The sequence below is a fragment of the Colossoma macropomum genome, unplaced genomic scaffold (genome assembly GCF_904425465.1).
Source record: "Colossoma macropomum unplaced genomic scaffold, Colossoma_macropomum, whole genome shotgun sequence".
In the NCBI taxonomy this organism is placed as follows: Eukaryota; Metazoa; Chordata; class Actinopteri; order Characiformes; family Serrasalmidae; genus Colossoma; species Colossoma macropomum.
Window position 1 is genome coordinate 18,474,398 of NW_023494801.1, and position 144,179 is coordinate 18,618,576.

General features: G+C 38.3%; 3 protein-coding genes across 7 annotated transcripts; 2 read left to right on the forward strand and 1 right to left on the reverse strand.

The window, feature by feature from the left end:
- Positions 1-3,522: 3,522 nt before the first annotated feature.
- Positions 3,523-5,338, reverse strand: LOC118821291 (NACHT, LRR and PYD domains-containing protein 1b allele 3-like). 2 transcript variants are annotated; one of them, XM_036589840.1, is made up of 4 exons: positions 5,212-5,338; positions 4,311-4,339; positions 3,879-4,145; positions 3,523-3,653 (listed from the first exon to the last, which is right to left on the reverse strand). In XM_036589840.1, exons 2-4 carry the CDS (start codon positions 4,330-4,332, stop codon positions 3,640-3,642), a joined length of 303 nt encoding a protein of 100 aa, XP_036445733.1. In that variant the 5' UTR covers positions 4,333-4,339; positions 5,212-5,338; the 3' UTR covers positions 3,523-3,639. The 2 variants fall into 2 exon arrangements, with proteins under 2 accessions (XP_036445733.1, XP_036445732.1); XM_036589839.1 differs by having other exon boundaries at positions 3,879-4,160; positions 5,212-5,334.
- A 9,625-nt stretch (positions 5,339-14,963) lies between these two features.
- Positions 14,964-65,906, forward strand: LOC118821670 (choline transporter-like protein 2). Of its 3 annotated transcripts, none has more exons than XM_036590391.1 (22): positions 14,964-15,129; positions 35,289-35,337; positions 35,451-35,524; positions 38,784-38,868; positions 41,384-41,468; positions 42,718-42,831; positions 42,969-43,029; positions 47,048-47,171; positions 47,828-47,911; positions 48,064-48,176; positions 48,946-49,077; positions 49,406-49,505; positions 50,657-50,749; positions 52,919-53,009; positions 54,050-54,312; positions 54,489-54,583; positions 55,680-55,783; positions 57,208-57,281; positions 57,394-57,464; positions 59,328-59,413; positions 59,851-59,935; positions 62,031-64,184. In XM_036590391.1, the coding sequence occupies exons 1-22, from the start codon at positions 15,099-15,101 to the stop codon at positions 62,195-62,197; spliced, it is 2,181 nt and encodes a 726-aa protein (XP_036446284.1). In that variant the 5' UTR covers positions 14,964-15,098; the 3' UTR covers positions 62,198-64,184. The 3 variants fall into 3 exon arrangements, with proteins under 3 accessions (XP_036446284.1, XP_036446283.1, XP_036446285.1); XM_036590390.1 differs by lacking the exon at positions 14,964-15,129 and adding an exon at positions 30,737-31,057; XM_036590392.1 differs by lacking the exons at positions 14,964-15,129; positions 62,031-64,184 and adding exons at positions 30,740-31,057; positions 64,845-65,906.
- A 4,470-nt stretch (positions 65,907-70,376) lies between these two features.
- On the forward strand, positions 70,377-97,818 carry LOC118821063 (ral guanine nucleotide dissociation stimulator-like 1). 2 transcript variants are annotated; one of them, XM_036589472.1, is made up of 17 exons: positions 70,377-70,693; positions 78,058-78,347; positions 80,706-80,750; positions 81,545-81,714; positions 82,068-82,219; positions 82,341-82,571; positions 83,489-83,592; positions 83,791-83,875; positions 86,332-86,403; positions 86,921-87,007; positions 88,144-88,176; positions 88,572-88,693; positions 89,664-89,762; positions 90,585-90,708; positions 93,087-93,347; positions 94,107-94,221; positions 94,820-97,818. In XM_036589472.1, exons 1-17 carry the CDS (start codon positions 70,670-70,672, stop codon positions 94,963-94,965), a joined length of 2,160 nt encoding a protein of 719 aa, XP_036445365.1. In that variant the 5' UTR covers positions 70,377-70,669; the 3' UTR covers positions 94,966-97,818. The 2 variants fall into 2 exon arrangements, with proteins under 2 accessions (XP_036445365.1, XP_036445366.1); XM_036589473.1 differs by lacking the exons at positions 70,377-70,693; positions 78,058-78,347 and adding an exon at positions 80,238-80,440.
- The last annotated feature ends 46,361 nt before the right edge of the window (positions 97,819-144,179 follow it).

Below are 144,179 nucleotides of genomic sequence, written 5' to 3' on the forward strand. Positions count from 1 at the left end.
CATTCATTCTGTGAAGAAACAGGTATCAATCAGGGCCCATATTTAAAGAAGGAGGGCAGCAAATGTTGTACCTGCTGGTTTTAGCCCTTGCTCAGTGGGTAAAATGGGTCGTTCCAGACATTGTACTGAAGGAGAAAGAACTTTGATCAAGAAGTTGATTGGAGAGGGGAAAACATAAAAAGAAGTGCAGAAAATAATTGGCTGCTCAGCTAAAATGATCTCAAATGCTTTAAAATGGCAAACAAAACCCGAAACGTGGTAGGAAAAGAAATACTACCATCAGCGTAGATCATAGATTAACAAGAATGGCAAAGAAGCATCCAATGATCAGCTCCAGGGAAATCAAAGAAGATCTTCAGTTACCTGTGAGTACTGCAACAATCAGAAGACGTGAAGCCGAACTATTTGCAAGAAACCCTCGTAAAGTACCATTGCTAAAAAAAAAGACGTGTTGAAAAGGTTACAGTTTGCCAAAGAACACATTGACTGGCCTAAAGAGAAGTGGCGCAACATTCTATGGACAGATGAGAGCAAGATTGTTCTTATTGGCTCTAAAGGCCACAGACAGTTTGTGAGACGACCCACAAACACTAAATTCAAGCCACAGTTCACTGTGAAGACTGTAAAACATGGAGGTGCAAGCATAATGGTTTGGGGATGTTTCTCATACTTTGGAGTCGGGCCCATTTATCGCATACCAGGCACCATGGACCAGTTTGAATATATCAAAATACTGGAAGAGGCCATGTTGCCTTATGCTGAAGAAGAAATGGGTGTTTCAGCAGGACAGCGACCCCAAACACACCAGCAAGCGGGCAACATCCTGGTTCCAGACCAACAAGATTCATGTTGTGAAGTGGCCAGCCCAACCCCCAGACCTCAATCCGATTGAGGATTTGTGGAGTGACATAAACTGTTTTTGCAAAACCCAAGAATGCAGAAGAACTGTGGAATGTAGTCCAGTCAACTTGGGCTGGAATATCTGTTCGCAGGTGTCATGTTAGTTGACTCCATGCCACACAGATGTAAAGCATTTATCAGAAATAAAGGTTATACAACTAAATATTAATTCAGTGATTAACAGAAAAGCTAAATCTGTAAACAGATTTCAGTTTATACTGTAAATATTCAAGTTTGTAAATGAAAATGCAGACTGCTATTTTTTTGAACAGCCTATTATTCTTTTTTCTTCATTTTCAGTTTAAAAATTGATATTTTGTTCATGTTTTCATTTGGAATTGAATGTGCAGTGCTCCCACTGCCTTTGTGTATGTGGAAATAAATGCTATTATGAGGATTGAGCTTTTTCTCAGTTGTTTTAAACACACTGCTGTTATTTTGCACATAACTGTATATAGTAAATGGAGCTGATAAAATGGACAATGAGTGTAGAAACAAGGAGGTCATAATGTTATACCTGATCAGCGTATATAGAATACAGTAAAGGAAAACTCATTCGTGAACCTGTGTAATCTGCGGTTGGTCAGGGCAAAATGTGATTGAGGGCCAAGAGTAGTTATTTAATTGGTTGATGCAAAACCCGCCCCCAGTCCCCTCCCCTTTAGGTCTCCGGGCTGCAGCATTCCCCTTCTCGCTAAAACAGGGTGTTCCTGAGGAAATGGATGTAAGTATTGCCAAAGATTATATAAAGCAAGACAGTACATGTCTGTTCAAGTCAGAGGAGCGGAAAAGGATTCAGTTCCTGTCTCTATAAATTGGGGAATGAGTCCTCCCTCCCCCTCACCAAAACTATGTTCCCAGAAATGTTTTGTCATGGCTCTCTGCTTCATGCACTCTCAGAAATAAAGCTACTAAACTGTCACTGGGGTATTTCCTCTCTTGTTGCCCCTCAAGGGTACATCTTAGTACCTTTAGTCATAATTGTACCATAATCCACTGAAATTGTATTTTCTAAGTTGTATGGACTCCACACACCCCGTCCCGTCTCCAGGCTTTTTACTGTATTGTTGTTTTAAAACATTAGGTTATGAAAAGGTACAAATATGTACTTTTCACCTGGAGAGACTTATTTAAGGTTCACAACTGAACCTTAAAACCACTGCTGTACCTTTGAGGCTACATGTTACTTTGATGAATGAAAAATTTACCAGCACAGAACATTTACTTCTAACAGTATGTGAGGGAGGATGGGATGCCTATGCTTCCGTGCCACTGTGTTGCTGCACCTCCACGAGCTGAACTTCCGGATGTCTTTTTTTGGAAATTTAAGGTCAACAGTAGCATCACTGACAATTCAAAGAATTATTAAGAACTGTCTACATCATTCTTAAACCAGATTAATCCCGTAAGGCAATGGTAGATGGCTTAATAAAGCTAATTTGTGAGACTGCTGCAGTTGCAGACTGACATTAAGTAGGACTTTAACATTATACATTATTAGTAGTGTATAATAAAGTATTCTGTATGGTGGTTTGGAATTTCTGACATCGCCAGCAGCAGAAAATGCAGACAACATGTAAGAGTGAACTTTGAAGGTGTGGAAAGTTTCCCCGCAGATTTCAGAGAAACTGAAAATAATAGAAGCTGTAATGAAGGTAAAGGATGGAGACACTAAACACTAAAAACTGATATTATGTTTAATTGTACTTTATGACCTTTTTGCTTGGAAATGAAATATAAGGGTGGTCGTACTTTCACACATTACTGTACTCCAAATTTTATGTGTTAACAGAAAATGGGCCTGCAAGCCTTTAGTAAATGTCTTTGCTAATGCGTTATTGTAAACATATACATTTTTTGTTCATGAAAACATGCACTTTACATGTTAACACAATAAATCCTGATCTTAGAATTACAAAATTCTGTGTTCAGTTTTAAGATCTGAGCATCAAAGACCTCTGAACATTTAAATCCTAGAATATCTTTAAATAGCCTTTTCCATGATGCGCCAAACATCATAATATAGCTAACAAACAGCCAATTTGGATTAATATAGTTAACACAGATGCAGCCTTTTAATTCTGAGAACTGCATGAAGATGAGGTACTATAGGGAAAGTGTAACCATGTACACTACATGAAGTAGTATGAAGACAGGATTAATCTGTTATGCTGCACTCTCAGATGTTTTTTCATGGGTTCTTTAGTAAAGAAAATGGTTCTACATAGAACCATGAACACATAAAGAGCCCTTTGCACGATTAAAGTGTTCTTTGCATTGGGAAAGTGTTCTTCATCTTGATGGAGAATGTGCTGTAGAACTTTGAAAAGGGTTCTATATAGTACCAAAAAGGGTTCGTCTATTGTTACAAGCTTGACATTATGACTATAGCAAAACCCGTTTTGGTTCTATTTAGAACCCTTTACATATGGTGCCATATAGAACCATGTACAGCACATTCTCCATCAGTCTGAAGAACCTTTCATAATGCAAAGTACACTTTCATCATGCAAAGAGTTCTTGAAGTGTTCATAGTTATAAATAGAACCATTTACTATACTAAAGAACCCCGGAGGAAGCATCAATTATGGCAAAAGCACAAAAGAAAGAATCTCAAAGATGTTGATTTCTCGACGTGTATTTATTTGATTACAAAAATATTAGAAATATTGCTTCTCTGCAGCTGTTTGTGTGTCTCATTGCTGGTTTTCATCTTCACACTCTGCAGTCTCACTGCAGTTACCTCAGCATTCCTGAAATCGAACAATTAAGAAGTTAAACAGCAGCATCACTGACACTTCAAAGAATGATTAAGAACTACGTACATCATTCTTTAACCAGACATTCCATGACGTAATGTTAGATGGCTTTGCTACACAGTAACTGTGAGATTATTACAGTTGCAGACTAGCATTATTATAAGTACATTTGTTTTTTGTAGCAGGCTGAATCCCAACCCAAATTCCTCATAATCTGACCTGCAGGACTTAATGTTTTCTCCAGTTCTTGAACGAGATGTGGATTCTGCCTCATCAGCGCTTGATAAAAAGCAGTTTTTGCTGCACTTCCTTCGGTGTCCAAGGCCTCATACAGCGCTCGCATTTTGTCCTGGGGGGTCTTTTCCGCTTTAATGTTTGCGTATGCCTCTTTACTTAACATCCTCTTTGACAGCAGCTCATCAGCCAATGGCATTACTAAAGAAACACGCTGGATAAGCTCCGTTCTTGTACGGTCCACAAAAACATCTGAGGGGGTGATTCCTTAAATGAGTTTGATATACAGGTTCAGGCATGAAATATTGACATTATTAATAATTTATTATTGGCTCTTTGTTAATTGCATTCAGAAACATTGCTGTTTGCAGTTAGTCTCGGTGTGTAGATAGCATACTTATTACATAGCTTACTTACCATCAACGTCCATGTTCTCCATTCAGTTTCTGTGAAAAAAGATAAACAGACTCAGAGAGCATGCAATTTAATATATTTTGAAGGCAGTAAGCAAAAAGCTGCTTCTGTTTATGGCTCACACAGAGAGAGAGAGAGGAACGAGGTTCTCATAGAAGACTGAACCCAGCAGAATCTGTTTTAGCTCTCACTTTCATTTGGGGGGTGAATGTACCGTCGCCTAATGGGTGTGTCTGATCCTGGTTTGAATATTGAGAATATTTGAATATTGTAGCATCTGCACTCTCTCTCTCGCTCTCTTTCTCTCAGCTGTACTGAGCTGTGTCAGCCTGTTGACCTTAGGTTTCCCAATATTCAAACCAGGATCAGACACATCCATTAGGCGACACTAAATTCACAACCTCCCCCCGCGACTTTACAAACCCAGTTTAGCTGGAGAACCGCGAACATGTCAGCTCTGTGGAAGAGAACAGCCGAACAAAGAAATGAAAGTGAGAGCTAAAACAGATTCCGCGCGGTTCAGTCTTCTGTGAGAACCTCGTGCCCTTCGCTCTGTCCACCACAAACATGCTGTCCTAAACTTAAATCACCTCAACTCTCAGTTTACTCCTTAATCACGGTTTAAAACAATGGAGCAATAAGGTCGATGTTTGTCTTTGGCCTTAGTGAATTGTGACTGATGTTTAAATTAAACTATGGTTAGACCTAAATCTAGGTTTAGGGTTTAGTGCCACCGGTTAAAAACTTTGATTTGATCCATTTTAACGTTAATCCGTCGTTGGGTCGTGTTAGCTACATAATCAACATAACTATGGCTGATAGTGTAAGTGAGATTCATCTACTCACATCTCAAAGCAACAGCACAGCACATTAGAAATACTCTTAAAAAAAGAGAAAAGTTTACCTTATGTGGCTCTGAGGAGTTCAGCAGAACAGTATCCTGACACGGACAGAAACTCGAGTGGAGCTGTTGAACCAGAAAATGTTGAAGACAGATTCTGAGGAATGCAAGGAAGTACAAAGGGGACGGGCAAAGACCTTTGTAGTCCCATTCTGTAGTGGGTTATGCCCATATTAGGAGACTGTGGTTGTGCTCATTCTGTAGTGTATGTTGTGCTCACATTAGGAACTATAGACCACTGTGGTCAGGTCCTCCTTTTGTAGTCGGCAACTCTGGGTCTAAAAGGAATTTCTCTTTGAGAAAAATGAATGGAGTTTTTGAAACTTGCCTCTTTCGCATCCTGTGATAATTAAAATCTTCCAAAGCTGATACGGTTTTTCTTTTCTCGAAGATCACTGGATCCTCTGAATTACGAGGTCGTTAAAGAGTTGAAACACTCGTTACATGTAAACTAAAGCTACTGCACACTGGATTGACATCATTAGACTGGCAGCCTCCTTAATAACTGTGCAAAACAGCACACTTTCTTTACATGGAAATACACTGAGGGCAAAAGAAGCAGGTTTCCCTGTTAAGCTGACGAGTTGCGGTAAGTTACCCTACCGTAGCACATGTTTATATGTATGTTCGTAAAGAAAACATCTATATATAAGTAGGATATTAAGATAATCTAAAACTCTTTATCAAAAAATACTACCAGTGCTAAAACTGAGGCTGAATTTGGCTTCTTGTTCGCGTTTTTACGTTCCACCTTAAATGGTGCAGTTTGGTAATGCCGAAAGGTTGACTTGGACCCCTCAGGCTGAGTAGGTTTTTGAAGCCCTCAAAGTAGCTTTCACTACTGCACCCATATCAAGTATCCATATCAAGGCGTTCTGCAGTACCTCGTGAATTGGGAGGTCTATGGTCCTGAGGAATGCTGTGGGGTTCCGCATGTCCAGGATCTGAGGTTGGTGGAGGCCTTCCATCACCATCATATGGGAAAGCCCACTCCTAGGCCACCCCACATGTTGTTCGTTCAGCCTTCCCACTGGTCAGCGCAGTGGTCATCAGTTTTGACCTGTCCCAGCTTTTGTATATTGCCTGAAGGTTAAATGAGCTCTGATCAGAGATTTTTTCTGATTCTCTGGGTTTCGAGTAATGGAATAGAGGAGAACCAAACGGTCAGAATTATAAGAGGCCTGTGCCGAGATTTTAGGTTTACCAGATTAGAAGAGCTGGAATAAAATGCCATGCACTAAAAAGAATGCTGGTTCTGTGAGAAGCTTTATAGTGGTAGCCTAAACTGATACTGACTAATAATGTTAAAATTCACATCAGTGGTCACCAACCCAGGTCCTGAAGATCTACCTTACTGTGGACTGTAGTTTAAAGCACAACCTGCAACACCTGCTCCCGCTGATACATTTCTTCAGAAGTCCTTGATTGGCTGGATAAGATGCATAAGTGTTGGGTCATGGGCCTTTACATTTACTGCATGTAGCAGATACAGAATGATTTACAGAATGCTTTACTGTCCATTTACATATGTCCATAGCTTATATAAACATGTAAGAATGTATGTCTAAATATACATTCACTGTTTCTTAGTTTCTATAATTCTTAGCATGAACTCAATCAATAGTCACTGGCCCAAGTGTCCTTCGTGCACTCGCGTCCAGACATTTCTGTGCTAAAGAGAAGGGTCACATGACTAGGCCTAAGATTTCCTCAGGGCACAGTAGGTGAATTATGATCATGTGATCCTCTATTGCAGTTGAAGCTATTGAATGTAAAATCCAGTATTTCATCATTGTCACACAAAAAAACTTGTATCTACATGTTTTTTTTTTTTTTACTTTTTTACATAATTTGAAACCACTACTGAACTTTTGCATTGTGTTGACATTTCATGATGAATAGACCAATAAAAATGGTCCAAATTACTTTTTTATTAGGAAAAAGAATCTAGCTACATTAATGTCCATTACAAGTTAATAGGGTTTTTTTCTTTTTCTGTAAAGTTACTATTCTGGATAGATGTGTGGTTTTGTTCCAACAACGGTGACTTTCTCTTACCCATTTTTACTGCATAGATTTCTAAGAATATTGTTCAGTTTAGTGTTTTTGGTTAAGCACTGTGACCTCGTAAATATGTTTAGGCTATTATTACAGAAATTATTACAGAAAACCATGGGGCAGACTAATCTTTGCAGTACTTTTCTGTGATCAAAAGTTCATAGTGTCACTATTCAACTTTTTTTTATCGATCATACAAAGACAAGATCTGTGACAAATTGAAAATTTACTAGTAAAATGATCCACAAATGCTGAGATACTGTCTGTGTTACCACATTAACTTTTGGGAACAGAAAGTGAATTAGGGTCATGTTACCCTCTACTACATTTAAAACTTTTTCATGAAATTCTGTGGGTCTTATCATATAAAATCATTGTTGTAGTGTTCAGTTCAGAAGTGTAAGGTATTCATGTGTCTGATGCATAAAATAAGTACAGAGAGACTCCAGCCCTCTAAAATGTTGATGGCTGATGGTGGCAGAGACTAGCTTTTACAACTTTATAGTGTTTTGTGTTAATATCTTTGAGGTATTTTTTACAGAGATTAACATTTTTATTTCAAGTTGCTGGAATGTGAATATGTTTCGTGTAATTTTTGCTTCATTGCAGATGATTTGCCCTGTTATTTTTCCTTTTCAGTATTGGTGTTAGATTTTTCTTCCTCAAATAGGATGATATTGTCTAATTTTCACAGATAAGCGTTATAGCTCAGGTAAAGCTGTTGTACCTCTTAAAAAACAAAATTCATTGGTGACGGTAATACACTTGCAGAAGAATGAGATGTGATCAGGGAGCCTCACAAGAAGCTTGTCTGCCCTCTTGTGGTGGGATAAAAACTTTGCAGTACTTTTCTATAATCTGAAGTTCACAGAGTCAGTATTGCACCTTTTCTTACATAATATTTACATTAATATAATCTCTTTGCCAGCATCTTTCTGAAAAATCAGATACATTTTTAATTTAATTTAAAATGTTGCTTCTTGATTTTTGCACAATGAAAGTTTATTCCTGTCATGTTTTATAGTTTTTTTCTGTGCTGATGACGATTCATTTTATTCACACAGTCATTTAAGACAGACACTGTTAGCTCTGTGTATGTAAAATGTTATGACTCTGTGTTGAGCTGCTAGTGAGCATTGAGGGGTGAAAGCGGAGGGGTGAGACGACCCCAAAATAGACAGAAATTGCATTTTATAGGTACTGTGAAAAAGGGTTAACCAGTTCCAGGTTTCGAGGTTCTACATGGACATTACAAAGTATATGAGTATAACCATCAACATATAATTGTGCAATATCTCATAATCTTCTAAGACAGGGGTGATAATCATTTCTCCTGGTGAGCCACAGCTCTGAAGATATCTTCCTCTTCTAATGCTAAAGTCAGCCCCCAAAGGTCCTGCTAATTCAGTGATGAGCTGAATAAGGTTTTTATTTGAGGCAGAATGTTCAGAGCCAGTCCTGACCTCCCTGGGGCCCAAAATTATACAAAGGAGCCCTCCTACCTGACCCATGAGACATCTAAACCATCTGCAACTGCCACACAGTCATACCTGACACAGCAGTGCTCCCACGACAATCCTCCCTCCTTTAAAACAGTTTGTTTCATCTGTCAGTCTAAGAATAAGCAGACCTATGCAGAACAGAATGAGGTATGAAACAATATTTATCAATCAATCAATATTTAGTCCTCTACTGACAAACTTAAGCATAGTCCCTGAGCATAGCATGCTCTGGATAAGAGTGTCTGCCAAATGTAAACTTGAAAAAAAAATAAATAAAAAAAATAAATAAAAATAATAATAATAATAATAATAACAATAATAATATTATGAATTTTATCAGCTGCATCAGGCCTATTCAAACTGGCTCCCCCAGATTTCCTTTTATTTTCAAATATAAACTTCTATTTATACTATGGTTATACTATATCATGGCTCAATGTCACTTCATTGCTTTCCATTTTGCATTAGTCCAGAGTTGTAACTAAACCATGACTGAGACACTAGCTAGTTGTCGTCTTGTTGTAAAATATTATGCCCCTGTGAGGAGTGTGTCATCACGCCCATATTTTGTCTGGACTTGGCTGTCTCCACAGAGGTTGCTACTGCAAAATGAGTTTCATTTTGTGCACACGCATAGGAACATGTTTAAACATGAAGCAGTTATCTTTTCTGAACTGCAGTCTGTAAACATCGTTAGCATTCATCAAACATTCATCAAACATAATAAATAGTTGTATTTCACTTTCACAGACTAGAGAGAGATGCACTGCCCAGCTAGGTTAGAGAGACAGACTAGAGAGAGACACATTGCCCAGCTAGGTTAGAGAGACAGACTAGAGAGAGACACATTGCCCGGCTAGGTTAGAGAGACAGACTAGAGAGAGACACACTGCCCAGCTAGGTTAGAGGGACAGACAGACTAGAGAGAGACGCACTGCCCAGCTAGGTTAGAGAGACAGACTAGAGAGAGACGCACTGTCCAGCTAGGTTAAAGAGACAAACAGACTAGAGAGAGACGCACTGTCCAGCTAGGTTAAAGAGACAAACAGACTAGAGAGAGATGCACTGTCCAGCTAGGTTAGAGAGACAAACAGACTAGAGAGAGACACACTGCTCAGATAGGTTAGAGAGACAAACAGACTAGAGAGAGACACACTGCCCAGCTAGGTTAGAGAGACAGACAGTATCAAGAGAGATGCACTGCCCAGTTAGGTTAGTGAGACAGACTGGAGAGAGATGCACTGCCCAGCTAGGTTAGAGAGACAGACAGACTAGAGAGAGACACACTGCCCTGCTAGGTTAGAGAGACAGACGGTATCAAGAGAGATGCACTGCCCAGTTAGGTTAGAGAGACAGGCTAGAGAGAGACACACTGCCCAGCTAGGTTAGAGAGACAGACCGACTAGAGAGAGATCCACTGCCCAGTTAGGTTAGAGGGACAAACAGACAGACAGACTGGAGAGAGATGCACTGTTAGAGAGACAGACTGGAGACAGATGCACCGCCCAGCTAGGTTAGAGAGACAGACAGACTAGAGAGAGATACATTGCCCAGTTAGGTTAGTGAGACAGACAGACTAGAGAGAGACGCACTGCCCAGTTAGGTTAGAAAGACAGATAGGCTAGAGAGAGATGTACTGCCCAGTTAGGTGAGAGAGACAGACTAGAGAGAGACAGTTAAGGTTGATAAACTATTTTCTATGACAGCTAAGAACTGAAACACCACAGTGACTTTAACCTGTGTCACTTTTAGAGTAATCATAGTTATTAAAGTTGACATCTATCAGAGCAGAATGGACATGATGGAGAATATATATGAAAATCAAGGAATTATGGCAGACAACATATCAGATTCAGATAACAGCGAGCACTTATATCAAGACATTTATGCGCATGGAGACAATATAGAATCGTATAAGACGAGCAACAAAAGGAACTCTTGCACAGCAAAAGCAGAGGCTACAGGCTAAAAATACTGAGAAAGTGGACAAAACCTCTCACTCACGTACAGCAGATTATCACTACAGCGGTAAGTTTAAGTCTTTATTGGGGTTTTTCACTAACCCATGTATTTCTATGCTAAATAGCACTAGACCGCAGCGGTGGAGAGAGAACTGAAAATCCAGAGTTAAGTAGAAGTACTGTGACTGTAGTGATAATTTACAAGTAACAGTATTGATAGGTAGGAAATTACTCAGGTAAGAGTAAATAAGCGTGAAAATTATTTGAGTTACTTTTTTGTAGATCTGCAATCACAGTCTGAAAATGTTTAGTTTAGTTGACTTGAGTACATCACTGGAAATAATCTGTACAAACAGAACTAAGACAAAGTATGTTATCACATTAAGAAAAAAACTGACTTGAGACTGATCACAGTACGCTAGTGCACATTTACACATCTTTCTGTGTGCTGTGTAAGGCGACACTTGTATAGAATATCTCTACCATTTAAACAACAACAGCAATTTATTCTGTTTTGATTTTCTTTACAATGATATACAGTGACATACAACCACAAAGGCAGTCAGAAAGAGAGTGAGAGAGAGAGACAGACAGAGAGAGAGAGAGAGAGAGAGAGAGAGAGAGAGAGAGATAGGCTGCATTTTGTGATGAAGCGATGTTGTAGAAACAAAAGTAATTTACAGAGAAAGAGCACACTTTGGTTGTTTGCTGGCTTGGCCACCTACTTTGTCCTGTTCAGTGCATTTCTCTGAGAGAACACACTGGAATTGCTCTCAGTAAAGCGGATTTAGCATGAATGAGCCCACTTTGGCTATCTAGCTAAATTAACTCCTGGAGATTCATGAGTTTAGATTGTCACTGGAGTATTTATAGTGGGCTAATGTCTGACATTAACAACACAGGATATACCATTCTCAGTTATTTTACTTTGTAAAAGAAGGATGAAAAGGCATGTACCGTTCGATTATCATATACTCTCCCACAGTATTTTATCTTTTGTTGGTCAGACTGTCTCTGTTTGGTGATGTTAGAAAACAAGCTTATGTCCAGACCTACAAGTGAACCTAGATGTGTCCTCTGAGTTTCATATCTTTGGTAATGGTAAAATTGTGAAAAATCTGACTTTTTTGCCTTACATCATGTACCCCTCCACCGAGGATTTAAAATGACACTTTTGAGGCCAAAATGTCATAAAACGTGACAGATATTTCTGACTTTCAAAAATTCTTGAACGTGCAGTCTATAATCAACTGTCTCTCTTTCTCACGCAGAACGAGCTCCAGGACCCCAACCAGTCTGGCTTCAAACCAGCGCACTCAACAGAAACTCTTATAGCAGTGACAGAGAAGCTCCAGTCAGCAAGATCAGCCAGTATGTCATCTGTCCTGATTCTTCTTGACCTCTCAGCAGCTTTTGACACGGTCAACCACACAATCCTTCTGGACGTCCTCACCAAACTTGGAATCACTGGCTCTGCGTGGAAGTGGTTCAAGTCCTATCTGGAGGATCGCTTTTATCAGGTAACATGGAGAGGGTCCACATCCTCTCCATGCAGGCTCTCCACTCGTGTCCCACAAGGCTTGGTGCTAGGTTCTCTTCTCTTTTCTCTGTACACTAGCTCTCTTGGCAATGTAATATCATCTCATGGCTTCTCTTATCACTGTTATGCTGATGACACTCAACTAATGCTTTCTTTCTCACCCTCTGACACACAGGTTTCCAGTCGGATCTCGGCATGTCTGTCTGACATCTCTTCATGGATGGCAGCTCACCACCTGAAGCTCAATCCTAGCAAGACTGAGCTACTATTCATCCCTGCAACTACAGGTCCTCATCATGATCTTGCCATCTCATTCGAGAACTCTCTGATTGTCCCGTCAGCAGAGGCAATTAGTCTTGGTGTGGTTCTGGATGGCCAGTTATCGTTCTCGACTCACATTGCGAACCTAACTCGGTCATGCAGATTTTTGCTGTTCAGCATCCGGAGGATCCGACCCTTTCTCTCTCGAGAGGCCACCCAGGTGCTAGGGCAGTCTCTTGTCATCTCAAGGCTTGACTACTGCAACTCGCTCTTGGCTGGTCTTCCGATGCAGGCCATCAGGCCTCTGCAACTCATCCAGAATGCAGCAGCAAGACTCATCTTCAATCTCCCTAAGTTCAGCCACGTCACCCCACTGCTGCGCTCCCTTCACTGGCTTCCTGTAGCTGCACGCATCAGATTTAAAACCCTTATGCTTGCCTACAAAGCCAAAAATGGACCAGCCCCTCCCTACTTGATGGCAATGGTCAAATCTCGAACTGTACCACGAGCCCTTCGAGCTTCGAGCACAGCTCGGCTTGACCCGCCATCCTTCAAGGCGCGTGGAAGGCAAGCATCTAGACTGTTCTCTGTGTTGGCACCCAGGTGGTGGAACGAACTCCCACTGGCTGTCCGTACAGCAGAGTCTCTCGCTGTCTTCAAACGCAGACTGAAGACACACCTGTTTATTCAGCACTTAAATGAGCACTAAATTTAGTATTGATTGTGATGTATTGTACAGCACTTATGTATTGTATTGCACTGTTCTGTGTTTAACTCTGTCCCTTTTTCACTAGGTGTCAATGACCTTCTGATTCTAGCAGTATCTGAGCTTAGGACTGGCTTTCTCTCTAACCTATTGGTAGCTAGTGAAGATTCTTTCTCTGGATAGACAAAGCACTTTTTGTAAGTCGCTCTGGATAAGAGCGCCTGCTAAATGATGTAAATGTAAATGTAAATGTAGATATCAGGCACTATAACCATTTCATGTAATAACTTTGTGTGAGGGACTTTTAGAGGCATTAAACTTGTCAGATGTTCGTATCAAAACCAATGTGAAAAGTTCTTGGCAATTTCTCCAGGAAAAAAAAAAAAGAAAATATTAAAAATTGGTGAAATTCCCCTTTAATTGATCCTTACTGAGAAGTTTGAGAAGTCAAGTGGCTGTTCTGTGATGCTGGGTTCTCTCTTCCTGCAGCCTGACTGTATTATCCTGGTTATAAAATTAAAAATTGTGTTTAATTTTGATCTTGTTTGCATCCAACACATGGACAGATTGTGATGTCCATTTGAGATTTTTTAAATAATCTAAAATAAAGATTAGTTAAAAAGACTAGATCCAGGTTCCATCTTAGTCAATTCTTTCCTCTTAAAGGGCAACTCCACAATTTTTTTCAAAATTTCTACATAATTAAATGGTTTAGATGTAAAGAAGAAGTCATTCAGAGCATTATTGTGTAAAATGTTTTGTTTTAGAAAAACATACAGAGTCACAATTATTCACGGTGGTGGTGATAGGAACCCGACGTCCACCTTTAAAAACTCCTTCACAGAAAGTCATTACATAAAATGGTTATGAATATGTTGCCTGATGTCTGAGACATTGGTTTATGATAGTTTTGCGGTAAAGTTTCAGCCGAAATGTCTTGTTAATCGATTTTTTTGTAATCCATTTATTGTGGAGGGATACGTGCAGGGCATTGTAAGGTGAAATAGTCCTCCAAAAAACGTATTTTTATAGATTTTCTGTTACTGTAACATCAAAATTAAACATAAAAACTCAAAATACATGTGTAGGTTCACTGGTGGTTTTGGAGGGTAAATAAAATGGCTCTCTTTGTGTTATACACATGGCAACCCCTGGTTCCCATTACCACCACTGTAAAGAAATCAGAGTCTGTAACTTTCTCTGCAGTAAAGCATTTCAAACCACTCTGAATGACGTTGTCAGAATTATGGAAAATTAAAAATAAAAAATCGTTGGATTTGCCCTTTAAGATTTCATGTGAACTAAAAGTTGCCTGGGTGAATGAATACTAAAATGAACTCTTAGCCGTTTTTGCTTTAAGGACTTTAAGAAATGCATTGTTAGAGAAACATCTCTGGGTTTGACCATCTTTATAGTCAGCTTTCGTTTCAGATCTTGTGATGACGTGGTAAGACTTCCGAGGCATCCGCACGGAGTCATTTTAAAGAAGAGAAACGTTTGTGCTGGCCTGAAGATGGCCTCGACTTTCTGGACTCTAAGTCTATATAGCCAAGAGCTAAAACGGCGTTGAACAGCTGACTAGCTGCTCGGCTCAGCTCACATTCCGCTCATCAGTGTTTTCCAGCGGTGCTGGAGGGCGGAGTGGGCGGGGCTAAGTGGGCGCTCAGCGATTGGCTGTCAGTAGAGGATCGTCGCTCTGCTATTGGACGGACACGCTGTCTTAGAGAAGTGCAGGATTTGCCAACAGGACTGAAGTTCATATCAGGTTGGCGCTGTGCTGCTGCTGTATTCCTCGAAACTAGCCTTCGGGTCTCGGAGACCTCTGACAGTTGCTGTATCTGTTTTTTAGCACGTGATTCCCAATGAATATCGAGGACGAGAAGCCGAAATATGGTGAGTTAGCCTGTTTACCAGAACAATTGGCATGTAAGGTTACTTGTGTACTGGCCGTAAACGAGCCTTCAGATCCACCGTTTCTTTAAGTTTACAGTTAGCCAGCCTCACTGCTGAGCAAGAAGTGGGCGGACCGCCGTTAGTTGTTGTTTTCTCCTGCCCGATTTGCTGTTTTGGTTTGCTTGTAAGGTCAGCCTCAGTCGTTGGAGATTTCTTCTACGTCTCTAAACAAATATATATTAATGGTTCACCGACTCGAGACAGAGTCCAGCACCGTTAGTTTCGGTTGAGTTAGTCAGATAACGTTACGCCTGTTTTGCACCAACGCCCAAGCTGGAACAGGCCGAGACCGTTAAAATGGGGAGTCGGCATATATTTCAAAACGTCTGCATAATTAAATCTTTGAGATGTAAACCAAGTTATTCAGAGTGGTTTGAGGTAAAATCTTTCATTTGTAGAGAAATATAGTTACCCACTCAGATTGGAACCAGGGGCCGCTATGGCTACAACGCGAATACAGCCACTTTATTTACCATCCAAAACCACCAGTGAACCTCCACCTGTCCTCTGAGTTTAATATGTAATGTTGTTGATGGAAAAATAATTATAAATCTGAAAAGTTATCTTTGCGGACTGATTTGCTTTATAACATCTGTCATGTATCCCTCCACTATGAATAGGTTAAAATAAATTGAATAAAATACGTTTTAGGTCGGAATTGTATCCCAAACTACTGTAAAACAAGGTAATGTGTCGGACACCAGGCTGAGCCTTCATAACCCTTTCATGTAATAACTGTGTGAATGAGCTTTTAGAGGCATGGACACTTCAGACGCCTAGTTCCCATCACCACCACTATGAACAAGTCTGACTTGGTAAGCTCCTCTAGAACGGAGCATTTCAGACCAAACCACTCTGAAAGACTTTGTTTGCATCTTAACCCTTTAATTTTGCAGAAAATTTGGAAAGCGGGTGGAGCCCCCCTTTAAATCTGTGACCTATGTAAGTCCTTGTCTTGTCGTAACGAAGATTTAGGTTCCAGTGTTAATTAAAAACCACGTTAACGTTGGTTTGTTATGATGTATTTGGGGCGTCTGATAGGATCATCACAAAATACAGTAACTACTGGCTGACAGTGCTTCAGCCAAAGTGAGTGACTGTTAGAACAATTAATCATTTTTAAATCCTAGACTATTCTTTTATTTCCCTGCAGGCTATTGTTTGCCCTTTGTCATAAAAGACAGCTGGTAGAAATAAGTAAAGATGTGCAATGATATGGGAGTCATATCTGTATTGAAAGATGTTTTATTTAAAATAAAATGGCATCGGACTGATATTTAGACTAATTCATATTGACACATATTTCAAACAGATTTTTCAGGTTTTTTGTATGTTTTGGTGATACTTGGCTGATACTAGTAAATCTATTTTTTGTTTACTGTATTTTTAACCATACAGAAAAATGTTTATGCTAATTCAGGTGAATATAGTCCTCATTTCTACATTTTAAACATGTTTATGTATTGGCACTGACAGATACGTAAATAAAAAAAACAAACAAAAAAAAAAACAGCATCGGCCTACAAATCCCATATCGGTGCATCCTTTGAGATAAGACATAACTTGATGATACAGTAAACAGTGCCATCTCTGGAATGCATTTAGGTTTAGCTAACTAAAGTGAGTGTAGTGAGTGCATGAATGTTGCTCGTATTTGCCACAGTGAACGTCCTTGGCTTCATAGTGGTATCATGGCTTAAACATCTAGGGCTCTTTCTCTGCTATGCTGCTGACTCCCCTGAGAATCATCGTTCAAAAAGAGGAATGCTTTCTGGTGAGACACAGAGCTGAAAGAGATGGATTAAACCTAGTAATTGCAGTACCCATGATGCCAGTTTCCCTGACATGGATTAAGCCTAATCTTGGACTAATGTTCAGTGTCAACAGAGAATTACCATTGAAAATTCTTTTTGGTTTAGGTTTAGTGTTTAATCTATGTCTGGGAAACTGGTCTCATTGACCAGTTACCCTTTATAATCCATTTTAGTTTAGGTTTAGGCCTCAGCTGTGTCTAGGAAACTGCCTTTGCAAGCACATTTTTTTAATCTTTCCTGTGAATCTGCTTCCTTGCGACTTTTCCAGGAAAACAATGCTACCACATTTGGAGCATGTTGTTCACTGTAACCCAGTTTAGTCAATTTATCCATCATCCAGATTAAACCAGACTAGTAGTATCCATGGTTCAGTTTATTTGTTAGTTGGTACGGCAAAATTTGGACAACCATAGTTATTTCCTTAGTTGATATTGGTGCCTTGGATTTCTCAGGTATGTGCTTTCCAAGCTGAGCACTGTTTTCCACCGCTTGTTCTCAGATGTCCCCCCAATCCCAGCTCTTCTGTGATGTGTTGTGAGTAGTAAAGCTGGGTGATGTACTGTTTGTACTGTGATATTGATGTACTTGATCTTGCATTTCAGTGATATTTTAGCTATATTTTTGGCAGTATATGTGATAGATAATGAACTTTATGCCCATAAAATATTTAATATAAATGTTTGTTGTGAGTGAAACAGAGACTGCATTTTTGAGAGTACAACATTTTACGGCATCCACTCTGCTCACTTTTGCATATTGTCCGTTCTGGAGAAACAGCATGGATCTAATTCATTAGATTAGTGTAAATGAGTGTCATAAGGTGTGTATGATCCTTGTTGGTTGTGTGTTCGAGTTAGTTTTGTTTTTCCAGACAGTTTTTCCAACAGTTCTTAAGTTTACTGTTTTAGCTAGTTATTATATACCTTGTAGCTCCTGTGATTAATGCTTAGCTTTAGCATTTTGTACACCACACCTAAAATACAGGTCTTCCTATTAGTCATGTATTCATCCTTCTTACATTTTCAAAAGACTTTGCTGATTGGGTGGGCATTAATGCATTGTATTATATCGTGAAGCGGCAAACTATCACAGCTAGGGCTGAGTATTGAATTCTGTACTACACATTATGCTTTGTTTCATCCCAACAAGTGTATTAGAACCTTGGAGCTTATAAACGTGTAAGTCTCTGTTTCCTTGAGTCCATAAGGTTTTATAAACTTTAGCAATATCAATATGGTGTCCTTAAAAACGAACATGAACTTGGAGTTCTTTTTTTGATACAGTATAGTAAAAATATGTAAACAAAGGATTTCCAACTCTGCGTTCAAACCTTTTGTGTTCAGTTTTCTTTTTGTGTATATCTGTTTCAGAAGAACTCCACCCTAGCCATTCCCACAGTGTGCATACTCTGACTAACGTGGTACTAGCTAGAATACACCATAGAGTCTATGAAATTAGATCTGGGCTCTTTTTCATTCAGGCTGCTAGGACTGTGCTTTGGTTCCGTTTTGTGCCACCAAGCGCATGTGCAGCTGTTTCACATTAGGGGTGGTGGCCTTTTTCCGGATTTCTTCTCGATAAGTACAGCAAACATGCTTTCAACTGTAAACCTTCTTCTGCATAGTGAGAACAATCGTGGAGTAAACACTGAACACAGTTGGCTATTCCCATTTTTATGCGGTTTGCATGTTTTTGGTATGAAATGTAAGTGAAACTCCTAAGGTGCATTCCAATCGTAGCTCTCTGCAAACCTGCACAGGGTATTCAGACATTATAAGGGTGATTACAAACCACAGGGAGTGAAAGTTTCGTTGGAAGGGAAATTCAAACTGCACAGGGAGTAGTGAACAATGGTTTATCACTTTACAGGAAGCTGCAGGAACGTTTACCCATCAGTCATTGCTGGTCTTTGGAGGGTCTGTGTTTTATTATGACGCTGCAGGACGAATGAAGGTATTTATTAGCTGAGGTTCCCTTAACTGACATTCAGTGCTCAAGTGTGTAGGGAACATAACAGTACTTCTTAGGGACCCTGCAGAATGGAATGCAGCTTTAGGCCCAATCCCATTTCTTCTTTTTACCCCTACCCCTTGTTTTCGAATGTCACCCTAACCCCTTTGAACTGAGTTACAAGGGGTAGTGGTTGAAATCTTACCCTACAAAATGGGACCTTCAAATAAAATTAAAAAAAAAAAAAAAACGCTTTATTAACAGCTACTAGCGGTGCTCTGTATGCGACCCGGCCCGACTTCAGTGATGGCAGAGAAGGGAAAAGTTCAGCGACCTCGCTACATTTAGGGCATCATATCCTTTCAAAGAGGGGTATAAGACAATTATTTATTATCACCCACTGCTAATTCGTTGGTGATACGAAGCTGAAGTCAGCTATTCACCAGCTTCTTGTCCGAATTTTCCCGTTCCATCTTAAATGGTGCAGCAGTTACATTCTGGCGCTTCAGGCGTCAGCACTGCTGGACTATTTAGGTGGAACGGGAAAGTTAGCTGGCTAGCTACTGAGACATTAGCATGCTATTAGCGATTGTTTTGTGCTTGTAATGAAGAAAATGACCATAATATATTGAAACGACACTAAACTAAGATAAAACAATGGTTATCGGAATTTTTTTAATGGAGAAAATACTTATATTTGTGGGTTTCTTTGGTTGCTTGCGCAGCCATCTTGCCAGTTTTTATTTTTTTCTCATAACGCTCCGTTTGGAGTGTGTCTCTGAAAAACCTCCGTTTGGAAGGTCATATAGCCCTAACACTTCACGCTACCCCTCCATCTCAACAAAAATCGGGACACCCTACCCCTAGACGTGAACGCGCAAAACAGAGGGCTAAGGGCGAGGTGTGAAATGGGATTGGGCCTTAGTCTGACCTAAATTCTGGCACAGATGGTCTTTATGCTCTGTGTTGGAGATATACGTCTGTGATTGGTTTAGCTTAAAGGGAACTTTCAGGAAATTCTCAATGAATTTATTCTGTTGAATCACAGTGAACAGGAAAAGTGCTAACAAAACAAACTGTGAACTAAAGTTACTTCCCAAGTGATAGGCCATTGGAAAAAGTTCTCCTATTATGACCTCTCGGTTTCTACAGTGTCTCGCACTGTACAACAAATTGTTGAAGAAACAGTCTAGTTGAGGTACCATTTTGCACACATTTACAGTGTAGTAGTAAGCATATTTCTTCCTGAGGTACTCTCCAGTGGCCGTATTACAGAAACTTCAGTCTGAAATCTTATCTGTTTAGTCACCACGACAACTTCAGTTAAGACTTAAGCTGCTATTACAGAACAACAGTTCCTAAATTCATAATCTGATCCGAACTCCAGATAAGAAAAGTGTTGCACAAACATCCTTTATCTACATCGAAAACTGTGCTTTGACTTGTGAGGGTTTGTTTTCTAACAGTGTTTAAAAATCCCAGAAACTGCAGACATGATCTCCACCACGCCCTCTTAAAAGACCTTTTAGATTTTTCCACTAAATCTTATTAGGAGGCAGTACACATGTGCAATAGTAACAGGAAATGCATCATCAACCAGGAAATTGCTTCAGCTGGCATGGTGGACATGAAATGGCTCTTTATTTTCACAATCTCCTGCCATTCTTTGTTATACAGTGCAACTGCAATGAAATAGTGATGTGCATTAACTTCATTTGTGCTTTTAATGTTTTTGACCATATATTAATGTTTCATTTTGCTTATTTTGAGAGCTACTCTGAGAATGGTCTGGCTGCAGACATGCACTCTCAGCCTGACATGCGCCGCCAGCCTTTTAATGACGTCAGTGCACGCTCTACCACGACAGTGTTTTTGTTGGTTTTATGAGGAAAAACAGCGAAACACGAACTGCTGGGCAACAAGAGTTACACTAAATGTATATTACCGTTGCCATACTGGTAATAAGGTAATTAAATATGGAAACTTTTTCAAAATAAAACGTACCACGACTAAAGACATGAATGTTGGGTTTATTCGCAGAAAAACTACTGAAACGGAAATGAAAGTCAAGCTGAAGACGATGAGAACCGGTTGTCAAAAACCGTAATATTGATTAAATTAGAACTCATTAAGGATTCTTGGAGGTTGTGACAATGTACAGTCAACGTAGTAGTTTACTTTTGCTGTCTCGTCAACGTCGTCACAACCTCCTAGAAAATTGTCAGACAACGTTCACAACTTTCAGAGGAATTACATTTCAGCGTTGTGCCAATGTAGAGAGCATCAAGCAGACAACGCTGTGGGCACTAAAACACTACGTTGTCACAATGTAACGGTGTTTGCAGCGCCGTTAGGAATAAAACCTGATGGTTTTGCTTCCTAACGGGAATTGATGGTTACTGTTAGAGGCCATTAGGAAACGATCAAATGTATCTGGAATCAGTCCAAAAAACACCTGATTAAACGATCAGAATCCTTTACACTGTGATATCAACCCATCAGGAAAACACAGAATACCATTAGCGACTACTGAAAACCACCAGGAACCAGCAGACACTTTTAATGGGTTCGATGATGTTTTTCAGCAGGGAGGTACATTAAATGTAACTCTCTAGCCGTGTTATGGCCGAAAAATGGATTAAGTGATGATATCGCTAAGCAGCAGCAGCAAAAGTTAATGTGCCATTGAGCCGCTTCTGCCATTGTGGCAGAGAGTGCATGTGCACGTGACGTCGCTGGGGCTGAGAGTGCGTGTCTGCAGCCAGACTCTATTGGGCTACTCTAGACAACACCAGCGAACCAGCTAGCTAGCATCCTTGCTGGGTCTGCTGTCATGTTAACGGGTACAAAAGGTAGATTAAATAAACAATCGGAGTGATTTATTGTGAAGCAGAGTATATAAAGATGTATTCCATTAATATTCAAATCAGCAGTTCATGGTTTTTGTAACTGTAGGTGACCTCAACATGTTAGCATGGCATGAAGTTGCACAGGAATGTTGTGCACATAAACATTTGCTTTAATTAGTAGTTCAGTTGCGAGTGAATAGAAATTGTAAACCAGGGAACTTGATCACAGCTGAAATATATAGTTATGTTTATTTCTTTCACATTAGACATTAAAGTTTACATGTCTTGTGATGAACCTCAGCAAATACTGTTTAATACAGTTTGTGAATTTAACATGTATTGTCATGTAAAACCTTTACACAGTGTAAGTAATTGTGCTGTGAATACAGAAGGTACTATTAACTCCTAACATCCTAGCTCTTATCTGTTTTGTCACCATAACAGCTTCAGATAGGACTGAATTTAGAACTTTTTTTCTCGACATTCATTTGACTTTCATTTCTCTGTTAGTGAGATTTTGGAAATGTCATTGAACGAATAAAATGTAGACACTCTAATAAACACTATGGGTCATTGTCACAATATTTATAACCTCCAGTTTGTTGCACTTTAGTTTTTTTTAGCTTTTTTTTTACATCGGTAACGGCAGCTGTTTAACTAACTAACATTTTCACATTATTTTGATTACGTGTTTGTTTCAGTTATGTGTGTTGGTTCATCGTTGGTTGCTTGGTACAAGGCATATCAGTTGATTATCGACCTTGATCGAGTTTAAGATTTCTTTAATTGAGATAAGAGGCTATAAGATACAGTTCTTAATGGACTGGATGGAGCTGCATCACTCCGTAGCCAAGTAGTGGGGGGCTTCATATCCCTAGCTAATGCTTAGCACTGGACATGGTGACCTTTGTCTTGTGTGTGGCTGCTCCAGAGCATCCCCTGTAAACAGGTCCTGTAACAGACAGGTCCTGTGTTATCACAGTAATGCAGCCTTGAAGTGTCCTTCAGTATCCCCTCTTCCAAGTGTGGTCAGCCAGGGGCCAGGCAGCTCCCTGTGCAAAGCAGGGGTGTTAGCTGGGCCTGTAAGGATCTGGGGCTCAGCCCAGTTCATTGTAGAATTGTTTTGGAATGTCCTGCCCAGAATTGTTTTTATTAACCAGTAAAATGTGCAGTTGCTACTTTTATGTAATATCAAACTAACATGCAGTGAATAGTAACGTTGACTGGCATGTCTTATGAACAGAATTGTTTTCCCAACAATGCCGTTCTTAAAGTTGTCTGAAAAAAAAAATGCTTTAACCTGCCTTTTATTTTACTTAAAAAAAGAGTTAACAGAATGTGACACAATGACGTTCAACAATTAAAGCAGAAGTTTACTTACTATTCTAAGTCAAAATGGTTGTTTTACAGTGTGGTACATTTGCCTTTTTTTACAGAAATTTCATTCATTTTTACACAAATTTCAAAACGGACAATGTTACTTTTTTGCTTGTTGCTTTCAGAGTAAAAAGGCTAAAAGAATCAGAATTCGCATAAAAACTCGTTTTCTCTCTCTCTCTCTCTCTCTCTCTCTCTCTCTCTCTCTCTCTCTCTCTCTCCTTTCTTTCTTTCTTTCTTTCTTTCTTTCAGATGATGGGTAATCGTTTTAGTGTGAAATGTTAGTGTTAAAACATTCTTGGCTGGTTAAAAATATTCAGGATTATAGAAGTCCTTGGAGAAGCCCAGACCAGGCGACGCCCCTGGTGAAGAATGCTTCTTTCCTATACAAAGTACTCCTAGCCAAGAAAGAAACTGCCTCCCCTGCCTGACACACACACACACACACACACACATCTGCACTGCTCAGACTATGTCACAAACTTCCTTACACATTCTGTTGGTATTGCTTTTCCGGGGAGATTATACAAGCTGTGTATGCACAACTGGATGCCTGTGTCATCAGTGGGTGCACCTTAAAGTAGCTGAATAACTTTAGGGGTTTGACACGCCTTTTGTGTAGCCACTCACTTAAAGAAGTATCCATGATATTTTTTTAACTACAACCCCAATTCCAAAAAAGTTGAGACGCTGTGTAAAATGTAAATAAATGTAAATAAAAACAGAATGCAATGATTTGCAAATCCCATAGACCCATATTTTATTCACAATAGAACATAGAACAGACCAATTGAGGAGACCAATTGCTGTAGTTTTGAAAGTGAAATGTGTTCTCGTTCTTGTTTGACATAGGATTTCAGCTGCTCCACAGTTGGGGTCTCCTTTGTCGTATTTTTCTTTTTATAATGCGCCAAATGTTTTCAGTGGGTGGCAGGTCTGGACTGCAGGCAGGTCAGTTTAGCACCCTAAGTTTTTTACTATACAGCCATGCTGTTGTAGTAGGTGCAGAATGTGGTTTTACACTGTTGCTGAAATAAGCAGGGCCTTTCCTGAAAAAGACATTGTCTGAATGTCTGAACGTATGTTGTCAAAACCTGTATATTTCGTTTAGCATTAAAGGTGCCTTCACAGATGTGCAAGACACCCATGTCATGTGCACTAATGCCCCCCCATACCATCATGGATGCTGGCTTTTGAACTGTATGCTAATAACAAGCTGAATGGTCTTTAGCCCAGAGGACACAGTGTCCATTATTTCCAATTCCAAAAAGAGTTTCAAATTTTGATTAATTGGACCACAGGACACTTTTCCACTTCGCCTCAGTCCATCTTAAATGAGCTTGGGCCCAGAGAAGTTGGTGGTGTTTCTGGATCCTGTTTATATATGGTTTCTTCTTTGCATGATACAGCTTTAACTAGCATTTATGGATTGCAGGGCGAACTGTGTTCAAGGACAATGATTTCTGGAAGTGTTTCTGAGCCCATGCAGTGATTTCCAGTAGAAAATCATGCCTGTTTTCAATGCAGTGATGGCCTTGTCCCTTGCGTATAAGGATTTCTCCAGATTCTCTGAATCTTTTGATTATATAATGTACGGTAGATGGTGGGATATCCAAAGTATTCACAATTTTATGTTGAACATTTTTCTGAATTTTTTTTTCACAGTTTTTAGACGCAGTTTTTCACAGATTGGTGAACCTCTGCCCAACTTTGCTTCTGAGAGATTCTGCCTCTCTAAAATGCTCTTTTTATACCCAGTCATGTGAGTTAGTTGCAAATTGCTCCTCCAGCTTACTTTTCCAGCCTTTGTCGCCCGTCCCAACTTTTTTGAGATGCGTAGCTGCCATCAAGTTCTAAATGAGTTAATGTTTTCCATGAAATGGTAAAATGTCTCACTTTCAACATCTGATATGTGTTCTATGTTCTATTGTGAATAAAATATGGGTCTATGGGATTGGCAGATCATTGCATTCTGTTTTTATTTACATTTATTTAAATTTTACACAGCGTCCCAACTTTTTTGGAATTGGGGTTGTAGTTGCTGACATGAAACTGAACAACACTGAGTGAATGGAATAAGTCCGCAAAACATTGTCAGAAGGTATATGAGCGTGAGTATGGAATATTAAAATATCTGAGCTGAGAATGCACTTTAATTACAGTAGTCTTGCCTTAAATCTCAGTAAAGAAACCATGTGACTTGTGACAGTGCAATGACAGTGCAATTAAACCAATGGGTTATAACTTAGCTTAGCGTTAGCTTAGCGTTAGGATAGCTGCGGTTTAGAATTTAATCCTGAATGGGTCACATGGGTTCTTAAACCCTTTAGCTGTGTCCCTGAAAGCTGCCATTTAAAGCACACCTGTGGTTTAAACTAAACCCAATTGCTGTGTAATTTAAAATTACAGATCTGTCACTAGATGTCACTGTAACCAAGGTTTATTTTAAACCTACTGAAGGCGTTTTTGTCATTTGTCAAGATTTTTGTCATCAATACCCATTTTCAGCTCAGATACTCCAAGTCTAGGTCTATATACCTTCCATTACAGTGTTTTTTTTTTCTTCTACATTTCATGTTTTAATTAGATGCTTTATTGCTCAATTAAACACACATTTGAGGTGCATCTTAGCGAACACTCATTATTAATGTCCCCACCCCCACATAATAAAGAAAGGGGTCCGTGTGCAGTATTGAAATGGTCCAGCTGTGCAGCTTATTCTGAGCGTGAGACACAGGGCTGGTCCCAGTCAGTTGCGAAATTATGGATCACTACATGAGTAACAGTGATGTTATTTGCCATCTGTGTGCTGGTTTGCAGTCCAATGGTGAGGCAATCAGAGTAGCTCGCTGAGACGCAGAAAGCCTGTTCAGTACAGCAGCACGCTTTTAGTTTCTGTTGAATCGTAGCTCCACGGGTAAAGTGGGCCTTTTGGAAAGAGACAACAGGTACCAGGAGTAGCCTCGCTCTTTGTGCAGTACTCCACTGTTGGCCCCTTCTTTGAGTCGAGTCATTCTGTTCACTCGTTGTTCATTTTCATGTTAGCTTATCATTTAAAAGTACCACGAAAACTTCTTTGAGTGAGTGGCCACCGGGCTTTAGTTGATGCGTTTTATATTATGTGTAGCTTAGAAATAAAACGCAGTAATGTCCAGTGACCTGCACAGACTTTGTGTAATGTACATTGCTTTGTTAACTTAGGCCTGAAACAGTAAAAGGCTGTTGTGTGCTGTAAGTGTAAATGAACTGAAGGAAAACGGTTTGAAGTTTTTGATCATTGAATTAAAATTTAAAATTTAAAAAATTTAAAATGGTTCTATATAGAACCAAAAAGGGTTCTCTGTTGTTACAAGCTTGACATCATAACAGAACCCTTTTCGGTGATGTATAGAACCATTTTTAAAAAGGTTCTGTGTAGAACCATATACAGCATCCATCCATTTGAAGAACCATTTCACCATGCAAAGAACAATTTAAGCATGCACATGGTTTTTGAGTCATAGTTCTATATTGACAAACCACCTTTTTTTAAGAATTATATGGGGTGAAAATTCATGATGATATATTTATACTGATACATTTGAAAGTTTTCATACAGCACGACAGAGTATGTCCTGCAGTGTTTTATGTTGTTTTGTGGCTGATGATTACTCACCACTGCCCTCTGGTGTTAACAAATATCAAATAAACAAACATCACCGTCCAGATAAGTTAGAACTTTTATTTATAGTTTTTGGTAGAGCCATAACATGTCTCCAGCTTTTGTTTACCTGACGAATAAACACCATGTAAGCATATTGCCGCTGTCGGAAGAAAACCTTGTATCGTTTTTCAGTTGTTGACATTATTTGAAAATGCCTGTTGCCCTTTTGTGTGTAAATTTCATGAAGAATGGACCTGAAGAAATGGCCCAAAATTTATTTTATTTTAAATTACTTTTAAAAGAAAGTCTGTTTCCATTGACTTACATTAAAAGTAAAGTATGTTTTTTCCTTCTCCTGTAAAGTTATCATTTTGGAGATACGAGGTTTTCAACAACAGCGATATGATTTTCAAAACTACCAGTTGTGGAAAACATGGGCAGTAGTGTGACAGTATTTTACCGACTGGTTGGTATGTTCTGTTTTTCATCACAGTGGCCCAGTCTCGTACTGGACCCCTGCCCTGCTAAGTACCCCTGCTGCGTTTTGACGACCGTGTTCATCTACAACCCAGCTGATCCGGTTAATGTTTCCAATACCGTAACCATAACTGTTCCCATAAAAATTGTTTATGCTTTCAGTGATGCACACAAAACATCCTTGGGTACTGATAGCTCCCCAATATAGAGTACCTTAAGGGGTACTTAAGGGGACATGTGGTTGTTGAGATATAAACAAACTCATTTCGAGTAGTTTGCTGTGAAGTAGTGCATTGTTTAGAAACATCACCAGCACTATAAAGAAAGTCCAAGTGGATAAGAACTCATGTCAACTCATGTTCTGAGGTGACGATCCACTTTTCAACTTGCCACAGTCAACTGTAAGTGGCTTTACTATGCATCCACAATGCAGTTGACCATGCAATCTCACTGAGCACTGGGGTGCGTAGTTTTAGGAACTGTAGTGCATACGCCGCCAGTATAGCAGTGTCATTGTGTTCCAAGCATATATATTTTCTGCAAATAATCGGATTTGTGTGTCAACATAGCCCTGAAAACATCAGATCTGGGCCAGATTAAGGCACAAAAAGCAGATGTATGCCACTTCAGACTTTTAATGTGAACTTAGCCTAAAACATACACACTTTAATATTACTTTAAATGTTTAAGGATGCTACCTTTTGCTGAGATCAGTTTGTGAAATGTTTGCCCTGCTAGGTCTGCCACAGTCAACTGTAAGTGGCATTACTGTAAAATAAGTCTCACTGAAGTGCATAGTGCAAAATATATTGCTTATTCTCTGTTGAATTATCATGACAGAGTTCCAAACTGCCTCTGAAAGCAACATCAGCACCAGAAACTGGTGTGAACTGTGTTTCAGGAGCTTTGTGAAATGACTTTCTGTGGCCGAGAATTTGCTCACACTATGTGCAAAGCCACCGCTGTTGGACTCACGCTTCACTACCTGCCAATCTGGTAGACAAATCTGGATTTGTCGGATGCCAGGAGAACGCTACCCACCGGAATGCATAGTACCAACGATAAAGTTAGGTGGAGGAAGAATAATGGTCTAGGGCTGTTTTTCAGTGTTTCTGCCCTTTAGTTTTAGTGAATGGTAATGTTCATGCTACGAAATACAAAGGCTACGTTCACATTACCAGGTTGAAGCGGCACAAATCCGTTTTTTTTTTGCCCTAATGCGACTCAGATCTGATGCTTTCAGGGCTGTGTCGACACGCAAATCTGATCTTTTCAAATCCGACCTGATGTCATCACCAGGGCTCCGTAGCTGAGAGCTGTTCAGAGTTAATTATCTTCGCAGTGAAGGCTCGTTCTGACCGTTAGTCTGTTTGCTAATGATGCATGTGACGCACGCAATTCATTCACGTGACATTACTGAGTAGGATGTGCACATGCGGGTCATTTCAGGACGCCGGTTCGTTCACATTAATGACAGATTTGAATCGCTTACCTAAACGAGTGTGAACCATTGTGTTGGAGAGATCGGATTTGAGCAAAAAATCAGATTTGAGAAATGAGGCTTGTAATGTGAACGTAGCTAAAAACATGTTAGACAGTCATGCTTCTAACTTTGTGGCAACAGTTTGAAAAAGGCCCTTTATTGTTCTAGCATGACTGTGCCCCTGTTCACAGCACGAGGTCCATACTGACATGGCTTGGTGTGGAGGGAATCCACATACTTTTAGCCATAAAATGCACCTTTAGCAGTCAATGGGAGTATACCAGAGATTTGATAGAATAAAAAAAGGCTTTAAGCCTAGTTCTTTCACATAATTTGCTCGGTTCTTTCATACTGCTAGGCCAGCAGTCTTACCCACTTGCACACATTGTGCAAGAGTTTACTGTAAAAGGCAGGGTTTACTCAGATTAGCATTTAGAGCTCTTTATATAAATAGGTTTGACCAGTCAACTGGATGATTATAGCAGAAGACCCAGCTGCTAGAAGACAGGAAACACAATTTATAAATACATTCTAACTCTTTAACGCTAAAACCACATCAAAGTGTGTCCTAATTGGTGAAGATAAAAAATAGAAAAGTACATCCTTCAAGTACTCACAAGATATGTGTTGCCTCATCACCACCTGCTTTATTTTTTGTCAATCTCAGTTATGTTGCTAATATATCCATCAAGAACATTGTTATCCTCAGGGTCTACCAGGCAAAATGGTACTATTTGTGCAAAACAAACTGACATTACTGACAGAAAAAGGCTTGTTTTTCGTGACTGGCACTTTGTTCAGTAACAGTGAGGCTGAAACAGTAGTGAACGATCCTCTTAGTTGTTGTTTGTAAATGAGTGACTTACTCTGCATTATACTGTTTTCTGACCTGCTGTCATATCTTTGCTCTGAAACTCAGGCTTAAATAGATGTATATCTTTTTATGGAGAATTCAGGTTTTTATTGCCTTCCCTCTGTTTTCTCTTGGGGTCAGACTCCCGTTGTGAATGTTTACCTTCCGCTGTCACAGCCTTCGTTGCAGTAGAACTTACAGGAAGCTAAACAAGTAGCAAATATTTGATAAACAGGGGAAACTGTGCTCTCAGTTTCACAGTGAGTACAGTAGATGGCAGTCTGTTTAACTCAATCGAGTAAGGGCTGTTAGGCAAGACGCTGCCAGAAAACAATGTCACTTAAGAGCTAAAGGCTTTTAGTTTGACCATTTACTGTCATTAACTTGCTTATTCTTATCGCCAGATGCTTCATACATAAAGATATCAAAACTACTTTTAATGGAATATTTTCCTGGCAGAAATGAATTTTACACACATTAATTACACAAAAAATAACATTGTTTAATTAATATCAAAGTGTGAATTTCTTAGCACATCAATAATTTTCCTTTATACACACACACACACACACACATTATTTATATATTTTTTTATATATATATATATATATATATATATATATATATATATATATATATATATATATATATATATATATATATATTATTTATATGTGTATGTGTGTGTGTGTGTGTGTGTGTGTGTGTATGATTTCCCTTCACTGGAACTAAGGGGTTTAGGCCAACTCCTGAAAAACAACCCCATAGCATCATCCCTCCTCCACCAACCTTCACAGCTGGCACAGTGCAGTCAGGCAGGTAATGTTCTCCTGGTATTTGCCAAACCCAGACAATTTGGAACCCATTAGTAAGTGATTCAACAGAAGATCAGCACTGTGCACTTCAGCACTTGGTGGCCCAGCTCTGTGAGTTTGCATGGTCTACCAGTTTGTGGCTAAGCTGTATCAGAAAAGTGAAAACAGAGATGCCCCCCACCCCTTTGTCTGAGTTTGGTGGGTGGGTGACCGTGACCGTGCCCCTGTGTAACTGTGTAAGGTGCGAGCCTTCAGCTCCGGAAGTTGAGAGCCGGCGCCGCCCTGCTGTGTCTGTTTTGGGTTTAAACAGTGTTTAGTGCTGAGTTCTCGTTGTTGTCTATAGTGATGTTGGGGTGAAGACTCAAAGGTAGCTTTTGAGCCGGTGGGGTCGAAGCAGAAGAAAAAGGGGGTAAAGTGTGAGGGGAGAGGAGTCTGTAGTGGGCGGAGAGGTTTAAGGTTGGTGCTGAAGTTTGGCCGCAGGCGAAAACGAAACTGCCTGACGGAGATAGAGAAAGCGGGGCTGAACGGCTGAAGCGCGGAGATCCCACTGTGGGGAAATAAGTAAAAGACAGGATGGTAGAAGAGGAGAACCATTACGGAAAGCATGGTAACGTTTTTTTTTTAATCGCCATATCGTGCTGAGAGTCGTTTGAACGATGTTTTAACCGCTCAGACGGAGTTTGGCTAAGAAACGAAACTGAATCCAAGCTGAATGTCAGGATGGATTTGTTTGTCGCATATAGTCTCTGTTTACTATCCAGACTGAGTCTAAATGTCGGGTTTTGATGACGGTTCGCGTTAAAGTGTGTTGTGGATCCTCCATCGAGCGCAGCACTTGGACAAACTTTCTGAAAAGCTTTGTGAAAAACCTGTTGGTCACCTCTGTCGGTGAGCAAGTGACCGTGTAGTGGTTTACGTGCAAACCTGTTTTCCCCCTGTCGGTAGTACAGAGAATGACCTGACTGAAGAAGCTGTGTTAGATTATGACCAAGTGTTTTGAATCCAGATTTGCTCTTAATTTCGATATTACCGTAGACGCTGGACTACTGGGTAGTGGAGTTTACATTAGAGTTTTATTTCACTAACGTTACATGCTTGCTTGCTTGCTTGCTTGCTTGCTTGCTTGTAACACCAGACTACCTTTTTGCTGCAACTGTCCGTACTGTGCTGTAAAAAGGCTGTGGAGAGCACACACAGGCCTGCAGCACTGTCAGCCAGATGCCATGTGCTATTAATAATGCATGCAAGTCTGTTTAGGATAGAAGTACAATTAGCCTGTCCTCCAGAATCCATACCACTCTTGTTAAAGCTGAACCAAAATGCAGCAACAAAAATGGCTGCTTGAGGTTTATCTTACTTTTAAAACGCAGAGAAATGATTGATAGTTCTAATTTATTCAAAAGAAGAACAGTACAAATGCATCTAAGTACACTTTCACTTTTTTTTTTGTTTTTTTTTTTGTTAACTTCACTCTTCAAGGGTTCTTTAGAGTCTTGATTTTCTATATCAAACCTTTTTGGAAAAGTGTTTTTGCAGTATTAATAGCATGTGGCATCATACTGAGAGTACTGCAGGCTTCTGTGTGCTCTTAAACTTAAACAGCCTTACATGTAGTGTTCTACATAGATTGCAAAAGCCATTAGCTTATAAGGCACTGTTCCAAGAGTAGATAAACATTTCAGTTTCTTTCTAGCACATTGGCTCAGGGTTTACAGTAAAACAGGAAAAGCTACTGAATAATACCTGCAATTTTTCTACCATTTTTTCTAATGGCAGGCTTGTTATGTCTGATGGCGCTGCATTGTAATTGTATTCTGGACTAAAATCCTGAATTTTTGGTATGTATTGTGTTTTCTGTTGCTCTCAGGGCCTATAAATACTTACTACCCTCTCTTATTTTTGTAATGTCTGTAATCATCAGCTCCTATTGGTCTTACCAAGCTGTATCTATGTTTGTTGCTGTAAATAAATAAAGTATTTTAGTACCTAAGTACTGATAAGTGGATCTATGGAATGCTGGCAGAAAGAAGGCAATACTCACAGAGCAAAAATTTTGAATGTTATTTGCTTATTTTCCATGTATTTATCGAGACGTGTGCTTTATCTGATCTTTTCTGTGCTGTTGAGTGCAATGATCTGCATCCTCTTTTTATTATTGTTAGGAGCTTTTCAGCAGTCACGTGCTGTTTGTGGACTCTGTGGGCTCTGAGCTAAGCTGTTAGTCAATGTGGTGCATGAATTTTGGTCTTTGTTTTGGCAGAATATACTATACATATATACTCTACAGCAGGGGTGCCCAGTCATAGTTTTGGCAACCTACCACCCTTAAAAGTTCAGACCATCAGATTATCTAGATTATCTGGATCATCTGGACCAGAACTGAGCACCCATTCTTTACAGACAATGTGCACAGTACTATGAACATCCTCAGCGTTTTTTATAGTGTTCAGGAAGTATAGAGCTTGTAGCAAACGTGTGCCATTCAAGCAGCAGGTTTTTTGGGAGATTAAAGAGAGCTGGGAGGGTTTAATGGACCGGGAGACGGCTTGAAGTAACATAAAGGGTGACTTCATAACGGCATTATGTAGTGTGTCTTTAGTAGCCATGTTTCCATAAACTTCCTGTGTAGATGGCTGCTGTAACTAGTTATGGTTAGTGAGTTAGCTGGCTTGCTCACTGCACCAACATGGGATTTTTTATTTTTTTTTCTTCTTCTCCAGTTTTCTGGTCCAGTCTCTGAATGTATCCGTCAATGTATGTTGTATCGTGGAGGGGTTGGTTTCCGTTATAGGTTTTGCAACATTTCAAGTATTGTCAAACAACAAGGCTTGAGTTGAAGAAAAAGGGATGCTCCAGGCTAAGGCACACTCCAGATCCAGTCCACTCTTAAAGCAGCGTTCACCCTTTTCTGCTCGTTGTAGAGAATCATAAAACTGCCATAATTTGCAAATAAAGTTCTGCAAGCTGGTTGTGTTTTGATCGTGTACTAAATTGGTGTGGAGCGAAATATTTAGGTTTGATGGGAGCTGCAAATATACGTTTATTTTTAGAATCTCCTCTTTAGGGAATATTACAGACAGTTTTCGTTTCAGCATACATCGAGCTTTCTGATGTGGTAAAACACTTTTTTGTAAAAACTAAAAAAAATCCTTTGGATGGAAATGCAGCTACTGTTGTAATAAGACATTGTCTTCAAAATATGAACTTTGTACAGAAAAAAAAAAATGTTTTTAGCCTTTTATGTAAGTTATTGTGAAGAGATTTTATTCTGAATGATGGTTGTATTGGTTATTTTCTGGTCATGTTCTGGTCATAGTGTAGAGGTTCAGTACCATTTTCAAATGGTTTAAAAACAAACAAATAAATAAATTTTCAAAAAAGGAGATGAAAGAAATTGAGTTATAAGATTTTATGATGTTGACAATTTACTGCTTGTGAAATTGAAAAGAACACCTGCTGATCTCAGTTCAGGCCTCATCAGGTCATGTACTTCTATTCAGTGTTATGTGAAAGGCATGGACTGTTCCCAGATCAGCCTTCATATTCTGAGAATATTCCAAACGCTTATAACAAAAAACATTTTTGTACCTCCTATGCAAATTAGCGTCCCAGCTCTGTGCCTCAGACAGATAAGCATGCTGGGCCTTTGGTTTAGAAGTGTTATTCATGTTTGTGTGGGAGACGACTTTGTGGTTGTAGTTGGAACCTGATCTCGTTGCGGAGGCGTGACTTTTCACTTGGCTGCAAATTCAGTTGCTAGGCGTGTCTGTGCAGCTCAGACTGTGAAAGCTGACTCTGAACGCCCTCATTGTAATCTCCCCTTAAGGTGCGCTCCAGATCCATTCCACTCCACCTTTTAAAGCAGCATTCACCCTTTTCTGCTCGGTGTAGAGAATCACCAAACTGCCATAATTTGCAAATAAAATACTGTGAGCGGGTTGTGTTTGATCGTATACTAAATCAGTGTGGAGCGAAATATTTCGATTTGACGGGAGCTGCAAATGTGAGTTTATTTTTAAAAATTAGAATAGCTGCCACTTCACAAACTCTGTGCTGTCAGGTGAAATTTCCCCACTTAAAATGTTGAACGAAGTAAGATGATATTAAAATTGATGGTCTTGCGATTAGAAAATTGCATGGTTTCAATATAAAAACGATTCATTGTACAGCTCCAGGAGGGAGGGAGTTGTTGGGCTTCTAACACTGTGTGGCAGTCTGATTAAATCACTTTGGCACTGCATGTGTGAGGTAATTTGATCGGTTGTCATCGCAGCCTTAAATGACAAGTTTATCACAATGATATAAATATGATTTATTGAATGGTCATAATACACATATGTAAGATCTAGGAATAGGGATTAAATACAGCTGTATTAACATTACAGAGCTATGACATTTATTTGTACAGTGTTCCAATTACAATAAAATGTATAAAATGCAGGTATTTTAGCGTAGTAGCACAGCATCATTTATGTGTACTAGAGTACAATAAAATTATCATCACCTATCAGTTAGAATTAATGCAGGAAATGTCATTTTTCTACAAATGCTGATGAACTGTTACTTTATATTTGATGAATAAAAAATACATAAACATGTTGATTTATTAATAATTGTTAATAAAATGCTAGTATAAATACTTTGGTGTGTAAAGGTGTCCTGGTTTATCCTTTTTGTTGTTCAACCTTTTTAAAAACAGATTATTAGATTAATCAATATGTAAAATAATCAGTGGATTACCTCATTACTCTTACTATCTAATGACAGCCCTACCCTTTTTAAATAGTGCCTCCTGTGCAGTGTCTTTCCCTCACTGTCTTTCTCTTTTGCTTGCACAGGTGAGCCCAGAAAATATGACCCCGACTTCAAAGGACCCATTCAAAACAGGTAAACAAAGGTTGTTTGGTCAGACTGCAAGTAATGCTGGTTAGGCATGTGTTGTGTTTTGCTCCTTCTGTGTCTTGCAGTTGATTTCAGTACTGTGTCCTTCTCTCTTGCAGAGGCTGCACAGACATTATTTGCTGTATCCTTTTCATCATAGCCATAGTTGGCTATGTTGCTGTGGGAATACTTGGTGAGTTGACTCAAACCCTTCATATCTTATCACATCATAGGCAATGGAATGTTGCTTGCTTTTTTTTTTGAGAGGTTTTTTGAGAGGATGTGTGGTCTTCAGTTGTATGCATATCTTTTCTATATCTTTTTTAAGTCAAAATAAGTTAACACATCCTACAGACAACACACTTCTGTTCAGTTCATTCACAGTTACTGTTTATTTGACTCAATTTGACGTATTGAGAAATAGAAAATGTGTGCAAAGGTTATGCCACATCTAAATGTTCCAATATGTTAATGTCAGCACATAAATAGAAAGAAAAAGTAGTTCCCTGTAGAGGATGTTTTAACTTACTTTGTATCAGCAAATCAACAAAGCATGTAATATGACTGAGGGTGTCTAAATGTGTATGCGTGTGTGTGTGTGTGTGTGTGTGTGTGTGTGTGTGTGTGTGTGTATATATATATATATATATATATATATATATATATATATATATATATATATATATATATATATATATATATATATATATATATATGAGTTTCGACCTGTGTCACATGCCCTCAAACACAAGCCACAATCACAGTGACCACTGACTGTGGTCTGAGCAGTTTCAGAATCGAGATTGCAGAAATGGTTCTCATGATCTGCTCTCTGTGGAGGCAAACATGTTTAGCTTTTGATGGTAGGAGGATAACTGGGCTTAGTACAGACAGCAGTAGAAGTCAGTGTGTGGTGTAGGCCCTCAGCATCCATTTCCTACATTCCTCCCATATCAATGTCTTCAGACTGTGTGCAGAATGCATTTACACCCAGTGGTCTAATTTGTGATGTGCATTACTGACACATACAGTGAATTTATATTGTGCTTCATCAGAACACCAGTTTAATAACAGAAGCAGCTGGGCTTCCTTTTCTAAATATAGGCAACTGCTTAGACAAAGCAGTGCCCTACTATACAAAATGAACCTTTCTTGATTAACCTAAATGCTAGCTAGTCACCCACACCAAGCAATTTTTAATTTTTAAGAAGTTTGCAAAGTTCACAACACTTTACTCTTTGGTCTCAAGCTATGCAAAAGTGATTTGTGTAAATTACGTTTAGTATTTTATGCTTGTTTTCCCAGTCAGTCAGTGCGTTTACATGCACTCGATAATCTGATCATAATCAGATTTCTGCAGTTATCTGATTATTCAAATGGTCATGTAAACACCCTACTACGATCTAGAAATCCGATCAAGAAATGTGATAGAGAGCTGGATTTTAGCTCAGTAATCAGATGTTCTTGCACATGCACTAAGAAATGTGCACTCTTACTCTGATTTCTTCCGGATTTCTCAGCATGTGCAAGAAAACAGACGACGGTATCAGAAATAAGTGAGCAGTGTTGCCGTGAGATGGTAGCAAAACACTTTTGGAGCGATCCTAAATCCGAACACGAAATAAAGGATTAAAATATTCTTCCTCTTCTAGATGATGTATGTTAATATTCAAGTTTGAGTTTTGCATTACGTTTTTGTCATGTCATCTTCTATGGGTTTATTGGCTGGTTGCAAAGCAGAAATCTGATTATTGTCAGAACTGGAGTTTAATGTTATCTGATTACTCAAGTGCATGTAAACGTGTTGATCAGTTTACTGACAAAATCTGATTTTCTGCAGTTACCGGATTATTAAGTGCAGATAAACGCACTCAGTGATGTATCAAGGGCGTCTAGAAAGTCCAGAGTGAAGGGGGGTGTGTGTGTGTGTGTGTGTGTGTGTGGTTGTGTTTTCCCCCCCACAAAATTGGCCCCACCCATTGTTAATTTAAAACATGATTGGTTGAATCCTGTCACTTTCTTATTATGCCTTGTAGTAATCTAATGTGGAAGGCCTTCAGTCCAAAGAATGAGGTTCCTTGGCTGTATTCTTCCAGATAACGGGATGGGGGTGTGTGTGATTGTGAAAGACTGTAGTGCTAGTATGAGATTTGCGTTTGTGATTTGTGATTTTGAGACCGCATGGTTTAGTCGCTGCTAGGGCTGGGGTATCGTTTGAAAATGTTCGATACCGATACAATACTTTTAATTCAATATTGATACCATAACGATACTTTATTCAATACCTTTTTTCTAATTGTGATAAAAATACAAAAAATAAATAAGTAATAAATATTATGATTTTCTTTTTCTACTGCATACCAGGCAGATATTAGTGTGTTTGATGGCATATCTCTGGATGGGGGCTGATATTTAATGCTTTTGTCATCTCTCTGAGTAAATAAAAACACAGAAAAACGTATTCACAAAGCACAAACACATTATTCTAACCGCTGTTATAGGTCTGCCATAGGGGAATAAAATAAATGATCTATCCTGCGTATCCCACCTAAACCAGGGACATTCAACAGTCGGAAAGGGCTGCAATCCTTCAACAATTAAACTTGTTATTGCTGTGTGGCATTCTTCCCTCCTCTCAACTGAAATCCTTAGCTTTTCTGCTACAGTGAAAGGGTTTGTTTCTCCTTGGGGAACCGCATTAGCGCGAGTAGAACTGACCCTTGCACTGTCAAAGCCCTCACGTCCAACATGAAAACACCATGCAAGTTAATAGGGCTCATTTATGAAACCTATGAAACATGAATTATATCAGTGTTACAGTTAAGTTCATAAGGCGGGTGAATTGTAGCCAGCTAGCTAGCTAATATGTGTTAGTTTTATGCTAATATTAGCTGAATCCTAACTGGCTTTTAACGCTGAGAAACAGAGTAACGAGCGTTAGTTTTCACTGGCAAAACGAGAAAGGTGCACAGTGAACTGTTAACTTGCTTGATATTTTATCACTGGAACACCGGTGTCTGCGTGTGGTTGTAAAATAACCTATTTAGCCCAGACGCAGTGCTGTTCTTCATGCAGTCTAAAATTCTGCAGTTTTCTTGATGGAGATTAATTCCAAGCGTAATCAAACGTTTCGTCAGATTTGATTACCCGTTTTGGAAGCCGCTATCTTAAGGCACTTGTTGCACCTGGAACTGTTCTTGGTAACCTTTTCAAAGTAGAGCCTGTTTCTGTGTGTCAGGGAGCCAGATGCCTTTTTTTGCATTTAGTCGTAAGGTTACTCCCCTAATCCCTCGTGATTTGCGTTTTATGCAAAGTACCGAAAATAGGCAACAACGTTTTTGAGGCTTTTCTATACTCCGTAGTGCTGAGAAGTTCCGGTTGGTGCCTTTTTGGTATCGAATTTCGATACCCAGCCCTAATCACTGCTCATGTTTCTCTTTGCTCTTCTCCAGCATGGTCTCAGGGTGACCCCAGGAAGGTGATCTATCCCACAAACAGCAGAGGGGAGTTCTGTGGGCAAGTTGGAACTTCTCTGGAGTAAGTGAATACACCAGATTATCTAAACATTTAATCCTGACCTCAATAACAGTGTGCTTACAACCTGGGCATCAAATGGAAAGCATAGATTAGTACATGCGAGTAGAGGTGGTGGAGGCCAGGGAGAGTTGTGACACTACTTGTTTCAACCTGTATAATTCTGTGGTTGATTTTTGCTATAACTTTCAAACCTGTATGTAAAATAATCCCTTTTACAAGTAATCATGGTCAGTTGAAGGAAAAAAGGTCAACAAGATTTGTACATATGTAGGCATATTTATTTAGCTTCATTTGTTGGAGAGCTACATTTGCTGCCTGCAGTCCAGACCTGTCACCTGTTGAAAACATTTGGTGCATTATGAAACAAAAAATCTGACAAAGGAAATCCTGAACTGATGGGTAGCTGAAACCCTATATCAAGCAAAAATAGGAAAACCTTTCACTTTCAAAACAACAGAAATTAGCGAAATGCTTACTGTTGTTAAAAGAAGAGGTGATGTGACACAGTGGTAAACAGGCCCCTGTCCCAACTTTTTTGAAACACGTTGGTGGCATCAAATTCAAAATGGGCGTATATTTAAAAATATGAATAAAAAAAAATTACATTCTGTTTTTATTTACATTTTGCACAGCGTTCCAACTTTTTGGAAACAGGGCTGTAGATGACAGGCCCGTGTCAGCTCAGGAAGGCGGTGGGCATTTACAATAGTGATGTAATGCCTGTAGTTTATATCTCATTGATAAAACTGGGGTACACTGTTCCCCATTTTCCTTGGTCGTCCCTCTTACAATACATTATGACACAGTGTGTTATGATGCAGAAATGTGATCCACGTTGTGGATCTGCATTCCATTAATTATGCCAGCTAATGCACCAAAGGTCAACTTAACCCAAACCAAAAATCTGATAATATAAAATCAGCAATTTTTTTGGTTTCGATTTATAGTTTTACATTTCACCAGTATTTTTTCATTCACTGATACGATTTATTTGCTTTCAGTTGTTACACTTCTACAACTGAAATAAACGATACATGTAGAATTGTGCATATTTATTCTATTTTTTTGTCACTTCTCTACATAGAGATTCAAGTAATAACTTGAGTATAACACATTAAGTTGTAAGATTAAGTGTGAATGCATTTTACATTTTGTTATGCATGATTGTGTGTTTTGTATTCAGATTTACCAGTTCATTCTTGTTGTACTATAAGTAAACTGGTGGGGGTTCTGGAGAGGCATGTCTGTCTAAGCTTGTGTTCTGTTAATGAACGAGTGAGTTGTGAGTTTGAATTCTGGCAATGCCATTTAAAAAAAAAAATCAACAATTCTATTCTAGTCTATTCCAGACGAGACAAATAAATCCACAGATTGTCAATATTGGCCAATATTATCGTCCGGCCAATATTATCGTCCAGCCAATATGTGCTGTGTCATACTAACCCTCACCTGCATGATCAGTATTATTTTTCTTCATTTCAATTATGAATCATGATCCTAGTATCATAAAGAAAATTTAAATTGTCTGCCCGACTCACGACATTCATTTATCCATCTGTACATCCATGTGGCTGTAATGGTGTAACAATCTGACCAAACTCAGTAGTTACTAATAAAATTCGAACACTAATTTGGTGAGAAAAAAACCATGTGAGCACCAGAATACCACAGAGCTTGCACAGGTTAGATTTCACTTAATATTCCCCAGAACAGACAACACACTAACAGCATCAGCAACAAAGCTAAAAAAAAAAAACAAAGCAGAAAAGCAGTAGAATATAAGATCTGCTGCAGAAGTCCATTAGGTGGGATAAAGTTATTAAAGTCCAGAGATTGTCTTTATTGAATCCAAAAAGTCCAAAAAATGTCAAACCGCCACCATAATCCAAGCAAACAATGTCCCAGAATACTCAAAAATCAAAATGGGGCCCAGCAATGCAAAAAAAAAAAAACAGGAATGAGCCCAGTTCCTTGAGGTATCTCCATGGTTAGAGGGGATCCAATCTTCAAGGACAAAGATGAGTAGAAAAAAGGAGTAAAAGTTTGTTAGGGCTTGAACAGCAATGATCCACCAGGCCTGTCTTCCCCAAACTTGATCCTCCATGAAAATGGCTGCCACACTTTCCTTTCCTGTTCCCAAACCAGGGTTTATAGTCAAAATAAAGAGTCCCCCGTTGGAATGCACAGGAAACATTTTCAAAACAAAAAATATGGAAAACAGAACATAATAAAAATACCAGAAATAGGATCAGGCCACAACTCCTATCAGAACATCCCAGTGAGAAGTCATAAAGGAAATTAAGGACTTTATTTTCTGTGGGGTAACATAAATAACACTACCTGAAATCTATGTTGGTGTTAATCATTAAAAATAGGTATTCCACAGGTCCCCTTATGTGGTGGTGTCACAGTGGGTCTCTCTGCTCTTGGTTTTTACTTATAACCCTGTGGACATATACTTGTGTCTGTCTATGGGAATGACATCTGTTTTTTATTTATTTATTTATTCAATTAGAAAGAAACCCTTCCTGTTCTACTTCAACATCCTGAAATGTGCCAATCCGATAGTCCTCGTGCAGTTTCAGTGTCCTACCACACAGGTATGTGCCCATTCAGTCCTCTTTCTGTCTTTCTGTCTGTCTTTTTCATTGTTCACCTTCCTCAGCCCAGGGTGGCAGGTAGCTGACTGACAGGTCAGATTGTTGGATCAATAAAGTACATAACCTATTATCCTTCATTTGTTAATAGGGATGCACAGTTAGAATCAGCTTCTACATACAATCAGCAAATGGACAATTTACCTTTGTTTTGGCATATTTATGTTGAGTTTTTTTTTTTAAGTAAATAATGTAAGCTCATTTAAAACAATATAAAAAATATACAATACTAACCATTACCTTTTATCACAGTTTACAGTGTTATGGTATTAAATGTACACAATAATACAGATATGCTAATGTAATAGCAATATTGTGTTGATGGTTGTACATTCTGAGGTTTTCTGTCTTTTGAAAAAAAAGTCCCTAACTTTGTTACTTTCCTATAAATCTTTTTGTATAATAGCACAACAGTATTTATTAATTTCTAGGATCCCTTTTTTTGACAGACATCATGTCTTTTGGTTTCCCTTCTGATTCTTTCAGGCCAGGTGGTAGAGGCTGGTTGCTCTAGATCATCAAGTATAAAAGTATAGCACTGCAGTCTTAAAAAATAAAAGATAAAAGATAAATAATAAAAGATAAAAAATACAAATGCTGCATTTGAATGCTCATGCAATTGGAGGTCTGCATAGACTGTTTCGACCATATATATGTGTGTAAAATTTGTTGCACACCCGTCCGCTTCCACAACCAGCCAGTAATTGTCTAAGCTTGCATCCCAACCCCCATCAACAAGCCATAATACCAAGCGACAACCTGTTGGCTGTTTCCCTAGTATGGCCACTGCCTTTGAAAATGTATTCGTCCTGTCCACAAAGAATTTTGCAGACCTGTGGGTGAACCCACCTTGTGCAGACCTCTATTTGGGATATCTTGCCAAAAGTGTGTGGAGAGCCTGTGTGTTTTGAAAATTGTGTTTACTTAGGCCACAAAGTGTTCAGGTTTTCAGAAAACGGACAATGTTACTTTTTTGCTTGTTGCTTTCAGAGTAAAAAGGCTAAAAGAATCAGAATTCGCATAAAAACTCGTTCTCTCTCTCTCTCTCTCTCTCTCTCTCTCTCTCGTTCTCTTTCTCTCTCTCTCTCTCTCTCGTTCTCTTTCTCTCTCTCTCGTTCTCTCTCTCTCGTTCTCTCTCTCTCTCTCTCTCTCTCTCTCTCTCTCTCTCTCTCTCTCTCTCTCTCTCGGTTAGCTATGTGTGGAGCAGTGCCCTGATCGCTCCATGAGTCTATTAAATGCCGTAATGAAATCTGAGGACTTCAGTTACTACAAGACGTTCTGTAAAGAGGGTGTGACCCACGACATGGTAAGTGGAAGATGGAATGTTAAAAGTTTATCTATGTGCATTATAGTTTGTGTTTTTTTTTTTTTGTTGTTTTTTTTTATTTATTCCAAGTTTTGCCATTTTGTCTTGTACTGCATGTTTTTCATGTTACTTCATAGACGGCCCAGGTAATCCTGAAAAACCAACTTTGTCCTGCAGTGCTCATCGCTAGCAAACCATGTAAGCTGCCTTTTTCTTTAATGGATTTATATACTTCCTTTTCATTATTACACTACTGTTCATAAGTTTGGAATCACTTGTCGTATAGTAATTAAAAAATAACTTGTACCACAATGTTAAGTATTTTGTGAGCAATGGAAAGCTATGACATGGATAAAAAAAGAAAACATGATTTAAATAATAAACATTAAGTATCTGCTTCTAGTAGTAATAATAATAATAATAATAATAATAATAATAATTTTTATTTATATAGCACTTTTCATGCCGGTGGCAGCTCAAAGTGCTTTGCAGACAGGTGATAAAACGTAGTTATACAAGAAAGTATAATTATAATATATAAATTTAGAATCAGAAGAAAATGACACGGATTAAATTAAAAGACAAATACCACAAGATGTAGAGTTTTAATTAATTGCCAAGTTAAGGAGAGACGTTTTAGATGCTTCTTAAAAGTGAGCTCTGAGCTTGACTGTCTAATAAAAGGTGGAATTTGAGTTCCACAGTTTAGAAGCATAATAACAAATAGTCTCCCCACGTTTTCTGTATTTTACTGAAGGTATTTATAGAAGGTCACTGTCTGCAGATCTTGGGTTACGTGCTGGAACATAAACACAGACACTCTGTGATGTAAGCAGGTGCTTTATGGTCATTTAGAGCTTTAAAAACTAGTAGCAGAACCTTAAAATCTATCCTGAATGTTACAGACAGCTAATGCAGCTCTTTTAAAACAGGAGTGATGTGATCTCTCTGTGTTGTTTTTTTGTTAGGATTCTGCTGCATTTTGTACGAGTTGTAAGGGATGTGTAGTTTTCTTGAGAAGTCCAGTAAGAAGAGCATTAATCAACTCTGCTTGTAACAAATGCATGAACAAGTTTCTGTGCACCGCTTTGAGATAGAAAAGGCTGAACTTTAGTGATATTTCTCAAATGATAAAAAGCTACTTTAGTGCCCGCGTTTACATGCGGGGTAAAACAGAGCTCAGAGTCTAAGATCCCAAGTTTTGTACATTAGGTTTTGTATTTGAAGCTAAAGAACGAAGTTTCTCATAAAGCAGCTTTCTTTGAGTTTCTGTACCAATGATGAGTATTTCTGTTTTTTCGTGATTTAATTGAAGAAAATTGTGCAACATCCACTGAGAAATATCTGACACACAGCTGGTTAGTCTGTCTACAGAGTCTTAATCATCAGAAGGAATGTTAATGTGTAATTGTGTGTCATCAGCATAGCTATGAAAATTTCTATTATGCTTCCTAATGACATCACCTAGAGGTAGCATGTACAAAGAGAAAAGCAAAGACTGAACCTTGAGGGACTCCACAAGAAATGTCAAATCTTTGTGATGAATAATTTCCAAGTGAAACCCTGAACTGCCTATTACTTAAATATGATTTAAACCATTTTAAAACTGTGCCCTGAGTGGCCGACCCAGCATTCAAGACACTGGATTATAATCTTGTGGTCAGCGGTGTCAAAAGCTGCACTAAGATCTAATAAAACCAGAATAGGATTTTGTGCATCAGCGCTGAGCCTGAGGTCATTCATAATGTGAATCATTGCTGTCTCTGTACTATGGTTAGAATGAAAACCTGACTGAAACTTCTCACATAAATTGTTTAATATTAAATATGCATTTAGTTGTTTGCAAACTTTTTTTTTTTTTCTACAACTGTACTTAGAAAAGGTAGGTTCGAAATTGGTCTGAAATTATTTAATACAGAAAGATTCGTGCTACTTTTTAAAAAGTTTTCTTTTTTCTTAAGCAGAGGAAAAGCACCTGTTGACAGAGAACAAATTTACAGTAGTTAAAACATCATTGTGAACACAATCAAAAACCATCTTAAGGAATGAAGTAGGAACAGGGTCAAGATCACATGTGGACAAACTTAGTTTGTTTACAACAGTTGTAAGCTCCTAATAATTGATAAGAGAAAAATCACTGATGTTGGTGGCTTATTAGGAACATTATAGGAGCTTGTTTCAGTCTGCTGAGCTACACCCTGTCCTAGCAGGTCTGTTTTATTTTGAAAATGAATTGCGAACTCTTCGCAGATTTTAGAAGATAAATTGCCATAAGATGCACTATCAGAAAAGCTGGGGTTAATTAGTTGGTCTGTGGTGGAAAAAAGGATTTGTGTATTATCTTTTATCTATTAATTACACTGGAGAGGTATGACTGTCTGGATATCTTCATAGCCTTATTATAGACTGAGATCTGATCTTTGAGAATGTCATAATGTACCTGCAGTTTAGTTTTCCTCCATAAGTGTTCTGACTTACAACAATTTCTCTTAAGCTGGCGTATTTCTGCATTCATCCGTGGATTTTTGAGTATGCGAGTTTTTCGTCCATTTTAGTGGAGCGAGAATGTCAAGGGTTTCCCGTAATCTGGCGCTTAGATCAGAGACCAGATCATTACAGGATGGAGTCAGATCTGTATTCCCTGAACTATTATAAATGCTTTTAAACTTCTAAACTGTTTCTGAGTCAGTGTAAAGTTTTTTTAAAGTAAGTTTCAGGTACTTTCTTCTCCTAAATTGATTTGAAAGAAAATACAGAAATGATTTGATATGAAAATATCAGAGATTTGGGACACATTTGTGGTTAAACCCCACAATGACCGGATCCAGGATGTGACCTAGATTGTGTGTAGCGCTGCCCATGTGCTGCTTCAAATCAAATATCTCTAGAAGTCTAATGAATTCTATAGCATTACTATCTGATGGATTATCAGTGTGTAAATTTAAGTCCCCAAAGAGAATAATCTTATCATAGTTTGTGGACTCAACTGATAATAATTCCGCAATTTCTGACAACAAGTTACTATTTTGCTTTGAAGGTCTTTATATTACAATTATTAACACAGATTTATCACTTAAATTTTATTGCAACACTCAAAAGACACATTCACTGATAGTAGTAGTTTTGCAGTTAAAGTCACTATTGTAAATGCAGGCCACTCCTCCTCCCCGTCTGCTCTGTCTTACTGTATGCATAAATCTGTAGTTTTCAGGAGCAGCTTCAAGTAGAGTTGCTGTGCCATTATCACTAAGCCACGTTTCTGACAAACATAAAATCTAGCTTATGCTCTTTAATAAGATCTCAAATCAGCAGTGTTTGTTATTTAGTGACCATACATTGAGTAGTGCGAGGTTTAATTTCCTGCTTACTACACTACATATTTTTGGGGGCTGGTCTTTTTAAGGTCTCTGCAAATAAAATTATTTGGATTTTGACCGTGCACGTTTGTCTTAGATTTTAATTACACAGGGTTTGATGACTCTAATTTATGTTATTGGAGCAAATTCTTCCTACACAGCTAGCAGAAGCTTTAGTATTAAGACAGCAGAGACGGAGGGGAGTGGTAGAAATTAAGGAGGCATTGTCTATCATAAACACCTGTCTGCTGTTTATACTACTTACCCGTCCGTTGTCGTTAAGTCCAGTCAGGCCTGGTGCAGTACCTTCTCAGTGTTCTCGGACAGGATAACAGACCCGCGGCGGCCCGGGTGTAGTAATTTCTTGACATAAAATTACTGTAAATAGCAGTTTGATCTGTGAGATTTGGTCACTGCTTTATGAATCTGAGGCATTTTGGATGTTCATTTTTATTTAACTTCATTCTTGATGCTACACAGCTTTCGTAATTAGATGAAGTCCTTTACTGAGCTGGTCGCTCTTGAAATGTTCCTTTTTTTCAATCTTAAGTTATCTGAAACCTATTAAATAATAGCATCATAAGACACAATTTATACATGTATCTGCAATACATTGTTTTATAGTATTGAAAATAGTAGTTCCAAACTTTTGAATAGTAATTCTGACATTTGAACACTAGTGTGTATTACATATAGTGAAAGAATGGAAGTCTTCAGACATTTGTTTTTGTTATTTAAAATACTTCCAGTGCAAAATATCTACTTTATATCCACCATTTACACACACAATGTATTTTGACTTTGTACATATAACAGTCCATAGGCATAAACTTCATTCTTATTCTGTCTGTCTCTCACAGTCACACGTAGGTGTTTCCCAGCTCTGGGCCTGAAGGGGGGTGAGATCACTGTAGGAAATCAGACCACGTTTGATGATGGAGTAAGCAACAACAGAAAGGCCAGTGATCTCTTGCCTGCAGTAAGGTGAGCGCGCACACACACACACACACACACACACACACACACACACACACACACACACACACAGTGAAGGATAACTACAGGCCTTACATGTTGAGTGCATATATGTGCAGTTTATTCAGACTAAGGTTGTCAGGATCATTAGAAATGAGTCCAGGGCAAGGTCAAGACCGAGACCAGGTTTAGATTTTTTTTCAGTATATAAAAATAAAAAGCAGAAGGGAAAGAAAAACATTCTTTTTCTGTAGTTCATTATATGTATGTATCATTCATTATACATGATAAAATATGTTATTTGAAAGTATATGTAATATATCTTGTAAAATATAACATTAAGCAATATACAGCCTGAACATATTTTATTATATTGCTGTAGATATCCACTTGTATCATTAAACTTAAACATAGTAATAATAGCATTGCGATCTGGCCTCATAAGGGGTTGGAATAATAGAAAAAAGTTTAGTTTCCAGTTAATTCAGATTTTGCATATTTTTCATTTTTGTGCCTTTAATCACAATCACAATTACAACACGTGTGAATATAATTACAGTATGCAGTATCCATATTGTGCAGCCCTGGAAGGTAGTGTGTTGTGTCTGGTTGTCGCTCCTTGAACAGTTCTAAACACACTTTTTGGGTGTTTTTAATGTTCGCAGGAATGCCACAATAGTAATTGAGACTCGTCTGGTGGTCATGAAGATCTTTGAGGATTACACACAGTCATGGTATTGGATTGTCATGTAAGTAAAGCCTGCGGTGTTCTGTTATCAGGTTATGTCCATCTTTGGTAATGTTTAATATGTAATTATTCTACGTTGATCTTTGGTATTATGTGTGTTGCTTGTGTGTTTGTCGAGCTGTGACAGATTTAGTCTTGGTTGTGTTTTTTCAGCGGTCTGGTAATAGCAACTGTCCTGAGTCTGATCTTCATCGTGCTGCTGAGGTTCCTGGCTGGTATTATGGTCTGGGTCATGATTATCATGGTTGTCCTCGTCATCGGATACGGTACAGCCCTCCTCAGGATTACAAGAATACATTTTACAGGACCTCTGCATACATTTTGCTCTATATTACATATAAAGAGCAACAAGAACCCTTTGTGTCAGAGGCAAATTGAAAGCACAGTACATTCTGATGAGTTTTGCAAATTCAGCAGTGCCAAAATAGCACAGCAGTGTGGTTTGTTCAGAGACGTTGTGAACTTTACTCAAAGCCACTTCTAGCACAAAAAGCTGGTGATGCTTGTGAGTTCAATGGTGCGCATGTTCAAACTGCTCCAATCTTACAGCATGTGGCAGCAGCTTCTACCCTTCTAAAAAATAAAAGAAGAATAAGAATTTGACCAATCATATCCCTAAGTTAATTTCCCCGCATATCAAGTGAGGATGACAAATGCGCAGTGTCAGTCATTTCAAGAGACTGCAAATCGACAGCAACACAAAATGGTTTTTATTCCTCTCGTTCCCCCTCCTCACTCTGTCTGGCTGGTTCCACAAGGGAGGATGGTGCTTTTAACTACTTTGCAAAGGTGAACAGGCTGGGGTGGATATGGGAAGTTGAAATTGTGAATCGAGTTGACTTTAAACCACACCTGCCAAACTTGGGAAAAATATTAAACGTTAAAAACGTTAGTCTAACAGTGTTATTTGTAAACTAATTTAAGTGTTAATGATAGTAACCCTGGTGTCCTTTTTATCTTGTACATGTAGTACTTTGTGTACACTGCTGCACAGTTAATTTAATTTCAGTCTCTCTTATGGCACGTTGTGTGCAGGTATCATCCACTGCAGTGTGGAGTATGTTCATCTGAAGAACTCACCTGGTGCAAACATCACCCTCAGGGAACTGGGCTTCCAGATGGACTTGAACGTGTACCTTCACATCAGACAGACCTGGCTGGCCTTCAGTGAGTATCTCAGAGCAGAAACTTCAGTCCACTCCTGAGGAACTCATAGCCAGCCAGTACTTTTTGCTAGCTCATGTCCAAACACACCTACTCAAAGCTATCGCAGGCTGTAGATTGCCGATCTCTGGGCTCAGATGTGACAGAATCAAGAACAGATAAAATTGTTGACTTTCCTGAGGTGCCCAAGGACTGAACCTTAGACTGAACCTCCCCTTGTAGCTGTTTGTAAGACTGCAGTCAGTATGCACATGGTGTGGGCACTGTGGTATGAATGCACCACAGCATTTGCATTTCAAATGTAAGAGCACTTCTCTGTTTTTCTGTACAGTAATCATTCTGGCCATAGTGGAGTTGGTGATCATCCTGCTGCTCATCTTCCTCAGAAACAGGATCAGAATCGCCATTGCTCTCATCAAAGAGGCAAGCAGGTACGTAGATTCACAGTTTATGTTGTGGCATTCTGTCTTAGTCATGCATATCATAAAGTTGTCATTATAAAGTTGTTTCTGCTTCTAAGCAGTGACTACGTAAAAACAATATAAAAAACATGTTATGAATAATTTATTTTACATACAATTATAACTTACACAGATTGTATCAAGATTGACATTTGGAGGTGATTTTAAATGCAATTCCCATCAGATTTTTACATGTGAATTTTAGTCTGGATTCTCTGGTTGCTCAGATTGGATTTCAAGGTGTCTCTTACGTCACTCAACATGACAAACAATGACAAATGTCAAATCCAGAGCAATGGAAGAGCTCTAAAGATTCGTACTTATACAAGAATTTTGAAGCATTTTTTTTAGGGTTACAAATGCAGTAAAATAATAAAATGCAGTTATTGCAGCACTGTAGCGCAGTGTCACCTAAACATTCTGCTCTTCTGGAGTACAATAAATACATCGCAAATATCTGTTGACTACATCAGTCAAGTAAGCTGTCGATACCCATATGATTCTGGTTTCATGGTGTAGGGCTGGATGGCTTGGGGAAAATGTCTAATTGCAATTTTTCTGACTAATATTGTGACTATGATATAAATTGTGATTTAAAAACAAAAAACAAAAAAAGGTCCAGCCCTGTTATTTTGGCCGAGATGACTACAATATCCTCCTTTTCTGGCTCGAGGTTTGAATGCTGGACGTAGTGTGCCTGACTGCCAGTTAACTATTGATGTCAAAAGCGCACAAGGGTTTAGGTTGCTTCCAAAAACTTAATCCAAATTTGATGATAATGTAGACACAATCAAATATAAGTATAATATTAAAAATAGCAGATTTTGTGTTCTGAAATTTGCTATTTGAATATAAAACCAATTCATTTTTTCAACCCTGTCCATGTGCATCTATACTAATTACAATATTTTTTTGTCAAGTTACAACCCAAAACCTCAAGTAACCCTCATCCTACTGGTAAAAAGTTTGTTTTGTATGAACCTAATTTGGTAATAAGTCTGTAGACTGATAGACCATCAAAACAATTTAGACTTGTAGAGCTAAAACCACCAGTTTAATGTAAAGTAAATAACCCAAGTATATAAGAAAGCCAACTGTTGCTGTGTTCCTCTCTCTTACAGGGCCATCGGTCATGTGATGTCATCCCTGTTTTATCCCCTGTTTACCTTCGCTCTCCTGGCTGTTGTCATTGCATACTGGGCCATCACAGCTGTGTATCCTTGCATGTAGTCATTCTGGCCTTTCTGTCCCTTGTTATTCCAGTCTTCTTTTCTGATCTCAAGCTATGTGAAATATTGGTGCGTGACTTCAGATGTAAGATGTATTGGCGCTTTAACATGTCTCAGTTCAATCTGTAAATCTGTGATTACAGTTTTGGATTCATAAGACATGACTTTATCTAATTTAATCAAAGTTGTTACAAGGGACTTGCGCTAGTCCTACCTAGCATTTTAAGACCATTTTTAATGTGCTCTTCCTTAAATGCATGGCAACATTGACACACATGGCCCACTTGTGAGGACCAGGGGAGGAGCAAAATACAAATTTTTTAGTTAGGAACTTACTAACTTTTAGCTAGGCTAGCCTTATAATCTAATTAGCTAGCTATGCAAATGTTGCAGTGCAGTTGCAAAATCCATGCATAACATATATTAACTTTGTAAATAATTGCTTTCTATTTTATACCTGAAGTGTAAACTTTGGTTTTTGGAATGCCAAATACGGTTCTTGTTTTTTGTTTTTGTTGTTACTAGCTTGTGTTACCATTAGATGCTCACTAGCAAGCTAGCAGGGAAAAGTACTAACGTCATGTATGATAGATGAAGTACTTGGCTACATACAGACCTGTTTGAATGTAAATTTTGAAAGTTTCTTTAGGTTTTTAGGCTATGTCCAGCATTGCTTTCAGTTTTAAAAAAAAGATATCACATCAGATCGCAGTCAGTTTTGGGCAAGTTTGGTTGCTGAAGTGTACACTGACTGGCCACTTCATTAAGCACACTTCCGTGTATCTACACTTTTTGTTAATTATATCAGCTCCACTTACCATATAGGTGCTCTTTGTAGTCTCTGCATACTTGGGCCCACTCCCATTTCTTCTTTTTACCCTTACCCCTTGTTTTCAAGTGTCACCCTAACCCCTTGGAACTGAGTTACAAGGGGTAGTGATTGAAATCTTGCCCTACAAAATGGGACAACCCTCAAATTAAAAAAAACAAAAAAAACACTGCTTTATTAACAGCTACTAGCGGTGCTCTGTAGGCAACCCGGCCCGTCTTCAGTGATGGCAGAGAAAGGAAAAGTTCAGCTGCCTCACTGCTGGGCTTTAGTTACATTTAGGGCTTTCAAAGAGAAAGACACTTATTTATTATCACCCACCGCTAATTCTTTGGTGATACGAAGCTGAAGTCAGCTATTCGCCAGCTTCTTGCTTGAATTTTCCCGTTCCACCTTAAATGGTGCGGCAGTCACATTCTCGCACTTCAGGCGTCAGAACTTCTGGACTGTTTAAGGTGGAACAGGAGCGTTAGCTAGCTAGCTACTGAGACATTAGCATGCTATTAGCGATTGTTTTTGTTTTTCTTTTGTGATTGTTATGAAGAAAACGACCATAATACACTGAAACGGCATTAAACTAAAACAATGGTTATCGTAATTTTTTAATGGAGAAAATACTCACATTTGTGGGTTTCTTTGGTCGCTCACGTGGCCATCTTGCCTTTCTTTTTTTCTCATAACCCTCAGTTTAGAGTGTGCCTCTGAAAAACCTCCGTTTGGATGGCTAGTAGCCCTAACACTTCGCCCTATCCCTCTATCTCAACAAAAATTGGGACACCCTAACCCTAGACATGAATGTGCAAAACGGAGGGCTAAGGGCTAAGTGGTAGGGGCAAGGGGTGAAATGGGATTGGGCCTTAGTTAGCCCCCCTTTAGCCTGTTCTTCAATATTCAGAACCCTCACAGCACCACCACAGAGCACGTACTGTTTGGGTGATGGATTATTCTCAGCACTGCAGTGACACTGTCAGTGTGTGTTGTGCTGTATGAGTGGATCAGTTTTTAAACATCTCAGTGTCACTGCTGAATATAGAAACAAGCAGACGTACTTAATGAAGTGGCCGGTCAGTGTATATTTAGAGTGATTTGATCCCTCGCCCCTCCAAAATGGCATCTAACAAACTTCCTTTGAACAATACAGTAACAGTATGGCAGGCTGAAAACAGTATTGAGCTTTTCTTTTAGCATTTATGCTATAAAGAAAATCGGGGACATAGTAACTCTCCAAATGCTGGGCTGGGATTAGTGCATGGCAGGAATTGGTATCAGTGATTGTTAGACTTTGGTCAGAAATTGTGGTGTTGGCCCTTGACAGCCTTCCTCAGCTTCCTCTCCACTTCTAATGAACCTGTGTACAAAGTGTTCAATGAAGGCAACATGGAGTGCTATCATTCAAACAAAACCTGCTACCCTGAGGTGAGTGTTCAGTTACACAGACACACACAATTGAAAGGTTCTGTTGGGAAAAGATTTTTATTTTAATAGCAGTCATTCATAATCAGTTCTAGTAATTTGTAATGAATACCGTTACAAGACTCATAGACCAACATAAGTTATGATAGCTGCTACTAATTTTCCCTTATTTCATACAAAATTTCATTTAAAGATTCTTGTCATATTGTAAATGTGCAAAGTAAGTAAGTAGTGGTGCTTTTTTGTTTTTTGTTGTGCGCATTAAATATGAATGGCTTAATCAGCTGTTGGATCTGAAGAGTTAGTGTAAGAAATCTGCAGCTGAGCATGCTGCCTAAAGTTGTGGAATTGGGAACTGTAATAGCACCTACTAGTACTGGATGAAAGATGAAGTGCCGGCTCATCTGGTGCACTGGTAGAAGTGCTTCCTCAGACTTTTGTCATAACTGTTATACTGGTATGCCACAAATAAGCGCAGATAACGTGACTGTCATATTTTCCAAATTCCAAATTCAGTGTCTGAGCATCAGAGGCATGAGTTTATGGGATGCATATATGAGACAAATAATTTGAGAAAATCAATGAAGCTGAAGTTGACTTTTTATCGGAATTTCCCGTTCCCCCCTAAATGATGCCGCAGATGCACTCAGGTACCTGGATGTAATTGTTACTTCATCTCAATTGTTACACTTAGTTAATGTGGAATTGAATTTGAACAAAAAGCCTTGTAGAAATTAAGACATGAAGCAACATTTTTAGCACAGTCTTTGCCGGCCCCCTGGGCCATTGTTAGAAAGCAATATTGACGTAAGATTATCTGTATATACTCTTACTATTTTGCACAGTAAATCTGTTGGATGAAAATGGCTCTTATTAAAAGTGAAGGAACATCCGTTAGTAAGCCTCCATTACTGTGACAAACCAAAACCATCAGAAATTTCAATTATAACATGATACTGTCCACTACTAGCACCTACATGCCATTGAGGGCTTGTAGAAAAATATCAGTGTCTTTAACTTTTCTTGTTCTTTGATGGTTTCAGAACTATACGGATTCTAACATGAAAAAAGACTGCCCAGAGTCCCAGTGCCTTTTTGCTTTCTATGGTGGAGAATCGCACTACCACAAGTACCTAATCTTCCTTCAGTTCTACAATGTCTTCCTCTTCTTCTGGTGTGCCAACTTCGTGACTGCCTTGGGCCAAATGACCCTTGCGGGAGCCTTTGCCTCGTACTACTGGGCTTTCGAGAAGCCTCGTGATATGCCAGCCTTCCCTGTCTTTGCTTCTTTTGGCAGAGCTCTCAGGTATGCAGCTAAGTCGATTTTTCATGTGTGTTGATTGACAGACTTGTTTTGTGTCCTGTACATAATCCAGTTATACATGTCTTTTCATGCCTTCATGTATGTGTTATATGTGTATTTGTGCACATGGTGTGTGTGTGTGTGTGTGTGTGTGTGTGTGTGTGTGTGTGTGTGTGTAGGTTTCACACAGGTACTCTTGCATTCGGCTCTCTCATCTTGTCAATCATCCAAGTGATCAGGGTTTTGCTGGAGTATCTGGACCACAAACTCAAAGGTAAATTTAGTGTACCTGCAGAAACGGTGATTTTTAGTTTGCTTCTTTAGTTTTGCACTGTAATGAAGAGACAAAGCAGCACTGAAGGTTTTTACCCACCTGTTTAGCAAATTTAGCAAAAAAATGCAAATTGCAGGTCTAAATAATCACACTTTTGCCTTAGACTGTGATCTGGTGTTATATAGCATGGATCCAGGCCCATAGGTGCACTGGCCCTAGTAAAAAAAAATAAAAAACTGATTGGCTAATTGCCCTCTGCTGTCTTTCATCACATACATGCACATTATTGATTGATAAACAGACTTCTCACCTTTCGGCAAAATACGCCATTTTAAATGATAAACATGCTACTTGTGAATCATGCAGATCGGAAGAGTTTTTCATTTTTAACTCTGCTGTCAACAACAAGAATTTTGAAGAATATTCCCCTCCCCAGCAGCCGATCATGGTCATTTATATACACATGGTATAGTACATGATGTGAAAAAGTTTTGAGACCGGTATTTTAGTTTTCACATCTATGATTTCTTTCTTGAGTGGCTTTCAAATGGTAGTGGAAAAATGTTAATATGTGTAAATTATCGTTGTTTGCAACCAAAAGAAGCAGCTAACACTTTGGTTTTGTCTAAAATTGATGTAAAACATGTTGATTTTTGTGGCCTGTCTGCTGAGAGATAAACAACTATTTAAAAATTACACCTCAAGTGGTAATCATCAGGGTCCATACATGACATGCATTATGCAGTCAGTACAGGCCTGTTAGCAGGTAATGTTCATAATATAAAGTTTTTCGAATAATTGTTGAGGCGAAGGCAAAATCAGGTGTCTGCGAAATTTTGTACACAATGACCTTTTGACTTTGATAAGCAGTAGGTCTAAAGCCTGGAAAGCAGTACAGTTTTTGACATGATGTTTGTTGTTGTCGTCGTCGTCGTCGTCGTCGTCGTCCTATATTTCATTCTCAGAGTGCACCAGAATGTTTCTTTATGTTAAATCACTAAGAATCAGGCTGAAGAAAAGAAAACAAAAACATGTCTTGGCTGAGTGACTAAATTTAGGGTAACCCACAGTCTTTGGTTATGTGTTGTTTACACAGGAGCAGAGAACAAATTTGCCAAGTTTCTGCTCTGCTGCCTCAAGTGCTGCTTCTGGTGCCTGGAGAAGTTCATCAAGTTCCTCAACAGGAATGCTTACATCATGGTATGTGTCACAGCGCATTAAACAAGTTTCAGAACACTATATGGAACTCTCACATAGCAGTCTGGGCTATTAGCATGCGGGCTGCACAAGTCGCTTTAGTGTTATAGGTGTAGTGTTAGCTATATCTTTAGAGCAGTGTTCTGCCCACAGATGCACTCCAAAGTGATATCCCCATTACATAATAAAACACATTACTTTTTTTTTGTTGTTATAGTGGAGGCGCTCTGGAATTTAGCTTTAGATGCTTTTGGGAAACCATGAAGAGTTATATTCCACCTGGTTATTATTACCTTTGAAACATTGTTAACATTATTTCGTTAATTCAAAACATTTGAAAATTATCACAAATTGTACACTGACGGGTCACAAGGCATTGGATTGCAATATGTAAATTGATTTTAAGGTGCTGTTACTTCAGGGAGCAGCTTGGGAACGCCCACACCTGTATACATTGTGAGGTGTTACCTTGTGAGTGAGGTTGAACACTGGTCAGCGAGCTCATGGCAAAGCGACGTGAATTATCGGAGTTTGAACAAGGCATAATAGTGCATGCCGGATGGATGAGACATCTAATTTCCAATGTTGTGCGAGTATTTAACGTTCCTCGATCCACAGTGTTACGTGTGTACCGGGAATAAGTCATAGAAGGCATTATCCACAGTGGACTGCGCGGCGGCTGCCCACAGGTGCCTAATGATTGTGAATGGGGCATCAGTGGGTAAACAGACAAGCAACTCTGGCAGAAATCGCATCCATATTCAATGCAAGAGGCCCCACATGCATATGCAGGTCGGTGCAGCGTTCTGTAGCTTCCATGGAATATGGGAGCAGAAGACCCACCAGTGTGCCGTATGTTAACGTGACGACACTGGACACAGCACCTCACCTGGGCTCCTGAGGTTGCTAACTGGACCCTAGAAGACTGGCAACATGTGTCATGGTCCAATGAGTCACCAGTTGTTTCGGGCTGATGGTAGTGTTCATGTGACGCACAGACTCCACTTGTCAACAAGGCACTGTGCAGGCTGGTGGTGGTTCCATACTGGTGTGGGGTGTGTTCTTATGACATGGGTTGGATCCACTGGTCCGCCTCAGAACATCATTGACTGGTGACCACTACAAATACCATAGAGCTGTGGGTGGCTGTCCAAATGGCATGGCTCAACATCCCTCCAGACGTCTTCCGTTCACTTGTGGAATTGATGCCATGTCGAGTTGTGGCACTTCACCAGCCTAGAGAGGGTCCTATACCTATACTAGTTCCTGTCCCATGACTTTTGGCACATCAGTTTATATAAAACACTCTTTCTTTTGGTTTTCCATTTCGTTTTTCAGCTGATTATGTACTGAATTTGGGTTTGATCAAGAATTTTCATTGTAGTTCTTTAAGACACATGCATACTAAGCTCTCCGTGCTCCCCCAGTGTGCCATTTATGGTAAAAACTTCTGCACTTCTGCCCGAGATGCCTTCTTCCTGTTGATGAGAAATGTGATCAGGTGGGTGGAGCCAGTCACACCTAAACAAACTGCATGGCTAGCTATAATCTTATTTGGCAGCGCGATGTTTTCTTTGTTTTAATGAGTGTCTTCATTGCTTGACTCTTTCTAGGGTGGCCGTCCTGGATAAAGTCACAGACTTCTTGTTGTTCTTAGGAAAACTCCTTGTTGTGGGGGTTGTGGGTAAGTGAAAGGATGTTGCTGTGTTAGTAATAATTACCACACAAGACACCAGGGAAGATTTACTAAAAGAGACAGTGGGCGAGGGAGCAGGTTACCAGCTATGAATGTTTATGCAAATGTCCATAGATGCATCTTCATAATGTTACCAGCTTAATAAATGCCCAATGTAATCCTCTTTTTTTTATTATTATTATTATTATTATTATTATTATTATTAATATCGAAGTCGGTTCTTTAGAAGAGCGATGTTAGAGCAATGTTTTTTTTTTTTGTTTTCTTCCCCCCCCCCTTTGGTTCTGGCAGCAGTATGTCCAAACTGACTTTCGTATCAAAAGCTTGACTTTATCACAAATAAATGATACTCCACTTTGTTTGGTTGTGTGTCTCTGAGCAATATCAGTGCCGCACCGTCATGTTAGTGTTAAATATTAAGACTTTTCATAGCGGTTAAATAGTACATATAATCAAGTCTGTATTTACTCTTAGCCTTGATAAGTCAAAGTAGATGGTTCATTATAAAGATCTTGTCATGTATTTTGCACTTTGAGAGGGTATAAGTGTGAATGTAAGTGTAGATGCAAAGGCACTCAACACCCCACTGCCTTAGATGACACTGCTCTGTTGGGGATGCTGTGCTGCTCTCTAACTAAATGTAGTTAGATAGCAAAATGACAAGTTTATCTTGATGGATCATTGAAGTTTATAACATAACAAAATAGCAATGACCACTCTGTTGAACTTTTTATGGGCGCTAAATGGCCATTGCTCCTCTTTAGTAAATCGCAACACTTTTTAACACAGATAGGGTTTGTGCTAAAATGTTGGTTGATCTGCTCCTAGCACTGAAAGATGTGGAGAGAATAAACACTGATAAACTTGGAATTTCTGCCGTTAATGCAAACCTTGCTCATAAATATTAGGCCAATAACTGTTCATATTATTTAAAAAGGATGACTGAAAACCATGACTGAATAATGAAAGAGATGTATGAACTATTTATTATAAACTGTTTGTCACATTCACCAATAGTATGTTTACACATAAGTTTAGTGTAATGAGTTGACATCACCTACCATGTGGTCGCTTCTTCTTTATGGTGTGCTTAATGGTGAAATTCTTGCCACAGTGATCATTTTCACACTGATTAGGATTATTTTTTGTGTTGATTTTTTTTAATGCAGTTTTTTTAATCAGAGTTCTGCTCTTTGCTTTGAAATGGTATTCCACCAATGTTGTTGGGTTCATAATTTCTTAATTTTTAGATCATTAAGATGTAAACAAAGTCATTCAGAATGGCTTGATGTGAAATGGCAGTGTTAGAATGGTTCACTACATTGATGATAGGCATAAATTTTTCTTTTCTAAATTCCTTCACAGGTACGTGTCGTAGTACTCAGATAAAACTTTTTCACCACTAGCATTACATATAAAAACAAGTAGCCACATGAAGGTTTACTAGTGGTCTTGGTAATTAATGGTAATGAATGACAAAAAACTGTGTTTGCGTGGTCATCGTCACCCTGGGTCCTATCATCACCCCTGTAAAGAAATCAGAGTTTCTGAGTTTCTCTACAATTAACCATTTCACATCAAACCATTTTGAATGAGAGTGTTCAAATTTGCACAAGTGAGTTATGCATACAAAATGCTGTTTTCTTTTAAGGAGAGATTAGTTGCTCTTTTTCACTTATCAAAAGTAGCATATTAAAGTGATTTACATTCTTGAGTAAGCTTCTAAAGTAGGTCTTATGACCATTTAGAATAGACTTTCTGGCCCATGAGAAAGTTTAGTCTGGCAAAATCTAGTTAATTTATTAATGTGTTCTGCTTTTGTGTACTATTTCTCTCCCTGTTTCCATTCAGGAATCATTTCCTTCTTCTTCTTCTCTGGGAGAGCAAAAGGGGTGGATATTGTGCCCAATCTGCACTACTACTGGGTGCCCATTCTGGTGAGAGAATAAACCGGACTTCTGCAATGCAGAATAGCAATCATAGTCTTTGTCGAGTACATACAGTAAATAAGAATTTGTTTTCTATAGAAATGCCTAAATATGCAATATACAACATCACTGTAAAAGCAAATTGACAAGATCTAGAATGTACAGTTGCGTTGTAGCCAAGATGTGGATGGTTTGTACAGTTACATTCTAAATATCTGTGAAGATTAGATTTAATGCCAGTTCACATTATCCGTGTACTGATCAAGTATTGTAAACAACCCGCAAGAAGTAGAGGAATGTGTGTGTGAATCAGCATGTTGGGAAGTCCCATTAAGGATGGGCGACTAGCAAGCACAGGCAAAATAAACTCTAGGTTGTGTATAGTTGTGAGATCCACGAACAAGTATGTAAATACTCTCATAATTCTGTGTGCATTCTTTCCACAGACTATTGTCGTGGGCTCTTACCTTATAGCACACGGCTTCTTCAGTGTGTATGCCATGTGTGTGGACACACTCTTCCTCTGCTTCTGTGAGTACTTAAGGAAAGTTTATACCATGTTTAGAATCATGCTGTGTGTTCCTTTTTAAATTAAAACACATTACATTTGGAAAGTTAATGATAACTGCTAACTGATGAATGCATAAAAGTGGAATCATTGCTTTTGGTTATAAAGTTAATTTCTGACAAATAATTGATATTTGAACAGGCAGGTTTTTTATTGAACGTGAGGACTGCTTTTATATTGTACAAAAGTGCAACTTGTTCTGATAGCCCTGCGTAGTGAGGCACAACTATGTGCTTTCTGACTTTCAACTCCTCAGGCTGCAGTCGGTGGAGTTGACTCCTCAGCTCCACTTAATTTTTACTGAGAGCTGCTGTTGAAGGGTTGTAGCAGAGATTAATCCATTCTAAATGTAGTTTACAGCACTATTACAACTAGAATATTTAGCCACATGACAGAGTGCTACGTTAGGCTACTATTGTCCTCTATGTTGGTTGTTGTTTAAACTGTGCGTATGATCAAGCTAGTCCCAGTAAGGCCACTTGTTCAAGTTAGGCTAATATGTGGTAAATGTAAGTAGACCACATTAAATTACTCTCATATCTGTTACGTTAGGCTGCATTTTTTCGTTGAATGTTAGTTATCGGTCAAAAGAATTTGCCACAATTATGTTCCTACTTTACACGAAAGTGCATTGAATGAGCTATTCCATTTTCAGCGCTGCAACTATCGATTTTATTAGTAGTCAAGTAGTGTAGTGATTATTAATATTAAGAGCGAAAGTGTGTTGTTTTTAATTGATTGAACAAAAATAAACCATGCGTAGGCTTAAAAAGATTTCAACATACTTGAAATGATGAATATAAAATACAAGAAATGAATGTAGAATATAGGTCTTTCAAAAAATTCATCAAGCAAATTGCTGATTTATTAAGGTAAATTTTAATTAAATATTTTTATAATCAAGTTCAATCAATGAATTGTAAAAGCCTTACATTTTTAAAAACTACTACAGTAGATGCAGTACAGCATGTGCAGTAGCTGTTGGTTTCTACATTGTGCTCTGCTACTTGGTGCTCCTGTGTGTTCCTATGTCATGCATGCCACTATATGCATGCATGTTGGTGTTAACAGACTGATGGCACTTAAAGGGGAATTTCACAGATCTTCAAAACTTCAACATAATTCAGTCAGCAACGAAGTCATTGAAAGTGACTTGATGTGAAGTGTTTCACTGTAGAGAAACTTAGCACTTAGAAACTTAGGTTTCTTTTTCAGTTGTGGTAATAGGAACCAGAAGTCATGATTGGCTCAACACAAATGTACTCATTTTATTTACTATCCAAAATGAGCAGTGAACCTACACATGTCTGAGTTTTTTATGTGTTATGTTTATAATGGTAAAATTGTGGTAGTTTTCTATGGGCACTATTTTCCCTTACAGTGCCCTGCATGTACCTCAGCGCAATGAATGAATTTGAAAAATACATTTTTGGCCCGAATCTCAAAACTCTCAATCTTAATTCATAGGTATCAGGCAGTGTATTCATAGCTTTTTCATGTAATAGTTTTCTTTAAGGGAGCTTTCAGAGGCATTATGTTTCAGACGTCTGGTTCCCATTACCACCGCTGTGAACAACGCTGCCTTCTGTAGAACAGAGAATTTTACATCAAACCACTCTGAATTACTTCATTTATTATTTTTCCTTTGTCCTGATTCTTTAATTGAGAGAAAGAGTCTGTGTAATTCCCCTTTAATACAGAATTTACCAAAGGTGTTTGCAAGGTGGTTTCTTAACTCTCTTCACTTTGTCTGTGTCTACTGCACTGTGCCATCTTCATGAGACTAAAATGCTGTTCTGCTGGCTTTTGGCCTGGTTTAACTTTATCCTGTAACTCACAGTTTTTCTCCCTTCCTCTTCCTTGTTTTTCCCTCTCTCTTCTCTTCACCCTCCTTCCTTTCCTGTTTTCCATGCCCACTCTCCATCTGTGTCACATCCATTCTCAAACAAAACAACACTCCTCACTTCAACCTTTTCACTCCCATATACATGCATGAACACACCAATTCGGCCGCCTACACACATCATGTACAAACTTGTTCCTGCTCAAACATAAAAGGCGAGGACTTGGAGCGCAACGATGGCTCAGCGGCCCGGCCGTTTTACATGTCCACCACGCTGTGCGAAATTCTTTCCAAGAGCACGGAGGAGCCCATGGCCCATTCTCCATCTTCACCTCAGGACGAGGAGGTCCCACTGAAAATGCGAAAGGACTCCAAGGAATGAGGCTGGAACACATTAGTGTTAAGCAGACAAAGATTAATCACTTTGAATACTTTGATTCTTGTACAAAGGCAGTAGCTGATAAAGGAGGTATATTGTAATGATAAATTGTTTGTAAAAAAAAAAAAGCACCGTAATGATATACAATGTCAGTAATAGTCAATACATCATGCCTACCCTTATTGTTTAAACATTTCTTAATGAAGTAATTGTCCACTGCGTTTAAAGAATGAGATTGGTGTTAGTCCATCACAGTGGCATCCAGTCAGTGGCAAGCATTTATATTATGACTATGGCAAAATCAGGTATTGGATACAATTCCATACTGTGGTATGTGCTATTCCCAGTAAGTTGCTCAGTATATTGGTGTCTACAACATAGAGACCTATAAGCTAAAAAAAATTGAGGGTGCTTGGTTTAAATGCATCCATTTGGGACAGGCTCTGCATGCATGGCACCTGGCATATTGGTCGATCGTGGTGGTGTGTGTGGTTTTTTAAATTTATTTATTTATTTATTTATTTTTAAATGAGCTAATTTGCTTAGCTATAATATCTGAATTCGGATTGCAAGGTGAATTAATAAATTCAGATTACAAGCTACATTAATAAGCTAATGCATTTTACTTGCATTTAAATACCACTTTTTTCGCCGTCTTTGTTAGACAGCTATAAACAAACCACTTCAATATGTTTGGTCCTCATCTGTATCTCAAAGAAATGTGGGTATTAGGTCACTTATGAGTCTACATCGCTGCGGTTCTTGCGGGAACCTGTGGCAAGCAAAATCAGAAATGCTGAGTGTACCATTTGGAGCTGGGCTTGAAAGTTTAGGTCAGGGGTGTCAGAATAGGTTCCTTCTGGGTCACACTTGTGGGCACTTTCTTGTCGTTTCCTTTATGGAAATGAAGAGGGACAAGAGCAGTAACCATATTGAACATACCTGAGACAGTAAGGAATCTCATGCTGTTTCTTGTTTCATCTTGCACCAGGGCCCTAGCTAGCTATCTTAGCAGGTTACCTTTAAGGCTCTGTATGGTTTAAAAATGTTTTTAAAAAATTGCCTTCTTCCACAGATGATGTAAACCTGTTTCAGTCGAAAGCCTTTCCTCCAAATCCACAGTCCTCCAAGTCAACAGTTGTATATAAAACCAAATATTTTCATGATTATGTACAAACTTATGTACTGTTGCTATTTGCACATTTTAAAATTGACCAAATCAGTGGGATACAGTGCTTTAGGCAAAAGATGTTGTGCCACCAGTGCGATGCCAATGTGAAACACCTAACTTGTCCTTTAAATGGCAGGAAATGCTCATAAAAGCATTGCTTGGAAGTGTGAATGCAAGTTCTACAGCTAGAATTCAGGTTTAAATCTCAGCTGTACCATATGGTGTTTGCAGGTGTATCTGTATGCCACTAGTTAGTAGTTTGAAATGTTTGTTACTGTTGTCTGTTGAAGAAAAAAATTTACAGGTTACTTTGCTAACACATATACATTACAAGGGATTTTACTAGCGTAAGTATCTCTCTAATGTTCATAGCAATATGCCGGTAAGCTGATACTCAGGCTAGTTTTTGCTGAATCTGTAAGCCATTTTCTAGACAGTAGCACTACAGCCAAAGTTTTTGTTTAGGTTTTTTAATTCTGAATGTCATAGGCTGAAAGGTTCCACTAACAGAGTAATTCATGCCTCATTAATTCATATGCTGTTTAATTACACATAATTTGATGCTATTTTGTGTTGTTTTTGGACAAATCAAACAAAGCTCACTTTTACTTTTGAAGCGTACTGCTGCACTTTTTCCAAACAACAAGCCTTATTACTGTGCCTGAGCCCAGTAAAAAACCTCTTTGCCTTGAAATGCATGGACTATTTGTGTCCTACTTTACCATCGATACGTCCTTTTGAGACTTTTCTTCCTTCCTCTTTTCTCTCTCTGTGTTTGGAGTGGTGCTTTTAAACGTATATTAAAAACTCTTCCTGTTACTTATTCTGTTGTCTCTGATTTGGGGAAAGTCTATTTGCTGAAATGTAATGAATTAGGCTGTAGTTCTTAGATTTAACTGGAGTTTGGAGGGCAACTATGTTAATTTGAATGTCAGTGTTTTAAGTACATTCTTAAAAAAGAAGGTTCTTTCGGAAAGAAAATGGTTCTATATAGAACCATAAACATGATTTGCAGGATTAAAGGGTTCTTTGCATCATGGAAGAGTTCCTCAGATTGATGGAAAATGTGCATGAATGGTGCTATATAGAACCTTTTTGAAAATAGTTCTGTATAGCGCCCAAAAGGGTTTCATTTCTGTAACAATAGAAGAACCCTTTTGGGTGCTATATAGGACCATTTCCACAAAGGTTCTACATACAACCATCTACACCACATTTATCATCAGTCTGATGAACCTTTCATTATTTAAAGAGCCCTTTAATCATGCGGAGGGTTCTTTCAGTGTTCATGGTTCTATATAGAACTATTTTCTTTACTAAAGAACCCTTGAAGAACCACCTTTTTAAAGAGTGTACCTTATCATGTCTGCTTTTTCTAATACACATCAATAAAAGGGTGGCTAATAAACAATGCCGGTGGTGTTTGTTCCTCATCTTCCCATGTTCTCCTGACCCCCCGATGTTCTGTATCTCTACCAGGTGAAGACCTGGAGCGGAATGATGGCAGCCCAGAGAGGCCTTACCTGATGCCAGATTCTCTGCTCAAAATCCTGAACAAGAACAATCAGTCCAAAAAGTAGCAGAGAGAGAATGAGAGAGCCCCCATGTGGTCAGAAGATGTGCACCATGAAGCTCAGTCACTCCAAAGCCAAAGTAAAGGGGCGCAGTTAAGGCCTTAAACTTAAAAAATGAGTGGGAATGTGCCTATAGGAGATGTGACCAATGAAGAAAAATCTTCTGGTCCATAATTAAAAGTCATGCAAAAACAAGTCTGAGTAGAAGTTTCTGCTGACATAATAACCTAAATAGGTCAAAAAGAACCAAAAAAGAAGTTGCACTATTCATGCTTCACCCACAAAAGGGCTCTTTTGTTTAAACTGCCTGACAAAACATTGGCAAAAATCTAATTCAGCCTTATGAAAGATAGCAAAACAGGTTTTTTAAAGATGGGTTAGAAGGGTTTTAGATCGGATGGGGTGGATGTAATTGATTTAGATGTGGGTTTATTTTGGCATGTAATCAAGCTAACATTAACATGTTAGCATTTCCAATCTGCCTAGTTTCGATTAGCTACAGCAACATAGTTCATCTCAGTAGGTTAGCATTTTAAACTGGAAACTTCACAACCTCACAACAGTTGCCAGGAAAAACACATTTGTGGGAGGAGCATCCTGGTCTGTTGGACTTGTTGAAAGTATTACTGTCTGTCACTATAGTGGAGACTTGTTATATTGAGCTCAACATTTGTTACTGATGTTCTTCTGATGAGAAATTCTCAACAGGCTGATTTTGCACCCCTGCTTGAGGCACGTTCCTCCACATTCTTCCACAAAGCCTGACATTAGCGCAGCACGTTCTATGCAAACGAAGTTATAAACAGTTAAACGTTTAAAGAGCTCAGTGGTCTCTGTGAGTGTACCCAAAAGGACACAGCTTGTCCTGAAAGACTCGTTCAACTGTGTTTAATCTTATTTGTTTTTTTGGTGTTTTTAATGAGTGCCTTATTAAATAGGGTTATGTGTAATAAAGCTCTAGACTATGTATCGTTTGTATTGCAAGTTTTCCAAGTATATTGTGTTTAATATATTAAGATATTGAGGCTTTTGACTTATCAAGCTTGCTTAACATACTGCATGGGGAACTGCTGGGGAATATTTCTGTATCTTTACATATTCAGCCAAAAGAATTATACTTACAAATTTATAGTTTTTCTTCTGCCAATTGACATTTGACTTTTGCCAACTTTTGCGTTTCATATGTATAATAAAGATGACATTTGATGGTCACCTTGTCTCACTAAATTCATTTTATCTCACAAGGAAAGCAAAATTGAAAGTATTCAGAATACAGACACGTCCAGTTTAATGTCTGCAGTTATTTCTAATCTACATGAAAAAATAAAATGGGACATTTTGTTTTTACATTCATAAATATTGTGCTTCAAGGGTTCTTTTAGTAAAGACAAGTGTTCCTATATAAAACCATGAACACTCAATGAATCGTTTGCGTGCTTAAGGGGTTCTTTGCATGGTGAAATGGTTATTCAGATTGAAGGACAATGTGTTGTAAAAGGGCTCTTCCATTGTTATGATGTGTAACATGTAAAAATAGAAGAATTTTTTGGTGCTATATAAAACCTGTTTCGGAAAGGTTCTATATAGAACAATATACAACTCATTCTCCATGCATTCTCTATACTTTACTAAAGAACCCTTGAAGAACCTTTCTTCTTGTTGAAGAGTGTAGTTTTTAGTTTTAGAAGTTTATTGTAACTTATTCTAACTTTGTTTCGTTTGAATAAATGACATTTAAGAAAAGCCATATGCTTAATTTAAGAATTTTACAAAGTTAGACATCATAGTCTTAACCATTATGAACCACTCTAAATAAACTTTGTTAATTTCATTTTTCATATACTACTACAAATATTATAAATGTACAGATACTGTTATATGCAAAATTTTGCACCTCAGGTGAAATGACTTTTGGTTATGGCACATTTATATTTTCTGTCTTTTTCCAGTATGTTTAACTCAGCAAATACAGAGATATTGGACTAAAATTTAAAGAATAAATGACATTTTGAAAATTGCTGAGATGTTTTATCTTATTTTACTATCATCACAATTACATCTAAGAACCCAGAAGACATGTTTAGATTCACTGATAGTTTTGGATAGTAAATAAAATTTTGTATGTGTATATTTGTATTGGATATTTACTGACATTGCTGTCACCACCACTGTAGAGAAAACTTACTTTGTTTGCTTCTCAAATATGGAATTTTGCAGAAATTTGGAAAAAAATCTGTGGAATCCAAGTTAATGCCACTTTTTCCAAAGTGAAAAAGTGGCATCAGTTGTTGTGTGTTCATGTGCAAATAGTTTTGGATCTGTGTGACACACTTACAGTCATGCAAAAGTTTAAGTACACATCCTCTACAGAGAACAGAGATCTGCACATTTTATTATTCAGGTTTTCCACACAACTGTAGATAGATTTATTTCACAGTTATTTGATTGTTTATCGGTGCGATAAATGTGTTATGTGTCACATGAGATACCTTTAAATTTATTATGTTCTGACCTGCCATTTATCCCAGTATCTTTTTGATGACTGTTCCCTGTTTTTAGTTTTTCATCAGTTCTAATCTAATATTACTCTCCTAATCATGAAGTAATGCAGTTTCTCTTGGTAGAGACTCATGATGTAGATGGACTCACTCTTTCCAGGGAGCTTGATGCTGGACTAGAGTTATAATACTAAAAAATACTATAAATATCCAGAAGTATCCAGACAGTCCTTCTAATATGTGAATTCAGTTGCTTTAAGGTGCAACCATTGCTGACACAGGCATTCAATTGCACACATACAGCTTGTATAATCTCCATAGAAAAGCACTGCTAATAGAATTGGATGCTCTGGAGCAGCCGTGCTAGGAAGGTATAGGGTTTCCCCCACATTGGGCTGTGGAGCAGTGGAACTATATTCTCTGGAGTGATGGAGCTTCATCCAATATCTTTGGGATGAGTTGGAGTGATGTTTGCGATCCAGATCATCCATCAGTAGCTGACTGCACTATTGCTACTTATAACTCAATACAATCAGATCCTCACAGCAGTGTTCCAACACACATCTAGTGTAAAGCCTACCCAAAAGAGTAGAGGCTGTTACAACAGTAAAGAGGGGAAAAACTCCCAATTAATAGCCCTAATTTCAGAAGGAACATTGAATAAGAAGGTATCTACACACATTTGGACATATTGTGTGTTTGACCCTAATTGAGACTTAAGTATCTGGATGAGACCTCTTAAAATTATGATCCTTGACTTTTCTTTGGCAGACATTAATCAGCTAAGAAGTGTGCCTGACAGTTTTATTTAAATATATGAAAAAAAAAAACATTTGAAATAATATACATTGGCTGGCTCATTGGCACCATACCACCAACACTTCTGCATCTACGCCTTTACAATGACCCCCTACCCCCAGCATTTCCCACATATTCACTCATTTAAAATAACAGAACACAGGCTAATGAAGATCAGATCTGACTGACCAGCTCACTTTGTGTTCATTTACTGGTTTGATGTATGTAATCTAGCCATAGGAGGCACATTCACTGATGCAGCAGAAGGGGAAATGGAAATTAGGCATATAAATAATAAAATATCACACAAATAAAAACTTGTTTTAAATAAATAACTTTAATTCCAAAAATCCAAGACATTAATGGCCATAACAGAGGAATTGAGGTGCTTATATATCTGATAAAATTCCTGTTCTGTGTTCTGTAAAAATGTGTCCACTTCTTATTAATGTGATACTATGTTCCTGAGAATGTATTTGCATTCACTTCTTTAGATGTGACCTGGTTTCTTTGTAAGTGGGCAGAAAGTGCCACGTTTCAAGTTACAAATGCAGGCAAATATCATTTAAACAAATGTGAATGGATAATGATATGGATAATGAGTCCCCAATGAGATGGGTTTAAAACTAGGACATCTCAACTGAAATGGGTGGCGAAATGGGACTCCTGTAGGTCGCTAAAGAGACCTGTGGGTGACATGCATGTGCTTTCTCTAATGCATGCTTGATTTGAAGCCTTCTATCACATGGCCCGACAAATGAGGTTTTGTGTACTGTATCACCTGAATAGACTGAAAAGCAAAATAGTGGCCTATGAGTTTATTCCAGTGATACAGCACACAAAACCTGATTCATTTCATAAAACAATAAAACAGTGGCAAAAATGTACCTCCACCAGCTTGTGTTAAAGGTACAGTGTTTTACTGTCCAAAGTGACAATGTAAAAAAGACAATAGTTAAAAAATAACACCCCCCCAGAAGAGATATTATTAGCCCCAGTGAAAAAAATGACCCACAAATGAAAATGTCTTTCAATGAATAGCAAAAAGACAATGTAATTTGCATTACTCGCTACTGTCATATCAAAAATAAACTGATGCTCTCAAGGCATGTCACTCCACCCACTCACATCTAACATAACCTAAATGTTATGTTACACTACCTTTTTGGAGCACAATAATCACACACCATATTTGGCGGCCTTATACACAACTGGCCAAATAAGGAGCACTAGATTTATGAGAATCCTCGCTATGTGACATTTATATTTTGATCAAATGCAATTTTTTATGTATTATTTGAATAGAATCATTTTGATCTTTTACAGTTTTATAATTATACATAATGAATATGATGTTGCAGGTTGTGAGGGCATGGTTTGAAAATAACAAATACATAAATTTCTAGTGAAGTTTTCATCTTAGCTATTTTCATTTTAAAGGACTATTACAGAGTAAAAAGTGTTTATATTTAAGCTAAACAGCTATTGCATTCTTTTAGTATTTTCTTTTATTTTTGTTCTTTCGGAAAAAGAAGCACAGCAGGTCTTTCTGATACATTTCATGTTCTGTGTCAAGAGTCTGTTTGCTAATTTTGCTAATGTAAGCTAATAGCTAACCACATGCTTAGGTAGCCTAGCCAACAAACCCAGTGAAACATCTGTGCTTTTTGAACATCAGAGCTTCTTTCTGTGAGGCGAATGTTTAATTTATGTAAAACACCACATTTGGTCATAAAATATGCAGTATCCTTGTCCTCTTAAAATATTTTTGGGGGGAAATAAAAATACTAACACCTAGCAGTGGGCTGTCAGTAGTTTGGCTATGTTGTGGCAGGGACTGCTGTGTTCGTCTCAAACGCGATTTGGTTGCAGGCCCCTTTTCACAAAGCTGCTGTCCAGGTAGTGACTTATGAGGCAGCACAGACAGTAAAGGGAGCTTCTCGGTTCCGGACACAACCTAGAATCGAGTTATTTCGCTAATGGGCGGGAATCTTATAAACGCGTTACTGTGGAGACAGGAACGCCCCTTACTCGAACAACCACCAATCAGAAGCCGACTTTCGCTTTTGGCTCCTCCCACTCGACGCAGGACGCTCGGGATGAGGGAGGCGGGAGATCTCGGTGGAAACGGGAGCGCGCGCGGCGAGAGGGGACCGTGTCTGCGTTTCCATTAAACAGAAGGAGACGCTGCTCACTGTCGCTGTGACGACAGGCTCTCTCCAGCGGCTCGAGACCGAACTGTAACCGAGCGGTCTGTTTAAAGAGAACGGAGCCGTGTTACCGTCTTCACCCAGGCTCTGGTTTTGAGTAACAGACCCCTCACAGCCCACCGATTCAGTGTCGGAACCGTTTAGTGTTCATTTTAACGACCAGAGATCAACATGGAGGGAATTAACGTTACACCGTAGGACTCTCACCGGACGCTGCCTGAGACATGGGAAAATGGGAGTTAACCATGGTAACGCTGTTTAGTGTCTTAAATCTGGATAGTGCTGTGTGTCTTCTCTCGTTTTAAAGGTGCTTTATTTACAGTTCGTTCAGAAACACCGCTGTAGTTCTGTACTTGCTGTGAATGTAACTGTTACAGTGAACTGAAGGCTCTCGCTCTCTCTCTCTCTCTCTCTCTCTCTCTCCCTCTCTCCCTCCACCTGCTGTTCATATATCACCGCTCACTGTGCGGGCTGACTGTCAGACTCGGTCACTGAGTGCTAGTCGAAGGGCGAGGGGCGTTTTGAGTTTTTGTGTCAAGGCCAAGTTTCTCTCTAACTGTCTGGCGCTGTGTGGCTGCAGCTTAGCTGGCTGTGCATTTAGTCGTTTCGGTTCAAGCTAAGTTTATTTATTCACACGTTGCCACTTTCTCTTTCCAGTCTGTGTTCTCTCAGTTCCTTAATCACTAATCACTATTTACTTCACATGCAGTGCATGGAAACTGTCTCTTGTACTAATTTACCATGTTCTGTGAATTTCCACAGTATGAAGACTTTAATTCTGAAATGCTATATATGGATATGTTACAATTTAGTGATATGACAAGTTTTTTAAAAGGACAACAGCGGACTTTAGAGGGAAACACATTTTTATTTCTCTAATTAAGGTGTTATAAATCATAAAATAGCACGGATATTACTTGTATGTGTAAAGCCACTGTTAACAACGTATACCGTTAAAAAAGAAAGAAAATTCTTGAAAGAGGTTTACAGTGTGTTTTGGAATGAAACCTTTCATATATAAATGATACAGGCTTTTTATGAGTATATAGAGACTATGAGTATATAGAGATGTAGATAAGGATTTACACCCATTAGAACAAACCACTGTATTATGGATAACAAGGTTATAACAATTTCAACAAACAACTATTTCAATATAGTATAAACTATGTGAAAAATGAGCATTTCAAACCTTTATCAGTGAGGGGAAAATGAGAGAGAGCTGTGAGGGACCTTTAAGAAAGTTAAGCAGTAACTTATAAATAGTGTTATATGATGTTGACATTTCGGTTTTGTGGGGTTGAAAATGGAGACATACTACTTTAAGGTTAATATGAGGCAATATGTTTTATAATATCACTGTTCTGCACAATGACATACTAGTTTAAAGACTTTTGTTTTGAAAAAGAAAATGTGTATTTTTCTGAGATGAGATGAATCTGTCTGGCATATAGTTTGAGAATTTTAGAATAGAGACATTTTAACACATAAAATATCAAAAATTAAATCAAATATCGACCTCAGAATCGTTAATCGTATGAAACCTAAACATATGTATGCTTACACCCCTAATGAATAGCGTTAAAAAATAGATAACATGCTGATTTAACACAAATGTCTCTATAGTTCAGAGCCTCTTTCTCTCACTGTGTCTCATTGTCAGGCGTTATATAAGTGTGACGCACCAGGCAATGCAAAACTCACCCACAGCTGATTTGGCTGTGGGTATGTGCCTCGTATACCTCTGGTTGACTGCTGTGTGCTTTTTGGCTCTCTGACATGGACACTGGGATGGACAAAAGCAGTTTGTTCTGCAGCTTGCATGGCTGTCTTTGTATCTGTGCAGCTTGGCTTAAGGACAGAATTATCTCACTTGATTTGAACAGGAACACCCATGACGATCTCTGGGTGTCTTTTGGATAATTGAAAAAGTGTTATACAACTAGTTAGATCATGCTCATCACATAACTCTTTGAAACTTGGATCTGCGTTGTTTATGGCTGTAATCAACAGGACATTCGTTTGCATATATATCAGTAAACCACTTCATTGCAGGGCACCTGTGCTTCAGCCTAGAGCAAAAGTCATGGCACTGCCTAGCATATGATCTTTACGTCATGTGAAAGAATGGAGATTTGTAAAATGATAGAAGAGCTGAACTAGTGAGCTGGTGAGCTGAGCTGGTGGCCATTCTTCTCGTGCCTGCGCACTACTGACGCGAAACATGACACTTATGACCTGATTGTATCAGGCTGCAGTGCTGGTAGTGTAACAGAGAGAAACTCTGACTCAGAGCAGTATGTAGGAAAGTTGTGAGTGAAGGGTATATTTTGGCCAAGAGAGATGAAAATATCGTTCTTGTGGGTTTGCAGGTTTTCGGAGGTTGGGAATAGAGCAGGGACACCAGCCCTGCTCTGGGAGGGCCTGCTCTCCAGCTACATGCAGTTTCAGTCCATATCTGATCAAAGCTTATAAAGGTTTTTATATTTTATATGTGGCAGCATACACTAACTAGACTTACGTCACATGATATAAGCTGGTATTAGATGTTAGTACCGAAGCATTTTTTATTAGGTTGAGTATGACCTAAAGGACTGATACATGATACCAGTATTGGTATCGATGCATCCCTACTTTTCATATCGTTTTACATGGAATATCAATATCAGATACATATATCAGACACGACAGTTATTGTAAACCTTTACATTATTCTGTATTAATATTTGACATTATTTAGCAAATTGTCTCTGTCAGAACAAAAAATTGTATCTCCAAAATGGTAGCTTTACAGGAAAAGGAAAAAAAAAGTTATTTATTTATGATGAAAGTTAATGGAACAGGTTTTATTTCCAAGTAATTTTGGATCATTTCTGTTGGTGCAGTCATCACGAAATTTAACACAAAATAAAAGGTGTCAAGTACACAAAAAAGCGAACAGTTAAAATGGAGATACAAGGTTTTGTTGCAATAGTGACAAAACGCTCTTATCCACAGCCCCTTATTTGTATAGCAGTGGTGTTTATTTCTGAACAGAACATTAAACCTTCAATTGTATGTGTGTAAAGAGGTGGTATTATCCACTATCCATTTGCAGTAGTTGAAAAGAATGTAAATGCTCAGCACTAGTAACTACACATGCATCAGTGTGTGCACACACTTTGAAATGTGGTGCTAAATTATTGGATGTAATTATCTGGGTAATTCCATTATCTACCAAATAATAATAAAATGTGCTGTTTATCGTGCACCTCAAGTTAGAAAATTATTGACACTGAAGTGTATCTGTAAGTGTTAGTGTGAGTGTAAACTAAGTGTAGATACAGGTGCAAGGCTGTGTCCACCTGAAGTAGAGCAACAGTGACCATTAAAGAAAACTTAAACAAAGAATTGGATGGAAAGTTACATGTACAATGGAGTTGTGACAAAAAAGTGACGGGTATGTATAAAAGATTCATCATTGCAGACGGCGGGATAGCTGGTAATCGATATGTAATATTAATGCAGACTATTATTGCTGTGTTTCTGATTGTTCCCTCTTTGTCCTTGTTGTGTAACGATGTTCCAGGTGTTCTTCCTTTGAACTGTTTCTCCAGTGATGGTTCTTTTTATTCACCAGGTTCATGCATTTACATTAAACAAAGGACACCTCTAATGATTATTCAGCAGAAACAATAATGAACTCATACTCCATTTAGAGTTGGAGATCAAGGGTTGCACCTGAGGCAGCTAATAACCGTGAACACAGGAAAGTTCAGACAGTGTGTTCTTATTAGTTCAGCACTGCTCATACATTATTGATGGAAGCTTATTGATCGATTGACAGAAAATGGACGCTCACATTCATGAACAGAGACATGGTTAAACATCCTTTCTTTTGTAGAAATTCCAGTTAAAATATGTCATAGCCCTGCGGTTAGGCCTGTTACAATTATTACATAATCACCTGATCGCAGTTATTGGAGTTGATTGCAATTATTTAAGCTCACCACAGTTGATAGATTTCTTATATGTTTACGTTGCAACAAACAGAATGTACTATCAGTTGGGTTGAACCAAATACATGTAATTAAAATGACTGTGTCCAGTCTAAGACTGGAAATTACTAGTTACCGGTTTTGAATCTTATTAATACTTACTGTAAATTCTCACACTAATCTTACATTAGCAAACAGAGCCTGATAGAAATCATTTGCAATGTTCAAAAGCAATATTGGGCACTCTCTGAACGCAGTTTATGTCTTGTTTATTATCTTTATTAGTTATCTTTTCCTCATTCACATCAGAAACTAATAACCAGCAACAACCAGGTTTACTAAATGTAGTAATGTTAAAACTGAAGTTTAGGGGATGAACATGCCTGCAACCCCTCCTTCTAACACCCTATAAATTCACATCCTCACCTTCCGTTCCTGTGACGAACGGTTCGTAATCCCCACCGCCACCCCATCTCCTCCCTGTTCCTCAGTCCTACATCAGTCCTACTACAGCTATGGGGGGGGGTTAGTGTTTTGTTGCAGATCCATTTTTTTGGCTGACAACTTAAAGTATTGAAAAGATGGAGTGCATGGGTTTGAACAATTGAAGCTCAACCAGCCTTGTTGGATGTTCTCTTTCAGTTGGCCAGAACATTTTGAACACCTTTTCTCTTTTCATGATTCAAGTAATTCAGGAATTCTCAGTGTATCTGTACTCCTTCTCACAGACATTTTATAACCAAGAGACTTTATTTCTTGACAGATGAATTCAACTCCATGTTTAAGTTTTCTAATGCAATAACTTTCAGAATGTTATTGAAATTTTGAGGTAGATGTGTTAGATTGTGATTCTCTGGAATGGCTTTTAGATCTCTGGTGTGAACATGATGTGTGTGCTTCTAGATTAGTGTTCCATTTTTTAAACTAAAATGGAGGGTTAAGTGCAGGTTTTGTAGTTTACTATTGTTTTAAAGGCTTCCAAGTTTCTCTACTTTCCAATAAAGTGTTCTGAAATCTTTGAAAGGCTGGACATGGTGTGTTGTTAAGAGCATTTTTATTGTTTGTTTTTTTTTAAAAACTCGATTAATCATTAAAGTAACCGTTAGATCACTTGATGACTAACAGCGACAGCCCAATAAAATGTGATCAGTGATACACGTTGAACCTTTGGAATGGAGCTGTAATCAGCCTTCATGGGTGGCTCACCTGTGGAATCGCGTGTTTGGCTTGCTGTTGTTGCACTAATGGACCATAAATAGTAGTCTAAATACCACACAGCTGCTCATTATAAGCTTTTGCAGTGGTCTGTAGTTAGGTTACTCAGCGAGACATTAGCCAGTGAGAAGCTCACCTGTGTTTCCAATCACACATTATTCCTGTGTTGACTTGTACTGTACTGTCTCTTTTACTGACATCAACTGTTGGCCCATTTTCTGCAGGAGTTAGCGTGTGTTGACTGTTTCTGTGAGTGTTTGCTGTGGGTTACACTCCTCTGCTTTTAGCTGACTGCTCAGGCTTCGATGTTGTTTCCCAAAACACAAGCGACTAAGGGCTGCTGGTAGCTGTAGGTTGGACTAAACAAAAGAGTTAGAAACGGAACAGTGAGACTATGAGAAAATGTGTCTCCCTTCAAAGTCATTCATGTGGGAAATATGGCCAGAACTTCATATTTATTCATTCGTTTCTGATTGTTTCAGTATATCACTGTGGTTTATGTATATATACGTATTAGCCTTTTTGGATGCTTCGGTACATCTATTTTTAAAGGATTTTGTAGAATAATAATGACATATATTATTCTAGGATGGCCCTAAAATGCTAGAAGTGGAACTGAACAACATTAGATAGCCAGCCATTCAGCTAAATGGTAAAAAATGTATTTTCTAAATTTGAGCACATGCTTATTTGTAGCATATCAGTATAAAGGTTATGACAAAACTCATACCTTAAGAAGAGTTTCAAGTATAGTGTATGAACCAGTGTATTGCTGACTACTGTGCAGGGTTGCCAACTTTGGTAACTGGGGTGAGATTTTCAGGTGGCTGGAGTGAGGCTGGAGTGAGATTTTCAATTTTGCATGCAGAAATGCGTATCCACTGTTATACTGCTTAAACAATAATTGAACCACAATTAATACTCATTAGCACATTGTTGCTCTCATTCAGCTTCAGGCACCTAAACAAAGCCATTAAACACACTAAATACGTGGTACAGGTGTGTTTCAAGCAGGGTTAGAGCAAAGTGTATTTTGAGGCAGCAGTTTTTGAACTGCTTCTACTGGCTAATTTTTAGGTTTAAAAAAAAAACATACGCCATTAATGATTTTAATCAAGTATAAGTGGCTGTGTTGTTTAAAGGCTGGTAGAGTTACATTGTTTTTACTGTGATTGTTTTTATTTCTAATAAAGCACTGAAATAAATTTTCTCTCACACTTTCTAGCTGGTACAGATTTGTGTGGGTTTTAGAGAATAATTTAGAAAAAAAGTAATAGTGAGATTACTTTTTTCCAGGAAGTATTAAGTAAAGTAATTCCATTATATTTTAAAAGATGTAAATAGTAATTTGTAATGGATTACCTTTTTGAGTAACTACTCTAACAATCTTGGAGGTAGATAATTAGTATATGAAATGATAGCAAACCATAGTTTACATTTGGAACAAATTAGTAGCCAAAACCGTGAAAGTTGACAACCTTCTGTGTTACTGTATATACATCTTACAGATCCCAACTGTACTGTAGACTGCAGGCTGTGCTGGGGTTGTGCATTAAACCAGTGGTACTGGACAGTCCCTATGCGTTGGCAGTTGGAATCGAAATAAGGAAATATGGAAAAATATGGAATATCTGAGGGGTACCTGAGGACTGGTTTGAGACCCACAAAATTAAAGGAATACTCCACTGTTTGTCAACCTAATTTGTATTTGCCACATATGCAGAATACAGTTAGCTACCATGGACAAAAATTCTGTTGTGCTTCTCTGCAACTGTAAACAGTAAACAGTAGACTAAAAAGCAGGATTCTTTTAATGTGAAGCGCAGTTTATGCCAGTTTGAGCTAAATTTAAGTTTTCTCGTGCTGTGATGTACAGGCCACATTTTGCTGTCTACTATAATCATGACCTAGTTCAGAATTAGCTGCAAGCCTGTTAAATAATGGATAGCCAAGGTTACAGTACACACTAAGGGTGTAAATATGCATCACTGCATAGTAAAGCACTGATCTGCAGGTTGTGATTTACCTGCATTGATTTTGGATTTTTGGATTGCTATATTCAGTCACAACCAACGTTAATAATATTAAAGAAAATAGGTGTTTTTTTTGGCGTTTTCAAACAAAGAACAAGCAAATAACAAAAAACTTGTCGTATTGTTTTGATTATTTGTATTCTACTACTGTGTAAATTGTTATTTCAGTCACATTCGATATATTTTAAAATACAAATCGTACAAAAGGAATCATACAAAACTAATCAAATGAATTTGTGGTGATATTTAACGTTTCATTATGCCTTGAATGGTTTCTATAAGGCTCTACGATTCTGTAATCATAATCAAATGCAAAATCAGAGATTTACATCCCTAATACATTCATTATTCAGCTCTAAAAGGTTTGTGTTTTATGTTTTATTCCAGAATCCAGTTCAGGAGTGGGGTGAGGAGATTGAAGATGGTGCAGTGTTTGGGATCACCCTGCGCAGAGAGCCCGTCCAGCAGTCCAGCGAGGCCACAGAGTCATGTCCTTGTTCTGCATTCGTGCAGTACCGCACGTGTAAGGTACGGAGGCTGAAAGCGGCCACTCTGGAGCGGCTTGTAGCTCACCTGCTCGATCCCTGCTGTCAGGAACAGGACTATGGGAGGATACTTCTGTCCACATACTGCACCTTCACCAGCTCCAATGAACTTATCGAGATGCTTTTCCAGAGGTATGTGTGTGTTGGTAATAGGGGTGTAGCAATAAAAAATAAAAGTCTTCATTTTGCTTTTTGTTTTTTGTTTTTTGTTTTTCATCTTTCATCATTGTTTTTAATACATTTGCAAATAATAACTGTTATTACTAAAATGTTGAAGCACAGCACACCTGATGAAAAAAAAAAAAATTTCACTTATATAAAATTACTTCATCACACAGTGCTACCATCGCTAGGAGGGTGAAGGATAGCACGTTTCCTCTGAGTCATGTGAAGTGCCCCCACATCTTGTTGAACTGCCATTAACACATCATTGGATAACAAGCTTGGAGGAAAGCGCTAACTGCCTATTCTGTTGCATCAGCTTACAGACTCCCACACTGGCTAACATCGTGCTGAGGGATGGGAGAGATAGAGAGAGGGCCATCCTGCCCACCCAGAGAAAGCAAGGCCAATTGTGCTCTCTTGGGCTTCCCGGCCACAGGAGATCTCTGGGTTTTAGGATCAACACTTAGCCAGTTGCACTCAGGGGCCCTGCATATTTTACACGAAAATAATGCATAGAAACCAAAACATTAAATTTGCCATAAGAACATAACTGTCTCTTTAAGTGCCATATCCTTGAGACCCTCAAGGCTAACACCTTAGCATTAACTAGAACAGGCTAGCTAACGTTTAAGCTGTGCTTGTTGTAAAAATACTGTGTGGACCACTGGTCTTTAAGATCACAATAATGTGCAGCTGTGTTTGCATTGCAGACAACAATTCATTATAAATGAATTGCCAGTTGTTTTGAATCGAAACTGCTATTTGTTTGCTTTTGTTTTTTTCTGACATTGATACTATGAGTAGGCAATATGATGATATTTTATTGTTATTGTGATAAATTACATTATGTTTACGTTTACGTTTTTCTGAGCATATTGTGAATATCGTCAGTACTTTAAGAACACTGCAGGTTTTATTAAAACACAATTAGTCCTATTTAATACGATTTAGTAAAATGTTAGGTAAAAATTGTTGTCATAGACTATGGTGGTGTTTTTTAATGTGGCACTGTCAGTGCATTTTATTTCAGTTTATCAAACTTCAGGTAAACAATATTTTGTGATATGTATTGTGTATCCTAAAAATATTATGATATTACGTTTTGCCATATTACTCTGTAAAAAGTGTTTATCCGTTTAACCTAAAAAAAATTACTTTATGTGGTGACAAGCTATTGAATTAGTTTATTTTTTTAGGTTGAACTGACAAACCATTTTTACAGTGTACCGATCCATAAGTAGAATTACATTATTTTGTTTGATGGAGGAAAGAAAGCATAGAAGTCAAAATCATAGTCCTGTCAATGCTGTGACCATTTTTTAATTTTGATCCAAACCTTTTACACCCTTAGTATGTAGGTTACTACTTGATCCCTGTGTGCATCAGTGATTTGCAGATCAGTGTTGGTGCTTGACTGCATGCTTGTGTATATGAGTGTGATTATGTGCATATGTGGCTGGAAACAGTTGTATGTGCGTGTATGTGTGTCTGGCTTTGTTTTGTATCATTCTGTCCCACCTGGAGTTTCCTGCTTTCATCACAATAATTAATTGCCATGTTCTTTTCACCATCAGCCTGTTGCCTTGAACTCACATCCCATGACTGGTCTCCATGGGTCGCTGGAAATGACTTCATTTCTGTTATGAAAGAGATGTTTCCTGGAGGAGTTATAAGCCTAGAGTGATTTCTCTTGAAATGTTGACACCATGGAGCATAGCCAGTACTAGTTTTCAAAGAGTCTGCCGTCATTCACTGAATTAATTTTCTCAGATGCCACAAGCCTTTTTTTATCTGTTCTTTACCCAAAGCAGACACATTCCAGAGAATCGGTGCATCGCACCAGTGAAGTTAGTCTACAAAGCCTGCTCAAGGTTGTCTTGGGCGATGGTGGAATGCCTCGTGTAAAGGACATGTTCTTTAAAATATACCACTTGGAAAGACAATAAACAAAGACAGGGTCATTTTAGTCATATTATGTCATTCTTCCCAGACGGCATGGCTGTGTCTCAGCATGTTTGGAGTGCAGACAATTGGTGCTTTTGGCCAAATGCTCATTACAGGTGTGGAGGACTCCTGTTGTATTGCTGCCATCAGAAATAGAAGTGACTGTGTTTTTTGCTGCGTAGTCTAATTTAACATATGAATGTCTTGGTGCTTTTGCAAATACTTTAATAATAAGTCTTAACATAACTTTATATTCAGCCCTCTTCTTAGACACACGTTAAGCCTGTTTCTGGACTAAAAATAACTAACTGGTGAATTGTAAACAGTTTTCGTTCTGCTACCATTTTAAATGTGATATTTTTTGTCTGTTGTCATAAACAGGGACATTCTTGCCTCTGAACTGGACAACAACAAATGTCATAAGAGGTAAGATGCATAGTATATCATGGATAAAAAATTTCTTCCTGCTTTGGCTTTGTTTTATTATAGATTTACCTTCTTTAGCTGATGATTAATTGCCATAAAATTTGTCATTTTTGTTCAGTGTTTACAACTATTAAAATCTTCAAGCCTAAAGTATTTGCTTCCTAGCTGTTGATCCTTAATAGCTCCCAACTGACAACAGAAACAGCTAAAGCTCAAATAAACAAACATTACTCACCACTGCCCTCTCAAGGTGTTACAGCACCTTTTCGTAGATGTATTTGCCTCAACCCAGTGGCTTTAAACACACCAAGTTCACATTATATTCACTGCACTAGTAAACATATTATTGTGAAGGCTAACAACTGTGGAACATAATTGTGGTCAGCTTAAATAATTTCAACAGGTTAAAAAATTGCAATCAGGTGACTACATAATAACTGTGACGGGCATAGTAGATCTAAAAGGAATTTAAATATATTGATAGAAATAGTATTGGGGCTTCTAAAGAATGAATGCCCCATTGCTAATACTTGCTGGTGCTTGTTTCAGAACATCAAAGATTTGTATTCCGGGCACAGATTAAACCTGGAATGTGTGAATCACTCTGTATATGAGTCTCCATGGAAAGCCCTTGTGTTAAGGTTAGGGATAATCAGTGACAAAACTGCCTTCAGAAGTGGTTTAAAAATCTCGAAACAGGCCAGATTATCAGAACAGCCCTGTTAAGAATAGTCTGTTATTTTATTATGATGTTTTTTGATAAGAAAACGCTCAGTATGTTGTTTTTGTTTCAGCCCTTTGTGGACTTTGCTCCAGATTTGGTTGGAAGAGTTTGCTGAGGATTTCAGAGACTCTCCAATGCACTCTTCTTTGCGCTTGATGTGCCTTCAGCTGAGACGGCACCCCTCCCTCTCTCCTCTGGCCAAGCGCTATGAGGCTCTCCTTAAGAGATTTCAAGCAGAAGGTCAGACATTTGCTGTTGCATTGCATGTTGTTATACTTTTTATGCACTTTTTTACAGTTTATTACTATTTGTTGTCATTGTCATATTTTTTGCTTTTTAGTTTTTATTTTATTTTGTTCCTGTTGAACCCTTACCCTGTATAAACATTTCAAGATAAAGGGACCAAAAGCAATGGTCCAAAGCTATTTGCAAAAATCTTGGTATGTCAGCATACATTAAAGTTAAGAACTTTTTCCTCCTGTAAAGTTACTGTTGCAGCAGCGACAGCAGCGTTATAAGGTACACTTAAATCATGATGGCAGAATCTTGCCTGTAAGGTGGCCATGCTCACCATGTTTCCTTTCTCCATTCAGATCTTGTGAATAATGAGCAGGCTGGTCTGGATGATGAGCCAGAAGTGGATCAGGAAGAGAAGGACTTAGAGACAGATGATCTAACTAATCAAGCAGAGTTCATGGACTTCACCATCACAGGACTCGCAGAACAGCTCACCAGGCTGGATGCTGTGAGTCTTGATACGATGTTTCCTCCTCTTGTCTGGTTCTTCATCGCTTCTTCATACAAACTCATGTCCAATAATCCTTCAGTGTCCCTTTAATGTTAATCACCACTGTATGTTCTTGTAGGAGTTGTTTGTGAAGGTGGTGCCCTTTCAGTGTTTGGGCTGTGTGTGGTCTCAGAGAGATAAGAAGGAGAATCTCTCCCCCACCATCCGCGCCACCATTGCACAGTTCAACGCCATCACTAACCGAGTCATCACCTCACTGCTTTGCCCCTCCATCTGTCCTTCTTCCACTCCGTTGTCCAGTACCACACAGAGAGCCAGAATCATCGAGAAGTGGATACGAGTTGCACAGGTTAGAACCTTTGCCAAGGATTTGCATGCCAAGAAAATTATATTAAAGTCTGTCACTATTAATTATATTAGTAATCTATGGCAAGATTGCTTTGCCAATCAAATATTCCTAAATGTGTAAGCAACACATTATTGCTATTAAGAAATGACATTTAGAACACTACAGGTATGAACATGTATAATATTTTTTTTCTTCATGCAAAATTGTGATAATACTGAAATAAATGTTATTCTCATGATGTTCAGTTTTTTGATCAGCACATGCCTAGTTTCACATGAGTAATTTACAGGAAAGACAGAACCGTAAAAACATAAAAACAAACATATATAGCCTTTCAAAGATGAAAAGTACTTTATTGGAATAAAATAAACAAGGAAGCCTCATAAAGACTGCATTAAAAGTATATAAAACACTTTGTGGACACTAATACTTTATTGGAATAAGATAAACAAGTAAGCCTTATAAAGGCTCCATTAAAATACATAAAAACACTTTGTGGACATTATGTGTATAAATGAATGTGTCTATCAGGGTCTGTTTCTTACTGTAAGAGAGATCTGTAGAAGAATTTAAAATATACTTTGCCAGGCACATTACTAACTAATCATTGTTGATTCACTGAACAGGTCATTTTTGTATCAATGATATTTTTAAATTGAGTTTAATCATGTTTAATCAAGTTTAATTGAGTAATCATGACAGTCGGTATTCACCTAAAGGATATTGTCAAGGTGTTCTTCCACTCATATGAAGAGCTTGTAAACTAAATTTACTCTTTTTTATGATAATTTTGCCACTGTTTTGGGACCTGTGATGGTTCTTCATTTTCATTGGAACACCAGGGACCATTAAGACCTTATTTCTAATAATATATATTGTTAGGTGGTGTAATGGGCTGCTTTTAATTGTTCCCACAGGAGTGCAGACAGCTAAAGAACTTCTCCTCCCTGAGGGCCATCCTGTCTGCCCTGCAGTCCAACCCTATCTACAGGCTGAGGAAGACCTGGGCCTCAGTGAGCAGGTAGACATTAAACCAGCACACTTTCAGACGGTTTATCTAGCTGAGAGGTAAAATAAGGAAATGCTCACTAATTTCTCAAAGATGTGGTGTTGATACTGTACGGTTTTGTGGAAAATGACTTGGAGCCATTCTGACAGAGTTACAGTGTGTTCCGGTTTGTTTATGTTTGTAGCTGAGTTGTGCTCTGTACTTTTCCAGGGAGAGCTTGAGTATCTTTGAGAACCTGTGTGAAACTTTCCCTGATGAAAACTGTGTACTGACTAGCAGAGAAATCCTTGTGGAGGTAAGATAACATTTCATGGTGTATTTCCATCTTAACTTTAGCTAGATTTGTTTTGGCTAAAACCATGTGTTAACAGTAGTACTGTGCAAAAGTCAAAGACCACCCTTTCATTTTTTTACTCTCTAGTAAAAGCAGCTATTAAGTACAAGTTATGCATTTTTCAGCTTCAGGAAAAAAGTTAAAAACATACATTTAACAAAAGACTGCATAGAACAACTTACATAATATCATATTTTTCAGTATGTAGTTTGTCCACCTTTTGTTTTTATATCAGCTTTCATTCTTTTTAGGGCACCTGCTTTCAGTTTTTTAAAGAAATCTGCAAGGATGTTTTTCCACACCTCCAAAGTTCAGTCTTAGAGTTTGGTTGCATTTTCTATTTCTCGCAATCCAAGTAATCCCAAACACACTCAGTGATGTTGAGGTCTGGACTCTGGGGTGGTCAGTCTGTTGTTCTGAGAACACCTGCAGCTTCTTTGTTTGATTAGCAAATTTCCTTCTTTTTGTCTATTTTTTTGTCAGTAACAGCTTCTTGACAGCTACACATTCTTTCAGACCCATAGTGTTGAATTGTCTTCTCACAGTTGATGGGTGGACAGAAACACCTATGGATTTTTTTTCAGATTTGAAGAAAAAATTGGAGCTTTTTTTTTTCCAGTTTCTCAAAGATGAAAGCTTTAAGTAGCTTTAATAACTGTTTATCTGATGGTAACAGTTTTCTATATATCTTTTTTTCTGTTAAAATTATAGCTTTAGGTTTGGAAACTCCTGTTTTTTTTCACTTATTTTCTTTTGACTTTACCCTTCCTTGTGCAACTGGATTATCTTGTATCTAATCTTCTCAGAAATATCTTCTGAAAAATTAATAACTTGCTTTGAATGGCCATTTTGACTGGACATTAAATAAATTGAAAGTGATCTTAGAGTTTTCACAGTACTGCAAAATATGCTGACATTCACCCAACCCTTAAAAAACACCTCACACCATTTGTTAATGCGTTAAAAGATTGTTAATTGTTAATGTTGACTATGTCTGATGAACTTTGCAAAGTAAGGAATGTCATTATGAAGCAATTGTCCAGTTTATAGCAGCAGGGTGTGTTAACCACTGGAGATTATGATCAATTGTTGGTTGTTTTTTTTTGTTGCTCTGGAGATTTACAAGTTAAATTTAATATGTATTAGCTGCTGATGCAATGCTGTCCATGCTCTTTTCATTTTGCTTTAGTCTAGAATTAGTTTCAGGTGTTCTTCGTCTAAAATGATTTTCCAAGAAAACAGCAAAACACAATTCAGAAAATGTTCTCCTCTCAATGTTCACAACAAAGGCATGCTTGTTTTCACTTTTTAAGAAAGCCATGAAGTTTAATCAGGTTTCTTAGCTAATTACAGTGACCTTTTCCATTTCCTTGCCTTATTTAACCTCCAGAATTCACTCAGTGTTATTCAGAAGTAGTAACACATACACATAGCACTCTGTGGTAGCCATTGTGTACCATTGAATAAGTAACCAAGGAATAAATAACTATCGAATAAGTTAATTTGTGCTTAGGCTGTAAGATCAACCTTTTCTAGTCTGTTGATTAACTGATTTTAAAATAAACAACATTACTAGTGCATTGCAGGACTGGAAACCTCTACAGTAACACTTGCTGGTCTTAGTAGTCAACCAACACCGAAGTGCATAGCACATAAAAAAGGTCCGTCCTTCTTGCATCACTCACTACAGAATTCTAGACTGCCTCTGGAAGAAACATCAATACAAGAACTGTGTGTCACAAGCTTTATGAAATGGGTTTGCATGGCTGAGCAGCTGTACACAAGCCTAAAATCACAATGCACAGTGTTAAGTGTTGGCTGGGGACTCTGGAGCAGGAGAAACATGTTCTTTGGAGTGATGAATGAAGCTTCGCTGTCTGGCACTGAAGAAAGAATCTGAGTTTGGTGGATGCCAGGAGAACATGCTATAGCATACAAAGACATTTTATACGATTATATACTTCAGAATTTTGTGGAAGGCCCTTTCCTGTTCCAGCATGATTGTGACCCTGTTCACAGTGCGAGATCCATAAAGACAGGGTTTGATTAGTTTGGTGTGGATTAACTCCAGTAACCTGTACAGAGCCCTGACCTTAACCCTACTGAACATCTTTGGGATGATTTGGAACGCTGATTTCGAGCCAGGCCTTCTCGACCAACATCAATGCTCTTTTGACTGAATGGGCACAAATTCCCACAGACACACTCCAAAATCTTGTGGAAAGCCTTCTCAGGAGAGTGGTGGCTGGTGTAGCCACAAAGGGGGAAACAGGTTCACATAAGTGTCCACATACCTTTGGCCATATAGTGTATGTTTAAAGGTTTATTTCACGGACAGTGGGAGAGAGGGTGAAATGTGTGTGACGTGTGTGTATGTAAGGGTTATTTGATGATAATTGTCTCTCAACATGTTTCAGGATGGGGGCCAGGCAGCTGTGGATAACATTTCGCCCAGCACGTCCAAGCGATGTCCCGTGTCCAGACAGATGGTAAAGCCCTTATATGAATTTGCACAGAGGCTATAAATAATCACTTCTTTTATTCTACTAAACAAAACCATGGTTCTTCCTCTAACCATAAAATATAAATTAGAAGGAAACTGCAAGGCCAGCAGATGTGTAAGCAATTTGGCCTCATGTCTGAAAAAGGAAGCAGGCATAAAGTGGGCTAGATTATGTCTACTCAGTGCTTTTTTGGGACAGAAACTCTATGTTAAAAGAAATCACATGCTGAAAACTTTCTTTCTGTTTTCATTTCTCTCTCTCTCTCTCTCTCTCTCTCTCTCTTTTTCTCTCTCTCTCTGTGATGATTAACTGCACTGAAGGGCAAGATATGAAATAAGCAGTCCTGAGCAAACAGACACCTAATTCTATATTTTACCCTAAACATCACTGCCCTGTTTTTGAACACTGTGTTTTGTGTACAAACTATATTCTCACAGTCTGTTGGCTATACTAACTGATCTCAGTTAATGACACTTCTGCTAATACCTGCACTTTTCCACAGAGCACCACCAGTGGAGTTGTGCCTTACCTGGGAACATACCTGACTGTGCTCACTATGCTGGATACAGCACTGCCTGACACTGTGGAGGTGAAATACAACACCATCTTATACCATATACTGAAAGCACGTCAATGTCTTAGCTAGCATTTTCATTTTTATTGGAAATTGTGAATGAAACGTACAGCTTAATTAGGGCTGGGCAATATGGCAAAAATACAAATACAAAGATATAATCATGTTGAATGAAACATGCAGTTGTTCAGTGTTTTAGAAGTACTGGCTAGATCCGTGATATTTTCAGAGAAGCATATCATAACATATTGTGGCATAATTTATCACGATGATGATAAATATTGTTATATTGCCCAGCCCTTAATTTAACTGTGGCCGTTTAAATACAGGTTTTAAATTACAAGTTCCATTGATGATAAAACCAAGGTTATTTTTAGCTGCTGCAATTCTGTGAAATTGTTTATCACCGAAGTACATTGAGTCTGAATTAGCATTTTCAAGTAAAACATGCTGCTGACGCTAGTAAAATCAGTAATTTGACAGACTATGCTAGACAGTGCTAACGGGTGAACTATTGAAAAATCAATGAGCTGCAAACTAACAAAAGTAACAGCAAAGCTTCAATTCCCCTCTAAACAAGATGTTACGTAGCAGTATATATATTTTGCTGAAGGTGATGTCCACTCCTATAACTATAACAAAATGCACTGCTTTAAATGTCAAAAATATCTTTTTTAAGGCCAAATTTGAGCAAATAAGACACATTGATCACTTTTTTGTGTAGTTTATTATAATTAATTATTTTAATCGTAGCCCTAATAATACTTATTTCTCACTCATGGCTAAACTTTATTGTGGTATCACATTTTTTTTCAAGTAGAAGAAGAGATGCTTTATTATGATTTGAATTTGATAACAAGTCACTATTGTGCATACACACTTGCTTTGCACAAAGAAAACTTTACATTTATGCCATTTTTGTCATTAAAAAGAGACATTTAAAATATTTTGACATTAAAAATCTGGAAGTGAACATGGGATTCTGTTGATACATAACGTAAATTGAATGTGAATGTAATTAATTGCATAACTCCCTGTGCAATTAATTAGGTACTTTTAAACATTTAAATATTAAGATGCATTACAGAACATTTGTATGTAGTTACTTGTAGCTAAGCCTTTAATCAACCTACATTTCCTTTTCTTAACAGTGCGGCCTCATAAATTTCGAAAAGCGGAGGAGGGTAAGTTTCTGTCTTTCTCTCACCATTAAATGCATTCTGTGTGTGCATTCCGTGCGTTGTTGGTCATGTGTGCTTTATAAATACACACTGGTGTGGCCCCTGAGATAAGGCTGTTTTGAGCCCCAGGGAAACCCTCCAGTATCCTTTATTGTGGAGTATTGACACTGTAGGGATGGGTTCATATCTCTGCATTGTAAAACTTGGCTGGTTTTCTGAGTAACTTTCCCTCCACAGCTCAGTGAGCGCACTCTAATCTTATGACTGCTCAGTCGTGCCATGTGGAAGCAGGGCGTTACATAATTGTAATGGTAGCTCTCTGGCCTCCACCCAACTGTTCTCTCACTAACTTGTCCTCATTTACCATCTCCATCTCTCTAAATTCTTCTTGCCTGCAGGAGTATGAGATTCTATGGCAGATTCGACAGCTACAGGCGTCCTGCTCCCAGTATGTATTGCCTCATCATCCTCAGATTGCAGCCTGGCTGCAGCGTCACAGGCTTCTCACAGATCAGGAGAGGTGAGGCTCAAGCTTGACAGAAAAGCTAATTTCATTACTATGTTTTTTTTTGCCTCTGGCTTTTAAATAAGTACAGTACTGTGCAAAAGTCAGAGACCAGCAATCAGCCTTTAAGTACAAGTTAATTTTTCTGAAGATATATTTTAAGGAAATTAGATATAAGATGGTCTACTTGCATAAGGAAGAGAAAAGGAAAGTCAAAGAAAAACAGGAGTTTGTTTTCAAAAGCTAGATTAAAAAAAGAAGTAGAAACAATGGGACTCCTAACAAGCCCTGGTAGACCACCAAAACTGTCACCATTGGATAAACAGCACTAAAAGCTTTCATCTTTGAGGAGAAAATCTTCAAATCTGAAAAAATCCTCAGGTGTTTATGTCCATCCTTCCACTGTAAGAAGACAACTCATCACAGTGTGGATATCAAACAAAACAAACAACAAACAAAAAGCTGCTGATGTTTTCAGAATAATGGACTGGCCACTCCTCCAAACCTCAACATCATTGAATGTATTTGGGTTTACTTCAAAAACAAAAAAAAATGCAACCAGGTACTGAGACTGAACTTTGGAGGTGTGGGAAAAACATTCCTGCAGATTCCCTTAAAGGTGTGTCTCCTAAAACAACTGAAGCTGCAATTATCAGGGTGAACACTAAATAATGAAAAAAGATATTTTATTTAGTTTTTGAGACTTCTGTGTACTTGTCTGCTAAATATATGCTTGCCTTTTATATCTGCTTTTTTCCTGATTTTCCTGATGGCCTTTTTGACAGAAAAAGAAATAAATGAAGGGTGGTCTCTGACTTTTGCACAGTGCTGTACTTTCTTTTTCTTAGTCTGTTTCAAGAATTTAGAGGTCTTTGTTATTCCCATATGTTTTATATAATGTTTAATGATTCTGTCTGTCACTGAGCTGTTCTTCATTTATTAATCAAGCATGTAAACCTCATTGTCTCTGATTGTCCTTTATCAGCTATGAGTTGTCCAGACAGTTGGAGCCACCCCTGGACACCTGTCCACCATCTAGTAGTGGAGCCTGGAGTCACCGCGCACTCACCAGAAAGCTGTCCTCGTGAGTATGAGCATTTGCAGTGTGACTTGGTGAGAAGTGCATCAGGTGACTTGTTAAGCAACAGCATGGTATGTTGCAGTGTGCAAAATTGTTGCCAGGATTATAGGTAGACCTACCTTGTGTCTTCACTCTTAGGCCACTTTAACACGTACACCTACCACATGAGTGCACTTTATAGGTTTACAGTTTACAGACTGTAGCCTATCTTTTCCCCATAAGAAGCTGATATTGATCAAATGATATTTTTTACAATGTTTCCACACAATGTGGCCCACATGCAACAAATCACATACCATGGAAAGTAGGTTTGGAAGTTGCAATCCAAACAAGTGAAGACTAATTTGACATGTTGATATTCTAATTATATTTTAAATAATTTCATTGCAAGCAGTTTTTACTTTTATTAGTATTTTTCAATTTCAAATGGATTTAACAAAGGAATATACAATTTACAGTGGGAGTGCAGGGTTTCAGAGCCTTATTACAATGATAAGCAAGTCCAATCCGATCTTACTGCCAACAGTGTGAATTAAGTAAAAGTTACAACAGCAGAGGTTTTCTCATCCTGAATGTATTTTGAGTACATTACTTTTTATGTATTGTAACTGAATTTGTTGCTGAATACGTTTGGGACAGTGTATTCAGTATTCAGCCATCACCACTTCTTTAAATATAATACTTTAAAGTATTCTTCCCAACTTTGATTGTTTAATCTTGGATGGAAAGGATGAATTATAGTCTCTAACTTTACACCCACAAGGTAGGTACCAGAGTGACAAGTAAGTGCATAGCATCTCACACTGTCTGTCTATATGCACGCAGCCTCCTGAGTGTCAGTGATGGCTCAAGAAGAAACGCTGACCAGATCAGCGTTTCATCTTCTGGATCCAGCAGCTCTGAAATGGAAGATCTCTCCACACATCACTCATCTCCTCTTAGAGCACAGGTACTGCAGGTGTACATACTCCAACTCACATACAATCACAAAACAAACATCCATCCGTCCAGTCAGGTGCACCACTAAACATCTGTCACTTTAGCTAAACTAAGACAACTTTAAATCATCAGTGTACCTGCCGTGCAAATAACTCACATCCGCTCTCTAAAACACGTTAATTGTAACGTGAGCAAACAGTCTATTCACTGTTTTAGATATCCACAATGTCGTCCTTACTTGACAGCCAATTGACTACACAATGTTCTCCAATGTACATTAACCTGGATCTTGAGACTCGACTGGAACACTGTTTGCATAGCTGACGGCACTTTAGCAAAGCATCGCTGAGTCATTACGTCAGCCGTCACACTCCTTTTCACGCTCTTCCCTCCCTAAAGCTCTCTGACGCAATACCTAAGATGCTTTCTAAAACACACTGTTCTGATTAAGTTCTTGAAATTCTGGAAATTCTCCACATCTCAAAGTTCATCTAACCCTCATAAGTCCTCATCTTACATTTTTTCACTAGAGGCTCATTGAAACAGGCAGAGAAAATTTGTTGAATTGAAGATTCTGAACTTTTAGTTGATACCACAGTTGTGTTTGCAAGTAAACAAAGAGATATTTTATGCTTTGAATTTGATGAAGGTATTGTGCATACGGTCATGTTTTGTGTAAAAAAAACACAATTTACAGCACTGTGCAAAAGTCTTTGACACCTAAGCACTTTGTAAAAAAACATTTATCTGGGCCGTAAGTATGTGTGTGCCTGTAAGAACTCTGTACATCATTAGAATAAATGCAAATAAGCACGAATACAGTAGAAAGTACTGACAATATCTTAGTAATTGATATCTTGTGAGCTAATTAGAACACCAAAGTTTGGTTCCAGATTCAGATTTGTTTAAGTATATGAACAACACTCTTGATTTAACAGAATGAAACACTGATTAACCCAACCAGGCACTGGACGGGAACTACAGTTAATACTGGACTTTCTCAAGGAGAGTTTTGGAAATGGTTCACTAAACACATTGACATACATAAAATTACTTCTTAGTGTTTTTCTGAGAAAATAAATGCTTGCTGCCCAAATTTAATTCAAATTTTCACAGGTGCCTAAAACTTTTGCACATACTGTACATTTTTGATATTAAAACAAACAGAAAACACTGCAGGGTCAAACCTTTCGATAGCAAATGCTAATTGAATGTAAATATAATTCACTATATAACTAACAATGTAAAATATGTGTAATTATTTACTTAGTAATTATGTAACCTAAGTATAATAATAATTCTATACTTCTAAATATAAAACAAGACTTATGAGAAAACTGTAGAACAGTATTCAGTTGTAATGAAAGGCATTTTGGTTGTGTAAAGTATAGAATACTTGGTGTTAAGTTAAGTTTTCTGAGTGGCATCAGCTGAAATCCCAGCCCAAAGCTGTTTTCTAAGTTGCTGTCAAGCCTTTCAATTACAGGAAATCTCTGCACGTGCAACAAGACTGACCACATCTGTATGCATTGTTCACAATTCAGAAAGGGAGTTGCTTAAATTTGCTTAGCATGTGCTTAGAAATTCCAGGAAGTTGCCAGTGTTACACATTTCTGGCTGGGATTTCCCATGTTAATTTTTTTAGCACACATGGTAACATCCCAGATCTAAGCCTGAAACTTTTTTACTTAGTGGAGCGAAGTTTGTTAAACTGTCCTATTACTCTTTAGAAAACAAATCTGATTGCCTGAGTTTGAATATACTTGACACACACACATTTGACTGCACACCTCAGTTGAATTCTGTATTAATTAAAGTAATTAAAAACCATTGTGCTGTTCATGGAATAATTTTCTACCATTAAACTAATTTACTGTTAACAAAGTTTTTTGTATATTGGTTGAAGAATTGTTTATTGCAATTATTATTATTAAATAAATAATTATTTTAAATTATTATATATTATATTAAACAAAATTTGTCATTAAAATTGGTTTTGTTTTATCATATTGTATTTTGCTTGTTTTACAGTGATTTTACTACAGTTAAGGGGGTTTTACTTCTCTTTGAGTTCTGCATTACAATGTCCCTTAACTGTAAAACGACTGAACACACTTGATTTACTTTATTAGATTTCAGTTGCATTGTAGCAGAGGCAATAGAAACAACACATACAGGCCAGTAGCAAACTGTGACTTTTAAAACTAAGCCTTCAGTTTGGGCTACAAATGTCAAAACTCACCCACCCCTTTAATAATGCTAATTTCTGCTAGCACCCCTATGGGTCATGCAACTGTGTGTTAACACTAAGACAATGCTGTAGCGCCTGAACAAAAGGCCATGCGGGTTTTCTGCTAATCCAGGCATCTTTTCTCTTTCTTCCTCTAGTCCCTCTCCAGCTCCTGCCAAAACATGGCCGATTCTCTTCCCTCCTCATCTTCTCCTGACTCCTCCTGTTCCTCTTCAGGCTCCCCAACTGACCTCATTCTTCCTCCTCCACCCTCTTCCTCAACTCCTACCAAGCTCAGCCATAAACGCTCGGTCTCTATGACCTCCCTGCCCCTTTACAACAGGCAGGTGGCCGACTCCTGCATCATCAGGGTCAGCGTGGAGCGCAGCAACAATGGCAACATGTACAAGAGCATCCTGGTGAGTGCTGACCTGCCAACAGGGCTTTTTTTTTTCTGGGCTTTCAAAGGATGTAGACTAAGAGGGGCAAGCCTATGCTAGAATTAGGTGCTTGTATTAGAGAGGAAAATCAGGCCCAAGTATTAATATTTTATTATTTAAGTAATAAGATGTTTAATTAGCATTGCAGAGGGACACACAGTTTTCTTTCTAGTAAGACCAAGGCTTCTGTAGTCGCCTTGATCTGAGTGGTTGGACAGCATAATGGATAGCACCATCAAATCCCATATGGACGACTAGATTTGTTTCCCAATTGCTACATCAACAACAGTTACATTAAGAAGTTAGGCATTATAAGCTAAACTGGATAAGAGTGGCTGCTAAATTGTAGTAGGATTTTTTTTTTAATGTTACTTTACAGTTTTGTTGCTTTAGTAAAAAAGATTAAAATTTGGAGAACAAATTGTAAACGTCATAAGGTCAAAGGAAGCATAATTCGGCTTTCACACCAGACCCACAAGGCTTCATCAGTACATGCTTTGTCAGGGAATGTACTAATGCTACAACTCAGTAGTTTCTTTAAGTGCCTACCAGTTGTGTAAACAATGAACCGTAAAAGTAGTGCTTGGTCTTAGTTTCTGTGATTTAGCAGTGAAAGCAGTAATGCATACAAACATTTTTATTACAGCTTTTTGAAACAGTGGAATTGACAAAGTGGTCAGTTATCTGTTTATGTTACATGTTTAAATGGCTCCAATGACCATGACATGTCCTTCTCAGCTAACAAGTCAGGATAAGACAGCACAAGTGATCGAGAGAGCTCTGCAGAAGCACAACCTGGAGAATGCCAGTGTGCAGGACTTCTCACTTGTTCAGGTGTTGGCGCAAGACAGAGGTGAGTGTAGGCCAAATAATGAAAAAAAACACACTAGTTTTTAGTTATAGTTATTTTCAAGGGCCCATATCTTACAATTGTCTCATATTCTTTCTCTGAGGTCCACTAATGTGTGGGGTTTTTTTGTCTCAGAAAAAGATGTAATTCATTTTTATTTACTTGTCTTTTTCCTTGTTACTGTGTCTGTTAATGATTCTGTTCTGGTTTACTGCCTTGTATTGTCTGTACTGTGCCTTTAAATAGAAGTCCAGGCTGAAAGCCCTTATAAAAATAAGGAATGGGTGGGGCTAAACTTCCTATAGGCTGAATAGACAGATATATGCATTTGTTTTTGTGACATCACAGAATCAGTTAATTGAAAAAATGCTGTTTTTGCCTTTTGGAGATACACGGCTTTGTTCTGACAGCAGCAATGCATGGGCTGTATGGACCAGGGATTGAACGATACATTTAGAGAATAACAGTGTTTACATACTACATCAGACTGTTTTATTTGAAAAAAACATGCAGAAAATGTGTTTATGGGCGATATGGGCCCTTTAAAGATCTTGCCTATTACAACAACTCGTATGTTTAACGTTCTTGTCTGCATTTTCAGAACTACTCATTCCAGACAAAGCCAACGTCTACTACGCCATGTCTACTTCAGCCAACTATGACTTTGTTTTACGTCACTACCCAAAAGGCCAGCGGAAACAACTGACTCGCTCCGTGTCAATGTCAGCAGGCCGATGCTCAAAATAACAGCGCCCCCTATAGCTCTGGAGACGTCTTGACGAGTGGAAAACCTGCTTGGAGAACTGCACAAGACTTTGAATTATTTCTCAGCTATGAGATTTCATAGCTTTATGTAAAAAATGTATATAGTAGATGTAAAATCTATTTATTTAATGTTAGCTATTTGAAGGACACTTTTTTATATATTATCCATTTGACTAACTCAGCTTGAGCTTTTTCAGTTGAGGCAAGAAGTTAAACTGTCTCTAAACTCCTAGAACTAAGGCACCATGCCTATGACCTCATAACAGAGGTATATTCTGTGCAATGCGATTTAAATGTGAGGTTCCTCGAGGCATTTCTCTTTTTGTGAAGATCACAAGGCAGAGCTGCAGCCAGCTCAAGAGCCAAATGACTGTGGAAACAAAAAACATGCTGCATAGTACACACGAACATGCTCAAGTATTTGTTCTCACAGACACATACAGAGGGTTTTGAAATCATATTCTGTTAAATTGATTGATTTGGGTGGTTAGTATGTAACACCTAAATTAATTTGGAGCTGAATGTCTTCACATACGTAATCAACATAATCAGTGCTTACATAATCAACAGCTTTACAGTACAGTCATCTGTCTCAAAGCATCCAGGTTCCAGACAGAGCATTTTCCCCATTTACATTTGAGACACTTATTGCAGTGCGAACATATATGCTTTTAAAAAAAGGTTCCACAAAGGATTAATTGAGCAATGCAATACAAACCATTCTCTAAAGAACCATGTTTGAAAAAAAGATTTGCGACTGTGATGGCCAATTTAAGGATTCTTCCTAGAATCTTTACATTATAAAGATATTTTAAAAAGTTCTTCACACTCACAAATCTCATTTACCAAAATGGTTCTCCTAAGAACTACATACTATAGTAGAAAATAATATTAATTTGTATAGAACCTTTACATCATATGGAGTTCTGCACTCTTGCACATCTCGTTTATGAAAATGGTTATTTAAAGAACCATCCATTGAAAGGTGAGGTTGAGATGTATGAGTCTGAAGATTCTTTTTGAACCTCACTTAAAAGGTTTGGGAAATTTTATTCTCAACATTGTATACCAAAGCTTATATTTATTACACATATGAGCTACAATCTTAAAAATAGAGCTGTCAGAAATGGTTCTTTGGAGTGATGTCAAAGAAGAACCACTTTTGGTTCCTTGAAGAACCTTTCAGTGGATTGTTCTTTAAAGTACTCTTTTGTGCACATGTAAAGAACTCTTTAAAAGTATGATGTAAAGGTTCTATACCAGTTAAAGCCGTTTTTTTAGAACCATATACACAAGCCAAGAACTATTTAGCACCCATTATTTTTAAGAGTGCATAGTAGGTTGTATAACAGAAAACAGCTACGCTTTTTCTTCTGTCACATCTTGCAAGGAAACCTTATTTGGCACCTCTATTTTAAGAGTGTAGTCTCTTTTCCCACTTTATTTATTTTTCTGTCCATGTTTCAGCCTGTGAGTGATAGCTGCTGGACGATGGTGGAGTCTTGCCTTTGTGTGCAGTGGATCATGTGCTACACACAGACATTGTATTAACAACTAATGCCATGTTTATCATCATACAGCTTTATTTTTTTATCCACATATGTGACTCCTACTGATCTTTTGCTAAACTGTGTAGCTTAATTTTTCTTATGGTCATATATAAACAGCATTTCAGCTCATTTTGAAGGTTGTCTCAACAGAAGAATGAGGTAAAGAACAAAAACAAGTTTAATTTAAAGGGGAATTCCACCAGTTTTTCTAAATTTCTGTATAATTCAGTCATTACGATGGAAGGTCATTTAGAGTGGTCTGATGTGAAATAATCCAATCAAAATAAATGTATCGAGTCAGAAGTGTTCACAGTGGTGATGATAGGAACCAGATGTCTGTACCATATGACGTCTCTAAAAGCTCCCTCACAGAAGGTCATTGCACATAATTATAACAAATGTATTGCCTGATGCCGCAGACATTATTTTACAGTTTTTTTTAGATAAGCTTTTTTAAAATCCATTCATGGTGATAAAGTTTTTTTCAGATTTGCCACTATTTTTCATTATCAACATTACATATAAAACATCAGAAGACGTGTAAATTCACTGGTAGTTTTGAATAGTAAATAAATAACTGTATTTGCGTTGTAAACATTGCAAACCTTGGTTTCTGTCACCACTACTGTAAAGAGTCCATAAGTTTCTCCACAACAAACTATTTCTCAAACTTAGAATTCAGAAAAATTGGTGGAATTCCCCTTTTAGTAGTACTGACTGTAAATGTAGCTACAGGGTTAAATTCAGTAGGTTTTCAGTAGATTCACAGATGAACGTGTTTTCTTCACAGAGCCGTTGAGACAGGATGGATGTCCGTGTGTCAGATAAAGGTGGCTGAACAGGTGTTGTGGCATTCCACAGCCACAGTGACGGGAACTCTACATTGCGCAAGTTAGTTAAAGCCACAGTCAGGAATCACTGCAGTGTCTGAATAATGACTACAGTGTGCATGTCTGCTGTCGGATCTTTAAACAGTCCTATTTAAAAATGTCACAATATGGAATTATGATATGGTGTACCTACCTTTGCATTGTTGTTCCTTACAGATGTTCTTTTTAAAGTAGAGTTTTTCAGTATATCTCATGAGGCTTGGAACATTATCAGTGACGGAAGTGAACGTTGTACTTTTCAGATTCTTTTTTTGTTGTCACTGTACTTCACGCAGTGATCTGTTTTTCCTATTCTGTGTGCACTCTGCAGTCCATAACATTTCAACACCATACTGTACAATGCTGCTTATGCATGATTATGTTCATATAGCACTTTCTCTAAATGTTAAAATGAAGCTAAGCTGTGTCAGTAACCTCATTTGTCACATTCTGTAATGAATCTGTAGCTAATCACTCAATCACTACACTCTACAGTTACTTTTACTGTACATACTCATGTATGTGAAAACCCACCCTGAGTTCAGGTGTTTCAGACACACCCATTGCTAACTGGTGTATAAAATCAAGCACATAACCAGGCAATCTCCATAGACAAACATTAGCATTAGAATGGGCCTGCTGAAGAGAGCATGGCACTGTCATAGGATGCCACCTTTCCCACTGGTCTGTTCATGAAATATCTTCCCTGCTAGATCTGCCAACTGTAAATGCTATTATTGTAAAATAGAAGTCTATAGGAGCACAACAACACAGCCACGAAGCGCTAGACCACGCAAACTCAGCGGGGCTGCCAAGTGCTGAAAAGCATAGCACATAAAAATTGCTTAGCTGCCTCTGGAAGCAACATCAGTACAAGAACTGTGTGTCAGGAGCTTCATTACATGGGTTTCAGTGGCTGAGCAGTTGCACACAAGCCTTACATGACTAGGCGCAAGGCCAAGCATAGACTAGAGTAGTTTAAAACAAGCCACCACTGGACTCTGAAGCAGTGGAAATGTTCTTTGGAGGGATGAATCATCACACTTCATTATCTGTCAGACTCATAGATGAATCTGGGTTTGTTGGATGCCAAGAGAATGCTATCTACCAGAATTCATAGTGCCCACAGTAAAGTTTAGTGTTTTGGCTTCTTATTTGCAGTAAAAGATAATGTTAGTGCTACAGCATACAAATACATTTTAGACAACTATTTGATTGCATTCAGCCGCAAGAGCATTAGGGAGGTCAGGTGCTGATGTTGGATGAGTAGTTCTGGATCATTAGCACCACTCCAACTCATCCCATCCCGTTACCAACTCTGATTTCTTTAGAGTATTGGTGATATCATGGTGGAACAGCATATTTTTGTTATCCAAAACCAGGGAACGTTCTGAGTTTTTTATATGTAATGATGGTCAATCAGTGATAAATCATACGTCTTCTTCATCACAACATCCTGCATGTATCTTACGAAAAATACATTTTAGGCCAAAATCGTATCACAGAACTAACGTAAAACAATGTCTCAGGCGTCAGATAATGTATTGGTGACCATTTAACATGTAACAACCTTCTATGTGTGGCATTAAATGATACATACTAATAATACATTTTGTTCACGTAGCACATTTTTCGTGACAACATCAACACAAGGTGTTTTACAGAAGAATAAACAAAACAAAGTTCATAATAAAACAAGATTCTTAAGACCATAAAACACATCTGAAAGGAAAAGTCTCGATTCTTTTTGAAAGATCCAGAGTTTCCAGAACAAAGCAAAATTTATTCATAAAAACAGGTCTTAAAAAAGTCTTAGGAAATCCAGAATTACTTAAAACAAAACAAACATTTATAAAAACACATCTAAAAAGAAAAGTCTTAAGATTCTTTTTAGAAATAGATAAAGATCCAGGATTTCTTAGAGACTCAGGAAGGTCGTTCTATGATCGTGGACCCATAACATTAAAAGCACAGTCACCCACGGAACAGAACTTTGAATGTGGAACTACCAGCAGACTTGAAGATCCAGATCTAAGTAAAACTGCAGCCTGAGTCTGAGGAAGTAAAAGATCCTGCAAAATATACAGGAGCATGTAAACATTTATAAACCAGAAGTAAAATGAAATGCGTCAGATGTCTAGTTCCTATCACCACCACTGTGAACAGAACCCATTTCACATAAAACCACTAGTGATTTAATTATGAAAATTAGAAAAAACTGTGAAACTGAAAGGTATTTGAAGAGAAAGGACAGGAACATGCTGATAATAACAGGATTCTGGTTAATCAACTGCTGGGATGGGCTCCCCACACATACACACATCTGCGCCTCAGAAGGATAAGTGGTTTCAGAAGATGTGTGTGTGTGGTTGATCAAGCTTTATTACAGTGTGCATGTTTGAAAAAACACCAACAATCACTAACACACAGCTGGAAATACAATATCCTCATTAGGTCCAGAAACAGAACACAGCTGCTGTTCTCCTTCTGTTCTTCCTGTCTAACACAAAACACAATCTCAGTTATCTTATCATCTAATCATTGATAACGTACGAAGAATGCAGTCTCAACCATTAAGAATGTACAGTCCATCTGATGTGGTACAAGTAAGAAATCTACTCAACTACATTAATCATTCAGCCAGTACATTCCCTCCAGTGCTCTCTTTTCTTGTGGTGCTTAAGAGCACGGTTTACTACTTATCTATTACATTTGTGTAGTCATTTGTCCTTTATTTTTCTTTTTCATGTTGGATTTGTTTTAAGAAAAAACCCATAAACCATATAACTGTATATAAACACAAACTCATCATGATCTTTAATTTTAATACATCTTCAGTACTAGAATTAACTCCACAGCCCATGTGTGTTCAGTCCTGGTCCTGGAGAAGTTCCACCCTGTAGATTTCAGATCCAGCACACTTGGCTCTAATGTTCAGATGCTCCTGAATGTCTTCATTATCTGGATCAGGTGCGTTAGACGAAGGGTGGAGCTAAGCTCTGTAGGGTGGTTGATCTCCAGGACCAAGACTGGGCACCCCTGCCATTGCCTCTTTCTGCAGGCCCCCTAGTGGCCATTCTGCCAACTCTGTTACTGGATGAACTACACTCTTGAAAAAGATGGTGCTTTAACGGTTCTTTAGTACAGAAATGGTTCTATTTAGAACCATAAACACTCAAGAACACTTTGGTTAAAGAGTTCTTTGCATCATGAAAGGTTTTTTCAGACTGATGGAGAATGTACATGAATTTGCTACAGATGGTTCTATACAGAGCCTTTTTGAAAAGGGTCCCATATAGCACCCATCTTCTATTGTTACAAGATTGACATCGTAACAATAGGAGAACCCCTTTGGGTGCTATATAGAACTTATTTCAAAAAAGGTTCTATATAGAACCATCTATAGCACATTGTTTTTCATCAATCTGAAGAACCCTTTCGTGATGCAAAGAAACCTTAATCAAGCAAAGGATGCTTTGAATGTTCATGGTTCTATATAGAACCATTTTCCATACTAAAGAACCTCTGCCAATATAGTGAGAGAATTTTGTACAGTGTAGCACAGAGTAATTAGTAAAGTAACCCCAGCCCATTTCCAAAGAAGTAATTAGTAATGTTTTTCAGTAACACTGCAGGTATCTAGACTAACATTATGTACTGCTGAGTGTGTGCAGCACTCTGTTCTGACTGAAAAACAAAGTTGGGAGTGCAACAACAAGCTTTTTGCTTTCCTTCCTCTTTCACGGTGTTCTAACAGTGACTGACAACAACAAAACCAAAATGCTCCTATTACAGCTGGAGAGTGAAGCTGTTTATCAGCTGAAAGTGGCATAATGTGATGCAATGCGTTACTATTGACAGACAAAAACTCTGCCATTCCACCTTAAAATGGATGAGGAGAAACTCTCCCATGAAGTGGAGATAAAAGAGGATCCCTATGACCCTTCAAGATAATATTCTAAGGATTCTAACAGAAAGTAAACCATATAGAAAGAAACTGCCAGAGAGCTTTTTTCTGTGTCACTGATTGATAAGGATACTTAGCTACATAAAGCAGATAGAACCGAGCTGCCCAATACGGCAGCAGAGCAAGGAATCTCACCCAACTTAGCTGAAGTCTCAAGCTACTTTCTGATCAGTCTGTGGTTTGTTGACTTGATGCTGCTACATTTGAACGCTGGCTTCCTGTTGTTTTCGCGTTTCTCTACTGCACTTAAATAACTAATATATTTCATAATAGATTATCAAACATCAAAAGTGTAGTATATCTTAATTTTATTTTCGTGGGGTCTTTGGCTCATGGGGGCCCTAGGCAGCTGCCTACCTCTGCCGAGTGCAAAGACCGCTCTGGACACTGTTGGGTCTCTGTATGTGAAGTGTTGAAATGACACTCTGTTGACCTGCTAGTGAGCAACGAGGGGTGAAGTCGAAGGAAACACCAGCTATTTCAGCTGTGCTGAAATAAATCGAACAACTGCAGCTTTCTTTATTAATTCTTTTGAAATCCAGTACAACTGCCAAAATCGTACACAGTCACATAATATGAACATATTCCATCAACATTATTGAAGAAAGAAAAATTGCATAATTCAAAAGAGGGGCCTCCTCAAAAACAGGAGGAAATTGGTTACAGTGAAAATTGATTAAACTGCACACATATTATTCAGTATCTACAATAAATTTGTAGATTTCTGGTAACTACTTTGAAGCCCATATGTAGTTATACAAGTGATCTGTGTTCTCTCCACAGATGTGTTCTCACAAACAAACTGTGGCCAGATGTGTGCATGTGAAAGGTCATGCTGTTTTTTCTGTGCAGTCAAGCTAACATTAGCATGATGGCAAATTTGTTATTTTTTCCAACTTGCCTAGTTTGGATTAGCTAAAACCACATAGTCCAACTCAGTAGCTTAGCATTTTATTTAGTGACTCTAAACTTCAACCTCAATTTGTGAGGAGATTTTTTCTGCATTCTGTAAAGCGTTTCTAACCTCACATCAGTTATTACATAAGAATGCATTTGTTGGTGGAGCATGGATAGATTACAGAAGGTGCTGGCTCACCTACAGGGCCTTACAGTTTATTAGGTTCCCCTGGGTATATTCTTCTTCAGGCCTTCAGCTGTATGATTCCCATTAATGCTATTCAAATGATAATCATATCATTAGTGTATTCTGCCCCAGGATCTTTTTGTGTTATGTGTTAAATTCAGCAAATAAACAGTAAAATGTGCAGAAATGAACTTACAGAAAAGAGTACTAACCAGTCGCTGGGCTGGTACCCTCAAAGGTATGTTTTTAGTCATTCTAGTTAGGGAACATTCCAATGTTTCATTATAAATATATTTTAAGTTGCATTGACTGCATAGACCTTGTCTAGACTCCAGGGTTTGTTTAGGCTATTTGAATTTTTTCTTTTCATACATTAGGTTTTTAAAAAGGAATAAATGTGTACTTTTTCCCTGGGGGAAAAAAAACGTATATAAAAAAAATATATATATTTATTTGGTCCGCAAAACCACTGTTGTACCGTTGAGGGTACATTTGCACTGTTTGTACCTCGATGAACAAAAATGTACCTGCACAGAACCTTATAAGTGTAACTTATTTTCACTTAGAAAATCAACAAAACCTGACCAGGGGTGCCCAAACCTTTGTAAACAACTGTTTGTACAAATCATACAAGAACATAAATACTAGTAGTAATAAAACACACAATAGGCAACAAATGCAATTGTAGCAACAGTAATAAAGGTAAGCAAAAACAAGAGAATCATGAAACAGGTTTCTTGGGCTGCTTCTTAATATGCTGATGTTGCCAGTCTGTTCTGAATTGGTAAACCATTCTGTTCTTTTGGTGCACAAAAATGTTGCCACACTACAGACTAGTTAACCCTTAGTACTTTAAGCAGACCTACAGAGCTGCCTCACATAAACCCTGACATTCTCAATGCTTTCTTGGTAAAGACACGATTTGGTCTAACTTCACTCTGTGTGTTCCTCTTCAATCATTCACACACACACACACACACACACACGCGTACACACACACACACACACACACACACACACACACACACAGAGAACGCTGGTTGTTTACAGGGCCTTTTCTGCACACACAGCAAATCAAGAACACAATGATCCCGCTAGTGTACCAGTAGTGACACATCTTTACAGACCTGCTCGTAAGCAAAAACAGCTGCATTAGCGGTCAGTGTTTTCTCTTCCTTTTATGACCTCGACATTCTTCTCAGTGTTTGTAATAAATCTAGCCTAAGTGGAAGCGCATTGCTGTCTGTGTCCTGCTCAGAACTCTTGAGTTCATGGAGTGAGATTCTTCACATACACACAGAGAAGCACATTCACATGTTCGTTGCTTCTTTTTCATTTGGACCACCAGAGTAGAGACGTTCTCAGAGTTAGTTCTTCTTTAGAGCGTGACAGAACTCAGTCATGCTCAGATGGTATTGTTTTCAAAAGTGAAGTAATAGTTCACTAAGGTCCTGAAGGCCCAGCTCTAACAGTCACAGTTCACCACTCCAGTGCAGTAATATTTGTTCGGTTTTTTATCTTCACTCTTAAAAAAGATGGTTCTTTAAGGGTTCTTTAGTAAAGACAATGGTTCTATATAGCACTAAAAAGGGTTCTTCTACTGTTATGATGCCAACCTTGTAGCAATAGCAGAACCCTTTTTGGTGCTATTCAGAACCATTTTCAAAAAGAGTACATTCTTTAAAAAGATGGTTATTCAAAGGTTCTTTAGTAAAGACAGTGGTTCTTCATAGAACCATAAACACTCAAAAACCATTTGCATGCTTCAATGGTTCTTTGCATAATGAAATCATTCTTCAGATTGATTGAGAGAATGTGTTGTATATGGTTCTTTATAGCACCTTTCAGAAAATGGTCCTATATAGCACCAAAAAGGTTGTTGTATTTTTAGAAGCTTGACGTAACAATAGAAGAACCCTCTTTGGTGCTGTATAGAACCCTTTTCAAAAAGGTTTTACAACACTTTCTTCATTAATCTGAAGAACCATTTCACCAGACAAAGAATTCCTCAAACATGGAAATGGTTCTATATACAACCATTGTCTTTACTAAATCATTCTTAAAGGACCGTCTTTTTAGGAGTGTAGTTTAGCTGTTTTAGTTGATGTTCATTCTGCACACTCTTAAAAATGAAGGTACCAAACGGCTCTTTGAAGTATTACCATAGAGGAACCACTTCTGTTTCCTAAAGAACCTTTTAATGAATGGTTCTTTAAAAAAACCAGTTGTGTAAATGTGAACCTTTATGCATCTGTTAAAGCAAAACCTCCTATTAATGTAATCTTTTTCCTAGAACCGTATGTTCAAGCACAGAACCATTTCGGAACTGTTATTTTTGTGAGTGTACACCAAATTTACAATTGTGATACATGTTAAATATGCAAATATTTGATTTTATTTTCTGTTTTCAACTAATTGGCATAACTGTGTCCTCCTGAGAAGATGATAGATTCTTATACATGGACAGCACTTAAAGCTGCGCAAAAGTGCTCAGCCACTGAGTCTCTTCCACCTCATGGGGGCACCAAAGCATTTTATTTGAAGCTAGAATGGACTTGCTGAACACCTTGAAGTTTGTTTCAGATATATGCACTATTGTGTAGTGGAACCTGGAGTTGTTATGGATTAATACATTGATATCTTATAGGTAATATCTGGTAATATCTGCAGTCGTGAAGTTCAGAGCCATGTGTTTAGAGCACCTTCATGTAGAATTTGGTTCCAAACTCTAATCTGAAACATCTGGCTGTAACATACACTGTAATATACAAGTGGTCCTGTAGACCTTGACTGTCTAGCTCAGGTAGAGTTGGAGCTAACATCTGCCTGTTCCACAACAGGCTCAGACATCTCTAATTAACATAGTTTACTGCAATAGACTTCACAAATATTGTAGCATTTTAGCACGCTTTAGTATTTTTGGGGACTGCAGCTCATATGCAGTGGAGGCTTATACACTGTTTGTCAGAGTTTGTGGACACTTTGCCATATTTTGATGTTACTTTTCAGCTAAGTAAGATACTTGGAACGGTTTTGTAAGCATAAGACAGCTGCTTGATTCAGCATTCAGTTCCATACTCATTGTAGTATCTTCCTTGGTATGAAGAATAGATCGGACAGTTAACTGACAATATTTGACAGTTTTCTGTTCCACATTATTGTTAAAAGCACATATTGTGCATATCTTATGATCTAAAAGTGGGTTTAACAGTTGAAAGGTTTGAGTGCTGACATCACAACAACAAGTCTTACCAGTTCATCCATCAAAAATGACAAAGATCTAGACAGCTTAACCCATTAAATGGCTAGGGGTGGTCCCGCACTCTTATAACATGAGAATAACTTAGTCTGTATTCACTGATTTTCATGAAATTTCTGAATAATAGGTCTTAAGATGTAATAAGCCTTGGACTTTATGTTCATATGTTATTACAAACCTGCAAAAAAAGGTGTTCACTTGCACAATACAATTGCTGTTATAATTTCCATGAGGTCACCGTACCCAATGCCAAGCTTGAGCTAGCGGGGTATAAAGCCCCCCAGCATTGGGCTGTGGAGCTGTGTTCTATTGAGTGATAGAGCTCCATCCAATATATGTGGAAAAATTTGGAGTAGTATTTGTTTCCAGAACTAAACATCCAACATCATGACCTGACCTTACTTGCTAATGCTCTTGTGGCTGAATGCAATCAAATCCTCACAGCAGTGTTCTAGCATCCAGCATAAAGCCTTCCCAGAGGAGTAGAGGCAGCTAAAGAGCTCCCTATTTATAGCCTTGATTTCAGAAGAAACACTGGATAAGCAGGTATCTACAAACTTTTGGATAGATAATGTACACAGTGAAAAACTTTTGAAATGCTGTGTTCACTGCAAAAGCAGACAGTGCTTTGTGGGTAATAGCCAACCTCAGCAGACTGGCTACAGAAACAGGAGTCCTCTGACATGCCCACATCTATTATGCATGCAGAAGATGACCGGACAACCTATATATACACATCTGCATGCTGTGTGTGTATGTATGTGTGTGTGTGTGTGTGTGTGTGTGTGTGTGTGTGTGTGTGTGTGTGTGTGTGAGAGAGAGAGAGAGAGAGAGATGAACCACAGTTCATATGAGCTGGTGTTAGTAAGACATCTACCTTAAAGTGATTTTTGGTGAAAATCTAATTTACAGCATTTTTCACTGACCCTAACGGTACTGAATCAGCCAAGACATGTTTAGTCTCCAAGATTTGCGGCTTTGGTATTGCGCTGTGCTTTGAGGCTAATGTAGCTAACAAGTAATGGAAGTTAATTCTCTACCACTTAGCATTGTGCAATCAGGAACGGATCATATCTTGTGAGGCCCTTGGGCACAAGAGACTTTGAAGCCTTCCTGTACTTTAATAGTAATGCATAATTACAAACAAAGACAACAAGAAGACCTCAAAAGTGAGATCAAAAGTGAGACCTATTGTGCTTTAACGTCGCTATAACACACACATACAGTCTAAATCATCCCAACAGCAAAATCTAGAGTCTACCAAATAAATAGTAATATCAAATACATATATTTTAAAACTTTAGGGCCCTGAGAACAGATAGCATTTCTTTATTTACTTCATTAATTTAGTCTTTTGTGCAAATATTTACATTCGCAATGGACTGTCCCAGGTATATGAGCCACCTTGAGTCTTGTGATCTGAGGCTCCCCATGGCCCCTGGCAGTCATAGGCCCTTCAGCACTGGCCCTACTGACCAGGTCAGTATTCCACCCCTGCATGCCTAAATCATTATATACTTGCCTGAGTTGTTAAATGATCACAAATAGACTGTAAAACATGCTGTTGCCTGTAAAAAGTATGTCACATAGCTTAAAACAGTAAAAGACTGAATTTTCTCTGCACTTTTGTCCGTTTTTATAAATAATAGTATTTTGCAGTTGCTAAATGAAGTATAAAAACTGAAAATGCAAATTTGTCTTTACTCTTTAATAACATTTGGCATAAGAAGATTTTCTTTATTCCTGTGGTGTGCACTTTTCAGTGTTTTAGTAACAGGTGAGCGAGTGCACTAAGAACCTGAGTAAATGTATAATTAAAATAAGCCAGAAGAACATGAGCCAGACCAGAACTCATACAAAGACTGACTTCACCCTGGAAATGACTTCTACACAAATGGCCAGAAGGGGGCGGCATGGTCATTAAACCTTACTGTGGAACTAATGTATCATGAACAAAACATCCCTTTGTAGTGTGATCTACCCCTTAGAAGAAAGGTAGAAAGCCCAAGGTTAACTCTCCATGTCTTGTTTCAGTGATGTTACTTATTGTTTTGGCACTTGTTGGCAAGGTCTGTTGCTGTACCACAGTTTGAAATGATTTTTTATGTTTTTGCCTCTTTGTGGACAGAAGCTATTGGTGGTGTCACTGCCAGGGTTAACGCAGGTTAGCCCAAGACAAAGAATGTCAAGCAGAGAATGGGAGAAAGAGAGACACCCACATTCCACTGTGATCGGTGTGTCTGGTTGGAAAGGCCTGACTCATTTTCTGGCAGGTCAATGGGATTTTTCAGGCCGGGCTTTGAGCCAGACAGGACCAGTGCAGCACTCCCAGCCCAGAGAGGCCCTGAGTGGGCAGCCTAACGGCAGCTGACATCTGAGGTCAGGGCAACAAGTTCATTCAGACACTGTTCACTCCATGGACAAGTACATAAATCATGTCAAAGGGACGATTTCAAGGCGTGAAAATTGCAAATCAGCAACTTTACATTTGGAACCATAGTTAATGCCATCATTTCTAGTCTTAGAATTCAGTTATTGATGTTAAAGGAATACTCCAGTGTTCTTTAAGCTAATCTTTATCTTCTGCATTTGTAGCATATGGTTGGTAATCATGGATAATAGTTTTGATACATTTTTTCTAATTAGTACAACAACAGAAAACTTGTTGACTCAAAACACAGCTGTAATAGAAGCCAATGGGCAGTTGCTTTAGAAGCCCAGTGGCTTCTATTATAAGTGTGCCTTGAGTCAACATATGTTATTGTCCATGGTATATTACAGATGACTGAGTATTCTGGCCTATTGTGCAGTAAATATGAATTTCTCAGTGTCCACTATGAACTTAATATGTAAGATATGTTGTTTCGAGTTTGAGGAATTGATGTGTGGACCTGCTAACTACCTCTTTCTGCAGGCCCCCTAGCAGCCATTCTACCTGTGGAATTGAAATCGACTTTTTTATTTTTAATATAATCAAATATTTTTTTCTTCATAACTCAGTCGTCAAATTAAGTATCACAGTGTTGGCTCTATGTGTGTGAAATGTTGTGACTCTTTAGGCCTGCATGTGTTTTCAGTGACCGAATCACATTCGGATTTCACTTGACCGCACCAAAAACCAGGTGTAAACACCTTCAGGACACACTATGATCAGTTTACCACTGGATCACACAAAGCATATTGGGAAATGGTCAGAGATGGATCTTAACATGAGTGGAAATGCATCTGCTGAGCGCTGACTAGCAGTTGGAAGGATAGACAAGGCTGAAGTTCCCCAAAACCAACAGTCTTTTTGCACTCTGGGTTGAGGAAAGTGTCCAAGTCAAGCTTGTCAACTCGTATTGTAATGGCGAAGAAAGTAAACCAAAGTAAGACGCAAATGACGTGTGTGCACAAATGTGCAGTTCATGCGGGGAAAGTAAAGTCGGGTCTTATTTGGCCACACTGTGGATTCATTTTTGTGAAAAGTAAAAGAATCTGACCAAAGTATATCCAGATGTGATTCAGACATGCAATACATGTAAATGCAAAGTGTAAACAGACCTTGTGTTGAGCTGCTAGCGGGCAATGAGGGGCGAAAAGAAAAGGGGTGATGTCAAAATAATTCAAACCTCTCCACAAAGACTTGCTTGCACCAACAAAATCTTGATTGCTTTCAGTTTTGTAAATCATAAATATTTATATCAAACCAAATAATTCAATTAGTGTTAAAGGGATCTCCAAAACAGGCAGAAAGTGCACTTCTTCACTACTGCAAAAAAGGGGTTGAATAAAGTTGAATGTGAAGTTGTTCCTTAAGTTTGTGCTCAGAAGCTTGTTGACCCGGTACTATTCTGTGGCAGTTACTGAGATACTGAAAATATCACCAGCTGATCATGTGGCGCTCCACTGTAGAGTATATCCTTATTGGTACTGTTCACAAACAGCAGTGAATGCAAGTTCAGAGCAAGGCAGTACCCTCGCACGGAGTTTACGAGGGCTGGCAGAGTTTTGTTTGATTTTCACTTTATTGTTTTATTGGCCTTGCTGTTGTAGGAAGTCATTCATAACTGAATTGGTCCCAGAGCCATGTGACTCTTCCTGTAATTACTGAGTTGTTTTTGTTATTCCTCTGACATATGTGTGCTATTGTGAGGCTACAGGCCTTTTACATGGAAGTGTAAGCAAATGTGTGTACACACACTTCTGAGTACAGCGCCATCATAAAAACATGTTCTTGCAAAAGCAATAGCTTAAATGTCTTTGATTTTCCTGCAAACAATAAAACTAGTCCTTTATCACACACTCATCTATCATCATACCCAGTTGTTCCATATTGACTCACACTAACTTACAACATATCACACACATTCCCGCTCACACACCAAATGTGACACCTCCTCTGAATTAGGTCAGCTTCCTCTTTCGTGTACATGCCTGCAATGACCTGAACAACCTACACTTACATGTTTCATAGGCTGTCACACTCTTAAACTTGCTGGCTTTGCGTTTACAGGAGCTGAGGCTGTATAAACGTGTGTGTGTAAAGATAGTTGAGGTCATGTTTGTGCTGCTGTAATAATAATAGAACAGTTAACTTAACTAGATTAGACAAAGAGAAATCTTTACACAAAATGGACTATCTATATTGCAGTCATTGAGAATGTTTATATGCGGATTAATAATACAACTATTATCTGATTTTGGCAAGTTGGCGATGTAAACAGCATACTATGATATCCTGTATCAGATTACTCTGGAAGAAATTGGATTTTGCACTTGGATTTTAGCCTTACAGTCATGTTATTCAGCACAGGTTTGTGTACAAATTTGTGTATTTATTATGTCCTGTGTTCTTGAGGATGGTTGCACTTAAATGTCCTCTTGGCAGTGAGTTTTTAAGTGAAAATAAGTTAACACATCCTATACAGGGTACAAATTTAAATATGGCATTTTTCTGACAGTTTTAGTGTGCAACTTCTATTTATTTGCTTAGTGTAACATATAGAAAAAATACATTAAATATAAAATGTGCCATAACTTTATCTTTTATCACTGCTGTCAGAACAAAACCTCGCATCTCCATTTTTGTCGTTTTTCAGTTTTTGACATAATTTGAAAATGCCTGTTGCCCTTTACATTGTGTGTTTCATGATGAATGGACCAAAAGAAACGGCCCAAAATTACTTGGAAAGATGTCTGGTTCCATTGACTTACATTAAAAGTAAAGTAGGGTTTTTCCTTCTCCTGTATTTTGAAGCTGCATTTGAGTGCCAAGAGTGTAACTAGCAATTCAGTAGTGCTATCAGTAGTACCTTCATCTCTTCATGTTTTTTGCAGGTTGCATAATAAAGGACTTTGTTACTGTCAATGCTAACGTGTCCAAGCACATCAGTGCTAGCTCATGCACAGAGCATCAATACATAATGTGGTAATACCACATGCTGATGGTCATGGAAATGAATGGGTGGTGGAACCTTTCTAACACACAGAGAGTGGTGAAAGTGACCAACACAACTGAGCCCACTTCAGACTGGACACTGAACTAGTTACTGACTGAACCAACAACAGTTTCAACACACATCTTCCACTTATGTCCTATTAATTAGGCCAATTAGCTGCAAAGACAGTGGAGGAAGTGCAGATGAAAACAAGGATGACAACACTTATTGCTGATTTCAACAAGAGCTCATTCTTTGATTTCACTGAGAACAAAAGGAGTCACGCTGTTTAGAAATGACACAAGGAAATTCCGCAGCTTTGAATTCCTATTTCTGAGAACACTGAATATTTCCTGGATCTTAATGCCTGAGTCACTTTGAAAAAGGTGCAGCAGTACCTTCAGGTAGTGCAGGATTTTACCCCTCTGCCTCATCAGTTTGATAGAGTTCCTGATTATACATCATTTTCATCATGTTCTACATCAGTGTACTTTCTTTACAATACCTAATATACTTCAGACAATTGCATCGTACAACCATTGGGAATCCCTGTGTGCCAGTCAATCCGGAATCCTAGCCTATCCCAGTGCTGGTTCTGTCTTTCCTGGGGCCCTAGGCAAAATTCTGCAAAGGGGCCCTCTGAGCCACATAAACCATTTGTAATTGTCACGCAGTCACACCTGACACCCCAGTGCTCCCACTACAATCCTCCCTCCTTTAACACAGTTTGCTCCATCTGTCGCTCATCACGCCCATATATTGTCTGAGCTCGTCTCTACAGAGTTTGCTGCTGCAAAGCATGAGTTTCATTTAGTGCATAAGCATGTGAATACGTTTATATGCAACACGGTTATCTTTTATGAGCTGTAGTTTGTGAAAACTGTTGCTTTTTAATGTTCAGCAAATGTAGTAAATAATTGCATTTCCCCCTCACGTTTGTCACAGAACACAGCCCTGGAAGCGACTAGCAAGCAAGAAGATATAGACAGACCAAGAGATGCACTGACAAGCAATCACAAGAAGCTTTATTTGTTAAAAGTTACTGTTATTTGCTGAAATCAAACTTGGAGAGGAGAGAACACAAGTTTACCTGATTGCTGGTCCCGCAATTCACTCTCATGATGTTTTTTGTGGTCAATTCATGACCTTTTCAACTTTTAGTCGCATAACAGTGAACATATCATAACATAGCTATTTAATGCAAAAACCCCTATTCTCATGCTGGGGCTGAATCTTAAATGGCTCCCTGCTCCCTACAGAGTGCACTACATAGGAATTTAAATACTAGCTCCTGCATTCCCAACAGTGCATAATATCACTAAAAAATTGTCATTTGGGATTCAGCCACATCCATACTCGACAAACAGTGCTGTGTTTGGTTGCTGAATCTAGAATTTCAAAACTTACATAGCACAATATTTAGCCAAGGAGTGCAGAGCCATTTGGGATTCAGCCTGGGTTTGACGCTACTTCTGACTAAAACACGGACATTTGAAGCATGTAAGCCATTGAAGTGACATTCTTTAGACTTCTGTATTATTAAGACTTTTATTTATAGTGAATCACCTAATAAGTACTTCAATTTAAGCCTGGGATATTGATGTTGGCGTTGTTTAACATGTATGCTATCTTTTAGCCTGTTAGCAAGCTGACCAGCCTAGTTCTAGTTAAGAAAATATGTTATCGGCCCCTCATCAGTGTACTCGTGCTCCGTGCAAGCAGCATTAGAGTCAAAGATTATTCCATTAACAACACAAAGACTTTGTGGCATACAGATTTCAGCTGTTGTGAGGTGGTCACAGGTGTGTGTGTATTGGGGATTTCACTACGGCTTCCAACGCTGCTCAGCCAATCAGATTTTTTGTTTTCATACCCAGTTTATTTTTCAAAGTCCACATCAGTTTTGCAGGGAAGCAAGCGCTCTGTTCCTCTCACATTTGCCATCATGAAAATAGAAAAAGTAGACAATAGACAATTTAACCAGCCAAAATCAAAAGCATCTTTGCTATTTTATTGCTCATCTGCCTTTATTAACAGCAGCTCTGCTGCAGGAACCACATGAGTGTCTGTGAAGAGTAAAATGTTAAGCAGCCAGTACAGTATAGATGTGCACTGAGAAAAGCACACTCTGGTGTGGAATTCTCTCATGAACAGTTCTTTGGTGTGAACCTGAATATGGGTGGAGTTGATATGCTAAAATAGACAAGGCTAAAGATAAAGATCAAGAGGCCCACACCAAACAAAATATTTTTATTTTTTTCACATTTTCACTGGATCAGTGAGCTGCAGCTCCTCTCACTGAACATGAACTCACAAAGGCTTTACTGCTTAGGAAATGTCCGGCCTCCTAGCTGAAATGAAAGTTTTGAATAGTCCTGCTGCTGAGCTTGACTGTTTGTTCATGCCAGGTGTATAAAATCAAGCACCTAGCCGTGCAGTCTGCCTTTACAAACATTTGTAAAAGAATGGTTCACTCTGAAGGGCTCACTGAATTCGAGCGTGGTACTGTAATAGGATGCCACTGTTGCAACAAGTCAGTTCGCAAAATTTCTTCCCTCCTAGATATTCCACAATCAACTGTGAGTGGTATTACTGAAAAGTGGAAGCGTTCAGAAACCACGGCTACTCAGCCATGAAGTGTCAGACCAGGTAAAGTTGTAAAGCGGGGTCGCAGAGTGCTGAGGTGCACAGTGCATAAAAATTGCCAGTGCTCTGCTGACTCAGTAACTGCAGAGTTCCAAACCTCCTCTGGCTTTAACATCAGCACAAAAGCTGTGCACCGGGAGCTTCATGGCATGGGTTGCCATGGCTGAGCAGGTGCATGCAAGCCTTACATCACTGAGCACAATGCCAAGAACAGATGGAGTGGTGTAAAGCACACTGTCACTGGACTCTGAAGCAGTGGAAACATATTCTGTGGAGTGACCAATCACACTTCTCTATCTGGCAGTCTGCTGGATGAGCTGGGGTTTGGCGAATGCCAGGAGAACATTATCTGCCTGACTGTATTGTGCCAACTGTAAAGTTTGGTGGAGGAGGGCTAATGCTATGGGGATATTTTCAGGGGTTGGCCTAGACCCCTTAGTTCCAGAGAGGGGAAATCTTAATGCTTCAGCAGACCAAGACATTTTGGACAATTGAATGCTCCCAACTTTGTGGGAACAGTTTGGGGATGGCCCTTTTCTGTTCCTGCATGACTGTCCCAGTACACAAAGCAAGGTCCATAAAGGCATGGCTGGGTGAGTTTGGTGTGGAAGAACTTGACTGGCCTGCACATAGCCCTGACCTCAACCCCACCAAACACCTTTGGGATGAACTAGAACGGAGATTGAGAGCCAGACCCTCTCGTCCAACGTCAGTGTCTGACCTCACAAATACTCTTCTGGATGAATGGGCTAAAATTCCCACAGACGAACTCCAAAATCTTCTAGAAAGCTTCCAAGAAGAGTGGGAGCTGTTATAGCTGCAAAGTGGGGACCAACTGCATATTAGTGTCTATGGATTAGAATAGGATGTCATAAAAGCTCCTGTAGGTGAAATGTGTAGGTGTCCCAATACTTTTTTCCATATAGTGTATATTGGCAGTTTGTGTTCATAGGTTTAGCCCACCACAGCTGCTGCTAATGCTACTGGCCTACTGTCCTGCTCCTGCTGTTGTTTGTGTTAATAGTGTCGTTAGCCCTGCTGCTGCTGTTGTTTCTGCAGCAATGTGCTCATGTAGCATAACCTCAGCTTCACTGAGCTGTTGATTTTGCAGGACTTGTGAACTTTCCCTCAGTGAACTGAGTGCTAGCATGCAGGCTTGTATGTGCGCCTGCGTTGTACTGGACAGACACACTGTTGTTTTTTCCGCTCTTCTTGTCATTATTCACTCATTTTGTGATGGCTTAATGTGTTTTCCATCATTGTGTGTGTGTGTAGCTGTGTGTGAATGGAGAGAGCTCCTTCAGTATGACTCACACGCTGACGCTGACCACCCCTCTCTCACACGCTTGCTCGCAGCACATGGCCTGAAGACAACACACACTCAGCCTTCACGTGCTGGCCTCTCTCTCTCTCTCTCTCTCTCTCTCTCTCTCTCTCTTTGTGTCTTTCTCTTTCTCTCTCTGTCCATCCTTTCCTTTCTCCGCCTTTCAGAACAATGCTGTCCTTTTTTTTCTGTTTTTTTTCCTTTGCCTGTTTTAGCCACCATAACCCAGTTTCTGAATAAATGTTCAGCAGAAGTAGTTCAGCAGGGCTTTGGCCCGTCTCTCTCTGCGTCCTATCTTTTCCAGATTGTTATTCTCATACTAACTTGGAACACTTGTTGCTTCTGTTTGCTTTCAATTAGGCTGCACGTTGACAAGGCACAGATGGACTAGATAAAGCAGGAGCATCTAAAAATATCACCGTTCCCAAAATAGCTCTTCAAGGCATCTGTTGTTATGCAGACAACTGTTCAAATCCTTTCTGTCTCTCAAACGGATCCCTAGATTAGTTGCTTAGTTGCGATCCAAAAAAACATGCCAACATAGTAGTGAGTTTCAGATAATAATTTTGAGAAGTGTTATGGGTTACGGCTCAGCGCTCTGTTGCCTCATGGTCAGGTACAGTACTATGCAAAAGTTTAGATTTAACCCCTTAAAATCCCAGCCTTGTTACATGCTAAGGCTTATTATTCTGTACAGGGACCTCAGTACAAAGTGGCTGAGTTATTCTTAGATTATAAAAGTGTTTAATAAAACTTTAGGCCTGCTGGTGGGAGGCAGGCCCTGGCCATTTAAAGGGTTAAAAAGTATTTTTCTGAGCAGTAAGCTTCAAATGCTCAAATTCGCTCACTACAACAAGTAGTGATTTTATGTATGTTAATGTGCTCTTTGAATCATTTCCAAATCTCTTCTCACGGCAGCCCAGTACAAACCGCAGTTCATTCAGTACCTGGTTTGGTTCAATCATCCTTCATGATGTTAAATCAGGTGTGATGGTGATTTAATTTATCAAATCTATGTGATGACTGTGAGCATCTGGAAGAAATCCAGAACCAAACCATTGTTTTTCAAATTAGCTCACAGGATATCAAGTTTCTTTTTTAAAAAAATTAAAATGTGTTGTTACTTTTTACTGTTTGTATTTGTTCAAATGTTAGATGTAGTTTTAGTGGAAAAAATGCATTTGTCACTGAGATAACTGGTTTTTAAACACTTTTGCCTAGTACTGTATGTGTGTTGTGTCTACATACAGTTGTATGCAAAAGCAATGGCTCACTTTTTTGTCCAATCATTGCTTTATTTGCACATTTAACATAAAAATTGTGTAAGTGCTTTTACAAAAATGCCTATCTTTTGTGTCTAATTTAGGACTAATTTAGGAGGACTTACGAGGACCAATTTTAATAGAAACTGCTTGCTAAGCAATACAAATATTATGTACATGTAATTTTTTATTAATTTTTACTGTTAAAACAATGAATTTTTACAGTATATTAATAAGCCGTTGGGCTACAGCTGAGCAAACATCACTGCAAATATTGACAAAAGCCACTGCAAAGTAAAGCATTTTAGCGTCCAGCAGTCACAAAAAGCCAGTGAGATCCTGGCAGGGCTGATATATGTAATAAGAGGTATAACTGTTGGCTGCCCAAAGTGTGGCCAGTGAAGACATTTGGTTTGATCCACCAGAAAGTTACCCTAACCCCACCCCTCACCTAACGAAAGAATTATTAAATTCTTATTTTCCGTTTAAAATTGTATTTTGGTATATTTTAGTACAGTTTGTAACAGTGTAATATTATAAATTACATTCTTAAAATTGAATTTTAAAACTTTTATACCTTCTTTTTTTATGTTGTGTCTCGGCTCACCACAAGCACGGCTCTCTTTGGTGCCCCCAAGACCAAAAGTTTGGGCACCCCTACAACATAATATTGATAAAAACTGAAATGACTTTGATCAATATGCCTGTAATTTAATTCCACAGTGTCTCATTTGCTGCCTTTACAAACCACAAAACCAAAACAGAAGCTTAAAGACTTAAAGACACACATTTTGCACTTATTTTAAATGTGTTCAGCCAATGAACAAAAACTGCACTAAAATTATATTTGATGTTATGTTTCTTATTATCTATTTAAACTTAGTGGATTAACTGAGATAGTAATAAGCTAAAAATATACAAAATCATTAATAGTGTACTTTGGGAGGTGGTTGTCCCAAACCCTAACCCCTAAATTTACACTTGTGAAAATAATACTTAAAAATTGATTGTAATGTTTTTTTAATATCTTAAAAAATAGTTAAATTTTAAAATAAAAAATTATTAAATAATGCTGTCCCATGTTTTCATGTCACTACCGAAATGCAGAGTTTTAGTCCTTAGGCGGAGCCTCATTTTAGCCACACCCCTGCATTTTAGAGCAGGAAGTGAGACTGCATCCCTGTCCCTCACGATGAGCCAACACTTGGTAAAGTTTCGGTTATGATCGTTTTGTTCATTCAACGCTAAAGGATTTTAGTCTAAAATTCAAGTGAGTTAAAAAGTCTGAAATGTGTTTTAAACTCTAACTGTTGTACTAATTTGGTATATGATCCATATACATCCCAAAGTCTTACCTTGTGATAAAACATTATATCGCTTTCCTCTGATGCTCTCATCCAGAGCGACTTCTAACCTGATCATCTTACATGATCACTTGTATATTTTATGACGATGCTTTTATATGTTTAATACTGCACCTCATGGAGAAGTGACATTTCAGAAATTTCAGTCTTCCTGTGTCTCTCTCCCTGACCCGTTCCTTTAGTGTACTCATTGCTCTCGCCCTTTACTCTCTTTCTCTTCTGTAGCACACACTCTCTCCTGTGGACTACATTCTCATCTGCTCAGAAAGCCCCCGAGGAAGAAACTGTATCGTCTCCAGAAACCAGAACCACAGAGCTGCTGTGTGTTTTGGCTGGAAGAGAGGCCGCGTGTCATGGTGGCTGTTATCCTGCTGTTTTGTGTAAGCTCAGTGTGACCTGTTCAGGGGGCTCCATCTCTGTCTTAAATCCCAGATTAACCTCTCTCTCTCTCTCTCTCTCTCTCTCTCGTGCTCGTCCTAAGCCCTCAAATATGTACAGTGTCTAAGTGGGTCATCTTTAGCTTTATTTTCACTCAAATACTCAGCGTCTTAAAAAGCATTGTGTAAATAATGACATACTGCTTCACCCTTTAAAGCAACACTCCAGCATTTTTCAAACTAATGTCTGTCTGCCACATCTGTAGCACACAGTCCATTACCTATTTTTCCTTGACTTAGTAAATGGACAGAAAACGCACTTATGTGCACTTATTATTGTGGGGAATGGTCAAGTGCTTAAACAGCATCCTGTTGACTTTTCTAAGTGAGTTTTAATCAGCAGGTTTTTAAGTAGAGGAAAGTTGTTGTCTGTGCTGCTGACCCACATGCTGCAGATTAAGTAGAAAAATGCTTAAGTGTTTCTTAGAACTCCTGTTTGTGGCCCACACTGTAATTCCTCACTCTTATGGCTGCATCATATACGTTTTAGCTTCATTATAGAGCTTATAGCATAGAGTTTGATAGAAGTTAGCAAATAAAGGGCTACATAGTAGACAATAGGTAAATGCATGTAAGTGTGTGTATATTTGAAGTTCTTCAAGCAAGTATTTTCCTTTCTAATGCTACTGTAATTATATAAATCACAAGAATGGATTTGTATATGTATATATATTACATTACATACCCTTGTTTTCTACGACAGCACTGTTAAGAAGTCTCAGGCCGCCCTTTATTTATTTCATTTCCAGTTAAAATGTCTATTCAGTGCAAGTTATTCATTTTATAACATTAGGAGAAAAAAAAGCAGAAAACAGAAAAAATAGTATTACAAACACTTAGTAACACTAAGTAATTTCAAAATGATCAGTATTTAGTTTGTCCACTGTTTATTACAGCCTTTATTACAGGCTCAGTTTATTTCAGAAACTTTTTTCAAAGAAATCTGCAAGGATACTTTTTCATACCTCCAAAGTTCAGTCTTAAAAGTTGGTTCCATCAGTCCATAAAACCTTAACATCTGAAAACGAAACCTAATTTCACTTTTGTAATGCAATTTTTTTTTTTGTCTATTTCCTTTCCTCAGTAACAGCTTCTTGACAGTTGCACATCTCAGACTCATAGTGTTGAGTTGTCTACTCACAGTGGAAGGAGGGACATAAACACCTGTGGATTTTTCCAGATCTGAAGCAAGATGAAAGCTTTAAGTGCTGTTTATCTGATGGTGACAGTTTTGGTGGTCTTCTAGGTCTTGTTACACAGTTGTTAGGAATTTCATTTTCTCTGTATGTATTAATAATGTTTTAAACTCCAGTTTTGAAAACTCTGTTATTTTACTTCTTTTCTTTTGAGTTTTTCCTTCCTCAGATCTATCGATTCTGGTGCTGCACCAGAAACCATCCACACTTTTGTGTATTCAATAGAATGTATACTTCTTTGTATGTTTGAGTTTTGGCAGAAAGAAAGCAAATGTTAACATTTACTTCTTCATCAAAAATGTATAATGGTGCATAAACAAGAAACCATATCACATCTATCTGAGCTCCTGAAGGCAGGTTTTAGATCTTGTAGCACAACTGAGAAGAGTGTTCAGGCAAAGCGAAATGACCTGTTGCGCTGATGGCCCAGTTCTCGCCGCTCCTCTGACAAGCTTTACATAACTGCCCTGGCCTCCAACAAGGTGTTACAGTAACACGTTTCACTCGTGCTGCATGTGCACCGGCTGTCACATGGGGACCTCCTCCCTCCCTCCCTCCTTCTCTCCCTCCCTCAGGTGTTTGGACTAAGGCAGGAGGAGGAAGCGCTGAGGCCGGTGAATGAGTGCGCGGGCGAGCGGGCCGCTCCTGTAACCCGACTCCTTCCCCACTGCAGTCCTGGGACAGCAGCCATTTATAGAACCTCAGTGGCCTCAACGTTCAAGTGTTCAAGGTCTCTCTCTCTCTCGCTCTCTCTCTCTTTCTCTCTCTCTCTCTCTCTTCCTCTGCACTGCAAAAAATGCTGTCTTAGTATTTTTAAGCATCTTAAATGTTGACAATATATTAATACTATTCATTATGAGATTACTATAAAACTATTAGAAAAATAACCGGTTCATTGGGTTTAAATCAGATTGCAAACTTCATTGTATTATAATTTTGCTTGTTTTGAGAAATAATGCTTGAAAGAAGTCAAACTAGAGTGCCGTGAAAAAGTATTTACCCCCATCTGATTTCTTATTTCAATTTGTATTTATTTTGTCACACTTCTTTCAGATCTTCAAACAAAATGTAAGACAAAAACAACCTGAGCAAACACACAGTATTCAATGATGCTCTGCAAGATAAGTGCTCATTTAAAAATGCTGTTTTGTATTTCCTCATGTTCTTGTCTAATATTGCATTATGTATCAATATCTAAAACCACTTAGCGTGACAAATATCCGAAAATGGACAAAATCAGGATACTTTTTCACAGCAGTGTGTAAGCCATTGCAGTAGGATCATTTCACTTCATGAGACCCCTTTATATAAGTTTGTATAAGTTTAAAAGTTTGTAGACACCTGAAAATCCAGAGTATTCATAGGGAGTGACAGTAACAGTCTCTGCTCTTCTAAAAAGGCTTTACACTAGATTTTGGAATATTGCTGTGAGGATCTGATTGCATTCAGTCATAAGAGCATTAGTGAGATCAGGTACCGATGTTGGATGAATAGTTCTGGATCACAAACATCACTCCAACTCATCTCAAAAATATTGGATGGAGCTCCACCACTCTAGAGAATGCAGTTCCACTGCTCCACAGCCCAATGCAGGCTCTCTGATTGCGGCTTGGTGTTGGGCATGGTGACCGTAGGCTCATGTACTGCTGCTCCAGAGTAGCTAATGCTTTTCTATTGAGATTATACAAACTGTGTGCTCAGCTGAAAACCTGTGTCAGCAATGTGAGCACCTTAAAGTAGCTCAACTCACTAATTAGAAGAGGTATCTGTGTACTATATACCTTTGGGATATGCAGTGCATATTGCATACATTTAAGACGATTTCATTTAGGATTAAGTGACCCTTATTAGTCCCACAATGAGGAAATTACACCTCCCCGTTTAACCCATCTGTGCAGTGAAACACTACATACACACTAGTGAATGCACACACACTAGGGGGCAGTGAGCACACTTGCCTGGAGCGGTGGGCAACCCTATCCGCAGCACCCGGGGAGCAGTTGGGGGTTAGGTGCCTTGCTCAAGGGCACTTCAGTCACGTACTGTCGGTTCAGGAGATTGAACCAGCAACCTTCCAGTCACAGGGCTGGTTCCCTAACCTCCAGTCCATGACTGCCCCAAAATCAGTGCTGAGGTGGCCATGACACCGTAAAGCTGAACCGTGGATGCTCTGTGAATGAAAAAAAGCATGTTTATATTAATGTTATAATAATATTCTATTATTTGTAAAATGTAGAATCTTTTAAAATGTTTAAAAGGAGGTTTGTGGATTACAATTTTAAAGATAGTTTAGACTTGCTTTCTAAACATGAATATTGTCAGTTTTTGGCATGTATTAAGATGATCATCTCTGCAATGGTATGATCCCCCAAATCAGCTGCTATTGGTTATTAGACTGTATTTTTAGGTACAGGTTAAGTGTACAGTATCACTGTCTTTAGGGATTATGTACTGCAAGGCATTTTTAGAGAAGGGATGAAATGGGATTTCACCCTCAAATATTAATGCTGAATCTAATTCCAGCATGTTCCTCTCATACAGCAATGAAATATCTAGGTCTGTCACTCAGTTTTATGTGCATGTAGAAACTCGTGTTGTGTTATAATAAAGGTATTACACCTTTATTTTAAGCTTATCAGTTAACTCCCTAACTCTTGGATGTCGAGAGTTACTTTTGTTGTGCTATACAAATATGATTATGCAATTATATTTGATGCTGTTTTGATCTATTTTTATTTTTTCCACCATCTGTAAACTCTAGCTGTGTGAATGCTTCAAAACAAATGGACCAATGGACTTGGCCCAAAATGACATACACTGGCTTAAATGTTAAAAATATTGTTTTCCTCTGAAAATGTACTATTTTAGAGATAAATGTTTGCAATGATTTGAATAATCTAATCTTACACCCTTAGTAAAATGGGTTCTACAGTACTGTGCAAAAACAAACAAACAAACAAAAACAACAGGAGTTTCCAAAACTGTTGCTAGATAAAATACTTAGAACAAGCATGAAAGACCTGGTAGATTGCCAAAACTACCACCATCAGATAAACAGTACTTAAAGCTTTCATCCACTCTTGCTTCAGATTTGAAAAATCCACAGGTGTTTCTGTTCATCCTTCCACTGTGAGAAGACAACTCAACACCATGAATCTGAAAAGATGTGTAGCTGTTAAGAAGCTGTTACTGAGAAAAGAAAATAGACAAACAAGAAGAAAATCTGCAAATGAAACAAAGAAGCTGCTGGTGTTTTCAATAATGGACTGACCACCCCAGATATCAATGTCATTGAATATATTTGAGATTTCTTGGATTGTGACAAACAGAAAATGCAACCAACTACTAAGACGGAACTTTGGAGGTTTGGTCTCTGACATTTCACAGTATTATATACTGTGTGAATGTGTAGAGCCAGTCAACTTGCTGGTAAAGCCGGAGGGGTAAAAGCCCCCCTTGTCGTGTCAAGTTCAGAACAACCTGAAAAAACATGTTTTTCGTGTGTTACTGAGCCAAATGCCCCAAACTATTTATGAGGTTTTTGTAAGATTTTATCAGTGATTTCGAATATGTTTTTGAAATGTTAATTTGACCTTCAGTTTTGAGTATTTTGTCTCTCCCCACTCAAAGAGAGAGGAGTTTGATCTTGTATGGCTGGAAATAACTGCCCTGTGGCGCTGCAAAGATGGCCGTCAAGGGAACTGGCCGTTTGCCTGAACTAAACAAGCAGCTAATCAGGCTAAACATCGTATAGTGTAGGCCCAGCTTTAGCTGGCTTCTGCACAGTACTGTATATGAGCTGCAGCAGATTTCTGTGCATGTAAACAGTGTGTCATTTTGACTAGCCGGCCAGATGGATGGATGAGTGTTTGTGTGTGTGTCTGTGTGTGTGTGTGTGTGTGTGTGTGTGTGACGGTGCACAGTGAGATAATGTTTGCTGTGTGATTTCCCCTCTCCGCCCGCTCTTTCTGCTCACGTGTGCCTGTCGGGTCCAACAAAACCAGCCGTTTCCTCATAACTCTTTACGCTTGAAATGGTCTTATTGTTTGAGGTGGTTACGTGACCATAGTGTTGTCTAAAGCACGACACACACACACATATACCACCACATTTGTTGTCAAACACAGATAAGAGTGTGCTTGAATCATTAACCAGTCCGAGCCTGTGGAGAGTAGGGTGGGAGGGGGTAGTGTGTGAGCTGGCTGCACATGTGTGTGTCAGAGAGAGGGTGTGTTATGGAGCCAAAGGAAAGTAGGAAAGGAAAGAGAAGCAGGTCAGCAGTTACACGTGAGAGGACATTTATGCCACCTGCCAGGAAAACCAAAGTTCTGCCTGGCATTCACACACACACATACACACACGCACCCACACTTACATTGTAATGCAACTGTAATTACCTACAGCCATTAAGTACAAGTAATGCATTTTTCAGCATCAGAGGCAAAAACATATTTTACAGATAATTACACAGAAGCCTCAACAACTTATAATTATAATATCATTTTCTAACATCTCCATCTCCTTTTGCTGTACATTATAGCTTCCATTCTTTGTCCAGAGACAAAAAATCTGCAGGGATATTTTTCTATACCTCCAAAGTTCAGTCTTAGAAGTTGGTTGATTTATCTGTCTCTCACAATCCAAATAATTCCAAACACATTCAGTGATTTTGAGGTCTGGACTCTGAAGTGGTCACTCTGTTGTTCTGAAAGCACCACTCCAGTTGAACTCCAGTTTTAGAAACTCCCATTTTTCACTTATTTTCATTTCCTTTTCTCTTCCATATTTGAGTGGATTATCCTTTTCATATCTAATCTCCACAGAATTATTTCCTGAAAAATTAATTATTTGTTCTTAATGGCTGTTCAAAGCTGCAAAATGCAAAAGATGGGAAGATTTTTTTGGTAAAATTGAAAGAAGTAAAATTGTTGCGTCAGGACAAAAAAAAACAAAAAAAAACAACAACAACAACAACAAAAAAACAACAAAAAAACTGCTAAAATATGATGACTGTGTGGGTCATTGGGTCAGATTCTGTGGGAGACCACCTCATACATCTTTTGTTTTAACGTCACACACACAGGCTCAAAAAGATAGTCCAGCTCAATGTTCAACTCAGATGTATAATCAACATGATACTGATGAAGATATGATTATAATAATTTACTTCCAGCCTCAGAAGAAACATCCTTCACCAAGTTTTCTCTTTCACTGTGCTCGCAATCATCAGATTGATCAACAATAATCATAATTTTACTGTTTATATTGGCTCATTTATCATCATCGTTCATCATCATAAATATTTACACAATGTCAAGGGCAGCTGGTGTTTACAAATGGTGTCAAAGTTTCTAATGACAGCAGTAATTTAAATGGAACTAGCTATAAGCCATAATAATTTAATCCTAGGTCTAAGTTAGGTTAGACCTAGGTCCTAAACCTAACCCTAGAAGAAATGGTTTTGCCTGTACAATTTAAACAGTGAAACTCTAACCTCCCTATTTTCTATTTTTTTCTTTCTTCACAAAATCAATTTTTTCCTGTATTTGTATGAGAACAAACCCATAAACACACAAATGGACATGGCCTTCCACTGGCTTTGATTAGTTAATGATTCAATGCACTCTTATCTGTGTTTGACAACAAACGTGCTGGTGTGGAGGGGTACAGAGGAGCTCTTGTAAGCACACTTCATGGAAATTTAGGGAGCTTACTGGCATTACTAACACTGCCTTAATGCTGCTTTCATTGGATTACTCTTTCATTTAAGGACGCTTATTTTTATTGAAACCACACAATTGCACATATAAAGCTTACAAAGTTTTCTTCTTTGTAATATCCATTTGATGCTATGTTTTACTTTTTTGATGCTTAAAAAGTACTTAATTCACTATTCCTAAGTAATTATTCCACATAACTAGTTGTTGTGAGCTGCATATGAGCAGGCGATAATCACTGATATGATTTATACTGCATGATAAAACTATATTTTTCTTTCCTGCTCCTTTTTTTCAAAGATCTAATCTAAGCAAAAACATTTATGAAATGACATAGTGGGCAAAGTGATGCACTTAAGTGATTTGTGTCAAATGTGTATGTCATTTACACGTGAATAAAATGAATTACATCAGCATAGTTTATCCCCTTAAATGGCCACGGCCCAAAGTTTTATTACACACTTCTGTAACCTAAGAATAGCTCTGCTTTTTACAATGAAGACCACGTAGTTACTGAATAATCTTAATATGTAATAAACCTTAGAGATTTTAAGGGGTTAATCTTGCTCCCCCCACAAATGCGTGCTTTCTAATGTTACCAGGTAGGACAAGCTTTTTGTTGGCCATTTAATCTACAGTGAAATTGTAATGATTTTTGTTTAGATTTGCTACATAGTGTTGGGTTTCCAATGCTACATCACAAAGCTGCACTTTTTTATTTGACATGACAACAACGAATTTGCCATCATGCTCATGTTAAATCAACTTCCTAACAGAACTTTCCTAACAGAGTGACCTCTCACATCTATGCAAAATATTATTCATTTGAAATGGCTAAATTAATGTTGAAACAAAAACTCTCTCCATCTCTGCAGTTCCTCATTAGATTGAATGGGATTTTTGCCAACATTCTGCAAAGTTTTCACAAAAATAGCAACAAAAGACAATATTTGTGGGTAAAGCATGAATACATCAATACGTGAAGGACAAAACTGTGTTGATGTAGAAGAGAACAGGGAAAATGCCCCCTTAGACAGCTAAAAATATTGCCCAAATCTGGCTAAAGCTAGCATGTAATGCTAATGCAAGCATGCCAGAAACTCTAGAGAACATCTTTGTATCTTCATAATAAAAATCCAGCTATGTACTGTTTTTGGGGCTGTATGCTATAATCATATTTCTATCAAATTGTCTTATACAAGTAACAAATATGACACAGACCAAAAAAATAAATAAATAAAAAATAGAGGTAACAAACCTCAAAATATGGTAATCAAGATGACCTTTCAGAGTATATTAGACCTCAGCTACTCACTAAATGAGTCAAGATTAGATTTGGCCCCCCTCCATTTGATCAGGACAGAAAAAATGTGGGGGGACATATTCATCCTGGAGGGCATCCTCCTCCAAGTTACTCTAATATATATCATTAATGTGGATATGTACTCATTTGAAAAAACTGAAGACTTGTTCTCATTTTATAGTTAACTACATGCCCAAAAAAGGAATTCTGTGTCAGCTGTTTGTCCCTATAGGAAAAATAAACGGCATTTCTAAAAACATTCACGAGTATCGCACCATGTGGTAAACAGAAACTGTTCCAATGCTTTGTCCTATGTACATTTTTCCACAGATTATCACTGGATCCTCTAAATCACGAGTCACATAGTATAAAATGACAATGTGCACATGTCCACAGAGATCTATTCGAAATGTCACTGTTTCAACAGTAACTATTGAGATAGCAACATCTGAGCAAAGGCTTTCACAAACTTTGCCAATTGTGCAATATTTACACAAGTACATTTTCACCTCACGTCCTGTTCTTCACAGTGTTCCAGTTTTATTTATTCCTCCTCCTACATGCATAATGAAAGAGAGAAAGGCCTCCCTGAACTGAGAGTATATCGGCCTCTCAGGCTGCTACGCGGATTGAGAGCGGTGGGCGGCAATTGATTTCCCTCTTCAGTCTGGATAGAGCAGGCAGAGAGAGTGTCAGCACATTGTGTAATTAATAAGCCTGATAGTCTAGTAGAGGATTCTGAATGGGAAATCCATTCATCCTTTTCCTGTTTCCCCCACTCTCCCCCACCATCTTCTATAATCAAAAGTAGCTGGCTGTGAGGGAAGTGAATACTGCAAGTATGACTGCTAGCCCAGCAGGGGATGTAGGGCAGTGTCAGTGGGTTGAGAGAGAGAGTGATAGAGAGAGAGAGAATGAAAGAGAATGAAAGACAGGCTTTGTTTGCCGTTGCCCAGAATGACACAATGTCGGTGGTGATGCACTCAGTAACTCTGCTGGAATCCAGGCCTGTGTTTGAGGTCACTGCTCTCCGCTCTCTGGACAGAGAGACATACCAACACACACTTGATCCTCACCTCTTTGTTGAACAGGCTCAATTTTGATGTCTTTATGACACTTCTCCGTCATACCTTCTCTCTTTTTCAGCCCCTGTCTGTAATTCATTCCTACCAGAGCTGAAGGATTTACCTTGGAGATATGCACTTAAGCCTGATGTTTGAAAGGGCTTCCTGTGTGCAAATGCAGTTCTTTGCAGGTTCTCCCACACTGATATCTTGTTGCCCACCAGAAACCATGCACCTTTACAGAGAGAATTCTACCATTTTTTCCAAAACAAGACAGTGGTTTGATGTGAAATGGTTAATTGTAGAGAAACTTACCAGCTCCGCTTTCTTTACCGTGGTGGTGATGGGAACCATTAATACAATGTAAATATAGCCATTTTATTTACTATCCAAAATGACCACTGAACCCTTATGTGTCTCCTTTTTACATGCAATGTTGACAACAGCTAAATAGTGATAAGTCTGAAAAAATAAGTTTTCTTGGGACACTTTATTGCCTTATACTGCATTTACCTCTCCATCCTGAATTAATTTAAACCAAAGACCAAAAACATATTTCAAAACTATGATACAACAATGTCTCAGATCATCAGGCAAACTATTCATAAACACTTCATCTAACAACTTTGTCTGAGGGAGCTTTTCGAGGCATTAAATTTATCAGACACCTGGTACCTATCAGCACCACTGTGAGCTATTAAGGTTCTCCAGAACAGAGTATTTCACGTCCAACCATTCTGAATTACTTTATTTACACCTTAACCATTAAATTACACAGAACATTTGAAAAATGGGTGGAATTTAAAGGAATTTCAATCTATAAATCTACAGACCTGAAGGCGCCAAAAAGGGTTCCTTGGTACAGTACTGCCGACCAGGGGTCTCCAAAGGCCTGAGGATAGATTTCAGTTGGCCTACGTCTTCTGTCTTAGAATGTATTCAGTGTAGCCTGCCAACCAATACGTTGCAGTTTTTCCTTTCAGCTGACTGTGGCACCAGTACCGTTTACCACACTGTGCTAACAAAGCTAGGTTCATTTACAGAATGACATTTCAGTAACTACATTACTACAGTAGCTACTCATCACTATAGCCAAAAAGTACAAAGTTAACAAAGAAAAGTGGCAATTAATTAGCAAATACTTTTTAACTGGGAGCCACAGCAAATGTGTGTGCCTCTTACACTGAATTCATTATTAAAAAAGACTTTAGAAAACAAGACATTATATTAAATAAATGAAATTACAGTGAATAATCAGGTGAAAAGAAGGCAGAAAAACTAAGCTTAAGCTGGAAGCTACCTTGATCTCACAGAAGCAACTTTTTTTTATCAGAGCAAATTGAGTAAATAATAAATAATAAGGTCAGTGCAAAAACATGGATACTTCTGCTGTTTAATCTGCTCTTCTTCTTCTGAATCCTCTTGTTACACTTATTTGATATGTAAAGAATGTGATCTAACATAGCAGATAAAACTTTTTTATAGGAGTAGTAGAGATTGTAACTCTCTGGGACGGGCGAACAGGTACAACAGATTTCTCTGCAGCCCTTTAGAGCCTTCAGGCTTCCAGGTCAAGGCAGGATGTTCTCATCTGACTGACGTGTTTCTGGTATTGTACAGCCTCAGGCTAATGCACTCATAAGTTTCTTTCTGCGCCAGCACAGAGCCGGAGAAAAGTAGGCTTGCTAGTTGAAAACAGAAACACCTGCAGTGACTTTCTCTTCTGACAAAAGCTATGATTGCTATGAGTTTGTAGAAGGGATGGAGCCATAGTAATAAAATGGTTCCATGGGTTTTGTGAACTGAATAGTCTTCTGGACATTGTAAGATACAAAATAGAGGATTGTTGAACATTATTATTATTATTATTATTATGAGAAAAAAATGGTATCCTAATGGAGCCATTATATCATGTTGGCATGGTACAGAATGCTTTCTGTTGTATTTAAGAGCTAAAGTGGCACTTACAATTTTAAACAGAAAGCATTTTGGACACAAGTGAATATAACAAGGCACCTTAAAGTTGTTACAAAAGCTAACAGTATGGTTATAATCAGCATAATATTGCATGAATGTTTTAAGCAAGTAGTGTGATTACATGTTAACATAGCTGTGGTGCTAATGGAAGAAGATTTTGATGTCGTGCTCTCTATCTTGCTAGTTTCTGTTAGCTAGCTAGAAAGCTAATTAACCTAGCTAGCTCATTAGCTTTTGTAGCCCATAGTGCTCCCCTCTTGTTGCTTTTGTGAGCTGACTTGTGAAAAATATACTATATGGAGGCTAAGCTAGCTTTCTAGCTAGGTTCTGATCTGCTTGCATGTATTTTAATGGTTGTGCTGAACTTGAGTTCAGGTTACAGACATGCTAGCTATGTTTTCAATTGCACGGATATTCCTATTTGTTTTATTGAGTATGTTATCGCAATGGCGGCATATTTTGCCACCATGTTGCTGAATATGAATGCAACAAGAATTGTTTCTGGAGTCATTTCGGAGCATTTCTGTTGGTCCGTTTGTCATGAAATGAGTAAATGCTGGCATTTTTTAAAATTGTTACAAAAAATATAAAATAACAACAATTAATACAAGGTTTTGTTCTAACAGTGATATGTTGTTTGGTTCCCTCCACCCACCATGTTTATTAAATCACATGATGCACTATTTTGCATGTGTTAATGAATTGTGACTGTCATGTAAGTAAATGTCTCTTAGCCAGTGTCTGACAAAGAGAGCACATTTAGGCAGCACTGCTATGCAGATTGTATGACCTACATGTATATCCATAAGCATAGCATGTCAATCATTGTAATACCCTATAAATTTAGTGTAGTCCATAAATGCCATGCAAAGCAAGGATGGATTGATATGCAGATATGTTAGGTGTGAATAAATGATGCTGATGGGAAACAAATGGCAAAATGGACTAATGTGAGGACATGTAGGCCTATAGCTTGATAAACAAACAAACTAGTAAAATACAAAGGAGATGTGTTGACTATTAATACCATGGACTATGTAGGAAACGAAACCCACTTACAAAAAAACTGATGCATATCAGAAGGGGATGGACTAAGACTTTGTTTCCTTATAGGATGACCTAAATATTTGTTATCTGAGCATTTAGAGGAAGTTGACAATAACCCCAATCTTTGTTTTCATATCTGAGCGGTCAGTTTGCTATAGTTGGCAGCAGATGTTTAAAAGAGTATTTTAGCTTGGGCTCTTAAGCTTCGGCCCACCTTAAGCTCTGGCCCACCTGCTGTTCAAACAGCTTGACTGTTGCCTGAACTACTTATGAGCAGATATTGCTAATTTGGGCCTTGATTCATTCTAAACGTACTAGTCTCTTTGTACAACAGACTACAGAACCGCGTAGTTGTGTAGTGGCTGTGGTGAGCGAGAGGAAAACATGCAACACTTCCTTGTAATCTTGTGTAACAGTGACAATTTCTTAGAAATTTTCTTAGCTTTCAAAAATGATTCACTTCGTTGTTGTTGTTTTAGCAGAGCAAAGGTGCATTTCTGTTATTGGTCACCTTAGATCAAACCCCACTGGAGGGGCTTCTCGACTGTTGCATAACACAGAGATGAATAGAGTGGAGCACTCTGTCTAATCTAGCTCTGAAAGCATCTCTCCACTCTCCCCTTACCTTCTCCCCTTTCATGTGGAAATTACAGAGGCATTTCCGGGCTTGTGCATATGACATGCTGCAGTACTCAAAGCGGAATCTTGACAATGGCTCAGTTTTCAGTATGATTGGGTTCAGGTTGAAATCAAACACTCTGAACTCTTTGTTCAGGCATGCGAGATAAAAAAAAAAACAAAAAAAAAACACCAGCACACTGGGATGTAATGCATGAGTTCTTTAGTCTTTACTCTGTGATCGAGTTACACAGGCTGCAATGAAATGTTTTCAGAGCTTAGAAAGTTCTACAAGTTACAGTCAGTTCTAAACTGGATCGTAACTTACTTGACCTCAAATGTAGATGTCTCACTGCTTATGTCTCTGTATGTGACTATTTTCCCCTGTATTTTGCATCATTTCACCATAATTCCTCTTTTTACACCACAACAGGAAACAGGTAGGAGTCAGTCAATGATGAAAGGAAAAAAAGTAAAGAACACCCCTTACTGATTTTGCCATTGGTACTGTAGAGCTGGCTTAAAGCAATTTAAGCCAGGGCACTGCCAAGGGACAGGCAGCATGCGTGTATAGTATTGTGCAAAACGGGAGACTCTTTATTTATTCAATTTCCACTCAAAACAGCCATTAAGTATACTTTTTCCTTTTCAGCATCAGGAAAAAAGGCCAAAAACATATAACAGGAAGTTACACAAAAGCCTCAATGACTAAATATAATACCAGTTATCAATATTCAGAAGCCTTGCTTATAGTTTTTCTTTTCATTATTCTGAGAACACTAGCAGCTTCTTTGTTCCATTTGCTAATTTTCTTTCTTTCTTCTTTTTGTCTATTTCCTTTTCTCAGTAAGGGCTTCTTAACAGCAACATATCCTTTCAGACTCATAGTGTTGTCTTCTCACAGTGGAAGGATGGACAGAAATACTTGTGAATTTTTCAGATCTGAGGCAAGAGTGGAGCTTTATTTTCTCCTCTCTTAAAGATAAAGATAAAGATAAAAGTACTGTTTATCTGGTGGTGACAGCTCTTGCATGGTTGTTAGGAGTCCCATGTTCTCTATATTATTTTTTTTAACTCCAGTTTTGGAAACTGTTTTTTTTTACTTATTTTTCTTTGACTTGTCCCTTCCTTTTGCAAATTGATTATTGTACACCTGAACTCCTCAGCAATATCTCCTGGAAAATGAATAACTTCTATTTAATGGTCATTTTGACTTGAAATTAAATAAATGAAGGGTGGCCTGTGTTTTTTCACTTTTGCAGTACATTTCCTCTTCAAGGCCTCAAGACTGATCTAGATTATGATCTACATCTGCTTCTCAAAATACTTCACTGGGCAGGGGAAACATTCTGCTGTATTACTATTAATACCTCATTTCAGACCTACTGCATGTGTGTTTGCATCCTGTGTGATGTACTTTGTTTTTAGAGCATTTATAGTTTCGACACACAATGCAAGTCTTCCTGTTTGCTGCAATCTGACAATGTATTCCTCAAGTGTGTGTTTGCACGTGTTACAGATGAATAATATGATGATATGTTATCCTTATTGTGATAAATGACATCACACTTTTCTAAGTATACTGTGAGTATCCTTTATGCTATTCATTTTTTGGCCTTGATGAAGGTCGACTAGGCCAAAACATTGCCATTTTGATTCATCATTGCCATGTCTTAATTAATTCATGTGCACTGAGGTATGGCCTGTGCTTAACTTTATACTGATGTGAGTATAAATATACTCATAATACATTATTGTCAGTACTTCTAGAACGCTGAACAAATGCATGCGTCATGAAAAAGATTTAGATCAATTATTGAGAGCCTGTAAACAATAACAACCAGCATACAGTAACTGCATATACTGCATAGCAACAAGAAGCTGATTGGATTTCAACTCATTATAAAATTATTTCATTTTAACCAATTGACCTTTTGCAAAATTATGATTGACACAGCTATTAACAGGCAGGATTATGCTGGATCTAAAGTAAACTAAGCTTTATGTGAGTTAACATTACTGTAGTTGCTAAAAATGATTTTAATATGATCCAACATGTTCTGTTAAAAAAAATAGAGAAAAAAATGTTAAAAAGTTTTTAATGTAGCTGCTGACAGATAAATTGATAAATCAGTCTCATTACAGAGAACTGTACAGCACCCACATGTAATTAAAACATTGTGTGTAAAGATAAATATTAAGGCACTTGTACACATGCCATTCTTTGCATTGTTTCGAAGTTTGTAGAAAGCCCTTGTGTAAATGACAGGTTCTAACATTGCATCTAACGTTGCTCTGAGTAGCTTCAGTGTTAGCTTTAGCATTGACTCATCTGAAGGGGTCACTTTTCTTGCTAAAACCTCCTCCTCATCAGGCATGAAAACCTGCAGCTTCAACAGCAAGTGAATAAACGTTTTCCCTGTATTTTTTTGTGTAAACATGGTTACCGAATCCTTATTTGTTCACTTTTTACACTTTTAAACATGCTCTTCTATGTGATTCTGAATTTTACTTTGTAATTCTCACATTTTTAGTGTTAGCTTACAGCTGTACTGTAACTGTATAAACTGAACAGTGTATTGTAACTGCAAAAATTGAACAGGGTATCGTAACTGCATAACCTGAAGTGTACTGTAACTACATAAACTGAACAGCATATTCTAACTGCATAAATTGAACAGCATACTGTAACTGTAGAAACTGAACAGTGTATTGTAAGTGCATAAGCTGAACAGCATATCATAACTGCATACACTGAAGAGCATATTATAACTGTATAGATTGAACAGTATATTGTAACTGCATAAAATGAACAGTGGACTGTAACGCCATGACTGAACAGTGTACTGTAACTGTATAAACTGAACAGTGTATTGTAACTGTATGAACTGAACAGCTCATTGTAACTGCATAAACTGAACAGTGTATCATAACTGCATAAACTGAACAGCACATTGTAACTGCATAAACTGAACAGTGTATTGTAACTGCGTAAATTGAACAGTGTACTGTAAGTGTATAAACTGAACAGTGTATTGTAACTGCATAAACTGAACAGTGTATTGTAACTGCATAAATTGAACAGCACATTGTAACTGGATAAACTGAACAGTGTACTGTAACTGCATAAACTGAAAAGCATATTGTAACTGCTTAAATTGAAGAGTGTAGTGTAACTGTTTAAACTGCAGTGTATTGTAACTGTATAAAATGAACAGCATATTGTAACTGCACAAATTGAACAGTGTACTGTAACTACATAAACTGAACAGTGTATCGTAAATGCATAAACTTAACAGCATATTCTAACTGCATAAATTGAAGTCTACTGTAACTGTATAAATTGAACAGTGTATTGTGACTGCATAAATGAACAGCATATTGTAAGTGCATAGATTAAACAGTGTATTATAACTGCATAAATTAAACAAACATATTGTAACTGCATAAATTGAACAGCATATCGTAACTGCATAAACTGAACAGCGATTTGTAACTGCATAAACTGAACAGCGTATCGTAACTGCATAAACTGAACAGTGTACTGTAACTGTATAAACTGAGCAGTGTATAGTAACTGCATAAACTGAACAGCGTATTGTAACTGCATAAACCGAACAACATATTGTAAGTGCATAAATTGAACAGTGTACTGTAACTGTATAAACAACATATTGTAACTGCACAAATTGAACAGCATATTGTAACTGCATAAACTGAACAGCATATCATTACTGCATAAACTCAACAGCATATTCTAACTACATAAATTGAACAGCGTTTTGTAACTGCATAAACTGAACAGTGTACTGTAACTGTATAAACTGAACAGCGTATCGTAACTGCATAAACTGAAAACATATTGTAAGTGCATAAATTGAACAGTGTACTGTAACTGCATAAATTGAACAGCATATCATAACTGCATACACTGAACAGTGTATTGTAACTGCATAAACTGAACAGCGTTTTGTAACTGCATAAACTGAACATTGTATCGTAACTGCATAAACTGAAGTGTATTGTAACTGCATAAACTGAACAGCATATCATAAGTATATAAACTGAACAGCGTATCATAACTGCATAAACTGTAGTGTATTATAACTGTATAAACTGAACAGCATATCATAACTGCGTAAACTGAACAGTATATTGTAACCGTTTAGTAACATGTAGCTGATTGGTTGTCAGCCCATTATGACACCTTCTCATTTGATTCCTTTTTTACCAGCTGTTTGATTTCTCCTCCTGTTTTTACATAAACAGTTAATTACTTCTAATGCTGAGTAACAAATCACTTACAGCTGCTCACAGCCTTTTTTAAAAAGTGTCTCTAATGTTCTGCTGGTGCAGTTTATCTGTCCTAGCTTGTTAGAAAATTAAATATTGTGATACCCATCATGAATCAAGTCTTCAGGTGTTACGATGTTGCATTTTTGCCACACTATCCACCCTTAATGTGAGGTATGTGTGTGAGAGAGAGAGTAAAACCAGGCCACCAGACTCATAAAGAGAAGCCTGTCTTTATCCTGGGCTCTGACACTGCCAGCTGATGCCCCCCTAAAACACAAGCGCTCTCATTCCATACTGAGCACCGGAAAACATCCACCCATCCCTCCCTCCCCCTGCCTTCCCTCTCTCTATCTTTTTAACCCTCTCTCTCTCTTTCTCTCTCTGAGCACACACGCCGCTCTTTGTATCCTTAAAAGGAGCCTTTTGTTCTGCTACATTCGACCGACGTCTGACACACGAGCGGCCTCGTCTTAGCTTAGCATCACCCGCCGCGGAGAGGAACACGCTGAACACGCGCGAGAGAGGCATAACAGCTCGGGGAGGGGCGCTTGTTACGACCGAGAGAAAAAATAGAGAGAGAGAGAAAGAAAAAAAGAGGAAGACACGTGTCTTTGATAGAAGCTCTCCGCTCGACGCGGCCCGGATTCGTGGAAAACGCAGCCAGGTTCCTCAGAAGCGAGGGAAAGGGAGGCAGGGCGGTGGGGGAGAGGCTGCATGTGAGCGGGAGGGGTTTGCCGAAGTGGGCGGGGTTTGTCTCTCGGTCTCTCGCTCAGCTGAGCTTTGATTGGCTCGCCCTGTCGTCGCCATGGTGAACGGGTTCACTCTAGGTTCTGTGGGTGAAAGCTTGTTTGCCAGAGGGACGGGAGGGGCCGGAGAGGAGGAGGAGGGGGAGGAGGAGGAGGAGGACATGACCTACATTCTGCTTTCGTCCCAGGCTTGACTGGCCAGCCCTGGAGCTGGTCTTCTACTACACGTTGCACACGCAAACAGTTCAGGCTTTAAGGACATTTTCTTTACCGTTTTTTGGTGAAACCTGTCAGCACACCTTGACTGTGTTCTGACGTCACGTTTTAGCTCAGCTGATTAGCATGAGCAAAAACAAAAGCCTTATTCATCTAATTGTGTTGTAGCACTCTGATCTTTTATTTGGGCTCAAAATGAATGCTTACTTAGGCTTATGCTACTCAGTGCTGTCTCATTCTTCGACTGCAATGTAGTATGCACACTGGTTAGAAAGAGCTGTTTCTTTCATAGACTAACTCTCTCACCCTCTCTCTCTCTCTCTCTGTGTCTCTCTCTTACTTTATTTAGTTTGGGTGAACAGGGACAATGCATATTAATTTTTTATTTCTGTTAATTGGTCAATGTTGGCTAATTTTGAGGCAGAAAAAGACAACAATGACGGAGACTCATAAAATGACCTAAAACATGAAAGACATGCATACAAGACAACATGTAAAATGCAGCACAATGTCAGATACTAAGCTGATTTACATGCAATGGCATGCTTGTTGTTTAGCCATTAAAAACAACCAAATCTTCTCTTATATGTGTAAGCAACGGCGCAAATTTGCCTCCCTCGAATTTGTATCATTTGTCTTTGAATTAAGCTGCTCTTACTGAAAAAGCTGAGATGAGTGAGCAGCTAAACCGCTCAAGATCTTATATACAAGACATGTATCTATGAGTAAGATACCAAGCTTAATAATATGACACTTTAATGCAGTAATTCTTCATTCTCTCTCTCTCTCTCTCTCTCTCTCTCTCTCTCTCTCTCTCTCTCTCTCTCTCTGCAGCACCTGTTGCTATGCTGAAAGGTCAGTGCAGCTGGAATGCTTCCAGTCTCAGCTAACTGCCATTTGCCGTTTATAGTGTGTGTGTGTGTGTGTGTGTGTGTTTTCTAACGTGTGCAGAATGCAGCCGGTTAGTCCATTAGGGGCACAAAATTGTCCACAGGGTGATTCAACAAAGTCATATAAGGGAATAGTCCAGGTTAATACAGTAGTAAGTCAACTTTATAAAGTCACGAGATTGATTGAGCTGTCTCTCTCTCAGTGCCCTCCTAATCTCACTTGTTTCCACTGATCTAATTCCCAGCAATGAATAGGGAAATGAAAACAAAGAAATTTCTTTCAAGACCACACATACAGACAGATTTGTTTTTATACCACGTCAGGATATGAGGTCATACATACGTCTAATATGTATCATATATGTAAATATGTAAATGTGTTATGTATACATAATTACTTATGTATATTACTACTTATATACAAATGTAACTATATGTAACTACTTCTGTATACTACTTTCTAAGCTTAAGCTTAGCCTTAACCAAAAAGAGTAATAAAAAACTTATGTTTTTACTTATTTGTTTAAAAAATGAAATCTGTAGTCTTTGTTGAAAACACTTTACAAAGTCAGTCAAGACTATTTTGTTGTATTTTACGTTGCTTTTCTCCGGGTTGCCTAAAATCAACTTGTAGTTATAAGCGATATAAGATGCTTAAAACCGCTGAGCCGTGCATGTAGTACAGAATGTACTATCTACTTTGCGGAAGTCAGATATCGTTATTCATTTATTTAATTTGCCCAGGTTATTCACTTTTCAACAACAGAATAAAGACAAAATATATTTAACAGAGAATTACAAAGAGGCCTCAACAACTAAACATATGCATTTTTCAGTATTCAGTGTGTCCACCCTCTTCTATTACTGCTTTTTCAGAAGACTTTCATTTTATCAAAGAAATCTTCAGAGACTGGACCACGAAAGTTCTGCTTTTTCTGCTTCTCACAATGCAAGCCAAACACATTTAGTGATGTTGAGGTCTGGACTGGGGTGGTTTTGTTTGCAGATTTTTTTCTCAGTAATGGCTTCTTAACAGCTACACATCCTTTCAGACTCATAGTGTTGAGTTGTCTTCTCACAGTGGGAGGAGGGACAGAAACAACAGTGGATTTTTTCAGATCTGAAGCACCTTGATTTTCTCCTCTCTCTCAAAGATGGAAGCTTTAAGTGCTGTGCATCTGATGGTGACAGCTTTAGTGGTCTACCAGGTCCTGCACGGTTGTTAGTCCCATTTGAATTGTTGAACTCCAGTTTTGGAAGCTCCTGTTCTTTTCATTTATTTTTCTTTGACTGTCCCTTTCCTGATGCAGGTAAAATATCTTATATCTAATCTTCTCAGAAATACCTCCTTGTACTTATCAGCTGTTTTGGCTAGAATTTACATTAATGAAGGGTGGTGTCTGATTTTTTTGCATAGTACTGTATACATTTTGTAAGTTGTGTACAGAACTGTGCCTTTACTCTTTACTCTTTACTCTTTGCCCATTTTCTTTTTGTGATCATGATTAATGATTAATTCTTTTTCATTGTTGTGTACAAAATAATATAATTGGATACGATGGGGGGCTCCAAAGTAGAATACTACTTAGAACCTTCAAATGTTCAAAAATTACCTTGTCAACAAAGCTAGTTTTGTCCTGAAAGTGTACAAAAACCAACACTTATACACACACAAGTGCTTGACCAGCCATCTTTGCAGGGAGGATCTTTGCTCTTTCACAGGGCTGCCCGAAAACAAACAAACTGGAGCTGGTGTGTGTGCGCACTGTAACACGCGGTGTTGCACAACACCCAGTAACATGTTGTGTAATCTGGCTTTGCTGTATGAGCCCTGAGATGAGCTCCTCTTGTAGCTCACACATGGTGATATTTGGTAAATAATGCTGTAGCTGCTAAATCCTATAAGCCATCTGATTAACTCACACGTGGTTTCGAGAGCCATGGATAGCTCATCAGTTTTGATCCATAGCTTGATGCAACTGTGGCTGCCTTCAACAGTTCCTGCGTAAGTTACTCAGTGGACTGAAGATTTTGTTTATGGGTTTATGATTGGTCACGTCCAGCCAGCAGATCATATCAGTTGCACCATGGCCAGTATGCTTATAGTATTAAGGATTGACGTCATTCTGAAAGCCATGCTAAATCATTAGCCATTTGGACAAGATTTTTTTTAACTTGTGCTGTATCACAGCCTCACCTTCTTAATTAGCTTTTTGACAGCTCAGTGGAACAGAAAATTAGAGTGATACCACAGAAGAAAATCTACTTTTGTTTCCCTGAAGAACCTTTCAGTGGACAGGATAGGAAATAAAATGATAGCCTACCTATGCTAAGAGTAACTATAAGTCCACAGCACATTTTTGCACATTAATCTGATTTCCTGCAGTCATGTTTCTGCAGAAAAAATGAAATTCCATGGATTTTTACAAATTTCCACATAGTGAAATGGTTGAGATAATGGTTAACAAAATCATCCAGAGTCATTTAATATGAAATGCTCTGAAACTTCTAGAGATGTTTACTGACTCAGTGGTATTGATAGGAAACAGATGCCTTAACTTAAGCATTTAATGCATCTAAAAGGTCCCTCACAGAAAGTAATTACATGAGTACAGTGCTAAATGCCTGAGACATTAATTTTGGTCTAAAACATATTTTTAGTTCATTCATGGTGGGGAGGTGCATGTAGGGCTCTGTGAGGTAAAATATTACTGAAAGAAAACATTTTTTGAGACATACCGCATTTTGGCTATTTAATAAAGTGGCGATATTTGCGTTCTAGACATTGCGACATACGGTCTTTCTAAAGCTGAATGTAAATATCTCCACTGCTATTTACAGTAATTCTTTCTTCATCACAGTTGCAGTACATGAGCTTCTGCCCAACAGGATCTCTCTCTGTCAGCAATTCATGGAATGTACACAACCAGTAGCAACACTCATAGCTTTTCATTTGGGAATATTTATTTTTAAGAGTTTACCTCATTAATGTTTACATATTTTTTGCCAGCAATTTGGTGAACAGAGCTCAATGGCGAAGACTCAATGCTTGGAATGTGAAAATGGCAGAGCCACAGGTTTTTGGTTTGATCACAGATGTGCCGACAGGAATGTGCAGTGGGTGTGAGTGAGCTATAGGATTAGTTGTACTTCCTCTGACTAATACTTTTTCGACCTTGAGCAAGGCACTTAAACCACAGGCTCTGTGGGTTTTGAACTAAATATAGATTTTTCACATGTTGACGTGCTGTCATTCACTTCAAACTTGTTTTGATGAGCATTTTACCTCAAGTGGTATGGATGGGCCAATAGAGGTAGCTAATGGGGAACACGTCCACAAAAACAAAGCCTTAAAACGTCCCAGAAATGAAACAAGCAAGATTCCCAGGCTAGTGATACATGCCCTAAATTGAAGTTGAAGTTTTTGTTTCAGTTTGATTCACTTGAGCAGGGGTTTTGCAATGACATGGGCACGCCAACATGAACTGGTTATTGTGTTGCTATATAGTGAAAAACGTAATTGTATAAAAACATGTTGATAAACCAGTGATGCATCTTGGTTTTAAGATTGGACTGCATCATTGTGTCCAAAATTATTTATGTGTCTTGGATCATGTGCACGGCTTGATTCATTAAAAAACTCGGAGAACACTGTAAAAAATGTACTGGTTGAACTTTATAGTTCAGCTTTTGTAAAAAGACCAATATTGCAACAGCAATTAAGAAACCATAAAATATACAGCCATAGTAGAAATGACTTATATTTACCAGTGGGGAACAGTGACTACGCCTTCAGTTCGGGCAATAAATATAGGAAAAAACCCCACATTTACGATAATGCCAATTTTTGCTTGCACCTCTATGCGATTTCCAATTGTATGCTAGCATTAAGTTAATGGTCGTGCACAGTAATGTTTTTTTGTCTGTTTTAGATTAAACACAAACATGTGAGGCTTGTAAAAGACGTTACCATACATAACATATATTTTATCATGGCTTTTCTACAGTGACTCATTTAGTAAAGAGCCCTAGCACAGAGCTGTTTTCAATTTCTAACAGCTAACAGAAACCTGGTTGGACTACCACACATATTCACAGTCAGTGACATATCTAGGACTTCTTGCGGGCCTACAGTGATGTTTAATCTCACCAAATTGGTCCCACCCATTGTAAATCGAAAGGTGATTGATTGATTCACAAAGGTGAAAAATTTCTGATTGGGCAATTTTCCATTGTATTTCACAATCTTAACCCTTTTTTGCAACTAAAACTTCACAGTAGAGAAGGAGTATTACTACAATATTTATAGAGTTTAAACACAAGATTGATGATTCTATTAAATAAAACTGAACTAATACTTACTGACATGTTTTTTCAGAAGTCATTAGGCCTTAGAATTAGGCCTAGAATGCCCTGAGGGCTCCCCAATGATATTTACAGTAATTCTTTCCTCTTCAGTTGCAGTATGTGACTGTCTGCCCAGCAGGATCTTACGTTAGCAATTCATGGAATTTGCATAACCATAGCAACAGTCATAGCTTTTTTTCCCACTTTCATTTAAACAAAAATGAGTAAAATTGCCTAAGGACACTGTATCATGGCACACTTGTCTCTCTAACCCCCCCCCCACCCCACCCCCACCTTAGTCAGGGAGCCTCAGTGAAAAAGAGCTCAGTGCCCCTATTGTGTATAATCAAAAGTAAACCATAAATCACACATGAATAAGCCGGCACAAATGTAGGTCACTCTGTATTGTTCTTAAACTAGAGTTGTCTTACCGGTTTTGTGACTCATTGCATAACAACAAGCTTCACTGTTTACAGTACGCCATCCTCATGTCATTCTTGTGTAACGTCTCTGATAAGGCTTATCTCAGATATTTGGTTCTTTTCTGTCTTTTCTGCAGGACTGCCCTTCAGCTGGAGCCAATCACTGATCAGTTAGGTGTCTCATATCGTTAATAATGTACATAGTGCATTTTTACAAGAATCTGGACATTCTTTGCCTGACCTTTTATGTAGTTACGATTGGTGGTGAAGGGTTGAAATAAAATCTGCCATATCAATGAAAGAGTACTCTCCCTTTATCTCTGCAACTCACTTTATGTACATATGAATCCACAGTCAAAAGATTTGCAAGGGCCCGGTTCTTCACATAATTACACATCTTACATATTAAAAACATACCAGCTACCAAATCATTTAGTAATTACTTAGTAACTACTAAATAGGTTAACTAACTGAATACAAGCCCACAGTTTAAGGGGTTAATCACAAGCATTTAAGCACACTGACCTAATACTATCCATCAAACACAATCATTAGGACCTGTGCACTTAATTAGCCCATCCATGCTAAGTTATTTTGTTGCAGCTTTTGGATTTACAGGATATTGGCAAAAATCCAATTAATCTTAATGAGAAATTATATGGATTGTTTAGAGTCGCTACATTACTCACTGAGTTTCCAGTGTTGAGCAAGACAATGGCTGCGTCCAGAACTGCATACCATACTGAATAGTATGCCAAAAGATTAGATGTCCATTCATTAGTATGGTATGAATCTGTTTTTGGACACAGCCCGTGTTGTTATAGCTAATTAAGACTAAGCTAATTGCAAACAAAAAAGGCAAATATGTCACCATGCTAGCGTTAGCTTGATTACATGCCAAACAGCTACACCTAAACTATCCCATTAATGTGACCTTTCACATAGATACAAAATAAATGTCGTTAAAATGATAATGTGCTCTTAATTTAGACTGGGGTTTGTGGTACAAGTTCTCATTAGTTTGAATAGGTTTTTTTTTTTGCTAATTTTCTGTAAAGCTTGTGTAACCTAGCAATATTAGCTATGAAATGATGTATTTGTGGGTTGGTCATCTCTAGAAGGTCCTGCCTCACTAACGCTGGATCATTTGGCTAGTTAATATTTTGGAACCTCGTAAAGCTGACAGCCAATATTAGAACTATCAACATTAGTAGGTCAGTATGTCATGGCCTTTAGTGCTGCCTCTCAGGAAGACTTCAGGTATGGCAAATTGGTCAGATTGGTACATGGTCACCCCTTTCAGAGGTGATCAATTGTTTTTTATTAGGTGGGGATGTGGAGGCTGAGGAATATTACGCTTCAGGAAGGAAACAGAACAGGAAGAGATAGGGCGCCTCTTTGTTTTACCCTTAGAGTTACCCCCCACCCCCTACCCCCCACCCCCCCTCTCTCTACCTTGCTCTATCACTCCCTCCTTGTTTTTCTCACTCTGTTTTTCCCTCTCTCCATCTCTCTTTCCCTCGCTCTGTTTATTCTTCCCTGCCTGTCCCTTCATCACCCTCCCTTCTCTTATTTTCTGACCTAGTTTCTATTAAGAGCCAGGGTTGCATAATGGGGAAATTTGTTTTGCAACTAATACTCCACTTTCTGCTCCAGAGGTTGTTCATTGTGCATATGTTTGCTGTATTTGGGGGACAATAGGAGAACCAAGTGCATATTTAGACCAAAAGATGAAAGCTTTTTAGAGGTGGGTAGATAGGTTATATGTACATGGATCAAATAGAAATTGTTTCTGTTGTCACTCATGGTAAAATCAGCAGTGACCAAACAAAGAAGATGACAGTACAGTGGAGAAGTGGGCTGTATTCTCTTCTAAAGCCTACAGTTGATGCACCTGTGTACATTTTGCATCATTTGAATTGCTTTGCATTGATTTTACATCAATCTAAACCAATCGACAAGCTTTCTGTTCAGTTTGAAACAGAGAGCAAAACTGAAGTAAAGCAAGTTATAGTCTCTAACACTTTCAAAAATAAAAGTTCCTAAATGGTTTTGGCCTTGACATACAGTGCTGAGAAAAAGCTTTGATCGGTAAAGAACACAGTATGTCATGTTTTTTTAAGCTTTTTAAAGGGTTCTTTACACTTCAACAGCCCATTTACAGATGTGGTTTAC

Excerpts from the sequence above, each read along its gene's own strand:
- LOC118821291 (XM_036589839.1), bottom strand. The coding sequence starts at position 4,332 with ATGGAGAACATGGACGTTGATG. Across the intron at positions 4,161-4,310 it reads GGAGAACATGGACGTTGATG|GAATCACCCCCTCAGATGTT; the intron begins GTAAGTAAGCTA and ends AACTCATTTAAG.
- LOC118821670 (XM_036590390.1), top strand. The coding sequence starts at position 31,024 with ATGGTAGAAGAGGAGAACCATTACGGAAAGCATG. Across the intron at positions 31,058-35,288 it reads GAACCATTACGGAAAGCATG|GTGAGCCCAGAAAATATGAC; the intron begins GTAACGTTTTTT and ends TTGCTTGCACAG. Across the intron at positions 53,010-54,049 it reads ACAAAACCTGCTACCCTGAG|AACTATACGGATTCTAACAT; the intron begins GTGAGTGTTCAG and ends TGATGGTTTCAG.
- LOC118821063 (XM_036589472.1), top strand. The coding sequence starts at position 70,670 with ATGGGAAAATGGGAGTTAACCATG. Across the intron at positions 88,177-88,571 it reads ATTTCGAAAAGCGGAGGAGG|GAGTATGAGATTCTATGGCA; the intron begins GTAAGTTTCTGT and ends TCTTGCCTGCAG. Across the intron at positions 88,694-89,663 it reads CTTCTCACAGATCAGGAGAG|CTATGAGTTGTCCAGACAGT; the intron begins GTGAGGCTCAAG and ends GTCCTTTATCAG.